Source organism: Gossypium raimondii, chromosome 7, assembly GCF_025698545.1.
Source record: "Gossypium raimondii isolate GPD5lz chromosome 7, ASM2569854v1, whole genome shotgun sequence".
NCBI classification, from domain to species: domain Eukaryota; kingdom Viridiplantae; phylum Streptophyta; class Magnoliopsida; order Malvales; family Malvaceae; genus Gossypium; species Gossypium raimondii.
In genome coordinates this window covers 52,580,743-52,724,921 of record NC_068571.1, presented here as the reverse complement: position 1 = coordinate 52,724,921, position 144,179 = coordinate 52,580,743, and the positions used below count along the sequence as shown (strand labels likewise).

General features: G+C 30.5%; 14 protein-coding genes across 18 annotated transcripts; 7 read left to right on the top strand and 7 right to left on the bottom strand.

Annotated features, from left to right (window-relative positions):
* The first annotated feature begins 1,324 nt into the window (after positions 1-1,324).
* LOC105789094 (pentatricopeptide repeat-containing protein At1g77170, mitochondrial) lies at positions 1,325-4,346 on the top strand. The gene has a single exon (XM_012616363.2). The coding sequence runs from the start codon at positions 2,870-2,872 to the stop codon at positions 4,274-4,276; it is 1,407 nt and encodes a 468-aa protein (XP_012471817.1). The 5' UTR covers positions 1,325-2,869; the 3' UTR covers positions 4,277-4,346.
* A 152-nt stretch (positions 4,347-4,498) lies between these two features.
* Positions 4,499-5,385, bottom strand: LOC105789178 (lachrymatory-factor synthase). Its single transcript, XM_012616476.2, has one exon. The coding sequence runs from the start codon at positions 5,284-5,286 to the stop codon at positions 4,780-4,782; it is 507 nt and encodes a 168-aa protein (XP_012471930.1). The 5' UTR covers positions 5,287-5,385; the 3' UTR covers positions 4,499-4,779.
* A 14,284-nt stretch (positions 5,386-19,669) lies between these two features.
* On the top strand, positions 19,670-20,837 carry LOC105789326 (uncharacterized). The gene has a single exon (XM_012616699.2). The coding sequence runs from the start codon at positions 19,775-19,777 to the stop codon at positions 20,420-20,422; it is 648 nt and encodes a 215-aa protein (XP_012472153.1). The 5' UTR covers positions 19,670-19,774; the 3' UTR covers positions 20,423-20,837.
* A 6,662-nt stretch (positions 20,838-27,499) lies between these two features.
* On the top strand, positions 27,500-39,222 carry LOC105789401 (probable RNA-dependent RNA polymerase 5). The gene is made up of 19 exons (XM_012616810.2): positions 27,500-28,114; positions 28,226-28,442; positions 28,532-28,658; positions 28,887-28,958; positions 29,590-29,764; positions 32,294-32,492; positions 32,574-32,661; positions 32,762-32,926; positions 33,323-33,370; positions 33,454-33,525; positions 33,990-34,096; positions 34,972-35,120; positions 35,387-35,609; positions 35,902-36,127; positions 36,751-36,896; positions 36,979-37,141; positions 37,460-37,595; positions 37,686-37,852; positions 38,848-39,222. Exons 1-19 carry the CDS (start codon positions 27,613-27,615, stop codon positions 39,082-39,084), a joined length of 3,219 nt encoding a protein of 1,072 aa, XP_012472264.1. The 5' UTR covers positions 27,500-27,612; the 3' UTR covers positions 39,085-39,222.
* A 3,454-nt stretch (positions 39,223-42,676) lies between these two features.
* On the top strand, positions 42,677-46,932 carry LOC105789558 (NADP-dependent malic enzyme). Its single transcript, XM_012616951.2, has 19 exons — positions 42,677-42,973; positions 43,059-43,179; positions 43,260-43,334; positions 43,811-43,962; positions 44,041-44,146; positions 44,242-44,307; positions 44,422-44,517; positions 44,593-44,664; positions 44,743-44,826; positions 44,912-45,010; positions 45,154-45,201; positions 45,296-45,349; positions 45,440-45,538; positions 45,612-45,701; positions 45,807-45,884; positions 46,013-46,087; positions 46,194-46,284; positions 46,394-46,522; positions 46,615-46,932. Exons 1-19 carry the CDS (start codon positions 42,822-42,824, stop codon positions 46,701-46,703), a joined length of 1,776 nt encoding a protein of 591 aa, XP_012472405.1. The 5' UTR covers positions 42,677-42,821; the 3' UTR covers positions 46,704-46,932.
* An 899-nt stretch (positions 46,933-47,831) lies between these two features.
* On the bottom strand, positions 47,832-50,722 carry LOC105770205 (cation/H(+) antiporter 4). Its single transcript, XM_012591304.2, has 3 exons — positions 50,465-50,722; positions 49,094-50,086; positions 47,832-49,000 (listed from the first exon to the last, which is right to left on the bottom strand). Exons 1-3 carry the CDS (start codon positions 50,720-50,722, stop codon positions 47,876-47,878), a joined length of 2,376 nt encoding a protein of 791 aa, XP_012446758.1. The 3' UTR covers positions 47,832-47,875.
* A 3,734-nt stretch (positions 50,723-54,456) lies between these two features.
* LOC105789613 (phosphoglycerate mutase-like protein 1) lies at positions 54,457-58,674 on the bottom strand. Of its 4 annotated transcripts, XM_052633755.1 has the most exons (10): positions 58,473-58,648; positions 58,267-58,374; positions 58,113-58,192; positions 57,859-58,000; positions 57,708-57,776; positions 57,424-57,512; positions 56,429-56,548; positions 56,297-56,341; positions 55,344-55,408; positions 54,457-55,183 (listed from the first exon to the last, which is right to left on the bottom strand). In XM_052633755.1, the coding sequence occupies exons 1-10, from the start codon at positions 58,575-58,577 to the stop codon at positions 55,146-55,148; spliced, it is 861 nt and encodes a 286-aa protein (XP_052489715.1). In that variant the 5' UTR covers positions 58,578-58,648; the 3' UTR covers positions 54,457-55,145. The 4 variants fall into 4 exon arrangements, with proteins under 4 accessions (XP_052489715.1, XP_052489713.1, XP_052489714.1 ...); XM_052633753.1 differs by having other exon boundaries at positions 54,457-55,408; positions 58,473-58,674; XM_052633754.1 differs by having other exon boundaries at positions 54,457-55,408; positions 58,521-58,646.
* Positions 58,675-79,558: 20,884 nt separating this feature from the next.
* On the top strand, positions 79,559-81,275 carry LOC105789919 (protein DETOXIFICATION 51). The gene has a single exon (XM_012617233.2). It carries the CDS (start codon positions 79,599-79,601, stop codon positions 81,108-81,110), a length of 1,512 nt encoding a protein of 503 aa, XP_012472687.1. The 5' UTR covers positions 79,559-79,598; the 3' UTR covers positions 81,111-81,275.
* Positions 81,276-98,056: 16,781 nt separating this feature from the next.
* LOC128042583 (uncharacterized) lies at positions 98,057-98,896 on the bottom strand. The gene is made up of 2 exons (XM_052633981.1): positions 98,462-98,896; positions 98,057-98,356 (listed from the first exon to the last, which is right to left on the bottom strand). Exons 1-2 carry the CDS (start codon positions 98,894-98,896, stop codon positions 98,057-98,059), a joined length of 735 nt encoding a protein of 244 aa, XP_052489941.1.
* Positions 98,897-104,550: 5,654 nt separating this feature from the next.
* LOC105790017 (protein IQ-domain 26) lies at positions 104,551-106,378 on the top strand. Its single transcript, XM_012617433.2, has 3 exons — positions 104,551-105,145; positions 105,285-105,443; positions 105,537-106,378. The coding sequence occupies exons 1-3, from the start codon at positions 104,738-104,740 to the stop codon at positions 106,215-106,217; spliced, it is 1,248 nt and encodes a 415-aa protein (XP_012472887.1). The 5' UTR covers positions 104,551-104,737; the 3' UTR covers positions 106,218-106,378.
* A 6,234-nt stretch (positions 106,379-112,612) lies between these two features.
* Positions 112,613-116,229, bottom strand: LOC105790097 (probable pectinesterase 53). Its single transcript, XM_012617550.2, has 5 exons — positions 115,755-116,229; positions 115,177-115,366; positions 114,906-115,112; positions 113,852-114,087; positions 112,613-112,908 (listed from the first exon to the last, which is right to left on the bottom strand). The coding sequence occupies exons 1-5, from the start codon at positions 116,108-116,110 to the stop codon at positions 112,761-112,763; spliced, it is 1,137 nt and encodes a 378-aa protein (XP_012473004.1). The 5' UTR covers positions 116,111-116,229; the 3' UTR covers positions 112,613-112,760.
* A 4,979-nt stretch (positions 116,230-121,208) lies between these two features.
* Positions 121,209-122,990, bottom strand: LOC105790173 (protein OXIDATIVE STRESS 3). The gene is made up of 2 exons (XM_012617671.2): positions 122,768-122,990; positions 121,209-122,685 (listed from the first exon to the last, which is right to left on the bottom strand). Exons 1-2 carry the CDS (start codon positions 122,950-122,952, stop codon positions 122,430-122,432), a joined length of 441 nt encoding a protein of 146 aa, XP_012473125.1. The 5' UTR covers positions 122,953-122,990; the 3' UTR covers positions 121,209-122,429.
* Positions 122,991-124,926: 1,936 nt separating this feature from the next.
* LOC105790320 (mitogen-activated protein kinase kinase 6) lies at positions 124,927-129,583 on the bottom strand. 2 transcript variants are annotated; one of them, XM_012617909.2, is made up of 7 exons: positions 127,102-129,583; positions 126,850-126,940; positions 126,318-126,452; positions 125,785-126,198; positions 125,509-125,711; positions 125,258-125,303; positions 124,927-125,159 (listed from the first exon to the last, which is right to left on the bottom strand). In XM_012617909.2, exons 1-7 carry the CDS (start codon positions 127,170-127,172, stop codon positions 125,067-125,069), a joined length of 1,053 nt encoding a protein of 350 aa, XP_012473363.1. In that variant the 5' UTR covers positions 127,173-129,583; the 3' UTR covers positions 124,927-125,066. The 2 variants fall into 2 exon arrangements, with proteins under 2 accessions (XP_012473363.1, XP_012473436.1); XM_012617982.2 differs by having other exon boundaries at positions 126,850-126,937.
* A 6,366-nt stretch (positions 129,584-135,949) lies between these two features.
* LOC105790500 (uncharacterized) lies at positions 135,950-138,382 on the top strand. Its single transcript, XM_012618170.2, has 2 exons — positions 135,950-136,669; positions 137,411-138,382. The coding sequence occupies exons 1-2, from the start codon at positions 136,071-136,073 to the stop codon at positions 138,078-138,080; spliced, it is 1,269 nt and encodes a 422-aa protein (XP_012473624.1). The 5' UTR covers positions 135,950-136,070; the 3' UTR covers positions 138,081-138,382.
* Positions 138,383-144,179: the final 5,797 nt, after the last annotated feature.

The window sequence follows — 144,179 nt, the reverse complement described above, 5'->3', positions numbered from 1 at the left end:
ATAAAAATTTTATTTTATAAAAATGAAATTAATTTTGTTGTTTTATGATATATGTAATTCCTTTCCAAGTTTGTATTTCATTAAATAAAAATTCTAATTTAATTTATTAATTTTTAATATTTATAAGTTCAATCATTTAACTATTAAAATGAAATGTAAACTGCATCAATTATCCCTAAATTTTATTTAAAATTACATTTTAGTCACCTAATTTTTAAAAATTACATAATAATAATTGTTACATTTATCACTTAATTGTTAACTTTCAAAGAGTTAGTAGCTAATTTGGTCCTTTAAGCTATAATTTTAAAATCATTTTGATACTTTAAAAGTTTTATTAACAATTAAAAATTAATCTCCCAACTCTAAATTTCATTTATTTTCTACAGTTGATGCCGATCACATAAATAACTTCATTGGACTAATTGTTGCCTTGAAACCTATTTGAGGTTTATGGTTGGGGAGCGACCTAGAGATTAGGTGAAATAGCTTGCCTTTGCAGAATACCACCTTTCACCCTTCCACAAATACCACGGTTTCCGAGATTCTTTAAGCTATTCTACCCATCTCACCCAAAAAAAATAATATTTATAAAAATAATTTTAGTTCAAAAACATTTATCTAAATAACTTTAAATAAGTAGTAAAATTAAGTTATAGGAACTAGATAGTCGGCACGACTATTTTTTCTATTAAAAAAATAATTTTTTAGGGTTTTGGACATAAATAACCGATACTCATGTATTTTTATTAAAATTTTTTTTTGAAGTGTTAGCACACTGATGGTCAACACCCTTTTATCTGATCAAAAGAAATTATTGTTTTGGTGTGTGTGAGGTGCCGACCAACAAATGTCCAAAGTTACCTAACAAAAGGGATGGGAATATTGTAACATTAACCCCTCCTTGTTTTCCATCTTTTTTTATTTCCCAAGTTTTATTACATATTTTATATTTTAAAATAATATTGGACTACTTATCATATTGTTAATTATTATTGCATCACTCACATTATTTTTAAATTTAATATGAGCAATTACATTAATTTTTTTAATAAAATTAGAATATGCTTTAATGATTTTCATCTTTTATAATAATTCAAATAAACATTTAGAAATATTTTAATAGTAACACATTATTTATAAATATATTACAACTTATTTTTAAATTAAAAGAAACAATAATTTAGCAATGTTTATTTGAATTATTATAAAAGATAAAAATTATTAAAGTAGATTTTAATTTTATAAAAAAATATAATTTAATTGTGCATATTAAATTTAAATTAATTTTAAATTTAATAATAATGTGAGTAATACAATAATAATTAAAAAACATAATAAGTAGTTCAATATTATTTTAAAATATAAAATATGTAATTAAACTTGAGAAATAAAAAAAGATGAGAAAACATGGAGGGGTTAATGTTGCAATATTTTCATCTCTTTTGTTGGGTGACTTTGGGCATTTGTTGGCCGGCACCTCACACCTCAAAAAAATATCTTTTTAATCAGATAAAGGGGTGCCGGCCATCAGTGTGCCAGCACCCCAAAAAAAATATTAGAGCCGGTCATCTAGTATCCAAAGCCTGAAAGGTTATTTTTCAATAGAAAAATAGTGGTGCCAGCCATTTAATTCTCATAACCTAATTTTACTATTCATTTCAAGTTATTTGGGTAATAATTTTTAAACAGGATTATTTTTATAAATATTAATTTTTTTGGGTCAGATGGTAAAATTGCCTATTCTTTAAGGACAACCAGCTTCGATGCACATGCCTTACCTGGTGATTCACAAGCTGCTACTGTTGATAAAAGTTTGTTGGCTAGAGAGGCAGCCATAAAATTAATGAAGTAGTACCTTCATCGTGCAGCTAACCATATGAAGCAACAAGCAGATAATAAAATGTCTGATAGGCAATTCGAAGTAGGTAACTCAGATCATCTTAAGCTTCCACCGTATAGACAAAAATCTGTTGTAAACAGAGTTAATCTCAAGCTCTTTGCTCGATTCTTTGGTCCATATGAGATGCTTGGACGAGTGAGATCAATGACTTATAATCAGACCCAAGCAGGGATTAATATAGTAGCAACAGCCAAAGATATTCTTCAACAAGAAATTTATCAACTATGGACAAAGAAAAATATTGGCATATTATACTGGAGATATCCAAGAAAATGGAGATGAAGAATCTTTAAGGCTATTAAAAAAGATAGCTGATATAGAAATTGAAGACTATCCATCTCATTCGGTATTTCTTGTATCTCAATTGAAGAAGCATGTGGGACAAGGGCCTGTACAATCTCAGCTACCTATAATCAATGATGAAGGTATACTTGCTAAGGAGCCTATGGCTATACTTAGCAGAAGAATGGTCAAACGTGGTAATCGAGCTGTTACTCAAGTGATTACCCAATGGAGCAACAGTTTTCTAAAGGACTCAACATGAGAATTTTTGTACGTCCTCGAGGATAAGGATGCAGCAAAGAAGGGAGCATTCATACTAGATAAACGAAATGAAATTTTATACACTTATTGGGTTATTTTCATTATTTTCTGATTGGGCTGTATTTTTGTGCTTAATTCTAGTTTTTGTTTATTTTGTTAAATTACTTCAGTTGTGAGAAGTGTAACTGCTAATACAAATGTTAGAAAGAACATCAAATTTTACAAAAGAAATTCTCTTTCTGGTTAATTTTCTCTGCAACCCATCATTACATCCTTCTCTACATTTTTTTCTTCTAAAATTTCATCTACATCCTCCACCACCTATCGATTCACAATATAGATAATCGATGTATCAATAAACAAGCTTCCTTTTCCCATGTTTCATATCTACTGGAACTGAAATCTCAGTCTCCTATCCCAATTATGAACTCAATTCGATTCAAGATTCTGGTTCCCAGAACTACAACCCCAACACCTAAACACTTAACCATAGCCCCTTCCCATCTCAATCTCGCTTCGACTACCATTATTGAAACCAACCCATCGTTTCCATATCCAAACGTTGAAGACCCAGCCAAGACATTGCCTAATCTATTGTCCAATTGCACCACCCTTCTCCACTTGGACCAACTTTATGCCCGCATCATTCAAACCCGACTTCTCGATTGTTACTCCTCGCCGTTTCATTGGAACAACGTTATCCGATCTTACACCAGGTTCAATGCTCCCGTTAAAGCACTTCACATCTACATTGCCATGTCGAGAACTGGACTCCTCCCTGATCGTTATACTCTCCCTCTTGTCTTGAAGGCTACCTGTCAGTGTTTCGCTATTGACATCGGCCGTCAACTACATTCCGTGGCTGTGAAGATTGGGTTAGAGTTGAATGAGTTTTGCGAGAGTGGGTTTATTAGCCTTTATGCAAAAGCGGGACAGTTTAAGAATGCGAGGAAGGTGTTTGATGAAAATCCCGATAGGAAATTGGGTTCTTGGAATGCTTTAATAGCTGGACTTGCTCAAACTGGGCGTGCTAAAGAAGCGATTCATATGTTTTTGGAGCTGAAAAAAAATGGGTTTTTGCCTGATGATGTGACTATGGTTAGTGTGACATCGTCTTGTGGTAGTTTAGGGGATTTTGAGTTAGCTCTTCAGTTACACAAATGTGTATTCCAAGCTAAACGCTTTGAAAAATCCGATATTTTGATGTTGAATTCGGTTATTGATATGTATGGGAAGTGTGGTAGGATGGATTTAGCTTATTTAGTTTTTTCAAGGATGAAGGAAAAAAATGTTTCTTCTTGGACGTCTATGATTGTTGGCTATGCAATGCATGGTCATGTTAAGGAAGCTCTTGGTTGTTTCCTTTGCATGAGAGAGTCCGGGGTGAGACCTAACTATGTTACATTTATTGGGGTTTTAAGTGCTTGTGTGCATGGTGGGAAAGTAGAGGAAGGGAAATTTTACTTTGATATGATGAATAGTTATGGGATAAAGCCAAATTTGCAGCATTATGGTTGCATGGCAGATCTGCTTGGTCGAGCCGGGTTGCTTGAGGAAGCAAGGAAGATGGTGGAAGAGATGCCTATGAAGGCAAATGTAGTGATATGGGGGAGTTTGATTGGTGCATGTGAGAAATTCGGGAATGTGGAGATTGGGGAGTGGGTGGCTAAGCATTTACAAGAATTGGAACCTTGGAATGATGGGGTTTATGTTGTATTGTCTAATATCTATGCTAGTAATGGTTTGTGGGAAGATGTTGAGAGGGTTAGAAGGATCGTGAAGCAAATGAAACTTGCCAAGACTCCTGGTTATAGCTTGGCAACTACTTAGAATTGAGTTTAGTTTGTTCCAATGGCCAATCATCATGTTAACCATTTTAGAATAAAAGTTACTTTGCTAATTATTGATTTCTTTACTGTTAATTTCATGTAAGCTAGTTTTCTTCAAGCAAAGAGACTAGGAATTATCAATTCATACAACAATATTAAGGGAGCATTGCCACTTTCAGGGATTATTCATTTAATGCATTTGGATCGGATCATCTTACATTACTTGCAAGAACATAAAAATTTCGTCATAGATTATCATGTTTGGTTCAATAACGTTCCCTTGAATCAACAATATGACGTAATATAACCATAATCTTGATACTACATACTCCCCATTTTTAGTGAGGCCTTTGTCATTCGCCCAAGATTTTACATTCTTGAGTATAAGATAATTTTATTTATATTTTAGTGATAATATATTATTTTTATTCCCATTTTTAATGATTTTGACTTATTTCTTTTCACATTTCATGTGAGCTACATTTTTTTGAAAGGGACAATACCTTATTGATCCATTGTAGCTTGAAAAACTTGGAGAGCTGCTTCCATTCTTTGAGCCATAACTTGTAAACCAGAAGCGATGAAGAAATCCAAATCCCCGAGTGTCCAACCTTTCACTGGCTCAACTTCATACCTCCATTCAATGTCACACCCATGCTCATTGGACAACACTCTCACTGTTGATACATAAGCATTGAAACCAACATTGCCATCCACAATAGAATAGCTAAAAACCATCTTAATTGGATCAATGGACAGTAGCTTTTGCTTAGTCCAATTCATACTTCCTTTATCACTACCACTGACCGGAGTTTTAAAACCAGCACAGAAACGAACGCACCCAGGTTGTCCCGAGACACCTTCGACGGGGAGACAAGTAGTCAGACTCGGGAACCACTTGTCCAAGCCGAAAAAATCTTGTAAGAGGAGCCATACTTGTTCTGCTTTGCATCCTGCTAGCTTTGCACATGACTTACCTTCCCATTTTGGTTGCTGACCAACATTTGCCATTGGATAAGTAAATATGTTTGATATATTCTTTAGCAAAATCTATAGCAAAGCAACTAAAATAAATAAAACTCACTATGATGATTCTCTTTTGGTGTAGCAGCTATTGCTTATATATAGAAAGATTTAGTTGAAAATGGGTAAACTACATAGATAGTCACTCAACTATAAGTAAATTTTTTTTTGGTCACTAGCTGTTAAATTATTAATGGTAAGATAACTTGGCAGCTTTTAAAATTGACATAATAGCAACTTCAATCCTCAACATTCGTTCATTGTGTCAATTTAGTTTTTATTCCAAAAAATTTAAACTCTCAACATTTACATATTGTGTAATTTGGTATTTTTTGTTGTTTGTTTTTCTTTGTGACATTGAAGGTTAATTTTAAAATAATGAGACAAGATGAAAAGAAGTATCTTGGATTTTTTGGTGTTTTCATTTTCGAAATCTTTTCAATCAAATTTAGCTAATAAATTTATCTTTTTAATTTTTTAAGTGAAAAGGATAAAGAAAAAAGGAAGAAATAAAACTTCAAATTACATGATATGTAAATATTGAGAGTTATATTCGCTATTATGTCAATTTTAAAAGCTATTTGACGTTGATCATACCAATGACAGGCTAAGTGGCTAAGGATTGTTTTTGCTTCGCATGTCTAATCGTCCAATTATTTTCTGTGGAACTTGTTGAGCAATAAGTAGTTTTCTACTCATATTTTCTTGTTGGGTATCGTTTGTCTCGTGATTGTCCTTTTCTCTCGTTTTTCTCGTGCCCATAGTAAATTATTTTGGTACCAAAATAGACCCAAATTTGCTTGGATTCATACGTTTAAGTCGAATGGTTGAGAGTACCCTGCAACACATCGACAGGATAGGTGCTAGTAGGCCCAAAGACTAACGTTCTAAAATTTTCTGTAGTGATTCGAGCCCTGTATTAGACGTGAGACCCTTAAATTTTTAAAAGGTTAAAATATGTTATAAATATTTTTTTAAAATAAAATTTAATCATTATATTTTTATTTTTAAAATTTATATTTTTATTTTTAAAATTTTTAAATTTAAGTTTAATTAATAACACTGTTAAAAATTTTAAAATTCATTTGCTCATAATGTAACTAAAAATTGATGTTTGTAATGAACTTAAATTTAACAAAAAATACAATTTTAACAATTAGACTCGAGTTTTGAATTTTAAAAGTAAAAAGAATAAATTCTTGAAAATAAAAATACATAAACTAAATTCTAAATTTTAAAAGATACAAAAACTTATAACATATTTTAACTTTTCTGAAACTTGGGTTAATATATGAATAAGCTATAGGCTAAATTGCAAAGGTATTAGAGATAGAAGGAAATTGTTTGAGATTTAGGTGGTGATTTAATCATTGCTAATTATCTTAATTTGACCATAATTTAGTTTTAGTGGTGAGAAGATTCATATCAATCGTTAAATTCCACTAATCCAAATCAGACTTTGCTCTCCCTTGGATTAAAGCATTTAGCTTCAATCGACACATTTTCATAATGGGTTAGTGAGGGCGAATATTTATATGTATAATGGAAACATGTGAAATAAATTTAATATATATTGAAATCATGGTATTAGATATAATATTTAAAAAGTTATTAATTATTTATTTATTTATATGGGTTTAAAGTGGACTAATTAATTTAAAGTTAATGGTACCCAACTATTTTTTTCTTTTTGATTACCCAATTATGAACAGTTACAAAATGGTTACTCAACTATTCAATCATGTCTGTTTTTGTTTTACATTACCCAATTGTTTAATTCAAAATTTTAATATTAATATAAAGACAAATTTTTAAAAGTGGTTAATATAATAATCGATTAAATCTTCAATCACTTTGTAATATAATTATTAAAAATTTGATTTTAGAAATGATCTGTTTCCGACACTTCTACTTGGAATTATCAATAAGTATATGAATTCGATTATATTAAATTTCTTTCTCATAACCTGAGTTGCTAATATTTGTAAGTTAGAATATTCAATTTAATTTTAACATTATTTAGTACCTCAATTTCTATAATGTCATTGTTACTCTATATACTTCGTTCTGATTAAAATGTTGGGGTCCACATGTCCATATACACGGCCTTTTACATATTTTTAAGATAATATAATAATGGTAAAATTTCAATTTAGATCCATATATTATGCTCAAATTTGAAATTTAATCTCAATACTTAAAATTTAACATCATTTGGTACCTCAACTTTTATACTTGTCATAATCAGTCCAAATACTTCCTTCTGATTAAAATGTTGACGTATACATGTCCAAATACACAAGCTTTTATTGCTTTTTTCAGATTACATAACAGTGGTCAAATTTCAATTTTGGTCCTTATGCTTTGCTTAATTTTGAAATTTAATCTCATACTTTAATTTGTGACATAATTTGGTACCTCAACTTTTTAATGTCATTAGTTAGTATAAATAATTAATTTTGATTAGAATGTTTACATGATTTTTAAGAACTACCAACACTATTAAAATTCTATGTTAAATTCAAGTTCATTACAATGTCATTTTTTGTTATATGACTAACAAGTGGAATTTTTTTTCTCATTTTAATATGTCACATCAACGAATTTAATAGAATAATTTTAACAAGATTAGCAAGTGAACCGAAATTTTTAAATCCAAAGTAAAAGGATTAAATTCCTAAAAATAAAAGTATTAGGATTAAATTGAAAATATATGAAGAGGTGGCATCTATTTAAAGATCCCATTATTATGAGATCCTTTTAAATCAACGATTGAAATAAAAAGGAAGAAAAAACATATTAACCTACCGTTACTCATGTCACGTAAGATTTCCATTAAAAAACATGAGTTTACCTTTTAACCAACTCAACTGGTTTCAACAGTAAATGCGAGAAATTAATTTCCAAAGAAAAGTAAAGCATTCGATAATCAACTTAACAGATTTTAGGTCACCAGCATGATCTCCTAATTTCTGACATGACTTGATGAAATGACAAGTCCCCTCATTTCTATTTTTTAATTACATTTTTCAAAGTTTTAAAAACATATATTTTGATAATCTTTCTCTCATTATTTTGACCAAATACTTGTAAGTATATATAACCATAATAAGCCAAGATAAGTGAGTCAAAAGATCATATAATTAAAAAGTAATTGTAGGTTTGTAAAATGCTTTTCTAAGGACCTTTTCTTTTGTTTTATGAGGTACTATATAACCTATGGGAGATAACCCATGTATATTACTTTGGATTTTAATTTAACCCTAAATTAATTATACAAACTTCAAAGGTATAAATCAAATAGTTTGATTTTGATTTTATCCTCTACTTTAATAATTTGATCACTCTACTTTTATAATATTATTAGGATGTCCAAATTACTAACACTATTAACTATTATCATTAAGGTGATGACATGGAGTTTTAACATAAGCAAGTTATTCGAACTATTTTTAGTGTTAAAAAAGTTATAAATAAAATATCCATGTCATCATTTGAACGACAATCATAAAAGCAAAGAGACCAAATCATTTAAATTTAAAGTAAAGATATTAAATTTTAAGTTTCAATATAATAGAGGGACTCAAAAAAAATTTAAACCAAAATTATATATATTATGGATTGCCTAATTGGATTAGGTAGTAGTTGACACACACACACACTAGCCCTATTAAAGGGATCCATATCCACCAATCTCTTTTAGAAATCAAAAGAAAACCACTAACAATCATTTTAGCATCACTTTTGGAATCCAAAATCCATAGAATCTAAAATTATATGGTTTTAAAGGCTTGAATCAAGCAGCTATAGGGAGAGATAAGAATGAAATGAGTTGGGGTCCAAGGATTTGCACATAATACATAGGTCCAACAATCTAAAGGACAACCTCACTCCTGGCCTTTGTTCCCACATATGGCACTTAAAGCTAGTAAAGTGACAAATCTACCAACAAATTGGAAAAAAAAATTATTAAAGCCTTAGCTTTAACTTTGCATGGACTATATATTGTCATAAAAAGAAATACCCAAATCCCAAATAAACAAAGACATGGTCAAATTTTGGTTTTGGTCCTTTAAACATGCTCAAATTTGAGATTAGTCCTATACTTCAACTTTGACATAAATTAGTTCTACTTTTATAGTATTAAAATTAGAGTTGTCCATGGGATGAGTTAGGCCGGGTCAAGTAAAAAAATTAGGTTATTTTCCTAGGCTCGAGTCCCTCCCGAAAAATGAGCTTAAAATTTTGTCCAAGCCCAACCCAGCCCGCCTGTATTAAACTTTTTATATTATTTTATTTATATAAAAATAAATTTAAAAAATATAATACATCAAATACACTAAAAATATTAAAATAAATATTTCCCAACAAATGAATTTTTAATATACTTAAATAACACTAATATAAGTGCAACTTAACAAGCAAATACCTCTAAAATGGTATTAAAATTAATAATAAAACAAGAGTTATACAATACCCAAACAATAACAACAAAATGGTGGCAATATAATAATGAAATGATAGCAAAACAATAAAAACAGTGGCAAAACAGCAACAAATTTTTTATTTTTTATTTTGCAAATTCGGCTCGGCTTGGGCTAAAAGAAGCTTATCCGAGGCTTAACTCGTTTAGAAAATGAGCCCATTTTTTGGGCCTATATTTTTACCCGAACTCTCCCACTTTTCTGACAGGCCTACTCGGCCTAGCCCATGGATAAGTCTAATTAAAATGTTTATGTGAATTTTTTCTTTTTGTTAGAAGGTATAGTTTATTGATATCAATTATTTAAACTAATTAATAGTATTATAAAAATAAATAAATTAAACTATGTAAAATTAAAATTAGTAAAAGGACAAAACTAGAATATGAAAGTACTTTAACTAAGTGAAGGGTACTGATCAAATGATCATAAATAATAAAGGTTTTATACCAAGAAAACAACCTTCGAAAAATAATCAATAATAACAAAGAAAATGACATGGAGACATATAGCTTTAGAAATATGTGGTCCGACCACCAATAATTCAAAGAAATATCTTTGAAAAATATAATTCATATTATAGATTTGTAAGCCAGTTAGATTGGAACACATCTCTCCATAAGTTGTGTAATTTATTTCAATTTAAATAATTTTATTTTTTTTATTTTAAAATAATAAAATAAAACAAATTAAAAGAAAAAAAATCCCGAATTATTCTCAAAACGACTTAATTTATAAGCACCTTTGATCCAGATGATAGTGAGATTAGTGGTTATCAATATAAGAGTTCAATTCGGTGTGGGATTGATTTAATAAACATGATATCGACCTGAACTTGAATTTTCTCTATGGCTACGAGCAAAAGCCATTGCTTTCAAGCTACTTAATTTCTCATATTGCATGCAGCGCCATAGTCGTTTTCAATTCCTCTGGAAAAATTGTGGAACAGGTTTATTGCTTTGTATGTATATATATGGAATATTAAGGTCCTTTCATTTTAATTCTTATGTGGGGCTACTGGCTTCCAACTGGAAACTTGGAAATAATAATCCATGAAATCCTAGCTCCTATCTATCACAAATTGTTCATCTTTGATTTTTATTTAAAATTTAATCATGAAAAAATGTTCAATATCACAAAAATATTTGTATAATTTTTTAGAATCTTCTCACCAATTTAGACCTTTTTTTTGTTTAAATTGGGTATTGGTATTAAAAAAAAAAAACTAATGGAAAAACACCTACCTTCGACCAAAGGTGAAGCCAGAAAAAAAATTAAAGGAGTCAGAATTAAGTTATATATTTTGATAAGAGTTAAAATGCAACTTCACCATTGTATTAGCATATCTTTATAATTTTTTGAAGGACTATTGACCGGAAATAGTTGCTAAGTATCTAGTTAAGTGCTGGTAGAAGTGATTAAGGAAGTTGGCACTTCTCCAAGCACTATGAAAGATGAAACAAAAATAGGGGACACAAAGATTATTAACACAGTTCGGTTTCCCTACAACTGTAAAGCTTAACTCGGTGAGAAATATCCACTATCTTCAAACAATTGTAACAAGTGAACCTAAATCTATCACACTCGAGTGACAATTTCCTCACTTTTGCACCTTTGAAGACTAGAACTCTCACCCCTAAATTCGACACTACGAACTTAGCTTGTAAAATCACAGCACAAATGTTTTACAATCACATGTGCTCTCACAAATAATGTTCTCACTTGAACAGATTAAGTACTCTAAAAAATCAGTACATAAACCTATACAAGTCTTTTAATTATATAGAATTTTTCAAGACTTGCTGACATGATGAAGATCTATCGCAATCCTTATTAAACAACAAATAAACTAGCTAAATGCAATATAATAATAACAGACAAAGTAAATGAGGATTGTATATGTTTCCCCAAGCGATATATCTTTATTGATGGACTAGATACAATCCAAAATCTTAGCACATTCCAAAGATGTGGTTCAATAAATTGTCAATCACATAACTATGGAAACAAGTTAGTCTGTCGCAGTGTTTTAGGAAATAGACACTTCCTCAAGCACATCTTATTCATTCCTTATTTTTCAACAATCTCCCCTTTGAAATTTATAAATAATAAATACAATTTTACTATTACTGATTTAAAATTTATAAATTATAAAAAAAATAAAAAATAATTTTCCATTGTAGGAGAACTACAACCTCTACCAACTTCCCCACTTTGCCACTGCTCTAAATATTCATATACTCGACGGGAGAAGGATCTTTGTTGCTTATTTACATTTCACATCATAAGTTTACAATCCTTGATAAATGGACCTAATTTCTTTTTAAGTAAATACAACACTAATCTTAATGTATTTGACTATTTTATAAAGGAAAGGAAAAAGAAACATTTACCAACCATCATCGAATTGGAAAAGAAAAAAAGCCTTAGACATGATAATTAGCATTATGTTTATGCATATACATTAAAATTAATTTATTATATATTTATATAAAATTAATGCGTTAAGCATTTTTTTAAAAAGTAATAAATTAAGTTTTGATATAAATAATTTTTTTATCTTTTATTATATTGTAGCAAGGTTTCGAATAACATAATATAAAAATCAACGTGTGCACGAAAGCAAACCCACATCAAAGTGAGAGTCCATTTGTTGGTGATTTATTAAAAGAAGTAAACATTCAAGTGGTCCCTTTGATGCAGATGGGTTTGCTTTATTTTTTTTCCCTTTCCGACTAAAACTTTAATTAGGAAAGGGATTCCACCAATATCAATAGCATTGGTATTATATTAATCAATTTTTTTATTGTTAAAATCGTTAATTTAATGATTAAATATTACGTTATATTGTATATAGCATGATTTAAGATAATTTTTTTAAAAGTTAAATATTATCATTTAACTTCTAAAAATAAAAAATAAAATATCTTTTAATGGTTAAATTCATGGTTCTATTAATGAAAAGATTTGGTTGGTATAACTTTGATAGTTTGGGATATAATTAGAACGTTTTGAAGTTTGGGAACCAATTCAGAATAAGGTTTATAATTTGGTGATGTTTGGTGCAACTAATTTTTTAAAGGCTTTTTTATACAACGTCAATAATTATCCATAACTTCTCCCTAACCCTTAAATAGAAGGATAAACACGTTTCAGTGCATTCGAGCTCATGTATTACTCCGGCAACAATCTTGATGCCGACCAAAATAAGACTCAGTCGGTAACTTTTTTAAGTCTAATTATGTTTTCCTTCTCTGTACTCATTACACGTTTGAAATTTAGTTCCTCTACTTTTAATTCTAAGCATTTATTCTCTCTACTTTTTGGTTTAATAATTAAAATCTAATTGATTACACCATCAAAAGTATTTCATTAGATTGAATTGTGTCATTTTCTAAAACAAAACAAAAAAAATTTGCAATGTATTTTACCATTGCACCAAATACTTGTTTTGGCAATTAATCCAATAATAATATCCTTTCCAAAGTATGAAATAAATGAAAATAAGGGTTAATTCCACCAAAAGTTCTTACACTATCATCCAAATTCTAAATTAATCCCTAAATTTCAAGACATTCTAATTAACCTATTAAAGTCTCATCATTACATTAACTAGGTCTTTGCTTCGGAAAATAAAAATTTTATTAACGAAACGAGACCTCAAAGAGATTTCAACACAAACATATCGTGCACAAAGATATCCAAATCAAACAATACACCAAAAACAAATATGAGCCACGAGATCAAAACACTCAACACCAGTAAAATAACATGACAAAACACCCATGAACAAAGCGGTCAAAGGGTTAATTAGGGGCTTTTCATAAATCTTAATGAGTTAAGAACAACATGCGATATCAAACAAGCCTTCATCAATGACTGAAAATGGAAAGATCATGAAAAATTGCCAAGCACCATAAATCAATTCATGCATCAGAGAAGGAATTTCCATGAAACACATGAGAAATTTAAATTTCAAATTGAAGTATTGTAGTTAGCATTTCCTAACCAGCTTTGGATTCCCCTTTGTTAAGTTCAAGTTTTCTAATATGTCTTCGAATTAGGGACCCAACTTGAAAGCTGCTTTCATTGTTTACATAATCGAACAAAAAAAAAAGCCTTTAAAAAAGCTAACTTAAGAACAATATTTTATAATATTTGATTATTTATATGTATACACTCCATACTATATTTAAAGATCGAGTAACTTGCAAAAAAAAAAAAACTGATAAAGTTTAGTGTTGCAAGTCAATCGGGAACCAATTCAGTTAGAAAATTATTTTAAAAATTATGCTTTTTTACAATGTTATATTATTACAAAGGTATTCGTCTATTTATATTCTTTTATAAAATCAATAAAAACACACCTATAAAGAATATATTTTTACATAAAAAAATTTCACCACATCATACCTAGAGGCAGTGCCAAGAGGGCTGGCAGGGCCCCGACCCTCATAAAATGTAAAATTTTACTTTTGGTTATTTAAATTTTACAAGATTTTAATTTAGTAAATGGTAATTTTACACTTTACCCCCCTAAATGATAAAAAAATTATTTATTCCTTTAAAAATGGTAAAGAAATAAGCTATTAAAATTATGAAATTACATTTTAGCTGTCATAAAAATATACAACTTAATTCTGGTCACCAAAAAAATTTTCTAGCTTCACCCCTGAACACACCAATATTGTAACCAAAGAATCTTTACTACTTGCCTTTGCAAGTCGATTAGCTATAAAGTTACCTTTCTTAGGAATTAAAGCAATTTCCCGACTCCTATCAGTACCAAGACTCGGAGCTAACAATATTGCCTCTTTAAAAATAGAATGGGCCCTGGATGGACCTTTCAACTACGACACACATTACTGAAGTCATTTTTTATAAGCAACCTGCAAGTGTCATGGGTTGCTGATCAAAACTCATGATTAATGCATAAAGAACGTCCTATGGAGGTCAATTGATTAAATGGGGTTCATTTGACCCACTTAAATTGGCCCGATTCGTAGAATATGTGGAGAAGCTCATCTATTAGAACTCTTGGTTTAATAATTGTATTCCAAAAATAGCTATGTTCAAAACAATCGTTGTTTAGAACAACTTCTATTTAGAATAATTGTATTTTTGAGAAAAGTCATTATTCAGAACAAGAACTTCCAAGAAAAATATAACCACATGACAACTCTTAGTTTGGAACAACTTCTACATTGAGAACACTCACATTTGAAACAAGTTAGAATAATTCTTTTTCAAGAACAACTCTCGTCTTTGTCTTGCATTCCAAGAGATGTTCTTTGGAAGATCTTTCACATAGTGCTACTTCACCAAAGTGGAAGTAACCCTAAAATATGGTAGAGATATTGGATTAATGTCTTCACTCTTGGGATGTTCCGGAAAGTTTAGCTTGGTGGATCAAATATGGAGGTAGCTAAAAGGTTTCCTCTTGACTTTTTCCTGTAACACCGTGCTTCTCCCTTCTTCCAGAAATAATCAACATCACCAACAAAACCCTTTTATTAATAAAAGAACCATCAATATCTTTGTAACTGAAAAAAATATCATTCATTACTCCTATTAACTCTCATTCTTGAGACACTATAAATAAGAACCTTTCACAACTGATGAGAAGACTTTTGGCATTTTGGACTCACAAAGTACTCTCTCTAAAGTTCTTATATCCACTTGTTTCTTTACTCAACCTTATCGTGAGCCACATTTCTTTTTTCTCCGCCTTACCAACCACCAATTAACATTGTGCTCAGTGTTACCAGATTTACTCGAGTCTTCCTCTATACCTTCTTCTAGTATATCTAATTTACTTGTTTGCAACGCCTCCTCTCTTTAGCAAAGAACCCACTACACCTGTGAATGCACTTTCTAACATTATCCGCAAAGATAGAAGAACTTTCCTTGTGGATAAGCTCTCGTCCCTTTTTGCTCCTCATTAGGAAAAGACTTGGAAATTCAGTATTTTTGACGAATAGAGTTAAAATTAAGTCTAACTAGTCAAAAGCTAAAGTTGAAGCAAACAATGAAATGGTAGCCTCTCCCGAAAGTGACACAAAACTACACTTCAATTTCATGGAAGCAAACACGCGTTGTTGGTGGTTTTTTCAATGAAATGAATGGAGATCATAGTTTTGGCTTGTCCAAGTTGGATAACACTGTCATTTTCAACACACAATTGGTTTGAAAGAGAATATATAGGCATTCATGTTAATTTTGCATGCCCAATATTGTAATTTTGTATGTATAATATATATTGAATATATATGCTTCCTATTTATTTCTTCGGTTCAAGAGAAAAAAAAGCAATCATAAAAATAAAATAAAATAATTCATATTGTTTACAGTCTCTTCACTAATATAATACATTACGAATTCAAAGTTAAACTCTCATTGGGTTTCACTATCAATATCCAAAACCTTCAATCTTACATACTAAATCCTAACAAAATCAACGTTCTTTTAACTCTAATTAATAATACCCTAAATATTAAACCCTAACATCTACAAATACAAAATTTAACTTTTATTAAAATCTTCTAACTTTAATTAACAAACAAAACCGAATACTTCAAACTCGAAATCCTAGACCTTAAATCTTAACCTTAACTTTAAACCTTAAATTTTAAAACTATTAATTTTGACCATAACCCTAATTTCATAAAAAGATAAAAATCTAAAACTTAAACTCTCTTTTCACTAATCCCTTTTCTCTATCACCAATTGTATGGTGGAGATGAGAGTAAGCAAAAGGTGGATATTTCCATGTACGACCTTAGATTGATATGTGCCTCAACCAATAGCCATGTGTCCCAAGTAGGTGCAACTATTCATTTCTGCCAGCCTGGCATTCTTTTTGAAAACTCATCTCTATCTCTCTCGCCATGGAAACAAAAGCTTCCAAAATACCAAAAATATTTATCAAATATCCTACATCAACGCCTCTCTACAAGCTTATGAAATGATACGATTCAAGTCCAAATCTTAGATATTCATCCATGCATGTGGAGTAATTAGAAGTTGAATCATCTTTAAGATAGATTTTGAATAGAAAAAATAGTGTGGGAAGAACTTATAGAGACCAGAAATAGTAAAACTATCATTTAATCCTTTTAAAATTTGTGAAATTACATGTTAATATTAGGGGTAAAGTCAAAAATTTGTTTTGATGCTAGAAATGAATAAAAAAAATTTAGAGCCAAAGCGGAAATTTGTGATTTCTTAAAAACTAAAAAGACTATATAAAAAAATTTTCATTTTTTGGAAGTCAAAGCGGCTCGCTGCCTTCCCCTCCTCTGCTTCTAGCTCCTCTACTTTTAATTAATATAATGATAAAATTATACTTTACCTTCTCAAAAATTTATAATTCATTTATAACCTTAAAACAACTTTAAACAAAAATTATTACAAGATCCAATTAGATAATTAATGAGTTACTAGTTGTGAATACAGGCATGCACATATATCTGGTTTTTTCCTCTAAATAATTTTAGAGCCGAAAGTAAAAAGTCATCTCATTTATATTTACTTGGTACAATAAATTTTTTTTAGTGAATTACAAGTGGAGGGCAAAGCTCTAACAGCAACACAACTAGTGTGACTCGAACCCAAACCATACCTAAGGTGGTGAACACCCTGACCATCAGGCTAACACACGAGGTTCACTTGGTACAATAATTATCCAAGCAATGGTTATCAAGAGTTGAATATTTACCTTTTCACTTCGATTTCTTTAATTTATCACTAGAAATTTTATCACATATCTATATGTGTAAAAACCACATACCGAGAGCACAAAGGTGTGTTTGAAGTAACATACAATAAATAATAAACGTACGGCTTAAAACTAATTAATAATAACACATAAAATATGTATGATATTAAAATAGAAAAAATTAGATTAAATTACGAGTAAGATGAAATTTAAACACATAAATGCATCAACTTAAGAATACTAAATTGAGTATAATTGTCTATCATGATGTTGTCATCAATCTTGAGTTGGTGTCGAGTGAACTTGTGACATCAACTCAGTCAAAAACATTATTAATATATACAACTGATGGAGATAATGAATTGTGCACATTAAAATAAAAACATATAAACGAAGTTTTGGTTTAGTGGTAAATTTAATATTTTACTAATCCAATTAACATGACTTTAAATCTCATTGTATACATATTTTATTGGTTTTGTTGAAATAAGAAGGCTTAATTACGAATGACATTTTCATAAATTTCCTAACCGAATTGGTGATGGTTGACTTGTGACACTAACTCAATAAAAGGCTTTATAAATAGTATAAATAATTATGTGCCAAATGGACTAAAATTATTTAATACATTATCATACGAATATTTGAACTCTACAAATAAGATTCAAAAATATAGAATGAGACATGTAGAAGCATTTGAAGTTGTAATATAAAAAAATTCCGCGTATTAAATATTAATCTTAAAATAAATATATATTTTAATTGTTATAAGTGTAAAATAATAATATTATTTGGAAAAGCCCCTTTCTTCATTCCATTATAGTACTATATGTACTACTATGGGTATTAATCCTAGTTGCTAGACTTTGAATTTTCGGATTAGCTATGTCAATGCTCCATGGGGTATTTACTATGATGAACGGACGGTTAGGATTTAATCCAATTCAGATGTGGTCTAGACTTTGTATGAGATTAAATTAAGTCATCAACTTATAATGTCCATTGTCCAAGGCAAAAGGAGTCCTTTTACGACGTCGTCGATACTAAATATCTTTAAATTATTATGTAATTTGACTGTACCCCAGGGTTTTGTTGTAATTTCCTCTAATGGCTAAATATATAAAAAGAAAAAAGACAATTTTCAACCACTTTTTGGAATTCCATATTGCATTGAAATCATAAGAAGCGTGTGACTTTGTATTTCGAAAGGTGAAATTTTGGTTTTGGTTCCACTACTATACTCAAATTTGTGATTCAGTCCCTAAATTTTAGTTTGACTTACTTTGGTACTCAAATTTTATAATATAGTTAATATCACACCCAAAAGCAAAACCAAAACGTCCCCTTGGTTAAATAAGAACACTACATTTTTAATTGTTCCAAAATATTAATAGTTCAAGTTCTTTAGTCCATTGGTTGAATAACAACATTTATATTGGGCCCTTTTAAGAAATTAAACATATAATTTAATTAAGCGACAAAACTAAATATTTTGTGTGAAATATCGATTTAGTAACTTTTAGAAATAGCCAAAAGTACATTTTTTCCCATTTAGTCTATAAGCTTAAAAGGGACTTAAATTAAATTATTATTTGGAATTGCAATCTTTTCTATTTATCAAAGGGAGTCATAATTAGGGGAGAGCAATTTTCGATTTTAACCGAAAAATCGATCCATTCGATTTTTTTGGTTTAGTCAAATGGGGTGATCGATTTTGATTTCGATTTAATCGATTAATTTGATTGGTTATCGGTTTTTGAATCTCAGAATCAAACCAATTGAAGAAAAACATACTTATTTTATATTTTATAATATATAATAAAATATAACCATATAAATCCAACCCAATAACTCAATGTCAGTTAATTGAAAAATCAACCGAACCAACCAAATCAAAGTTGGTTCGGTTTGATCAATATTCTCAACTTTAATTGGATGGCTCGATTTTCTTAAGTCGGTTAGAAAAAAACCTTGATCGAACCGACTAATTAAACCGATTGCTCTTCCCTAAATAAGGCCCTCTTTGGCATTATAATAAAAGTAGAGAACCCAAAATATGTCAAATTAAAGTACAAAAATTTAATCTCAAATTTAAACATAACAGAGGGACCAACATGAAAATTGGACCTTTTTGAAAGCTTTTATGCGTGTATATATATCACTGCATCTCCTTCATCCATTGCGTCCAAACAACAACAACAACAACAAAAAGATCCCTTCTTTCCCTTTTATCTCTCTGAAAAATCACCCCCCAAAAAACCTATTTCTCAGTGCCACCATGGAAAGCTTTTCAAAGATGGAAATGGAAGCAAGCCCACCAGTTGTAGAAAAGAAGCTATGGAACATTGTACGGATAGTCTTCCTCATGTTGAAGACAGGGATATCCAAGAGCAAAATTATGTTGGACCTTCATTTCATGGTGAAGAAAGGAAAATACAATGCCGGCAAAGTGATAAAAAACTTGATTTTCCACCGGAAAGTCCATGACCACTTGTCGTCGTTGAGTTGCCGATCCAACGATGCTCACTTATCCTTCGTTTCACCAAGGGAGTACGAGTTCAGTTGCAGTAACAGCCCGGCTACGGCGGCGTTTTTTTACCACAAGCGTGGCGGTAAGAACCACCACCATGGTTATCATTTTGGGAAGTCGTCTAAGTATAGATACGATGATGTTACGACGGTGGCTGCGGTGCAGAAGGTTCTTGAGATGTTAAACAATGAGGCGGTGGAGGCGGCGGTGTCGCCGTTGGTTTTGCCGGGGTTTGGGGGGAAGAGTCCGTTTGTGAGGCAATTAAGGGTGACGGACTCGCCGTTCCCGTTGAAAGATGAAGGTGGGGGTGATAGTCAAGTGGATATGGCGGCTGAAGAGTTCATTAACAGGTTTTATAAGGATCTTAAGCTGCAAAAAAGAATGTCTGCCTTTTGAAACATGGGGTCGATGATGATGATGATTGCTGCATATATATATATATATTATAAGTTCATAAGCATATTTATATATACACTTTTGATCCATTTAGCAAGGTTGCTCATGTGAATTTTTTTGTTTTAATCTGACAAAAGTTTGATTACGAAAGGGGTTTTACACTGTAATTTTGCCTTTTTGTAATTTGATTATTACGAAGTTTTTTTTTAATAATTGTAAAATAAGGAGTATGTAGGTGACTGTATTTTTCTTATAATCTTGAAAAGAGAAAAAGAATATGTGTTTAAGTTTCGTCTAACTGTGAATATCATTACTTCAATTATTGATATTCACAAAAAACTATCTGCAATTTTTAATTTCCGTAAAATATGTGAAATCATATTAGTTTAATGAAATAATTTTGGAGGTTGATGGATGTCTTGGATTTATTAGCTTTTTAGGGTTTCTTTTTTGTTTTAAAATATATTTTTCTTGTATTTGCTGTGTAGCTGTCTTAATTTTTGATAGTGATGGCTGTCCTTAATTTTTGTGGATTTATTTTACGTATAGGGGTTTGCCATGCATGAAAGTCAATATAATTTAATTTCATTTTCATGTGGTTAGTTGCTTTGGAAACAATTAATGCAGTTAAGTTGCTTTTAAACAAATATATATATATATATATCTTTATATTTTTCCATTAAAATCTATAATAAAAAAAATCCTTTCTCCTGGTAATTTTTTTTAAGTTTCGTTTTTGGCAAATAACCGTTTGAACTCTCAACAATGATAAGTATTGTTTTTGAGTCGTGCCAGATTTCGTCAAGAGACAAAACATCAACACGATCCAAGGATAATACCTTTCATATGGAGGACAGGTCAGTTACCCGACAAACAACACTTTGAAGACTTCTTTCACTAAGTCAACCTCTTCAACAGTGGTGAAGAAAAATAGGGCAGGCAAGGATCTTGGCTCCACCAAATGATAAATTTTTCATTTAACCCCTAAAATTTTATAAAATTACATATTAATTTAATTGTAAAATTACATTTAAACCCTTCAAAATTTTATGATACTCTCTGACTTCCAAAAGTAATTTTCAGGCCCGGTGTATAACTATTAATTAATGACTTAGATATTAACACATCACTTGAATGAAAATAATTTATTTTTGAAAAAATTAAATTTATTGATAATACATCAAATAGTATCAGATACTAACAGGGTTTTTTTTTTTAATATAGTAAGGTAACATGTTGTCGGTCTATAATTCTAGATATGGAAGCAAATTTGCATAATATTATTAAATAGGAAAGAACAAAGAACTTGCTGGTCCAAGAAATGGCTATAATTTTAATTAATAGTGGGTGAGAGGTTATATTTATTTCCATTAAATTCCATAAATGATTGAAGTTTTGAGTCTTTTATCACTTTTATCTCTTGCACCTAAAACATGGTTTCATTTTCTCCTCCCCGAAGCAATAAATTATAAATGAAACTTTAGTCAAAATTTGTTATTGGTCCTTATATTTTAATAAAGTTTGAAATTTGATCCTTACATAAATTAAATCATCTCACTTTTTTGACTTGAAAATTATAATTCGATTATTAGCAAATTTAGCATTTTTCGTCAATCATATGCCATTAAAGAAAAAGTTAGAAGTCTGATATTAAGAAGATCGAGATTGAATTATAAATTTTGAGAGCCAAAATATTTTTTTTTCTTTTTCATGATTAGCTTACGACTTTCACTTTTTTCGAGGATCAACAGACGATTTTCTCGAACTAAGGAGGAGCTCAAGGGACTTATATGCGGCTTATACCACTCTTATGTGCCCATCATATCAAGGTAGTTTTGATATCATCATTTTTAATATATTTTTATAAATTATAATTTTAAAAAGATTAAATTCAAATTTCATCATTTTTAATATCAAATTATAATTTTATTATGTATTTACTTATAATTTTATAAATTTTGGGGTGTAAAGAATAATTTCCAATTTTAGGGGCCTACCCCTTCTTTTGCCCTGCTAATCGACATGTTGAGTTTAATTTTTTTTATAAGAAAATATTAATTTGATTAGAAACTTTAAATAGAAAAAAATATGGTAATTTATTTTTTATTTTTTTAAGTATAAAGATTAAATTTTAATTTAATCAAAATAGAGGGACTAACAGCAATTTTGACGTTATATATATATTTGTGATTATCACCTTTTTATTTTGCTTTTATTTGGATAAAAAGAATTCACTCCAAATTGCAAACACGTACCCTGCTCGACCGTTTCTTTGACTTAGACACCAAAATGTGAGTTCTACATCAATCCTTTTCATGTTTTTTTTAGCTTTACTTAAAACTACTTTCATTTATGTATAATACAACAATCCCTGCTGTCCATATTGTTAATGGCCACGTATTTCATTTATCATAAACTAACACAACGCTCTTTTGCTTTAGCTTTAATCTCCTATTATTTGTCCCCTTATAAGACATTGAAGTTTTATTACAATTATTCTCAAAATAGAAGTTCCTTTACAAGATAAAAGTTATCATATTGTAAGATCACCATAAAATTAGGTTAAAATATTTAATTGTCTGACTCATGTAGTTGCTCTGTTCTTTGTTCGAGGAGTTTGTGATAATTAAAGTGGCTTTTGTATATTTTGATTATTTGAGTTGTTGTTCATGTGGAGGCAATTATGAAGAAATTACACGTACAAGTTTTACTTTGAAATTAAATAGGTTGAATTGTGAGATTTCTTGTATCTTTTGGAGAGTTTAATTTATTATAGTGCCATTTTTGGGAGAGTGGTTGTAATAATTTAGGGACAATTTTGAAATTGTAATTATCCATTAGTATAAGGGTAGATAGGACTTAAATTAAGAGTTATGCCTAATAATTATTGAGTAAAATCATTTTCTAAGTGTGGGTTCGTAGAGATAAGATTGTTGAATCCGAATTTCATTAATAAACTTATTACGCGGTTGTCAAAGTGTTACTAGTAGTGACCACTATGATTAGCATTGCGACAGAGTTGTAATTTACTACATTTGAAGTTGGCAATTTTTGAAATAAAATCTCTGGGATTGTGAATGATGTTGATATTGTAGAAGTATGCAAGCTCGACTATGAAGATCAATTTATTTGAAGCAACTTATCTTGAAGATTAAATCAAGCAATCAGATTCCTTGTTGTGGAGATTAGATCGGGATAGCATTGAAGACATATATCTAACAATCCTCACATTGATATTTATTAGTATGTTGTATCTTGCTATTTTAGCTACTATTTAATAAGAGCACTGGTTATAATTAATCTCTAGTATGTTAACAAATCTTGAAAATTTTTATATATTGAGAAACTTGTATAGGTTTCATGCTAAGTATTGAGAGCACTAATCTAATCATTGTGGAACTATTTTTAGCGTACAATTGAGAGAGTAAATAAGTTTTGTTTACCGTCTAAATTTTTAGGGAGAGAACTTAGAGGCGAGTGATCCAAATTATTAGGTACAAAAGTTGGGTCGTTATATTAGAGTGTGATAAGACTTAAATAATTTGTTATATTGTATTGAAATATAACAAATTTACCTACTAAACTAAACTCCATAGAGAAATCGAACTACGTATTTTCATGCTTTTTAACTTTACCTATAATTACTTTCATTTTATGTATTTACAAAACTCAATTATTGTTATTACTACAATAATAATCTCTTATGTCCATATTGTTAATGGCCACGTATTTAATTAATTAGATAATCATAAACACTTTAACGAACATAACGCTCTTTTGCTTTAGCTTTAATCTCGTATTATTGTCCCTTTGATGAAACGTTGAAGTTTTATTACAAATCAAACTTTTCATCTCGTAATATAAAATTAGATTAAAATATACTTTAAGTCTCTGTAAATATATTTTTATTTTAAAATTTTAGTTTATTTACTTTACGAATGTAAAAACTCGGATTCAATTTTTAATATTATCAAAATTAATCTGTTAAATATGTTGGTGTTTTATTTAGGGGTGTAATTAGGGACCGGTAGGGCTTCGACCTCCCTAAAATGAAAATTTTATTTAGTTCCTTTAAAAATTTTAAAATTTTAAATTAGTAAAGGTAAAATTTCACTTTGCCCTCCCAAAAATGATAAAAATTTGATTTAATCTTTTAAAAATTATAAAGATATATGCTATTAAAATGGTGAAATTAAATTTTGCTATCGTAAAATTATAATTTATTTTCAACTCGGTTTTATTTTAAAATAAAAATATACTCGATAAATATGTAAAAATAAAAAAATTAATAGGCCTTAATTTAATAAAAGAATTTTAACGGTATTAACAATTGAACTTGCATTTTTATTCAAAAGTAAAAAAAATTCTGAAAATAAAGAATAAAAACTAAATTTTAAATGTAAAAAAAATATAACTAATTGAAGTATATTTTAATCATAAAATTAAAATATGTGGATAAGAACTAAAATAAAGAAGACTAAGAGCCAAAGGGACTCTTTTGAGATGAGTTCCTCTTTTCTTTCTCAAAAGTTGCTGGTAAACTTTTTAAAATGTAATTTCTCTTTTAGCTTGAAATATGTGATAAGTTTTGTAATATTAAATATTGTTAGTAAATTATTGATATTACATTAACTTTTCTTATTATTAAAATCATTAAATGGTAAATTGAATCTTATGTAACTAAATTTAAAATAAAAATTTAAAGAAAAATAAAATGTTCTCGAACAATTTTAAAAGTAAAAACTAAAAAAAACTTGTAAAAGCTTTTAAAATCTCAAAACTAAGATTTTCATCTATTTTTACAATATTTAATTCCTCTTAAATATTTTATTTAAATTATGTCACATAAGATTTGATGTGTCATTTAACAATTGAATTAACGATTTTAGTAATAGAATGACCTAATTAACATAACCTCGATAATTTAGGGATGTAATTTGAATGATTTGAAGTTTAGAGGCAATTTAAAATGAGGGTCATAATTTGAGTTAAATGAGAAAAAAAAAACAAATAATGGAAAAGGAAATGAGGCATCCATAATAGAAGAAAACAACTATACTACTTAGGGATGACAATGGAGCGGGGTGGGGTAGGTATTGCAAAATCCACTACTGCTCCACAATAGGCGTGCTTTGTTTCACCACTTGCCCTATTCCACAATGGATGTATAATATTAAAAACCACTATCAGTTCCATGGATGTTGGATGCACCCATCCTCACTCCACTTTAATTTAATTTTTGTTACTTATCTTTAATATTTTCAATATTTTTAAAGTCAATTAAATATCTAGACATAATTCTTCAAAAAAAAATATAAAATATATAATTTTTTCTATATTACATTACTACATTTTTACCCTTTTAATAGTTTATATATACAAGGATAAAATGATAATTTTTTCTATTTTTGTTTTGTTTCCTCTTAAAGCAATACTAGTTTTAGTTTTTAGTTTCTTGTCATCTTTCTAGTGTATATATGAGATTTGTTAAGGTAAGAGTGTCGTCAAATTTATTGAAACCATTCTTGGAGGGCTTTGTCATGATAGAACACAATGATGATGTTTGAAATTCATTGTCAAGTTGGTCTGATGATGATGAAATTAGGATGCAATTTTTAACGATTTGATCAAAGTGATGCATATTTGTTTCTAAAATTATCTAGTATTGAAATTATTATCAATTTATCTTTCTCACTTTTTGAGATTATTTTACAGACATAACATTTAAGTATTAATTTATAATATTTTATTTATAATGTGTACTGTGTAAATTCATATACCAATAGTGTAGAATTAATGTTTCGGATTCTTACCAACAAATGGTTGGGTGCAATGGTAAGGTACATTGCACTCTTAAGGAAAGAACGTAAGTTTGAACCTTGGAGACAAGATTATTAAAAGGGGCAATCTCGAACCCGGAACATAAACAATATAACTGACATGCATAATAAAAAAAAAATATCGGAATTCTTCCAAATATCCAATATGATTTGGTTGGGCATTGTTTGAGGTAAAGACCCAAATAAAGGATGTTTGCATTACAAGCCTAAAAGGCAAAGAACACTAAAGAACTTTTATAAATGGGCTTAAGGGCTTTAGCCTGTCCTTTGAATACTGTGGCTGCCCATATCCGTGTCCTTTAATTTCCACCCCTTTTTCTTCACATTTAAACAATTTCTTCTTAATTTAAATGAATTATAATTGAATCTGGAATGTCATACATAAAATTTCATTACTCCACTAATTACAAAATGCATAGACTGTTATAAAATAACAAACTTGGATATCTACATCCACTTGTTATAAAATGCATAGAATTTTGATTATATACACAATGAATTTTAACGAATTCAAATTCAAATTTTTACCAATAAAATGATTGGAAAAAGTTGAAAATGTTTAGATAATTTACAAATAATAAACAAATTCAAACTTTTAGATAAAGAAAAATATTCGACTTGCTATTATTCTAAAACCGAAAATCGATTTAATAGACTGTTGGAGGATTTAGGTAAAAATGTAGGTTTGAAAAATGAGTTTGGACAAAAAAAAGAATCATTCTCTAAACGGGTCGAGCCTCGGGTAAGCTAACTCGGCCTGAATTTGAAAAAAGGTTGCTGCTATTTTGTCACTATTTTTTCATTATTTTGCTATCATTTCGCTATTATATGGCTACTATTTTGTTGTTATTGTTTAGATATTGTATAATTTTTATTTTATTATTAAATTTATTATTATTGTAGAGGTATTTGCTTGTTAAGTTGTATATGTTTTAGTGTAATTTAACTATATTATATTTTAATATGTTTGATGTATTATACTTTTTAAAATCATTTTATATAAAAATAATATAAAAAATTTTAAATACAACCCGGATGAGCTGAAGTTGAATTTTAACATTTTTATTCTAATTAAATTTAATTAAAAATAAAATTTTAAGCCATTTTTTAACTTAGAATGCAGACTTAATTTTTGTTACTTGGCGGAACAGCTCACGGACAAAACGGCCCAAAGGAAGACCTTTTGAATCTTTTTTAACTCTACTATTCTTAAACAGAGTTTGCTGATAGAAAGGGAAAATTGGAATCTTTACCTTTTTAATTTTCTTCATAGTGAAGCTTTCTCTGCTCATTTGTCTTTTCATCAAATTAGTACTATTACACGGTGTGATTTTTGTACCATTCATCTTTATGAAATTTTACTTTTTTGATTCTTTTCACAGTCAAATGTTTTTGTTGAAAAAAATTGAGAACCCAATTCGAAAGTTTGAAACTTTTGAAGCGACACGAACTGTTAAAAGCCCCCCACTGAATATTTTTTTTCCTTTCTGCATTTCATCATATGTTTACTTTGGATTAACAATGGCTAACAATTCCCATGAAGACGTTGTTTTATTACCTCAAGCGGTTGAAGCATTGATATCCAGAATTTGCAACGAGCAGGAACAGCCGCGACTTGGTTACTCAACGAGGCAGGCATTGGCTGAGGTAGGTGAAGAAGCATCCCTAAGGATTCTAGAGAAAATCCAACGGACGGAGATTCGTACTACGTTTGATCGATTCGTGATGTATATGATAAGAAACGATTCAAACGGCAATGGCTCTCCTCAAAAACGAGCTAAGTCTGCTCAACTAAATAGTAGTCCCTTTTCTTCTCCCGCCAAAACTTGCCCGCTTATGATGAACTCTCAAGGTTTTACACTTCTTTGAAACCATGGATTTGTTTTCTTTGAAACCATGGATTTGTTTTCATTTTAGTAGTTGTTTTTGACGTTTTGTGTTTTGTGTTTATTGGTTTTAAAAGGGGGAGATAATGTTAATGTTACTACAGCTTCAGTTACCCCTATTCAGAGTTCTTCAGTAAATGCTAATAGAGAAGGGTTTAGTCCACAGTCGGTAGCTACTCCTCTTCTGAGTTCTTTAACAAATGTTGGTAGAGAAGAAGTGTTTAGTCCACAGTTGGCAGCTTTAGGGGAGCTTGAATTTCGTAAAGCTTTTCTTATTTTAAGTTACATTGGACAGTAAGTTCCCAATTTATGGCTATGTCTATCTTTCACTACTTTTAACAATGTGTTTTTAAGACCCTTTTCCATATATATTTTTGCCATAGGAATAAGTTGGAACAAGTAATCACTGCTGATCACATTCGAAGTTTAAAGAATTTGGGGATGGATGAGTTTGAACAAGAGATCTGGGATTCCCTGGGTCAATGTTATGCTCGAGCTGACCGGGTTAAGGTAAACATAACGGTGTTAGCTGTGTTAGATTCTAGCCATATTTTGAATTACATGGCGTGCTAATTATGAAGGGAATGAACATAGATGTTTCTGAAAATTGTAACTTGTATTCGACCCTTTTTCATGTGGGCATATTACCTTCCCTGCTTTTGATGCTTTGTGAAATTGTTTTTTTTTTTCTCTCTTTTTTTGCTTTTCTCACTTACCGTTGCATACCTTTTCTTGCAGCTGCTTGAGGGGGAAGGAAAAACGAATGAGTATCATTGTCATGTGCAAGAAAACGGGACATATAGGTTCAAGGTAAATTGGAAGTTTCAGTTTCTAGGCTTTTGCATTGTCTTGATTCTTTGTTTTCTGCATGTATATATGTTAACTTACATTCATAGGACAAAAGGATTGGGTTAAGTTTATAGACACTTATAGAAACATGTACTGGATATGGACAGATTTATGAGGTTGCTGAAGGCAGTTTAATGAGATTTACCTTTTTATCTCATGCTTACGAAAACTTATTCTATTTCATATGGTAGCCATGCATGGTGGTACAGATCAAATTACGATTTTGTAAAGCTTTTATGGTAATAAGTGGTGATATGGAATTATTATGACGTTGGAACTAGCATACCCCAAACATCTACTGGAAGTGCGTATTTGTTTGTTGCTTGCCTTACTGGATTTGGGTCATGATTTGTAGTTCTGGCTGCAATTGATCTCATAAAATGGTTGTGGTTGTTTCTATCGAAGGGACTTAAGTCCCCTGATCCGTCTTTTTATGGGGTAGATGGATTCACAGAGTATTATAATGTGCTTTGCTTAATAATTATTATTTCTGCATTAATTTTCCTTGGCAAACCTTTTCCCCCCAAATTTATTGTATTTTAATATCTCCTTATTGTATTGAATGTGTTATTGTTTTCATATGGTTTATCAGGGCCCTTATTTTGAAAGGACTAGAAGTCATTTGCAAAGGGTTTTAGGAGATGATAACGTTCTTTCTGTTAAGTTTGAAACAGAAGGTAAAAGTCCACTTGACAGTGGTTGTGTGGGGTTCAAAAAAGTTGCAAAAGAAGGAATTCTTGTTGGTTTGCGCCGATACCGATTTTTTGGTGCGTCTTCTGCACTGCATTCTTGGAATAATAAATATACTATTTATTGTTCTTATTTTCCCTTCCATTTAATTCTGAATTGTTATTCCAGCATACATAAAGTGTTCAAGCTGGCATGTCTTGATGGCTTTTATATTTTCTTCTAGCAGTATGCATCTCGGAATGTATTCTAGGCATGCATGTCCATGATATGCCATGTTGCAGGAGTAGGGGAATAATCATCTGCCAGCTGAATTGCATCTCTTGTTCATGTCTTAATGAGGAATGCTGACATCATCCAGTTCATTTTAGTTGCTTTATTCAACATTGGTTTGGGTGTTTTGTTCAACTTGTCTAAGAGAATCAGCACCAAGGAACGATGTTAGAGCTGCTTTTAAATGAAGGAATTGGTTGTTTGCTGTGCTATAATATTACCTGATGGTTTCACCATTTTAATATTGGTAAAATGTAAGTTGCAAAAAGAAAATGTTGGTGGAATGTATGTGTTACTTTTCCTATGCCACTCCTATGTTCTGTATTGATATTAATTAGGATGATCTAGTGCGACAGCTATTAGTTTCAGTCCCCAGCTTCCGTTCCACTATGGTGTTAAGTGTTTATCTGTGCATGTAAGAAAGAATTACTGTAACGACCCGATAGTCATGGGTGTCGGAAAATATATTTCCGAAATTCCGTTACTGTAAATTAGGCTTGTAAATATTTACTAATAAATATTTACGAAGTTAGTTGTGTGATTAATCAGGTTTTAGTTAGGTAAATTTGCATGAATTAAGAGTAATTAGGTAAAAGGACTAAATTGTATATAGGATAAAAGTTGAATTATAGATTAAAGAAAAATTAAAGGGACTAAAGAAGCAATTACGCCATTGGCATTAAATGAGGCGGCATAAGTGTATATATATTATAAATATTTAAAGTTAATATATATTATGAAGTAAAAGAAAAATAAATAGAAAAAGGAGAGAAAAAAACGAAACAAAGAAGGAAAGAAAGAAAAGAAGAAAAGAAAGAAAGGAGAAAAGTTAGGGTTTCAAGGGTTCAAAGCTCAATTGGTTAGTCAATTTAGTCACTTTTCTTGTAATTTTCATGTTTTTGGAATCCCGGTATTAAATACTACCCGACACATGTCAAAATTTTAGAAATTATTAAGTTTTTTAAATGTTGTTTATGTTGAATAATTAGAGTATTAGGGATTAATTGATAGATTTTTAAGTTAGAAATGAAAAAATGAAAAAGGATTGAATTGTAAAATAAATTATATGTTTTGAGTATTAGGGACTAAATTGTAAAATTTAAAAATTTAGGGATTTGAGTGAAATGAGAGAGTTGAATTTAGTCTAAAGTGGAAATTGAATGAAAATATGAAATTAGTTTTGAAGAAATAAAGTTAGTCTCGGTTTAGGGACTGAATTGGAATTTAGACAAAAGTTGAATAAAAATTGAAATATTCAATGTGAGATTGTATTGTATTGATGAATTTTAATTGTTTTAATTTCCGGAGCTAACGCTGTATCGGAAACTTCAATTAAGAAAGGAAAAGATAAAGTCGACGAGGAGTAGCTCGGAAATTCTAGTTTGTATTTCTATAATCCGAATTCAATTATTAATTGTTGTATTTTGATTTAAATGTTTGTGGTAAGTAAATAAGGTAAGTGTTAGTATTTTTGATATTGAATTTAATGTATGTGAAATTGTGACTTATGTGATAATTGAGTATTGGATAATTGTGGCATTAGAAAAGTGAATTGAAACCCTATTAACTATATCGGGTTGAGTCGGATATAGATGACATGCCATAAGATTGGAAGAGTTCAGGGATTTCTTCGATTTCGACTCGATGAGACACTGGGTGTCAATTTACTACTTCGGATTAATTCGATGAGGCACTGGTTGCTAATTTACTTCGGTTTAACCGATGAGACACTGGGTGTCAATTTATTACTTCGAATTATCTGATGAGGTGATGTTTATCCTTTGTGTCGGCATGTACCTAGGGTGTCTAAATAATAGTTATTTTGTGGTTTGATTGTAAATGAGGTTATAAGTTTAATTTTGGTTGGATTTATACATATAAATATGTGTTTGTTTTTGAAGCCATATAATGGTATGATAAATTGAACTAAATCTAGATATGTGCATGTATATTTAATTCTATGTTTAAGTGCTCATGAACTAGTCAAATTGATTTGGATTTGGTATGTTTATAATTTGGATTAAAATGATACTTTGATGACTTGTTATGAAATGTTTGAAATTTCTGTCTGTTTGATCTGTAAACTCCGGTAATGCTCTGTAACCCGGTTCCGGTGAGGGTTACGGGTTGGGGTGTTACAATTACTTTATTTTTCCAGTTTGCAGCTTTTGGGATTCACATATATGTTTGTTACCTTTATCTGCAGCATATGAGTTATTAAGGATCTTCCATCTCTCGTTTCTTGAGTAAACATTTAATGTGGAATTTATTTTTTGGAATACCCTAGTTATTAGGATTTGGGCATGGCATTGAACACTTACCATGTAAAATTTCAGTATTCAAGAGCGGAGGTAAAGAAGCAAAAAAGAAAGACCGGAGTACCTCACCTGTCAAATGCTATTTTGTTAGATTCGAGTCTAATGCAGCCATTGATGATGGTAAAGAATATGTTTTATCTGGGAAAACAGTTCAAGAAGCCAGAAGTGTGTTTATGCATGTACATACCCTACCAAGTATGGCCAAGTACATGGCCAGGTTAGTGATGATACAGATATCCATGTTTAGATTTTGTTTTTTGTTTTGTTTTTTAAGTGGCTTCTTTTCCTTGGTCTGTAGATTTTCACTAATCTTATCTAAGACCATGAAGTTGGAAGTTGACTTCTCCAACTTAAAATTTAACGTGATAAAAGATATACCTTGCACGGTATGGTATATGGATTTAAGTTTTCATATTCTTCATTAGTTCTTTTATCTTATCTTGTTCCCGAGTTCAATTTGATATTTTAGTGCTATAAAATTTGCAGGATAAAGATAAAAAGCCCGTTTATAAAGATGGAAAACTTTGTATCCACTCTGATGGGACTGGTTATATTTCAGAGGATTTGGCTTTGAAATGCCCAAAAGATGTCTTCAAAGGAAGAATTATGAATGGTGCCAATGTTGAGATTGGACCAATTGGTGCATTGATGGTATGTTAAATTGTGAAAGCATTGCATAGTGGTTGCCCCAATAATTCATCAACGTGTTGTGCAGGACAAAAATCAGTTTGATAGACGATTTTTGCATTAAAATTCCATCAAATCTGCTTTCTGGAATTGGTTAAAATTTCACAATGTTTGGGGTGGAATGGATATGCATGCCTGTAATATCTTGGTCATTTTAAAAGACATGGATTCCAACTATTCATTTGCCATTTAGTTTCTATGGTACTAGTTTGGCAATTTGTTTTACTTTTCTTTCCATCTATATCTCTTAATTTTTATAGTTGGGATGTTAAGCTTTTTGTCCATTGATCCTTTTATTGTTACCTGTTTGTCAGTTCAATGATTTTCTATGATTGTAAATTTCTTCTCAATGAACTTTAGGGCGAGTCTCCAGACACAATGCAGGCAGATTCTTACTGTAGGGTACCGGTATGTGCATTGAACAACTAGCTGATGCTCTCTTCTCTAATTTTATAAACTGATTATCCTTTCATTCTTTATTTTCTTTCCAGCCTTTGCTGATCCAGATCCGCTTCTTTTACGAAGGTTATGCTGTTAAGGGAACTTTGCTCGTCAATAAAAAGGTATAATTTTGTCAGTTTGAGGAATTATAAAAACAAATTTCCCTTTATAACTGGAACCATACTCCAATGGAAAAGTCCATTCTTGAAATGAGGAGCAATGTTTAGTTTTTTTCAGAGTATATCCTGAAGTATACAGTACTGATTAATTTATTGCTGAACAAAATGTGTAAAATTTTTAGGAGAAGTTGGAACAGCCGGGCAAACATGCGAGATATTAGCCTGGTTCAATTAGTTATAACAATTATTACATCAGATAATCTAGATTTGTGTTTCCAATAGAATAACCTTTAAAAAAAAGTGAGACCACCTCAAATGCATATTTCCCTTAAAAAGCAAATGGTCAATATAATCCATTTGTTGTTGTCTAGGATCCTAACTACTGTAACATATTTTTGTTGGCTAACAATTTCTCTGCTTTTCAAAAGCTGCATGCTTGTACTAACTTTTATTCCAAAATTTTGAAGCTTCCATCCAGAACCATTCAAGTACGGCGTTCCATGGTTAAAGTTGAGCCAGATTCGAATCTATCAAATATCTGCACTAGGAATTCCTTGGAAGTAGTTACTACAAGGTACTTGCCATTGTTTAATTCTTCTAATATCTGTTTAATATATTCGTATATCATCCGTTTAGTTTTTCCCTCCAAATCCTTGAATAATAAGTACCCAATTGAATATGTTCCGAGTTCAAAATATGTGAGCTGAGTTGGGTTTTGCATAAACATTCTCAGTACTTGAATGAATCTTCAAGGGGAAAATAAAAGATAAATAAAGAAAAGGATTGAATCTCTCATTTATGTTAATCTTTATGCATGTCTGTTTAAATGTAGCATTGTTGTTCTGATAGGGCATCTATCCAATTCCGGTTTCTTCTTTTACTCTCTGTCACAACATGTTGAGGCCGGTACTAAGCATTTACTGGAATTGTCATTTTTATTCTTTATTCTTGAGGTGAATGCTTCATGGAAGTATGAAGTGTAGCTGGCAGAAGTTGAAGCTCGGCAGCTCTTGCTTCTTTAGTAATCGCAATTAAGAACATGTCCCAATGTGTGCAAAATCAGGAGGGTGTTCCCATTCCCAGATGTTGGATCACTCCAGTGCTTGTGTCCAACCTAATTTGTGGGCATAAAGCCACTCTTTTGAAGCCAATGACTTCACATGACCTTTTTAAGTTTCTTAACATCCCTAGAACTTACCAGAAGATCATGAGATTCTGCTTTAGAAGTTCAGAGCATGAATGCAGAAAAATTTGTTGCTCAAGTCAGTCTTTCAGCCTAATAAAAATTGCTCATTCTCTGTTATAAGACAATCTGCAACTGAAGATGCAAAATTTCTTTTATTTCTGGCTTGATTTTGATGAATTTGGCTTTGATGAGATTATGCCCTGTGAGCTGTTAATGTTCCTTGCTGCAGTTTTGGGTGATATGATTTTTGTCTTCTTCTGCAGTAACCAACCAAAGAGAGCTAGTCTTTCCAAGTATTTGATTATGCTCCTTAGCTATGGAGGTGTCCCAGACAATTTTTTTATGGACATATTGAAGAATGCTTTAGAAGAGTCACAGGGTGCTTTCTCCAACAAGCGAACAGCTCTCAGAGGTAGTTTTCTTAACTTCGTTGTCACCATAATTTGTAGCATTTACAAATTTGTCCTCTCTCCAGTTTTTGTTTTGAAGATCATACTAACTTAATGTGAATATACTATACTGTTGTAGAAAAACAAATTCTACTCGAATGTTTTAGTTGTTCTTTGCTTTTGTTGGCTTTGCACAATATCTTGTCTAATTGATGCTTCTTTGCTTATCTGCTGCTGCTTCTCACTGGTGTATTCAATTTTAATCAATATTCTTAATTATCACATGCAGTTGCTCTTAACCGTGGTGGCTTGGATGAGCTTTTGGCTGCAAAAATGATTTTATCAGGGATTCCTCTTGATGAATCATATTTACAATATCGGATGTCTATAATGTTGAATGAGGAGAGGAAGGGTCTCCTCAGTGGAAAGCTCCCTATAACCGACTCTTATCATCTAATGGGTACTGTAGATCCATCTGGAGTCTTGGAAAGTGATGAAGTCAGCATCATCTTGTAAGTAGGGTTTTTCTGTCGTTCTTCTCATTTTTGTTTGTGATGGCCACATAAAAAAATAATTAACAATCTCCAACGTGTTGCTTAAAGGTACAATCATTGAGTATATTCTCTTCAGTAGAAAACAAAAAGATTAATCCCTTGGAGCATCTCAATTTTTAAAGGCCTTTTCATTTAATGGGTACCATGATCATGTGTTAAGACACCTTCCGCTGACAACTCTGTTTATACTTGCAACAACAAGAATCTCTGTAATCAAATAGAACTTATGGGTCTTTGATGATATGTGTAGGGATAATGGGCAGATTTCCGGAAAAGTGCTTGTGTACCGCCATCCTGGTATACATTTTGGAGATGTACATATCCTCACTGCAAGATATGTTAAAGAATTGGATGAATTTGTAGGTGATGCCAAGTATGCCATATTCTTTCCTTGCAATGGCCCACGCTCTTTGGCTGATGAGATGGCTGGAGGTGATTTTGATGGTGATATGTTCTTCGTATCAAAAAATCCACAGGTTGGTTTCATTTTGAAATAGTTTCTGGTCAAAGAGTTTATTTACCTCTTTCTTACAATTTTTTTCAGTCATTGCCATCATCATTTAATAATACTCAAACAGTTTACTATGATTTTTCCGTCTTCATTTCAATTGGATGAACTTATTAATTTCAGTATCTGATAAAAGGTGACATTTAATTTTCTCTTTAGTTCTTACATATGAGAATGCCTTTACATTCCTACATGGTTGGTGGTAACTCGTCAATTGCATTTCCTTTGGTCTAGATTTCAATGACATTCTTAGATATCACGCATGAAAACGATGGGATTATTTCTTGTCCTACTTATTCAATTTTAAGCATTTACAAAACACAAATCAAAAGAAATTTAACTGTTGTGTTGGGATACTTCTGGTGCTTCAACCTCTGCATTTTCCCTGTCTGTTGGGTAACTTTTTCACCCTATTGTTTTGGCCACTGAATTCTAAAACATGAAGTTCGACTTACCCTTCAAAAAGGACTATGGTTTTACAGATACAAATAAACTGTGAACTACATAGAGTAAATTTTCGGTTTTAAATGTATTTTGCTTTACTTTAATGTTTTCTGAGACGAGGGATACCTGTTTTTATACTTTCTTCAGTTATTGGATTACTTCAAAGTCAGTGAGCCCTGGACAGAAAATTGTACTACTCCTGAAGGTCCCAGTCGGCGGCCCAGTGAATTTTCAGATGAGGAGTTGGAGAGTGAGCTCTTTGAATCATTCTTGAAAACAAGGTTCCAGCCAAGGTAATCACTTGACTTTATACCTTAATATAATTTAGTTTCAGATTAATTTCTGATATTATGGTGCTTTTTGGCTTTTTTTCAGTTATGCTATGGGTGTGGCAGCAGATAATTGGTCTGCTATAATGGACCGCTTTCTTACTGTTGAAGATAGTAACTCATCTGAGAAAACTCTTATGAAAGAAAACCTGAAAAAACTGATTGATTTATACTATGAAGCTTTGGATGCATCAAAGACGGGAAAGAAGGTTAGTAAGTTACTTTTGACAAAGAAATCGATATAACTGATATTTGTAGTACATTTAAATGTGATTCTTTAAGTGAAGCCAATCAATAGTGAGCAATTGATTTGAAGAATGATCTCTAACCCTTGACAGACTCGAACTTGAAATAACTTGAACATGAAATGTTTGAAACCATAATGATCGGACTGAAAGCCGGAGCCTCAAATCTGAATAGTTCAAACCCTAAATGGCTCTGAAATGACTCGAAATAAAAAGTGAGCCTTTCTGAGAGACTGATGCTTATCTTAGAAATCTGTATAACCTTTCCCTACTTCCGAATAGGTCAAAGTTCCCGAAGAGTTGAGAGTAGCTCTATTTCCTCATTATATGGAACGGGAAAATTCATTTAAGTCGACTTCCATACTGGGGAAGATTTATGATCATGTCAAAGCATATCAAGAAGAAGTGTCAAGGAAAGGTAAAGCATGTTCTTAGAGTTTTTATGTTATGTGCTTATTATGGAATAAGTGAAAGTGGGGTAACATTTTTAAACCTTAATCCTATTCAGAAGTTCGAAAGCTCCCTTTTTTCAACGTTGAGGTCTCTGAAGAATGCCGTTCTAAATGGACAGCACTTTACGAGCAATACAGGAAAGACATGACTTATGTCCTGAGCAGCGGTAACAAAGAAAAAAATGATGCAGCTGCTGATGCACTTTATGACAAGTACAAAAAGGTGATTAGTAGACCTCTCAATTAGTTAGAAGAGTTGGATTAATTTTGAGTTGGATTAATCTTAGTAGATCAATTTGAGTTTTTAAATTTTTGGGTCATTTTCTTTTCTAATCATTTCAAGTTTGGGTCAGTTTCTGATTTGTGTTGTTTCATGTTTGGGTCAATTCAAGTTCGGAACATTTGGTTTTGCTAGTTGGTTTCTGGGTTGGGCTTATTATCCTTTGGCTCGACAATTAGTTCTCAAGTCATTTTGGATTCGATTTCACGGTTCAGGTTGTTGACTTTTTACAGTCAAATCGAGTTGAGTGTAGCTTAGATTTGGGGTTAATCAAACTAGGTTTTCCGGTTCAAGTCGATCTTGGTAGATCAATTTGGGTTTTTTTTATAAAGTCAATTCTTTTCCAAATCATTTCAAAATCAAGTAATTTTAGGTTTGAGTTAATTTTGGTCCAGCTCATTTCAGTTCGGGTCATTCAGTTATATTGGTAGTTTTTGGATTGGTTGATTAGGTCATTTCGGGTTTTATCCAAAGTTTATGGAGTTGGACCAGTGGTCGAACTGATCATACCACCGGTTCTCAGTCTGATTGGTCTGGTCAGTTCAAAGAAAAAAATATAAAAATTATAAAAACCAGTTCAGCTACCGGTTTTTAGTTCAATTTAATTGGTCTGTGCCAGTTTACAAGTCAACTGATTTTTTACTTCTCACTGAATTGATACCTTGGCTTGGTTCTTGGTTCTTGGTTTGATTGGTCTGTCCGGTCTGGTTCAAACAAACATTGGTTTTATCATTTGATTTGCCACTTGATTCAAGGTCATTTCAGGTTTGGGGTACTGACTTTTCTTGATGTTAACCTTTTTTGATCAAATCAAGATAAATCTGAGCTTATATTTGAGTTATTCAGATTAAGTTTTCAAGTTCAGGTCATGATTAGTAGCTCTAGTCGATTCTTAGCTTCACAAATCTAATTGAATACATATATTTTTGCGGGATTAGGAATTGTATGGAGGTGCAGAGTTGGTAGTGAGACAAAGACCAATGAACCAAATCAGTGAGGAAGCTTTTGCCATTTACAACATTTGCTATGACTATGCCATCAAAATAAACGATGTTGGCAAATGTGGGTTCGCTTGGAAAGTTGCTGGCTCAGCCCTTTTGAATCTGCATGTCTTGGGGCTGGATGAAAAGACACTCTCATGTGCTCCATCAGTGTTGAAAGAACTTTTCTCGTGAACTAATAATGTTGTATGTAATAATAATAGCTTTAAGTGTTTTGCAATTATGTGCTTAATTTGAAATTTAGTTGTTTGTGTGTATTTATATATACTATGTAGTTTGAAGTCAATATATCGTGGTGTTTTTTCCCTAAAATGCGGAATGTCTTTTTCTTTTTTATTTTTTAATTGTAAGAATCAATACGGAAGAAGATAGGCAGAGAAATGTGGCAGTTCACTCTTAAAGGGCCAGGAGCCGTTGGGACAAAAGGTGGAAGAGAAGAAGACTTCGGGAGATGAGAGAAGAGGGAGTTGCTCAGTTTAGTGAGAGAGTAAAGATTGCTTCTTGCCCTACTGTTCAGGTTTGAAGACAAGTATATGGAATATTAGATACATCACGTGTAAGCATTGTGTTAGCTGCATAGTAGGATGGTAATTAAAATGCTCGAGGTATCTCTAACGGAGGTAGCTTGTGGTGAAGATGTGCCCCAAAACATGATATTCATGAGTGACAAATAGAAGTATTGCGAAGGTTGCAAGCGTAGTATAACAATTTTAAATATCATATAAAAGGACAAGCTTAATACGTTTAGTAAATATAACAAATAAAATAGTATACATGTTAAAATAGAGGTGTTCATGGGCTCGGATCAGGTTGGGTTTGCGTCGAGCTTAAGCATGATATTAACATATTTGCCTAAACTTGATTCGGTATGAAATTTGAGCTTAAAATTTTGTTTAAACCCACTCATTTTTATAAATAAATAACTCAAGTCTATTTAAATCCGCTTAAAAAATAATATTTATATTATTTAATATTTAATATTTAATCTTTTAAAATTTTAAATATAGTCAACATTTTTTAAATGTTTACGTTATTTTAGTATAATATATTATTATAGATTTAATTTTTATGTTTTATAATTTACATAATATATAAAAATAATATAATATAAATAAACTTTAAAAAGGGTGCGGATCTTTAATATCCAAGCCCGAGCCTAATCTTGACCCATATTTTAAATAGACCTATTTTTTGCCAAAACTTATTTTTAAGTCTTATATTTTTGTCCAAACTCTTAAATTTAACTTAACCTATGAATATATTTATATTAAAATAAGATAAAATTATCAATATGCATTTATTCATGTTGTGTAAAATATTAAATATTTAATAATTTATTCTATATTTATATTATAGTTTTCAAATGAAAAAAAAAACCGATGATAAAAGACAAGATATATACTGACAAAAACATTCATATTCCTAATTGAGTCACTAGAAAATAAATAAATTGGACCCGTAGAAAACAGGGGATAAATTTTAGTCATCGAAAATTTTAAAATTCGAAAAATATAGAGACTACGAATAATGTATAACTGTACATATTGTCTAAGACTAGTAATTGAATTTAACCAAACAGATTTAACTGCTTTAGGCCTGAGTTTGATCAAATTAAAGTGCATGAATTAAATCTACAATTTTCATTAAGTACATTGATTGATAGCATAATATTGTTAGATAATATAAACATTACATATATAATAAGAATAATTAATATTGATGTATGAGTTAAATATGTGTAGTTACTCTAGTAATTAATTTCTAATTGTTGATGAGTGATTAAAATTAATCTTAACATGCAAAAGTTATACATCAGTGTTATGGTTCTCAAATTACAGCCACATAACTTTTTTAACATTCCATCTTTAGAGAAGAGAGTTACATTTTTCAATTAGGAAATCAAAACCTCAATACTCAAAGATTTCAAGATATCGATGAAAGTATAGTTTCAGTATCTAATTTTTTTATTGATAATTTGACATGACAAATCCTAATTTTATATTTTAGATTGAAAATTTTTCAATTCTAACAAATTTAACCAAAAAAAATTATATCTCAGAATTTATTTAAAACTTAATATATCAATGAGATACTGAAAAATGTCGAAATTGTATTATTATTGAATAAAGGAGTATATTCTAATGAATGATGCCACTAACATTCATGGGACCTCAATGACCAAAGTGCTGTTAATGATAAAGAAACATAAGAAAGCTAAGCCTTTCTTTTATTGACAAATGACAAAACTCCGCCACCCACCACCACCACTTGGTCACCACGTTTGGCCTAAATCTGCCACCTAGCCACCTCTCCCCATTGTTTTCATATATTTTATATAATTTTTAATAATCGAAACCTTCCAAAATAGGACAACACAAAGGTTATTTGTTAAAGTATTAATAGAGTTCGCAGCTCAGACGACTTTTTTTAGAAATATACATTTAACCCCTAAACTTAGTAGTTTCTTTCACTTTGCTTTTTAAATATTTTTATTTACATTAATCTTGAAAATTGATCCTTGAACTTAAGTTCTTTAAAGTATCATGATACGACACTATGATATTATGTCATATGATCACTTGAATTTTTTTTCCTTAATACCCATTCAAGGATGGAGTTGAAAATACCAAATTTAGGGACTAAATATTATTATTATTTCTTAATACCCATTTCTTTTAAAAATATAAAGTTCAAAAAAATCTATGTTATGAATATTTTATTAAGTGGAAGTCCATCATAATCAAGATAAAGTTTTAATATACTTTAAATTCTAATAGTTATTAAAATTGATCTCTACTTCTTTTATACTTCTCATGCCTATAAATAGAGACTACGATGAAGTCTATAATCATCCCTTTGATTAATAAAGTACATTCTCTATTACTTTCATATTTTCTTTGTTATTTATTCTCTCCATCTCTTTATTTTATAACAATTTATTGTTATTCGTATAATTTTTCTTAAAGCAAATAAATCAATAAATCACTCTGGTTTGTTCTTTTAATTTTTTAAAAGCATTGTTGTATTAAATTTTAAAGCACCGATTTTTAAAACTAATAAAGATTGTAATTTCAATAAAAAATTGCATGTTCCAATATTAAAATAATATTATTATAAGAGGTAACCACAAAATTCAAAGATAAATGATAATATCAATATAAAAGATCAAAGAAAAGGGTTAAATCACATTTTGAACTTAAATTTGATAAATTTTCTCACGTTGAAGTCTGAATTTTTTATCTAATTTAAGTTCTAAAGTTTTTTCTAAATTAATCCTTAAAAATCTTAAAATTTAAATCAAAACAATTATTTTTAGTCCTAACTTGAGAAAAAACTCAAACCCTAATGATTTGATTAAACAAAATAACTTCCTTTTATTATTAGAAAGACTTTTGAGGTCTGCATGACAGTGAAAGTTTATAAAAGGCAGTCGACATAATGATAAAAGTATGAAATTGTGGCACGAGAATTTGGAATGGATCTCAATTAATTTTATTTTTACTTTTAATTATCAAAATAATAAATAAATAAAACACCTCACGTAATTTTTCATAAATTTAATTTATTATTATTATTATTATTATTCATTTACCGAAACATGTAATTTGTTAACTTTTTATGCTAATTTTGTTTAATATATATATATATCTAGTCACTCAATTATGATTTTGATTTTATTTTGGTCATCTAATTATTAATTTTTAATTTATTCATATTTATTAGTCTAATTAAGTCATCAATTTGACTTTTTGATTTCGTGCTCTAATTTAACTACACTGAAAGCAGCTGATCAAAGTGTTCTTTGTTTTTCTTTTTGATGTTCTGGGGATTGATTATTTATTTGTATAATATCCACTTGAACTAAATTAAAGAAAACCCAGTAATCATAGTATCAGCTGAAGCAGAGAGAAATGGAGAGCACGTTGAAGGAGATGAGAGGTGGTGAATCAGTACTTGACTTGTCCCCCAAAGCCACCGTCGGTGGCGGTGTTGAGGATGTTTACGGTGAGGATTTTGCCACCGAAGAACAACTTGTCACCCCTTGGACTTACTCTGTTGCAAGGTCACCTTTTTTATGTAAAAGCTTTTGTTGTGGGTTATGGGTTTTTTTAAAAAGGTTTTTTTAACTATTTCTTCCATGGTTACAGTGGATATTCATTGTTGAGGGATCCCCATCATAACAAAGGGCTTGCATTCACCGAGAAAGAAAGGGATTCTCATTACTTGCTTGGGTTACTGCCGCCTGCTGTTGTCACTCAACAGCTTCAGGTTTATATTGAAACCCCTTTTTATGATCAGATTTTGAGGAGTGGTATTAATGCATGTTTTTTGTTTGTTTTAATTCCTAGGAGAAAAAATTGATGGATAACCTCCGGAAATATGAAGTTCCACTGCAAAAATATATGGCCATGATGGAACTTCAGGTCTCACTTTAAGCTTTGGAATTGTTGGGAAAAAGGGTTTGTTGAGGGTCATGGGAGGTCGGACTCTCTCTTTGGAGTCCATCGAGAGTCGATGGACCCCTCAACATTGGAGGAATTGTGCCCGGTGTGTGTAATTTGGTTTTATCCCGGGTTTTGTCTTCATACTCCACAGATTCACGGGAAGGAGCGTCTCGCCCACCAAAGAAATGTGAGCATTTGGCCTCCATGCTCACATTTCTTTGGTCGACGAGGTGCTTTCACACTGTGAACCTGTTGAGACTCTTCGCGGAGTAGGGAGACTAAACAAGGGATAAAACCGAGCATAGACACCCCGGGCACAATACTTACACTGTTGAGGGGTCTGTCGGCTCTTAATGGATGACACTTCTAAGACTTCTCCAAAGAGAGAGTCTGACCTCCCCTCTACAGGTTTTTTTTTTTTTCATTTTTGCTCATTGGTTTTTCACCTTTAACAGGAAAGGAATGAAAGACTGTTTTACAAGCTTTTGATTGATAATGTTGAGGAGTTGCTCCCAATTGTTTATACCCCAACTGTAGGTGAAGCTTGCCAGAAGTATGGAAGCATCTTTAGGCGACCGCAGGGTCTTTATATAAGTTTGAAAGAGAAGTATGAATGTTTCTCTGCTTTTGTATAATTTGAATATCCTAGTGGATTGGCTCAATTTAATTCGACAATAACGTGCAGGGGAAAAGTTCTTGATGTTTTGAAGAATTGGCCTGAAAGGAATATTCAAGTTATTGTTGTAACTGATGGTGAGCGTATTTTGGGACTTGGGGATCTTGGCTGTCAGGTAAATTGATTAAATTAGAAACGTTTTAATGCGGTTTTTGTATTCTGTAATGTAAATGAGTAACTAGTTTGGATATGAGTGTGTTGGAAATTCAGGGGATGGGAATTCCTGTTGGGAAATTGTCTTTGTACACAGCACTCGGAGGGGTTCGTCCTTCAGCGGTAAGCATTGTTATGTTCTTAGGATGAAATTTTACATAGTTAAAGGAGAAGTGAACTTTGGATATAAACGGCACTTGTAATGATGCTATCATAATGATTGATTCCGCCTTATAGGGTTTACCAGTGACCATCGATGTGGGCACAAATAATGAGCAGTTGTTGAAAGATGAGTTCTACATTGGACTTAGACAAAGGAGGGCAACCGCACAGGTTTGCAGATTTTAATATCTTAATTATCATGAACATAACTTATGTTATTCTGAGGTTGTTTTGGTTACATTTTAGGAATACGCTGACTTGCTACACGAGTTCATGAGTGCTGTCAAGCAGAACTATGGGGAAAAAGTTCTTATACAGGTAGGACACTTCCTTTTGTCTTTTAGAATGTATTTTCTTCTTGCATTTTCCTAACCATGTTCTTGAAATGTTATGCAGTTTGAAGATTTTGCAAATCATAATGCTTTTACATTGCTTGCGAAATACGGCACAACCCACCTTGTCTTCAATGATGATATACAGGTTGGTGATTCTAGCAACATTGTAGGGAGCTCCCTCATTACGATTGTTCGGGTTTTTCTTTAATTTATGATCACTTTTGGTGCAGGGGACGGCATCCGTTGTTCTTGCTGGGGTTGTCGCTGCATTGAAGTTGATTGGTGGTACTCTAGCTGACCACAAATTCTTGTTCCTTGGTGCCGGGGAAGTAAGACACCAATCTCTGCCTCGTCATTTTTTTTTCCTGGGAAGGGAAGGGAGCAATATGCTGAAATAATTTACTTTTAATGGACCAATTGGAAATACCTCTCGATCGAGTCACTGATGGTTGCTTTTGTCGTACTGTTGCAGGCTGGGACTGGTATAGCAGAGCTTATAGCTCTCGAGATGTCAAAGCAGGTAAAAGCATACTAATAAGAATTTTACAGATCTTTTTAGTGATCGTAAATTCCATTGCAGTGCTCGGAGTGATTATTTTTTTGTTAACTTTCAGACAAAAATTCCTGTGGAAGAGACCCGTAAGAAAATCTGGCTTGTGGACTCAAAGGTATCTATAAGCTTGGCCTCGATTGTTGTAGAAATAAATATATCGTATGAACATCCATTTTCACCTAAATTGGCATGAGAAAAACTTCAGGGACTGATTGTTAACTCTCGCAAAGAATCACTTCAACACTTCAAGAAACCATGGGCTCATGACCATGAACCTGTTAAGGATCTATTAGGTGCTGTCAAGGTAAGAAAAATATTACTTACTTTCGTGTTTTTTAAACTAATTTCCGGTGCTTACTTTTCTCATACTTCTTCAGGCTATCAAGCCAACTGTTTTGATTGGGTCATCTGGAGTCGGAAGAACTTTTACGAAGGAAATTATCGAGACTGTAACCTCCTTCAATGAGGTACTTTACAAAGTTCTCGTATCTATATGCTTTGTGGTATAATATAACTTTCTGCCAACCGGAACCGGAAAATATTTACATTTTTGTATATTGATAACAATGCAGAAACCTCTTATTATGGCTCTCTCCAACCCGACCTCACAATCTGAGTGCACTGCTGAAGAAGCTTATACTTGGAGTCAGGTAACATTCTTCATTTCTTAGTTCGTACTCTGTAAACCTCAGAACTAAGGTGTAAAAGCTACCAGAAAGTTCGGGTGGCGTATTTGCTTCAAAATCTCATTCTTATTAACGTTGTCCGCATCTTACAGGGCCGTGCAATTTTTGCTAGTGGAAGTCCATTTGATCCTTTCGAATACAATGGCAAAGTTTTTGTTCCTGGACAGGTCCGGCTATTATTTGATTGTTTAGTATAGTATAGCAAATTGTCCCCATATGCAATATCTCATGAATACCGGGAACTGATCACCATGTTTTCTACTGTCATTTCAGGCCAACAATGCTTACATTTTCCCCGGATTTGGTCTGGGTTTGGTCATCTCCGGAGCAATTCGTGTGCATGACGACATGCTTTTGGCTGCCTGTAAGTAAACAATAATTAGCTTACGAACAACACAACAACATATACATACCGAAATTCACTGGGATTTAGATTAACTGTATGCTGTTCTTGCCTGTCTTCGTACTAACAGCGGAAGCCTTGGCTAAACAAGTATCTGACGAAAACTACAATAAGGGCCTTATTTATCCACCATTCTCTAACATTAGGAAAATTTCAGCTAATATAGCTGCTAACGTTGCTGCCAAAGCATATGAACTCGGTCAGTTGACACTTCTAGTCGAATTACAGACCTATATATATAGGTGTTTTCAGTTCGTTTAAGACTGAAACTGTTTGTAATTTGCTTTCTAGGTGTGGCAACTCGTCTCCCCCGTCCTGCCAATCTTGTGAAGTATGCCGAGAGTTGCATGTACTCGCCTGTCTACCGTAGTTACAGGTAGATTTTCGTGCACCATTTTCGTATATAATAGCTTCATCTTGAAGCTCATGGGATGCTGTATATGTTGTCTCTAATAGACCAAAAAGTATGACTTGGGTTGTGGAATGTTTACTGTCACGAGTGTTTGAAAATGTTGTATTATTATGTTTTTGAAGCAGACTTGAGAGTGTTTCTATGTTCATGTTTTATAATTAATTAATAATACTTCTATCTACACAAATTTACTTTTATTTTTAGGAATTTAATTATTTTATTTTTAAGATTTCAAAATTCAGGTGCAATTGTTAACACTTTTAAATTGTTTTGTATAATATTTTGAAATAAAAATCATAAAAATGACGTAATGAATTTGAATTTAATAAAATAATTTTAGTAGTGTTCACAAGTGGACTTGAATTTTAAAATATAAAAAGTAGAGGATTCAATCCTTGAAAGTATAGGGATTAAATTTTAAAATTACAAAGAATACTAAGATTTATGATATATTTTAACCAATATAATAAATTTTCATTTCAAAAATTTATGTGCAAATGCATATAAGAAAATTAAATTTATATATTTATTTTCTACTACTATTCCGCTTTAAGTTTTTTCGTTATACATATATTTAAAATTTAAATTTAAATTATATTATATTAATTTAATATAATTAATATTATTTTAATTTTTACATGTAAAATTTTATGCCATGTTATAATTTGATGATGTCACATTATATGTGATTAAATTAGGAAATGTATAATGTCAAATTTAGCTTTATAAAGTTTATATTGTTTATCAATTTGATATTTCTTTTAGTTGCATTTGACTCTCGATCTTTTAAAAGGAATTAAATTTGACAATTAATTTTTAAAAGAGTCGGATTATTGATATTAAAATTTTAACATGATAACTTATATGGTAACACAGTAAAATAAGGGCATAGTTTAATTTTCCTATATTAAAGTCTCTTTTTCCTGTTATTTTAGTTATTTTAAATAAAATATTAAATTATAAAATATATAAAAATATAAAATATTTAAGTTTATTTATGATATTAATTCTAAAATTAAAATCGTACATGACGGAGTAAAAAGATTATTTCGGGTATACACAAATCCCATCCAAATTTAATTAGCGACTGAGATTTTTTATTATTATTAAGGATGGATCCTCTACATTGGTGCTTATTGCTTAACGGTTCCTTTTTCGTTGTTGTTGCACAATCAACAAAGAAAAATTGCCAAAGAAATCTGAAGATGAAAGCAAATCTCCGATAATCCCAATCTCTCGAAATTCACACCATTCTTCTAGACCTAAGGTTATTGCATCTTCACTCCTGTATCTTCTCCCAACAATGATAAGTTGGTAGTCTTTGACGATGGATCGAAGAAAAGTCGATGTTTCGGGTCCGTCTTTTACATGTTCCTTGATGTACGTTAAGGGTACACTTTCTTTGATGTCTTTCAACATCTCTTTGTCGAGCATTCGTTCATCTTCGGCTAGGAAGAACTCTAAGCTGCCCACAGCTTTGAGGTGGATTACGGTGAGGCTAACGCTTTCGTCTTGCGAAAAGCGTTTCGCTAATGCTAGAGCCTCCCTATCGTCTTCGCCTCCTAAGAAGATTACGGCAATGGCGTAGGATGAGGAGTTGGATGGTGATAGTGTGTCTTTGGAATTGGAGCCTTTTATATTGCGACGTCCTTCGACGAGGATCCCTACTGAGCAAGGTGCTCGTTCGAGGATGTCGAAGTTGAGGCTTCTTAGGGTTTGATCTTCTGATTCGATGCTCCCATCACTGTACCACCTACGGTGAAACGGAAGTATTATAAAGGATGTGAGGCGGTCCATGGCGAGGTTGCATGTATCTTCGTACATCAAATTCGATGGAGAGACCGCAGTGAAAAAGTTTACAGATACAGCTCCCAAGTTGTCCCGCTCGAACTGTTTGAACGCGACCACGACATTGTCGGAGTACGAGTTGTTAGATGACGCTTTCTGTTGGTTGTGATGAGCGATGAAAAGCGGCGTGGCTTGTCCGCTGAGCTTCACAAGGTGAAGTACATCCAAAGCAATCGGACATTCCCTAGTCGGACAAGAGGCGTTCAATAGGTTGATAATGGAATTAACGTTACCCGGCACGTGAACGCAACCGATCATTCGCAGCTCTTGGTTGAACCTGGAATTCATTATGGTCCGTTTCTGAAAACATAAATACTTCTTAGACGGGTCGTAAAGCTTTTTCACGGCTATTGGCACAACGCTTGCCACAATAATGATTACAATAGTCAAGTGAGCGAATATATCCTCCGATATAATCTGCATTCGTTTAACCAAATCAAAACAATTAACAAAGCATTAGACATTACGAAATCCATTCCAAACCCTAAAAACATTACGAGAAACACGTACTCTAGAATCATTCATGATGCTGTAAGAACCGATCTCGACAATCCCTTTCGATATCATTATAAAAGCAAGTGCAAAAGAGTCCCTAGTGGGCATCTTGCATAACAAAGTCAACAATAAAGAGACCCCAAATTTGATAATCAATGTTACCACAGCTCCAACGGCTTGATGATATGCATATTTGGTAGAGTATTTAAAGTAAGATAAATCAAACCTCATACCACATGTTGTAGCAAATATAGGCATAAACAAGCCTGAAACAACAGGGTCTAGCTTTTCAACCAATGCTGACCCTAATGGTGGACCTTCCGGTACAGCCAATCCGAAAATAAATGGACCATATAAAAAATATACACGAAATAGTGCAGTAAACCTAGGTGATATCATGAAGGCCAAAATGATGATATAAAAGCAAGTGTCTTTGATTTGGCCAGCTTCAGGTGTACGTTTCACCATCCATTTCATCCCAGGCCGTAAAACGAATACGAGGATACAAACATAGAGCATAGCCATTCCAACATCAAATAGAACATCTTTGCTGCCTTTTTGGATCCCGGTATTGACCCATATGCTAAACATGGTAAGCACTAATGTCAACATGTCGCCTATGAGTGCCGCGGATAATCCGAGCCTGCCGAGTTCCGAATTAAGTATCTTCAGCTCGCTGAGGAGGCTATGTATGACCGGGAATGACGTCCCAGAATACGTTACCGCAAGGTGAAAGATTTTGTTGGAAAACACATTGCCTCCTGGGTGAAGTGTCTTGACTGTCATCAACCAAAATATCAATGATACCAACACGGGGAACAAACCAATAGCTATGGCCAATTTTCCAGATTTCCATGTTAACCTAAGATCCATTTTTACCCCACTTAAGAACATGAAGAACATAAACCCTAATGCTCCCACTGACCCTAAAACTGCTACACTATCCTCTGATATGGTAACCAATGAATGCTCATCACTGAATATCAGAGGACTCATTAGTATCCCTGCCTGCAAAACATACATACGTGGGTTGTTAAACAGCATAAAAGGGTAAAAGTATCAGGCTATTGTCTTAAAAATTAGATTGCATTATATCCTTTTTACTGAAAAAAAAAAGAGCAAATTAATATATGTATGTACGTTAGAGGTGTTTATGGGATGAGTTGAGTTTAGGTATGATATTAACATACTTTGTGCTTGCTCAAGCTTGGCTCGACTGAAATATGAGATTAAAATTTTGCTTAATCCCGTCTGTATTTATAAGTAGCTAACTCAAACTCATTTTAGACTCGCCCATATTATGTTTTAAAAAAAATTATATATAATTATCTTAGTTTATATTATATTGCCAATACACATACACAAAACATGTGAACATGCACTTACAAGGAGCTGGGAGATGAACAATGGCAAACCCAAGAGCTTGAGTAAACTATGGATGATTTGAGTGAGAACAAAAATGACCACCATTTGGAAATGAAGTCTTGGCCCAGAATAGTCCATGAGTTTACCAAGTTTGTCCTTTTGAACAAGCAATGCAGCCAAGCCTGGTGAGATGACTTTGGGTGGGAATTTAAGGCAAACCTCTTCTGATCTTGCTGTTCTATCCATGCCAGTAGTGTAGGAGCTTGAATTATAAGTCATGGTGGATAGTCCTGCAAATTGGTACAAAGCTACAAAGATATTTTGATAATGGGATTGGCAAAAGGATTGGAATTGAATTTATAAACATTACAGGGTGTTTTTTCGTTAACAGCTTTTTTGTTCTTGGTTTCAAAACCAGAAATAAGTTCTTGTTTTTTCCATTACATTTGAACCTCATGCATGTAACTCTTGACGATATTGATCTTTTTGTTACTAAATTTAGGTACTAAAGTTGATAAAAAAAATATAGGTAACAAAATCAACCTAACTACTAAGAATAGGAGTAAAAAATGTATATTACCCCTAAATTAAAACTTCAAGTTTCACTTTACATGTCTTGACTTGTTTGCTAATTTAATGTATAGAAACTAAATTTCTTCAGCATTTTAAGAAAAAGAAATCTTTACATTTTAAAGTGTTTTTATTTGACCTAAAAAATCTTTATATTTTTGTCATTGTTGTTAGACTTTCATTTTAGTTACCTAAGGGTTAAATCTCTAACAATAGTTGATTGTACAAATCAGATCATGTTTACAAACATCAAGTGGATAAAAAATAATTTTTTGCCTGACCAAAATAAAAGTATAAATATGATGTGGAATTTACTGTAACACCTCTAACCCGTATCCTTCGTCTGAATAGGGTTACGGAGCATTACCAGAGTTTACATATCAAATAAATAGACATTTCATATAATATAACTTTCATGTCAGAAACCAATCGAAATCAAACATTTTGTCCCTTATACGAGCCCTTAGGGCCTAAAATACGCGTTAGGAACAAGTCGGGACTAAATCGAGTACTCAAAGAATTTTTCTGAAAAAGTAAAAAAATTTCAAAGCTGTAGGGGTCACACGGCTGTGTGACTCACACGGTCAGAAGACACACCTGTGTCTCAAGCCGTGTGGGTATCCGAAATAGGTACACATGCCCGTGTCTAGCCCATGTCCATACCCGTGTAACTCTCTGACTTGGGTCACACGGCCAAGTCACACGGCTGTGTGCTAGGCCATGTGAGAATACTGACTTGCATTTCTTAAGAAGATACAGGGGACACACGGCTGAGACACACGCCCGTGTCTCTACCCTTGTGGACGAAAATAAATCATTTTCTAAGCCACATTTCTCACCCAAATCGACACCAACCTAGCCTCAACAATTTTCACATCAACAAGCCATAACAAGGCATTCAACACAAGCTAAAATCAAGTCTTAAACATATATTTTGACTACATACAACCAATATACCCTTAGGTACCTCAAATGATAACTTAAAAATCTATCCACCAAATATCCAAACTTACCTATTTAATTTACCTAACCAAGTTACCAAAGTTCACTTTAACTCAATTATATACATATATATATCACTTATACTAACATCACAATCATTCCTTAATTTCATACTGATATGTATATGTTGGTTATATAAACAAAATATTATTCTTAATATTTACATAAGCTAAACTTTGACTAAGACCGTACGAAAGCCTATACATGCCATATAAATCATATTTAATGTTTCAAAAACTACCGAGATAAACTGGATAGTGTGACTTGAGTGCTAATCCGTTCGTCCAACCTTCTGAAAATCTACAAAGACATTAAACAATACAAATAAGCTTAATGAAGCTTAGTAAGTTCGACGGGTTAAACAAAAACCTTACCGAACCTATTATAACAATTCAAATAAATAAAATCATTCATGTCAATTCCCTGTCATTCACAACTTCAATTGATAAATACATTCGTATTCAAATCGATACAAAAATAAATAACATGTTTTTCAAATTCATTAAATAAATCACTTTACCAAAATCTTTCTATTCGAAGAACGAATTACGGATAAGAGTACATCGTCAATGGAAGCTCATAAGAGCTGGGCCTCCCGAATACACCAACAAAAGCTCGTAAGAGCTGAACAGAAGCTTGTAAAAGTTACTTCACCCAATTACGCCAAACAAAAAGTAAAACACGAGAGTTCGCAACAAATGTTGAACCCCGGTTTACTTGGGTAAAATGCTGATATCTTCCTCCAATACCATCATACACCAAATCACGAATATACTCAAATCTCGTGTTTCATTCAAATTGAATATCCAAGTCAATAGTATAATTCCAACAATAATTCATTTCCAACAATAGAATAAATGCATAATACCATTCATAAAATTAATACAAATATTAAATTTTAACCGTACGAACTTACCTGGACTAAATTGTAATAATTGTAGAAATTTAGGGACTATTCCGCTATTTTTCCCTTTTCACAGTATCTACAGGATCTTGATCTAAAATATAAAATTATTCACTTATTAGCATATATATTCCATTTCCAATTCATTTTACAATTAATACCCTTTTATTTTTAAATTTACATAATTACCCCAAACTTTTACAATTTTGTAATTTAATCCCTTAATTAGTTAATCTATCAAATTAACTAATTTTCTCAATAAATAATCTATCCAAATATTCTAGGCCTTCATATAGCCCTTAATAAACCCAAAATTTACTATCAAACCCTAATATTTTAACCTTTTCACAATTTAATCCTAAAATAAATATTTAACAAAATTACTTTATAAAATCATCATACAACATAATCAAAGCTCTAAATCCATGTTATTCATAAAAAAATCTAATATTTATCAATAGAAACTTCCAAAATTTATAATAGAATAAAAAACAAAGGTATGGTTTAGTTGGACCTAATTGTAACAACCTCAAAAATATAAAAATTACAAGAAACGGATAAGAATTAAACTCACATGAAGCAAAAAATATGAAGAACCAGCTTAAACTCTCTCTCCTATGGCTGTTTAGGCCGAATTTGAAGAAGAAATGTCTAGAAAACCTTTAAATTCAATTTGTTTGTTTTTTATTTCAAATAAATTACAATTTTGCCATTGAATCATTTTATTTTATTATTTTTCCTCCGCCTCATCTTTTTAATTTTGGTATAATTTTTTCTTAAGTCCTCTCTTATTTATTAATCAAACCATTTAATCACTTAAATATTATAATTAACAAGTTTTGCACTTTTTCAATTTTGTCCTTTTTAATTAATTAACTATCGAAACGTTAAATTTTTCAACGAAACTTTAATACCACCTTAATAACACTCTGTAAATATTTATAAAAATATTTATGGCTCGGTTTATAGAAACGAGGTCCCGATACCTCACTTTCTAAAACCACTTGGCCTAATAAATCATTATAAAACATAAATTACTAATTCAATAACCTTTTAAAAACTATATTTGACTCGTAAATATTAAATAAAAAAATTCACGAGCTTACTTGCCGGATTTGGTGGCCTCGAATCACTATTTCCGACACCACTGAAATATTCAGGCTGTTACATTTACAATCAACTGTTGTTAGAGATTTAGCGTTTGGACAATTAAAATGAAAGTGTTCTTTAACAACAATGACAAAATTGCAAGGATTTTTTTGGGGTGATCAAAATAAAAACCCTAAAAGTTGGGTGACCAATTGGATAGTTTATCCTAAAAGAAAATTAACGCCAATATATTTTAGAAAAAAGGTTTTAATGGTAAAATAGTATGGAACTATATTTCGATTTTAAATTGGCCCTTAACGATTTTTTTGTCTTAAGTAGTCCCTAAAGCAGTTGGAAAATTATAAACTAGCTAGCCCCTTCAAAAATGATAAATTTATGTTAATATATAGTAAAATTACAATTTGGCCCTCCTAAAAGAGAAAAAAATTATGTTTAATCCCTTTAAAAATGATGAAATCATAAATTAATACATGATAAAAAAAACTAAATTCATTTACAATTCAATTTCGAGCCTAGAAATTTTTTGGGTTCACCCTTATTTATTTGATCAATCAGGTTTTTTTAAACTCAAAATATAATATTCTTAAAAAGAATTAACCATGCGACACTTTAGACTAAAGAATGATATCATCATCGTCATCCTCCCGACCATGATTCGATCCAATGCTTCTTGAACAACTTGTTTAGATTGAACATCAACTAGCTGCCTCCATAACTTCATTATCCGAGATGCTTTTTTTATATATATTTTTTATGAACAAAATTTCAATTGCTAATAGAAGCTTTTAGATTTCCTGAAACTCGAAAGCAAATTAAGTTAATCATGCAAGAGATATGTTATGCTCCACCTCAACATAGCACATGGAAAAATATGCGGTAATCAGCATACGACTCTTAGTTGGGAGAGATCCGCGTACAACCCTTAGCAAGAAACTGTCTGTAGCAACCTTTCGTGTAGGACAGTTTTCAAATGACCCCTCGTATGTTCTATCTAAACCAACTTGGAGAGTACCAAAGTTAAACCACCTTATATGACCCTGAGGACAAGAATGTCAGAATAGAACCAACATTACGTTCTATGGCGACAACTAACCTGTAACGGCCTGCTATGCACCCTTATAAGGACCACCAAAGTGTAACCATCTCGTACAACCCTGCGAACAAGAATGTTAGAGAAAAACCAACAATACACTCTATGACGACAATTGACTTGTAACGGCCCTGACATCTGGCCAACATGCACAACTTTGCAGGAAAGGGGTACTCTTATATAAGCTTGAGTGTACGAGGAACCAAGGATAGACTTCCTCTTACTTTGAAAAACCTTACACAACAACCTTGGCAAGCTTCTTCTCCTTCTCCTTAATTCGGCTATCCACCTGTCACATGTAAACTAGTACTCTTATCTATTGTCCTCTCATCCTTGCTGGTTACTCATATCAACAAGGTAGTAAAGCAAAAGAAGCAAAAACGGTGTTTAAGGTCTATACATAGAGATGATAATGGATAATAAAGATTCAAATATTTGTAACCATTTGATGAATCCAAAAAAAATTGGATGCTATTCATCAATGCAGGGTTTAGGGAGGGTTTTGGACAATACCTAATTGGCAAAAAAAAAATTGGATTTTTCAAGCTCTCGAAGAAATTCTAATACAATTTGTCAAGTTAGAGTACATTGTGTGCATTTATAGATTGAATTACAACCACCAAAACTCTTAACATGTAAAGATAAATTTATTGGTGTATTTCTTAATGGGTGAAACTACTTTTCTTTTATATAATATCTATAACTATTTATAATTCTTCCTTAAATTTTTAAATAGGAGGACAAATATAAATGCACTATAGTGTGCTCAAACCTACATTTTTTTATACTGACAATAATACCGAAACCAACTGAATTAAGACTCAATCTACTTCAAACTAAATATAAAAACTTATTAGTGTATTCACTAATATACATATATCATCAAACATTAATTTTATTACAATGCAGCTAGCTCATCCCTAAGATCTAAGGAACAGTGTTGGATCAGGAATAAACCAACGGCAGAGATTTAACTATTAATTGGTCACTTCATCCATTGAGACATTGTCCTTGGCAGAATTTTTATGGATTTTAAGTCTACAGTAAGGGATTAATTTTTCTTGTAATCTTGTCCCAATCTCACAACACTACAAAAAAATGACAACTTATGGTTATAAATAGATCAAGCATAAACACAATAAAATTTCGCCAATTTATATTTGTTGAAACCTCTCACCTTTCTCTAAAAAACTTCAGGGAACGAATTTCACAATTTCCGAACCTGCAGAAACATTATTTTTAGATACCTCTGTGTTTATCGTTTTATTTTTCATTTCTAAATATGTGTCGGAGATAGAAATACACTAACGGGGTAAGAAACTCCTTTTCTATCGAGGAGTCAAACTCATTTTTAAGTGCGATCAATGTTTGCTGCAAAAAAACTCCATGGCTGACCACTGCTATCTCCTTTTCTTTACGTGCCAATAACCTGAAAGATTAGATTATAGTGTTTACAAATCATCTAAGCTAAACCAAATTGTTTATAGGCTAAGTCCAGCTAATTTAAACCTGATCATGTATGACATTAATATTTTACATGGGTGTTAACAGGGAAAAGTTAGTAATTGTGTGATGCGGGTCTAGGTGAATTAACCAAATTTGGAGGCCAAAGCTAAAAATTTGGGGTGAAAAATGGAATTTTTTCATTTAACAAAGAAGATAGAAGGGATTAAATTACCTTTTGGGAGAAACTAAAGCTGCAATTGTATTATTCAACCAAAGTGGGCCAAGGTCCCTACTTTCCCATATTGCTAAAACTTAATTCGGCTAGAAAGTATGTATCAAATTTTGCTAAATTTAGCACTTATTTGTAAATAGTTACTAAGCCTTTTTTTCAACTTACCCATATTATTTTTTATATTTTAAAATACATTATTTTTATTATATAAATAAGTCATGGCTTGTAAAATTAAAATATTTCACCATTAGAGTGAAAAAGATTAATTATGTGGTATATTTAACATGCGGGTTGAGATTTTATCACATGTTTATTTATTTATCTTTTAATTTTAAATAAATTTTAAAGACACATGACAAAATCTCGATGTGCTTATAATGTTAAAAATTTTCATTACCAGATTACTAAATAATTATCCATATAAAAAATTTTAAAAAATTAATATAGTAAAAAATATTTGAGTTCAAGCCTAATCCATATTTTAAGTAAACTTAAATTTCTTCACAAATCTATTTTCGAGCATAATAGTTTTGTCCAAACCATTTCAGATATCAGGCAAAATATTCAGTTTAGACGAATAATCCAACCCTTTAAAGATACATATGTTTTGTGTTTTTAGTGCACACCATTTGATAAACTTGATTCCCTTAGCAGCAACTGATTCATTGCTTTCACGTTCATCAGCTTCCCATAAAATGTCATCTTCACGTTCAATCTGAAACAAAATTATTTTTGAACAGGTTTAAGCTTCCATGTTTACTGTTAATGAAATTCAGAAAATTGATTATATAAAACAATTACCTTATATCTTATTTTTATTCAAATCACATCAAATAATTATATATAAATTTAAAATATAAGTAACATTAAAGTATGAGTAGAGTGCAGGGGAAAAGCAAGTTGTACTTGCCAATGAAAAATCAACTTGAGGGAATCGAGACCGGCACTGGCTGATGGTTCCTCTACTGCGACCCTTGCTCTACGTTGAATTCAACCATACGATTTTGAATTGAATTATAAATGTATTGAAAAGTAACAAAGCCAAGCTTGACCCGACATACCAAACGTTCACGACAAAGTTCGGATGCTATGATCGGTGGGTGATTGAAAATGGGTGTCTTAATCCCATTCTGATAGCCATTCCCTACTGTATTTTCGTCCTTTAGTGGACTACCGAAAATTCCAACTGATGTTTGTAATGTCCTGTAATATTTCAAATCATTAGAAACTTTGTGACGCTAGACACGTAAAATTTGAATCATTTTAATAACAATCAACCAAAACCCAGAACATTGTTGTTTTGAGAGATTGATACCTTGTCAGAGGGGAAGTTACGACTAGTTCAATTCTTTCCAGCAGTCCACTTGCAGAAAGATCTTTCCGTTGCTCACGAACCTGTTAAAACCAGCTAAAATGTCAAAAAAGTTAATGGAAAATTAATATTCCGTTGGCAAAGCTTAGTTCAAGACCTGTTGCCAGCCAAGAGGAGAGAGTTCAGGATCAGCATATTGAATTCTTTTTAATGGATCACGATGCCTCTCTGATTCTAAATTGTGAAGCCCATGTGCATGCCTTATCTGGTAAAAACAACATTTGTTAATATAATTAATGTACATTGTTTTTACTACAAACATGCATGCTTGCTTGATAAATAAAACGAAGAAATTACTACAACATGCATGTTCTTGTTTGATAAATATTGAAGTAAAAAACAGGCAGGAACCAGATGAATAACAAGTTTTTGATTGCTATGATATGGAGCTGTTGCAGTTGTTTCCATTTCTGCAAAAGTGAAAACAAAAAGAGAGAGAGAGGGGGGGGGGGATAGAGAAATATTGATGATCAAACAAGGCAGGGAATGCAGAACTATTTATACTGCCATGAAATTGGCTGTTCATAGTGTTGGCGAAGGCTGAGGTATAGAGATGTTTATGTTTCGGGTTATTTCTAGATTTATGTTAATTAATTTGAACATATATTTTAGATTATTAGTTTAGTGGTTCACTCCGAATCTATCCACAACAGCAAGTGATTTTTTTAAATATAGTGCAAATGTGATGTGGGTATATATTTTATACGTGTGAATATTTAAAATTGATATCAATAAAGGCAATTCCTTTTCATTAAAAAAATTGTTTTGTTCACACGTTGCTTTACCTTAACAGGGAAAAGTGGCAGTATAATCCATCATGACCATTACGTTAGCTATAATTGATATTTTGAGTAGGTTAAATTCTACTATTAGTCACTTTATTTTATGAAAATTATGGATTTAATTCTCATATTTTAATTTGATCATTTTTAGTATTTGTACTTTTTAAATTTTAAAATTTCAGCCTTTGTGAAACGATAACTATTAAATTCATTAAGTTAAGCTATACTATTTCCAAAATCTTATGTGGCAAGCATATTAACAAATGTATATGTCACTTTAGCTTGACATTTTCACATGTTACTCACTAAAATTAATTTAATTATTGGATTAACGATTGTCATTTATATCAAGACTAAAATTTCAAATTGTGAAAAGTATATGGACTAGGAATGATCCAATTGGAGAATATGGACCAATTATACAATTGTACGCATAGTGCAAAACTAGTAATTGAATTTAACTAAATGAATTTAACAACTACTATTTAGGTCTAGACTAAAATTTCAAAATTTGAAAAGTACAGAATTAAAATTGACTAATTTTAAAAGTATAAGGACTAAAATTTATCAAATTATAATACAAAAACTAAATCCATATAACTTTCCCAAATACAAAAACTAATAGCAAAATTTAACCTCTTGAATATGTTAAAACTACATGAGCGCCATATAAATAAATGAATAATTGAATTCTTTTTATAAAGGATAATCAATAGGAGTGGTCCAAAGACCGAACCAGAGAATGAGATAAACACAAGACTTGAACACTAACCTTTATCACTTGTGATTCAGTGGACATCGATGTTGTAAAAATTGAATTAGAGGTCGAATAAGATTTCATATAACTATTTAAATTTTTTAAAAATATGAAAATTAATAAATTTAAAAAATAAAAATATTAAAAAGATATAAAAAAATTTAAGGAAAAGTTATACTAAAATAATACGCATACTTATCATGTCATCAATATGGTAAAATTTTCTTTTTATATTTTTAAAAATTTTCTTTATTATAAAAATGTTTTCAAGATTTTGTAAAAATGAATATAAAGTTTTGTTGGAACATTCACAATTGGTTAAGAAAAATAGAGTGCATAAATCATGGCTGCAATGACCATTGAATATGGCATTGTGATAAACACAACAAAAATAGGGCATGTAAAATTGTTTATATAATTCGATCTCCCCACATTTGTGAATATTAGTTTGTTGAGTAAATTTTACCATCTTTATTCTCAAAACAACAAGTGACTTAAGTCCATCACATTTCGATATGATAATAAACTTATTTTACACTTTCGATGCACTCTCAAATATAAATTCCTCAAAAACCAGATAAGTGCTATAAAAAGTACCTCCTTCTAACTTACAAAAGCCTTTAATATATAGAAATTTAAGACTTGTAAAAATAAAGATAAATTACTTTCGAATCCCTATAAAACAAAGACCAATGTATAGTGGACTATTGGAGATATGTCTTCAATGTCATACAAACCAAGAGATTCAATTGCTTGATACCTTTGAATTTTGATCTGATGAAAAATTGAGAGAATTTTTCCAATTGATTTTTCTCAATCGGTATTTTGCTACCCAATTGGACTTTTCTTACAAGATAGTCTATAGTCCAAACTACTAATTCTTTAACACTGACTAATAAAATACATGTGATAAAACTAGAAAATTCACGTATATAATTCCATGAATATTGACCTGGGTACTCGTTTCTATGTTTTATTTTTAATTTTCTAGCCTTCTCTTAAAAAGACACAGGTGTGGAATCAAAAATGGTGCATTTAATCAAACATTCAAAAAGGTTAGTCTAAATATCCAATCAGTCAATTCAACGATTCAATGGTGAGATTTTGTTTGTAAACCATAACAAGTTGTGAGTGTCCCCCGCGGGCCAAGACCTTCTAAGTCGTCGCAAAGTCTCTACCACGTTATTCGCCTAAAATACAAAAAAAAATTATTTAAATTTTATAAAATTTTAAAATTAGTAATAAAAATTTTACATTTTGGTCTTTCTCAAAAATAGTAAAAAAATTTATTTAAAAATATAAATTATTAAAATAATAAAAATATATAATTTAATTTCGATTTCGTCCTGCACCACGTAATTTTGTTGACAGTGTCAACTTTCTTAATTTCATAGTCCCACTGTCCACATTACATGTGTTTCCTTAACTTTAATGACCTACCTTTCTTTCATTCATTATGATTCACTTTTTCTAATATGATTTTATTCCTGATATTAGAAGAAATGATCATAAAACGATTTGTTTTATTTTATTGGATTAATTATTGTTTTATATTTAGTTTAAATGTTTAATTTGATATTTAAGTTTTTTTTGTTTTGAATTTATACCTGTATTTGATTTCAATGTTAAATTTGATATACTGAGTTAGTTTCAAATTGATACTTGATTTTAAGATTTCTCCTAAGTTTGATTTCAATTTACAATTTCGTACTTGAGTTTTTCCTTTGTCACGATTAAGTACATATGTTTTTTTACTAAAATACACGGGTCACATATTTATTTGACCACATGATGATTAGTTTGGGTACCAAATTAAAAAAAACTCAAATACCAAATTGACATTAAAACCAAACATAGGTACCAAATATATATTAACCCATTTTTATATATAGTTAATGTATATTATTTTGATATTTAAAATTAGATTTCAAAAGTAACTTGAATTCAATAGATTTATTCATTGGTTGTTCATTTTGATTTGTGTTCATAATTTTATACGTTTTAGTTTGCTTTTCAAAATTTTATTGATTAGTCACGTGCATCGCACATAATTTTATGCATTTAATTTTTAATTAATTATTTAAATAATATATTTTTAATTATTGTAATTAGTGCAAACTATAAAATAATATTCTTTATTCAATTATTGAATATAATTGAAATATATTAACTTATTTAATAATTTAAATATTATAATATTACATGTTCAAATCATAATTAAAGCATATGTACAATGTTAATATATATATATATATTGTAGATCAATAATTTTTTAATAATACAAACAATTCAAATCATAATTAGAGCATTTATATTATATTTAATATATAATATAGTTTTGCTCCATATAATTAATGCAAAGTAACATTATCGAAATAATATTTAACAAACATAATTTAAATCTATCAATTATTTTGATAATTCAAATATAATAGTAATAAATATTTCTAACCATCATTAAAATTTTTTACAAAATATAAAAAATGTAAATTAAACTATTGACTATTAAATTTTTACTTTTCCCTTTTTAATAATTAATAAATTGATCATAATGGTTCATCGATAATATATAATTAATACGATGTAATGTATTATATTATATTATATAAATATATTTTTATGTAAAATTTTATATATGAAATATAAAGTTGCTTAGTATATAAATAATTAAAATTTGTAATATGTTTTTTCTTTATTCTTCTTTTATTAATGTAAATATAATCATTTAAATATAATGTAAATTTTTATTATTTATAAAAATTTATTTAATAATAGTCTTTTAATAGAATAAAAATTCTTATTATGAGCATGATAAATTTTATTTATAAATATGATTTTTCTTTTATATTTGATAAGAAAAAAATTTCCGTTCAAAAAAATAATAATAATCGTTATCAAGTAAGACCATAAAAAACCATCTGGCCCAGTCTTTTGATTCTTAAAGTGGAGTATTTGACACTCCAAATTTCTGGTGACTACAGTTGTCTGAAACCAACGAATTATCTAGGATAGGTCATAATCAGGTCGGTCTCAAGCAAGAATTTTTGACTCGAGTTTGGTTTGACTCAAATTTGTTGTTTTACTGTTATTTTTTTTAAATATTGTATAACTTTTGTTTAATTTTGTTACTATTTTAGAGGTATTTACTTGTTAAACTGCAATCATTTTAGTGTAATTTAAGTATAAATGATAAGGATGAGTAAAATTTTCTTGAGTTAATCGAAGTTGATGGATTTTATTTTATCATCTTAATTTGATTTAAATATTTTTAGTCGAGTCAAATGAAATAAAATTTGAGTTAGTCGAATAAATTTGTACAAGTTAAATCAAATTGAAATTTGATTGACAATATGATTAAATTTTAAGTTAGAGCATATAAATTTGAGACCTTATACATTTGAAATAAAATTTTAATAAATTTTGTAAAAGTATTGGAATTTTTATAAATATGTTGAATTTTTAAATATTATTTTGTAATTTTTTAGAGAGACAAATGTGCTCATTTTCAAAATTATTAGGAATTCAATGGATATTTACCGATTTATTATTTAGATTGTTCGATTTCAACTCGACTCGAACTCAAAAAATCAAACTAATTCTTCAAGTTGATTTGAAAAACTGAATAACACGACTAAATCAACTCAAAATTTGAAGAAGAAAAAATTTTACAATTTAAATCAAGTTTTGCGTGCTCTTAACTACAAATGAAAAAAATCATTTATATTTTTTATCAAATTAAAAATAAATAAGTACGTTTGGAAACAAAATTTTGAAATTCAGCGAACACAACTAAGACTTTTGTATTCATTTATGTTAATGAAAAATTTTGTTTAATAAATCATTTAATATCTGATTAATAACATTATTATTGTTTGTGTTTTTATTTTATTTTATTTATTTATAATATATTTATTAATTATTACGTTTGATTTATTTATACGTAAACGTAAGAATTTTAATTATTCACTATCGATAGTAGTGATTAATTCCCTTGTCGCAAATTTTCTTCAAAAAGATAAATGATTGTCATGAAACGTGCTACATGCTTATGAGCGATGATCGAACTCCTAATCATAAAATTAAAGGACAAAATGAAAAAAATACATTTCATTTAAATACAACAATAAAATACATTATTGAATTAATCAAGTTATCAATTTTTTTATTCAATCATTGATTTCAATAGCGAGAGAATTAAAATATCATTAAAATTAGAAAAAAACATAAACATTTTTTTTATAAAAACGAATTAAGTTTATAAATTAACCAATATAAAATGCAAAGTCAATAAACCCAGGAGAAAAAGTCAATCAAACCAAATAATAATAATTTGGGCTCAAAATTGGACTGGGTTCCAATAAATTTGGTGCCAACAACAACAAAAACATGATAGTTTTATGTCATAATTGAATCTGCAAGCCGATCGATTCTTAATTCAATTAGTGAATTGATGTAATATATTTTAATAATATTTTTAATTTGTTTATGTTTAAAGTTTAATAAAACAAATATATATAATTTTTATGTTAAATGAAAATGTAACATTTTCTTATAAAAAGTTTAAAGTAATATGAACAAACTTAAACACGTTTAAATTAACTATTTATAAATATAGACAAATGTGAATAAAGTTAATATTTATATTTTTGGTCGAACTAAATTTAAATAATTATATATAATATAAATACCATACATAAATTCAACTTGGCTCGATTTAAGATTTTATTTTTGCAAAGGATCCTATAAAAACAATTGTTGAGAGAACTTAATTCTAAATTAAATTGCAATTCCATCCTTCATTAAAAACCATAGTTTACTTTGCAAGCTGACAACCCAAGGAAAGCTATAGAGAGGCCCAAAGCTATAAAGTTTGTCATACTTAGGCTTTAATTTGGCGTTTAAACTTAAAGCCCATGTCTCTTCTATTGTGTCCTTGTAATCTTATTAAGAAAACTTAGAAGTTACAATATATTTAATTTATTTTTTAGTACTTAATTTTTTTCCAACCTTTTATATTTGTTTATGATAATTATTTGATAGAATGAGGATGAATTTTTAATTTTATAAACAAGATTAAGAAATCACTACATGCCTTTAATTAATATTTTAAAATAAAAAAATAATGGAATTAAAAATTCACCACCAATTTCAGGGACGAAATCATAAATTTATTTTAGGGGCCTAGATGAAATTATATTTTAAGAAGTTAAAGTATAATTTTATCATTGTATTAACATATTATTTCATAATTTTAAAGGAGTTAAACTGAATTTTACCATTTTGAGGAGTTAAAGTGCAATTTAACCATTATATTAACTCTAAAATTCAAAATTTTTAAGAAGGGCTATTTTTTTTTACCATTTTGGGGCTACCTACTCCATTGATGTCGTCATTGACCAGTTTATCAAACAATAATTCTTATTAATTTTAAGATCTCAAGTTCGAGTCTCACCTAATTTAAATGTATAGATTCTCTCCCAAACTTATTATGGTTAGTTAATTTGGACGAGTTAGTCATTGAATCACTCAATTCAATGCTTGTAAGAATTGATCCTATAGAAGCTATTTTCTAATAGGGATAAATCTCAAAATTATATATGAATTTTGATTTTGTGTAATTTTATAAATGAAATTATGATTTGACCAAATTGTCACAAATTGTTAAAATAATTATTGATATAGCATAATTCTATGTTTATATATTACATACACATATAAAAATAAATTGATATATTTCTTTCTTTAAATGTAAATAGTTGAATCTCAATAAAAGTTTCATGTATAGAATTGCACATTAAATCTAAGTTCATGGATAATTTTGAGATTTATCCCTTTAAATTTTTGTTTTTGAAAATCTCATTATAAATTCCAATCATAGCTGCTCTTTTTGACACAATACCTAGAACTACTTATAACGCCTCCCCAAGTAATAAATAGGAGAATAATGAACTTTAGTGCACTAAAACCCATGTCTTCTTATATTAACAACAATACCTACACAAATCGAGTTAAAACTCAATCAACATTTTAAATATTTTGGTTGGTAAAAAAAAAATTACTTGTAAATATTGTGTCAAAAATTTCAAAAGATGTATCTATTTGTTAGTTGTAATGGTTGAATGTCACCCTTAAATGTTAAAAGAGAAATCTTTACTCAAGGGGATTGGTCGGTCCATGTGGCAACCCAACTGGGTTGGTTCCCTTAAATTAAGCATGTCCTTCAAGAAATAATTGCGTTTCTCTTATGGATTTAAACCATCATTAGATTCCTAATCAATTAACCTTTAGATCTTTCATTTCAACCCCACCTTAGATTTTCTCACTATTTATAATTTTAATTACCCTTAAATCAACCTACCCTTCAAAGATAATCTAAACTATCAACACTATAACTTTAAGCTTATATATACTTGATATTTAGATTTCCCTAGATTTTCTAGTATAATTCATACATCTACTTTTAATTTTAATAATCAAGTCTGATTTAAATATCAAAATTATATATAGACTTTGATTCAATGTGTACATGAATTTTGATTTTGATTCAGTTGTACACAATGAATGAAATAAATACATCAATTTATTTTTATATTGGATAAATATAAATATCTGTGTATGTAATATGTAAACATAAAATGATGTTTTATTGATAATGGTGTTAGTAGTTTATGAAAACTGAATCAAATTAAAATGTCATATTTATAATTGTAGAAAATCAAAGTTTATGCGTAACATTGCACATTGAACCAAAGTTTATGTGTAGGTTGGGGATTTATCCATTTGAAAATTAAGTCTAACGATAACACTGTTAATTGATTTCTATTAAATTTAAATTTGTTATCAATTGAATTTTAATTTTAAACCGGAAATTTAAATATCGAATACCAAATATTCAAATTTAATGAAAGATCATTAACAATGTTATCAAACGGGCTTTCATAATTTTTTTAAATATTGGTCAAAATATATCCTCACGCCTTATACTAAAATGAAGTTTGAGATTTAATTCTTATATTTAAAAGTAATTAAAAATGTTTTAAATTTCTTTTATTCTGATTTAAAAATATTAGTATTTTTCGTCAAAGTTTACACCTATACTGCAATTGTACGAACTTCAATAAACCATTATGAACTCAATAAGTATATCTTATAGTAAGTAAATTTTGACAAGAAATATCAACTATGCTAATAATTAGACCAAGCTTTTAATTCTAAAAACATATTTAAGTTTTTAATCACATGAATTAAATTTCAAGACCGAAAACTTTGACAAATTATCCACTTAAAATTCAAATGAAAACATCATTGTTTAAAAATATAGGCCTACGAGAATTTAGTTTAATGGCAAGATTTAGGCTTTGAACTTTAAAAATTCAAGTTTGAGTTCCACCCATGTAAATAATTTGGAAGTTTTATCCATATTTTAGTTTAGTTTAAATCTTACTATGTGTAGGTTTTATCTAGATTTATTCTATTCTAGATCATAATATTATTCTGGTTTCAATTCGATTATGCTTTATAATGGTTGATTATGGATATAGTTATTTGTAAGTATAATTGTGATTGCATTTGCACTTGTAACTAGGAGAGATGTAGCCCTGGCCTCCTTGGCAAATGGAAAATTACAATTTTAACCACTCTAACAAAAATAATTCAATTTTAAGCCCTTTTTATCTTTTTCATTAAATGAAAAATTCCATTTTTGGTCCTAAAAAAATTCATAATTCAACCTAAGACCTTTTTACACAAAAGCCTTAGCTTTAACCTCTTCCAAAATTTTATAACATTACCTCAACCTCTAGACCACAACATTTCTAGCTTCAACCCTACTTATTCGAAAGAAAGAAATAAAACATTGCATTAAGTTTTAATCGTATTTTGGCTAACAGAAGGAGTAGCAGGTGAGCCCTTTTGTTGACACCCTAAAGATTATAGGTTTAAACCCTGTTGTTATCATCTCTTCCCAAACCAAGGGCAAATATAATCTCCCAAATTGTAAAAAACAACTTTTTGACGGAAAGAACGGAACCAAATCACAAAGGTGAGGCACCATGACCTTGACTTGACAAATATTATATATATAGACAAATAGATAGATATATAGATTGTGTGTCGTTTGATTTTGGTGGGGAAAGTTAGTGACCAAATGGTGGGAAGGGATCTATAGGTTTAACTAAAAAAAATGATGCTTGTAACTCCCAAAGAACAAAACGTTATCTATGGCATTTTTCCAACATATTTGGTGAGACCCCCCAAATCCTATCAGATCTAATTCTCATCATTCCCATAGGTTTTTTCTTTCTTTTTGGTATATTAATGGCAAACATGCCTTCTATCATCTTTGTCAAATGGGAGGGGGATCTAATCTCTCTTTTGTTTCATTCAAAATAGTCGTAAACTAATATATTTTTGTTGACTTGTATACTTTTTCCTTTTTCCTCTATGTTTGACATGAACATAAAGGCAAGAATCTCAATTGTACGATGAAGATATGTTTATATATATATATATTCTTTCTTTAATGGAATATTTCAGCTGGTAATTAATTGTAGTGTGAGCTAGGGCCACTAATGACATGATGAGAGGGATTTGCAATTCTCTATAATCACATGGTAGTATTCATTATTTTGTTTTGACCGAAATAATCAATCGAAATTTAATATGGGTTAAATATAGGGTGTAGGCAAAAATTACTTTTAGGAGATGAAAATTGGATTATAATTTTTTAGATAAATTTATTAATTTTAAGGGACTTAGAAAATAATTATACCATTCTAAGGACCAAGGCCAATACCTTCCTCTTGGGTTCACCCGTTATTAAATATGAAAATTCGGTTTGTTCAATAACTAGGCATAAATCAATTATACACTTGAAACATAAATGTTAGGGTAGAACTATGATTTAAACTTAAATTATTTTTAAAAAATAAACACTTGATTAATAAATTACAATTTGAGATTTAAGCGTATGAATTTCAAAATTACTAAATACAATCTCAAAACATAATTACAAGTTAAAAGGAAATTCAAAGCACAGTAGAGGAGAATGTGCTCACTTTGTGGAACACCAAAAACAATGTATGACTGTAATTCCTCTCTCCAAAGAGGGTCTAAAATTCTAAATTCAATATTATAAAGCAAACCCCATTTGCCAATTTGCTCTCTTGTTTGCTTTCTCGTCTTATTGAGAGAGAGTCATTGAAGAAACAAGACGAAGTGGGTCAAACATTGTGGGTGATTGTGAAGTGAAGGTCCTAGGCTCCTAGTCCAAGGTGGTGTGATGATCAACTAGTTATTAAAATAACTTACTAAAAATCAAATCAAAGCTGTTTTTTTTTATTAATTATTATAATGTGGATGCCATCCGATGATAAAAATATTATAGAAATTTTTATATTAGAAATTAGTTTATTTTTTATCTTTTTTATTTTAAAATAGAAAAATTAGTTTATGTACGTTAGTTCAAAGAGTATATTGATCATTTCTGTTAAAAATTTTATCCACTTGTAGTGTTAAAAACTAGCATGGCTAACAGAATAATTAGATATAATACGTGGCATGCCATGTGCATATCATATTGACATACAATGACTCTTTTTTAACAGTAAAAATGGATAAAATTTTTAATAAAATGATCAATTTACTCTTTGATTTAATGTACAGGGACTAAATTACCAATTTTTTTGGTAGGTGGGGCAAAATGCAATCTGACTTCTAGTACAAAGACCTTCATGGTAATTTTGTCGGTGTGGGATGGAAATAATAGTATGTGATAAAAGTACCATAGAGGCCCTTGTACTAGGAGTCAAATTGTATTTTACCCCCTCTACTCAAAAAATGAGTTAATTAATTTTTGTCTGTTAGATTAAAGATCAGCAAACCGATCCTTTTATTAAAAATTTTATCAAATTGTTTTTTTTTTTACTAAGCCAATCAATTTTATTGATTAAAGACCCTCTAACACAAAAAGAGAATACCATACAAAAGCTACCGATAAAACACCACATAACAAATAATTGATACTTAGCATGCCATGAGTATATCATGTTGACATACAATTAAGGATCAATTTTTAACAAGATGACCAGTTAATATTTGATTTAACATACAAAGACTAATTCACTTATTTTTTAAATAAAAAAATAAAATGTAATACTACTCCATATATTGGCTTCCATAATATTTTTACCAATTATATTAGAATAAGAGAGAAAAATATAAAGGTGGGGGATTTAAGAAAGACAAGAATGTTTCACAAACCATGTGCAGAAAATGCGCCCCACGTGGGCTATGGGCATGCGTGTGGGTCTCTTACAAATTGGTCCTGTTTGGTTTTAATATTCTTTATAGGGGGACCTGTTTTTAGAAGGTTCCAGTTCAATGAAGAAAACACCAATAAGGATAGGATTTCAAGTCCCATACACAAAGGATATTCGAATACAAAATACTAGGAAAATCATATATCTAATATAAATACATATTGCCTTATAAAGCAAAGCAAAGCTTATTGTTCATATTCATAGGGGCCTTTGGTTTTTTTTTCTTTTCCATGTTGCGTTTCGTATCAATGTCTGCATGCAAATAACAATACGAATATTACAGGTTCACTGCATCATTAAAATAATTTGCAAAATGGTGGAATATATATATATATGAGCTTTGCCAGTGCGTATTAGGCAAGCACCTATATAAAACCTTTCATACATATCCACGTGCCTATTGTGTTTATATATGTATGTATATAGCTTTTGATAGTTGAACCAGCAAGGGCTGCAAATTTTAACTTTTGAGTTTTTGATATATATTATGAACCAGGAATCCTCTCCCCTCAAAAGGATAACGCCTGATATAGCTGTTTCAAAATAGTTTGGCTTTTGAGCATGATTCAATCTTCATATGTATTATAATACTTTTTTTTGTCAAATTATGATTTTAGTCCTTTTATTCTGCTCAAAAGTGAGTCTAGTCTCTATAATTGTCACAAATTGATTTAACTACTTTTTATGATGCCATTATTAGCTAGTCCTAACAGTCAAAATCGTAAAAAACAAAGACAAAAGGGGGATTGTAGAAGCACTAGAGATTTTAACAACCATTCTAGCCCTGTCGAAACTGGACCGGTAGCTAAAGCGATCAAATTACAATTTTCGGTTCGACCGATTCAACAATGATTGAATAAAAAAAATTCATAAACCGGTTCAACTAATAGAACCATTGGTTTTTTATACAAATTTCTAGTTTTTTACTTGTTCACAGTGATTTGATTTATATCCAATTGAATCTGTTGAACTATCAATTTCTGATTCGAACAATTGTTCTGATTTAGTTTTGACATCATTGCAAATAGTCAATATTGTTAATTATTTTTAGTTTTAATAAAACACCCTTCCAAGTCCAACACATCACATTGACATGAATTCTTTTTGTGTATGTTTTTAAATTTATGTTAACGTTTTGACTAATATAGTTAACATGATAACTATTTGAATTAACTAATGATATAATAAAAGTAGATGATAACAATAAAAAAAACATAAAATCTAAATCTCAAATTTAAGCATAGTAAAGAGTTCAAATCCGTAACTTAACCCATTTTTTCTTAAAAGGAAATAATTTAATTTATCATGTATTTTGGGTCAGCTTTCTCGAGTCAAGACAAGTTAGAAGAGCCAGGAAACAATTGTATTTGGTTTGGCGTCAACATCCAATATTAAACTGCACTTTTCGTTAATGCAAATTGCGCTGTTAAAGCAAGCGCATATATATGTAAAAGGAGATATATAGTTACAATTGACCTAAAATTGAAGTGATTTTTATATAATTAATATTTCAACGATTTAATTATTATATCTTATATTTCATTTATATATATATCATGCATATTAAATTTAATGTAAATTAATTTTTTAACTTTATTAAATATATCAGATCGTTATAAAAATTTATATATATGACAAGTATAATTATACTAATAAATTTAACAATTGATCGTTAAAATTTTAATCGTATAAATATATATTTAATTTTATACATGTGTAAATAGATCCCTCTCCTATATATATAAAAGTATATTTTTCCATTTAAAGTATTTTGCTTAATTTCCTTAAACTCTCTCCTTCAAGCATTCCATCTGCAGCCGCAACTTCGTCCATGGGACCTACCCCCACCATCTACGACATTTAGCTTTTCCATTTGTGATGCCAGTATCTTAATCAGATTCTTATTTGTAGACCATTACTTACACTTTTAAACACAAAGTCGGGTTGGGTTTTTTTTATCAGTCTAGATTGAATTAATTCGAGTGTGAGTTATTTTAAGTTCGGGTTATTTCGGTAAAAGTATTATGGATGTTTTTGTACTAGGAGTTAAATTATATTTTACCCTTTTTACTGAAAAATAAAACAAATTAGTTCCTGTACATTAGATCAAAGAACAAGTTGGTCATTTCTATTAAAAATTTCATCTATTTCTATTGTTAAAAACTGTTGTAGATGATGAAATAACCAGAAATGTTACATGTGATGTGTCACGCGTGACTCATATTTTCGTACATGGGCTAATTTTTAATAGAATGACTAGTTTACTCTTTGGTCTAATGTACAGAGACTAATATACTTATTTTTTGAGTAGAGATGACAAAATATAATTTAATTATAGTATAAGAGCCTCAATGATACTTTTATCGATCATTTCAGATTTCATCATTAGGATTTGACGAGTAACACTTATATTCAATTCATTATAAGATTAACTCATTTTAAATTTTGATACTTTCAAATTTAAATTAAATAAATTCAAATTGTATTGAATCAGGTTGAGATTCATAGTTAAAGTTTATATAAATTAACTTAAAGTGTTAGATTAGTTTAAATTTTAATTATCAAGGTCAGCTTTAGACAATCTTAAAAATATATATTTATGTGCAGAAGTAACCCTAGGCAACCCTAAAAGGTAATGTTAATCCAGCAAGTTACAACGTGCAATGTATGTATAGGGTGTAAGTAGTGGTACTGCAGAAGATTAACCAAAGGCTGCATTGTGTTGATCAAGTTGTTGAGTTGTTATCATTACTTAAAGAAAAGTAAAAGGAAAAATCAGATCAGAGATTAAGGTTGGGTTTATTTATGTTCAACTGATATGCTGCCGTTGCCTTTATGCTCGTGACTGCCCTTCTATCCTATATGTATATAAATTTTTGGGTAAAATACATCTAAGGTCACTAAACTATTAGTAAATTTGTGTTTTGGTCACTCAATTTTAAAAAGTTATAAAATTGTTACTGAACTACTCGAAAGTCTTTAGCTATTTGAAAATTTTTTTAATCAAGTCATTAGGTTGTTAAGGGTTTTTATTTTAAAAAAAAGTCTGCAAGCGACAATTTCACGATTAGTATAATGGATCAGTACCCTATTAATGAATTAATGGAAGAACATACCTTAGGTCCAAATTGATCTAATAATTAGTGTCAGAGATTGGAGAAGAAAGTTGTTTGGATTTCAATTTGTAGATTCGTAATGTTCAAAATTGTTTCATTGAAAAAAAAACTAAACAGTAGAAGAGAAAGGGAAGGAGAGCTATTGATTGGTACAGGCGGTGCAAATAGAGAAGACCATACATTAATGATTTTAACAACTCAATTATTTAAATGAAAATTTTCAATTAATTTAATGATCATTTTATAACTTACTAATAGTTTAATCACTTTAGATGTACTTTACCTTATATATATTTTTCTCTCATTAGCATGCATGCATGCAAGCATGTATGTATGTATGAAGAAATGGAAATCTAGAAGCAAATCTTCGTAAGTTGTAGTGATATCTATCTTTTACCATTGTAATTATAAAACAATAATCGAAGGGTGTGTAAAATTATTGGTAAATTTTATTTTAGTTAATTAATTATAAAAAGTTATAAATTGATCATTAATGTTATCGATGTTGATTCTTTAGTCACTCATAAAAACTGACTTGGATTGTTCATTTAAAGTCAAATTGTACACAAGGTCTTGTACTATGCACTTTTGGGATTTAGACTTTTTTTATATAGAGTGAAAAAATTGAAAATATGAAAATTAAAGGGATAGAAAAATAAAAATGTGAAAAGCATATTTTTTCCATCAGTGTGTTTGGAAGGAAAGATGAAAAGTTATAAGAAAAAGTAATTTCTTTTCTATCTATTGTTTAGTAAAGTATAAAAACGAAAGGAAAGAAAACAAAACATTTGAAAAATGCATAATATTGATCTAATAAACGCTTCTCTCTCATTTTCTCTCCTCTTATCATTTCAATTTATGCATTAGGATAGAAAATTGTTCTGTCTCCTCTCTTTTTTTCCTTTCGCTTTTCTTTCCTACCAAAAATACTCAAAAATTATTTTTTTTCCACTTTCTCGTTCTCTCATTCCATCGGTCCTTCCACTTTTCCACCCAACCAAGCAAACCCTTAAGGACAAATTGTACAAAAGGTCCCAATACTTGCATTTTTGGGATTTAGGCTTTGCTTGATAAAGTGGAAGAAAATTGAAAAGATGGAAAACTAAAAGGGTAGAAAAATAAAAAATTTCTTTCTATAAATGTGCTTGGTAAGAAATATGAAAATTTTGAAGAAAAAGTTTGCTTAGCACAGTCGAGAAATAAAATGAAAGAAAATAAAACATTTGGAAAAAATGGTTGATTGGAAATCAAATGCTTAGCATAGGAACCTGTTGTACAATTTGACTTAAAATAAATGACCTATGCCTACCTTCCGTTAAAAATTTAACGAATGAGTAGTAAAAAAAAATCAATTTGATCGATTTCGATAAAATTAATGATTAATTTATAGTTTTCATAATTAAAGTAGTAAAATAATAAGGTTGTAGAAATTTATTTCCAAGAAAATAATGGTGATTGGTGATGGGGGGAGAGGGAATGTTGGAGACAAAGTATATATTTTAATTTTTCTTTCATATTCAAAGTGAAGTTTGAAGTGATTATTGGCATCACATAGTGATCCTAAAGAAAGTCAATTTAAGATATTTAATTTTGAAGATGTTTTTTAAGTTATCTGCTAAATTATGTTGGAAATAATGCACAAGGGACCCATGCACATAGCAGATGGGGAAAGGGAAACAATTTGGTGGTCTTCAATTATTATTTTATTTTTTTAACGTTTTAATTCCATTACATAAAAAATTATATGGGTATATATTATAGAAAAGCCTTTTTTTTTTATATACAATACGGATGGTAAAAGGTAACATAGTTCGAACTCGTATCGAATGGATGTCTAATAAGAATTTTAATCATCACTCCATGCAAGTCAAGACAAATAGAAAAATATTTTAGTATACTTTAAACTTTTCTTTTTAACGTCGATATTATTATTCAATTCCTTATTTTGGTGCTACGAGTTAATCAAGTACTAATTCAATTGAAAAATTATCAAAATTTAATATTTTTATTAATTTATATTATTATGAGTGTGTTTTATGTTTTATATAAATAAAATAAAATCTAGAACCTAAAACACTATAAATTAAAATATAATTTGAATTAAAGCTTAATTTAAATTTTCAATCTTATAATAAATATTGTTTTTACATATTTTTACCCACATGATATGACATAATTTAGGATATATAAAATGTTTTTTCCCCCTTTAGATAACAATTATATCATCATTTTCGGTCAAAATTTTTTGGACTGAACTGAACTGATCGATTGGACCAGAAATTGGCCGGAATACTAATTTGGAGAGGGATTTTAAATTGGTTGACTCAAGAACTGATATGGATCAATGTGGTTGAACCGAATTAATACTATTTTTTTTTATTTTTACAAATTTATAATGATTTATTTAATTGAATCGGACAAACCAATTGAATCGATGAGACCAATTCAACTACAAATCTAGTTTTGAAAACCTTATAATTTCATATTTAAACCTTAAGCAAATTTGTTCCTTCACTTTTATATATATATATATATATATATATATATATAACATATCTAAATTAACTATAAAATTGGAGCATTATTTGGAAACTGTTTTCAAGCACAAGGTTTGGAAAATGTAGTAGTTTTAGTAAGTTGGATCAGTTAGAAAGCTATTACTATCAAATGGGGCATCCCCCCACTTAAATTTCAATGTTCCAACCATTCAAGAAGCAATTGAAAACAGTGTTTTACACTTTTAGGACAGCAAAAAGAAGAGAAATAAACTCATGATTTTCTCTAAGTTTGGTAATGAGAGAAACCCTCATAACCATACATGCTCAATGACACAAAATTTTGGACTAAAAACAATCATATATAGTGGGACCAAATTCATACCACTACAAGAAGAATTCATGCTTGATAGGCATTAAAACCTATTTTCTGAACTCCAATTTTCTTGCACATTGCTCAAAATTGGAGATGTGTTGAAGGAGTTGGATTGATTCGGAGTCAAATTCATTTATATTATGTCAATTTCGATTTTAAAATTTTAAAATTATTTTAGGTTTGAATTATTTTTAAATTTAGATTGTTTCGAGATTGAGATAACTTGGATTTACGTCGTTTTGGGTTCGGCCAAGTTTGTCAATCGGGTTTCTAAGGCTGGATCATTTTTTTGGTATAACCACAATTGTCATCACATGTCGTACGATTTGAGTCTAGTCATGCTCGGACCGGGGATAATATTCAAGCAATGTCCTCCTAGCAATATCGAGCTTGAGCTGATTCAAATACCTTGGAAAAAAGTCTACTTCCACTTCTTCCAATCACTTGTTGGTAGGGTACGATCATTTTTAGCTTAGGTCATTTCAAGTTTTATTATTCAAGTTTGACAGTTGGTTGATATCATTTCATGCTACTTGTTCAAATTATTTTATGATCCAGTCATTTCAAAATTGGGTTCAAGTCATTTTCAAATTTAGGTTGAATGAATTTAGGTTGTTTGACTTTGTAAAACTCATGAAATGATCATCGATCACTTGTCATCGTGCATCAAATGACCATATCAATAGTATAACAACATTATGATTATTTTTAATCTAAATCTCATCATGTACGAGCCTTATTTAAATTTATTCTATTATGATTTGTATATATTTTAATTTTTACTCTGTTATTATTTATCTTGAATTAAATTAAATTTTAATTGATTGGACATATATTAAATTTGTACTATAATTGTAAACTCCAAAAGGAAAATAATATGAGAATATTGGCCTTCTATAACCCATCTTCCAAGTTTATCATTAGTCTCTCCTTCAAACATCAATGATTTGCTGCATATATATTGCACCATATACATATAGATAGGAGAGATTCGCTTACACAAATGTAATTTTTTGTAATTTTTATACGATTAATATTTGAATAATTGAACCGTTATATTTTATATTCCATTCATGTAGATAATGCATGTCAAAGTTGACATAAATTAAAATTTTTAACTATTTGTTTTATGTAAAAGTTTTCAACCATTAAATATATATTAATATAAACAATATTTTAAATTGATATGATAAGGATATTGGATAGGTTCTGAATATTACATGCATGACAAGTACAATATATATATATATATGGACCCATTTATATCAGTATGAAACTAAAGTAGTTTCACACCCTTCCATATACTTTTAACAATTTAACCGTTGACTTTATCAAAATATTTGTATTTGTCATGCATATAACTTTTTGAATCGATCCGGTATCTCTATCATATATATATATATAAGAATTTGTGCATATTATGGGGGTGAAGTAAAAATTTGTAAAAGTAAAAGGGGGATGAATGTCAACTTATTTTTTAATCTTTACGCTGCCTCTTTGTCCTCCGTTGATCACGTAGTTATTACACATATTCAGCTCTCTCTTTGAGTGCATGTAAAAATCTAGTGGTCTAATTATGCTTTCAATACCATACTCTTCATACTTTTGAAATTTAGTCCCTCTACTTCTAGTTCTCAGGGATTTAATAATTTGAAGTCCAACTAAGAATACCGTCAAAGGATTTCAATTGAATTCAATTATGTGGTATTTTTTAAATAAAATAATTTGCTCAAGTGGTCAATAATTCAAGTGTGAAAGGTCAAATAAGCAAATAAAAATATTGAATCGAGTTGTAAGGTTCTCTATTTTGAATATAAAGTTGCAAGGTTCTTCAATGCCATTTCAGAGAAGCGAAGTGAAAGTTGGTACTTTTTTATTTTAAAAATGACACGTAATGTAAGCTTTTGATGATATTGTCAACTGAAATTCAATTATCAAATTAAATAGTTGGGAGATTATATTAGTGAAATTGAAAATAGATAGATTAAATTTCAAATGTATATAAAAGTATAGGGACTGAACAGAGAATTATCCCAAAGCTTGTCGTTAACCATCATTCATGGCGATTCCTAATTTAAAACGTAGGTTAAAGTTCAAACCTTAATTTAATGGACATTTAGTTCAAAAAGAATTAAATGAATCAATTGATAACCTAAATACCAACATTTCATTTCAACAGTTAATATAAAGTACGTAATTTTGGGATACCTTTCTCCTTAATTTGTGGGTAATTAATACTAGACAGCGTTAATAACCCCCAAAAATGAAAGTTAAAACTTTTGGACCCAATTGAATACTATTTTTAAGGAGATTAAAGTATTATTTTATCATATATTTATTTATTATTTTATTGTGTTTTAAGGGTTAAACAATTTTTTCATTTTGAGAGTCAAAATGTTATTAATTTATAATTACATCATTTACAAGGGGACTAAACAATAATTTTTCCACTTGAGTAAAATATGTTATAGTTGTTATATTCTTTATAAATTTAGAATTTAGTTCCTCTACTTTTTATATTTTAAAATTTAAGTCTAACTATTAACACTGTTGAAATTATGTGACTTTTTAAGTTAATTTACTACCATCATATTTTATTGAACAACCATCAATTGACACATCCTGACACTAAAGCTCGATCCTCCTCTAAAATACCATTGATCGACCGGTGGCGTTTCAAAAGGAACTAACCGATCCAGAGTAAACCCCTGGACCCTTACCATGTGGTCAACTGCTTTATTAACATCTTCTCGAACCAATCTCAACCGAGTCGCACCTTTAATATGAACTGATTCAACAAGCAAACAATTATCAATCTCAATCTCTACCTCTCAAAATCCCTATCCCAAGCAATCTTGAACTCCTCATACAAAGCTCATGCTTCAATACGAAACATTGAGGCTAACCCTAAATGCATCGAGAAACCAACTAACCAAATTTAACAATTGAATTTTTATTTTGAAACTTGAAAAATAAAATGACTAAATTCTTAAAAATAAAAATACAAAAATAAAATTCTAAATTTGTGAAAGGTATAGAAACCTATAGCATATTTTAACCAAATTAAAATATCATCCAAATTTATAAAAACATATATATAAATATCCAAAACTATCTTAATTCACATTATCCATTTCCATCCCTACTCTGTTTTCAGTTCTTCATCCTCTCTCGTAACCCTAGTCCACGCCCCTCTTAAGCTTTTAACATGTCATTTTCACTACAATAGAGCTCCAGTTAATCAAAATTACCATCCAGTAGTTAAAAAAGAGAGTAAAATACTGGTTGTTGTAGTAATAATGTTACGTAGTAAAAACAAAGAAGTAAACATAAAATCACCCCCCCCCCCAAAAAAAAAAAACAGAGCAATATCTCGTAAAATTACAGCATTTCACTTATCGGAAATTGAACCAATCCGACAAAACCACTAATAAAAAAGTAAACAATTTTATATTTTTACACAAAATCGGTCCTTTACCTATTTGATTACCCCCCATTAAAATTCAACTCCATACGTTTATATATATATATGTATAATCTCAGCTCAAAAACAAACCCTCAAAAAAAACCCTTTGATCATCACCATGTGTAACCAAACTCAACAAACCCATCTTTATTTCCATCTTCTAGACCCAGAAAAACACTATCTTTCAGTATCAGAGATCATTAATGAAACTAAATCACTGTTGCGGTTAGCTTTTCCTATAATCTTAACAGGTCTCATTCTCTATTCACGTTCAATCATTTCCATGCTTTTCCTCGGTCATCTGGGCGACATAGAACTCGCCGCCGGTTCATTAGCCATAGCATTTGCCAACATTACTGGTTATTCAGTTCTATCAGGTCTCGCGTTAGGGATGGAACCACTTTGTTCACAAGCTTTCGGTGCTCAAAAACCCAAACTTTTATCATTAACCCTTCATCGTTACATTGTTTTTTTATTATTTATATCGATTTTAATATCATTTCTTTGGGTGAACATGTTTAATATCTTTGTTTATCTTCATCAAGATCCTAATATTACTCGAATTGGTCAAAAATATTTGTTTTTTGCCTTACCGGATTTATTTACACAATCATTGTTTCATCCCATCCGCATTTACCTTCGTGCACAAGGTATTACCCATCCGGTAACTTTATCAACACTCATCTCCACCGTCCTTCATTTGCCCATCAATTTATTACTCGTTTCCCAGTTCGGGTTCGGTGTCGCCGGCGTAGCGGCTTCCGCTTCTATATCAAACTTCTTCGTCCTTGTTTCACTTGTTGTTTACGTTTGGACTGCCGGTTTACATGAACCCACGTGGGAAAAACCGAGTTTCGAATGTTTGACCGGCTGGAGGCCGCTGCTTAAGCTAGCTGCGCCGAGCTGTGTTTCGGTTTGTTTAGAATGGTGGTGGTATGAGATTATGATTGTTCTGTGTGGGCTTTTGGTAAATCCAAAAGCGACGGTTGCTTCAATGGGGATTTTGATTCAAACCACGTCGCTTATTTACGTTTTCCCTTCTTCACTCAGTTTCGCGGTCTCAACGCGCGTTGGTAACGAGTTAGGGGCTAACCGTCCTTACAAAGCGCGGTTATCCGCTGTGGTGGCGGTGTTTGTATCTACCATGACGGGCCTATCAGCATCCACCTTCGCATCATCCATGAAAGATAAGTGGGCCATGATGTTCACATCAGATTCTGAGATCATACGTTTGACATCCATCGCCCTTCCCATCCTAGGGCTCTGCGAGCTCGGGAACTGCCCGCAGACCGTTGGATGTGGGGTCCTTAGAGGAAGCGCACGTCCTTCCACCGCAGCAAACGTGAACCTTGGTGCATTTTATCTAGTGGGCATGCCCGTTGCGGTTGGACTCGGATTTTATCTCGGATTCGGGTTCTCGGGGCTTTGGTTGGGCTTACTTTCGGCCCAAGTTTGTTGTGCCGGGCTTATGTTGTATGTTGTGGGGTCTACTGATTGGGACCTACAAGCGAAGAGGGCCCAGATGCTGACGTGTGTAGATACAAAGCTGCTAGATGATTGTGATGAGAGTAAGGGTGATGAACAAGAGCCGTTGGATTCGTATCATTGTGATTTTAGGCTGCTTAATTAACCAAGTTTAGTAGTAAAACAAATTATTAGAGGATTATATAAAACTCCCTTTATTTATTTATTTTAGTATTTTCTACTCTTTTTTTCTATTTTTGTGAATTATTTTGTTATTTTTTGTGATGTCTTAATTGTCAAAAATAAAATAGATTTTTTGTTCCCTTCTAAATTTCTTCCCTTTGTGATTACAATAATAATCGAGTCGAATCATCTTTTGACATTGAGTATCTAAGCGATATCCATAGTTGTATAATTTTTTATTCTCTCTAATTGAGGTAGTGGCCTTCGGACCCATTCTTATAAAAAAACTAATAATAATCGAGTCAAATCCAACTCTAATAGTAAAAAGTTCATGATCCAAATTAAGCATGTTTCAAAATTTGCTATTTGAACTTCGGGTTGAACTCAATATGTTATTATTATCTAAGGTTGAGTTTGATTCAAAACAAAATCGAACTATTCAAGTTGAGCTCGATTATAAGTTTGTTTACATGATTTATATATCCAAACTCGAACTTGAGCTCACTTCATATATATATATATATATATATATATATATATATATATCGATAAATTAATAAATTAATATCAAAATACTAAAAATATATTTATTCATTCAATAGCTCAAATTATTCAAATTATACTCGCTTCAAAAATAATTAAATCAAACTCAAGTAACTTAAACGTTATAAGTTATTTTAAAGAAAAATAATAAGTTCGTTGTTACATATTGAGGTTATTTTGTTTTAATCATCCTCAAGAGAAAACATTACTATTGAAATTTTAATTATTTAAAAGAAAATACAACACTTCCTATATGAATAGAGGTTAGCATTTACTTTTTTCCGATTCGTTTAATCAATTCTTTTATTATTTAGTGTGGTTAGTTCGGTCAATTAAATCGATTAATTCACTTACTTTTTATATATTATAAAAATTTATTTCAATTATATATAACATACATATATACTTAATCAATTAAGTTGATTGATTCAGTTATAAATTTCAATAACTAATTGACTTAATTGAGATAATAATGGATAAAATTAATAATACTCATATAATAAAGTAAATTAAAAAGAGGTTAAGAAAAAAAATGAAGGTAAATGTTTCAAAGATTGAGACATGACGAGTAATTTTGATACTTGTAGAGCAAACTACAGACAAAGGCACTTTAGAGTCATTCAATAGACAACACAAGGCAAGGTTTAGCCAAAAAAGTTGTATGTTTTTTCATTTAAAATTAAAGACGAGGTGAATAGCTTATTACCCAAAAAGGCAATCAAAAGGGTTAGGGTTGAAAATTTGAAAACCATAGATGCTAAAACATCATTTGTGTTGACTTCTATCAGGCACAATAGGTAAGCCAATGGTATATCAATTTCATGTTACAGTTAAATTTGGAGGGTTTCTAAGAAATTTGGTCCCATCCCTACCTAAAAAATATTGCTACACTATTATTGTCCTTGTGGGTCTAGCAAGAAAGCAAAAGTTTTTATAGGCCTAACCCAATTTCATGGTGGTGGTCGTAGACGGTGGTGGAAATTCAATGTATTGGCAAAAACAAAACGTGACAATCTCTCGTACTTAATTAAGTCAGTAGAAAGTGTTGTTGAAGTAAAGAAAATAGTTTAGGCACATAAGACAATGAGAGAAAGGGTCATAGATGAGTGTTTATATTAAGTGTTCGGACTGCTTGAAGCATATTTATTGATTGCTAAATTAACCCTTTTTTATATCGTTGACATATTTTATGATAAAAAATACTCTGTGATGAAATGGTGACTAGCACTATTTTATTGTCTTATTTATCTATTTTCAGAGATAACAAATTTTAGAATAAAAGTATTGGACTAATTATTTTGGACATATTTAGACGAATAAAACCCAACACACGATGATCAATTGAGTGGAAATTGAAGACTTGAAGATTGGTTTCTTGCAGATTAAATCAGGTTGTTTGCAGAATAAGTAAAGTCACTTTTTATAGTTAAAAACTTTGGATTGCACTGAGACTCTTGTGGAAGTATTATCTTATGCTGAGTTTTAGCTTTACTTTATAAAAAAGTTATTAGATTACAACTCTTATGTAAACAAAACTTAAGTAGTATATAAACTTAAGTTTTGTCTAAGTTAAAAGAGTAACCAAGAGTGAAAAAAGACTTTGAGAGAGCACAAATTTGTTCAAGTTAGGAACAGGTATGTGTGCATTATTTTTGTAAGCAATCAAGGGGTCTCTTGAGTTTCCGAACTAAGCTTTTGAGGGGGAGCTTAGAAGGAGAGTGATCTAGTCTATGTACAACGATGAGGTTGCTAAATTGGTGAGTGTTAGACCAGTCTTAAGACTTAAATCATTGGTTGTATTGTGAGAAAAATAGTGAATCATTGTTCTAGGCAATGCTCGCAAATGTAGACCGAGGATGAACTGCATAAACAATTTCGATTTTTATTTTTACATTTTTACTTTTTCAACACTTTTTATTTCATGATTGAAATTGCGGCCACAATTTCAAACACCATTTTAACTACAATTTCAATTTGCTAAGCAAGTAATCCCCCATTTCAACAGACAATCGTTGGTATAGTTATTATATTTATATTGGTCCATAAATATTGCAAATATGAGAATGGCGGTGGGATGGGAAAGGAAAGAGACCAATTATTTAGAAAGTTACCAATCAAGACTTGATTAGGAAACGTCAAGACAAGGTGTTTGACATTTGAAAGATACAATCTTTGACGTATATTCATGTTTTCAACTATTTAAAGATATTTAGGTTATTCACCGACAATACAATTAGGGTTAATTTCATGCCTAAACTATCAACGTTATAACAGGGATCTGATTTGTTTCAATATTCAAACAGAAGCCTACTTGGCGTATGCAGCCATAGAAACCAAATTCAAAATGGCTAAAAGTAGCTTCTCCTTTCACGTCACCAACAATTTCTTTTATGATAATTATAATGTGAAACTTTCTGTTTGTAATTGTTAATAAAGGTAGAGAATGCAAGTTTTTTACTATTCAAATTCAAAATTTATCGCGAGCTTTGTCCGATCACATTTTCATTTTTCGTTTATTTGTTCTTTGTTTACTTTGATTTTAAATTATAATTATTCAAATATGTATTTGTGATTGTTCATTGTATGTATACTTGTAAAACTCTCAAAATCTTTTTATTTGATCCGTCTGATTTTAAATCCAATCCAACCTAATTTGACCATAAAATAAATAACTCAAATCTAAAAAGTAAACCCAATACAATTCAGATTAGCTATCAAAATCTGAAATTATCCTAACTTATAATAAATAAACTTGAAAAATTAAAACTTTAAACTCGAATTTAAAATTTATTCAAACTGATATGATTGTTTACTTATCCCTCTAAATTAATTCGAATTACCCAATTGATAGGTGTAGATATTGATGAGGCCAATATCATGAATAGCTTGCAAACGTCAACTTGGAACCCCACTTTATTGAATTTAGTTAGGGGATTCTGTATATGAAATGGATAAAAGTAGGAACAATGAATATGGGCATAACAGGCTCTAAGGAAAACCCAAACGTGAGTGTTGTCTTTTCTTGTTGATGATCAGCATTTGACATATCAGTTATGAAATTTCATAATCAACTGGCTAAAATAGTTTTGCTCTGTTAGAGGTTTTGAAATAACAACTTCAAATTTCGAGATATCTAAACATCATCGAAGCTAAAATAAAAAAATAGAAAAAAAGTTTATCTCCAGTTTCGAGACTTGAAAAGTATTGTGTCGAGACATGAACTTTAATGTCTCGAGACATGATATTATTGAAACAAAAATACAAACAATAAAATGAGGCCTGTCTCAAGACATGAAAAACCCTGTTTCGAGACACAATGCTGAAGTTTGACAAAAAAGAGTGGATGTAAATCCTAATCTCATAATGACCTAGTACAACTCTAATTAATTTATGAGTATTATAAGAATGTATGAATATTATGAACTGATTTGATATGAGTTGCTTCAATAACGTAATGCAATGTCACACATTTGGATTCAACAATCGAGTCGGGTGTGGAGTGTAACATACTAGATATCTTTTTTATGTTTGTACATGTCTAGTCTTTTGAGATTCACAACATTTGCATATATTTATGAGTTAATTGCACCATACATCCCTAAATAATTACACTCATTTTAATTTGGTCTCCAAACTTTAAAACATTCTAATTTCATCCTCAAACTATCGAGGTTATATCAATAAGACTTTTACATTACTAAAATCGTTAATTTAACTGTTAAATGGGACGTCAAATCTTATGTGCTATAATTTAAAATGAAAATTTTAAAATTTGAATATAATAAAAATAGATGTAAAAGTTTTGGTTTTGAGGTTTTTGAAGCATTTACAGCTTTATCGAATACTGAATCTTTCTTTTTTCTATTTTACCTTATTTTTATAATTGACTTTTAAAGTTATGCAACATTTTAATTTTCTTTAAAATTTTCAGTTTAAAGAATTACATATAAGATTTGATATGTCATTTAATAATTAAATAATAATTTTAATGAAAGAATATGATTGATATAACATAGATAGCTTATGATATAATTAAAATATTTTGAAGTTCAGAGATCAATTTAAAATGAGGGTCATAGTTTGTAGTTTGTAGATGTGGTGCAATTAACTATATTTATTTAGAAAAATAATTTCAGACAAAGACTTAGGTCACATTTTGGACTGGATTGAACTATGAGCCCTAGGCCTGATAATAAACCTTTGTCGAATAGGGATATTCAGCAGCCCAATTTTTGAGACTCATCCTCCCAATCGAAGACTTGCTGCCGCACTCGACTCAAGTCATTCCCTTTAACCGAACCATTAAGATACAGAAGAACAAGAAGATATACTCATTCGCTGGCTATGTGGACTTTGAATGGCAAAGCAAGATGGCCTTAGACTTTCGAGCGTTGATGACTGTGTAGAGAAGCGGGAGCAACTCAAAGTGATGAGTTTGTTGGAAAACAAATGCCTCGAGTTAATCATTTACCTTTATACTTCTAGCATGGTCATAGCTTAGTTGTTCGATATCTTTGAGAAATTTCGATGCTTGGTTGCTCCATGTCTCATAATTTGCTCATAGTGCTGTCATGTAATAATTAGTTATTTATGTAATATGTGAGAAAATACTTGGTTCCTACACCTTTTCATTTCATCATCTTTTTTTTTTTATAGATTTTGTGGGTACTTTATGTTTGTATAATTCATGCCTACATAGCTATATTTAAACGTAGTGAAGCATGTATGTATTTAACCATGATTTCATTGTTTTTTTTCATTAGAAAAATTAATGAGATGTTTACTTTTCTAAATATTAAAATACTCTTTTCAATCACAAATAATAATAAAAATTGTTTTATAATAAAAGGTCACGCGTCACAAATTATCAAGTTCTAAAATCAAATCCACTCAATTATATAATTTTATGTCCATATCAAAATTTTACAAGATCATGTTTAAATATTGAACTTTTTTCCAATCTGAAAACAACACGTATTAGTCAAGGTACCAATTTTTTGGTGTTGTGAGGGTGTTAATACATTCCTTACATGTAATCGACTCCTAAACTCAAATTCATTTTACTCTAGTTTTTTAACATAGATCCAAAAATTATTTTTTTAAAGAATTTCATTTTTTTTCTTTTTTAAAATGTAATTATTAGGTGACCGATCATATCTCATCAAAAAGATTAGTGGCAACTCTTATTCCCTTAATAGCATCCATCATTGTAATGAATTTTTACATGTCTTTTCAAATGTCGTCAAAGCTACTTTTCAGTTAAAAATGATTCAACAATTTATATATTTTTAAAATATAATTCCTAAACTCAAATCCATTATAATATTCTCCAAACCCAAATAAATACACTCATTACTCAAATCTCAAATCCAATTAGCTAACAAGACATTGACATTGTTGACAAAGGCTAAAACCTTAAGTCTTGGAGTACTTAGGCCTAATTCCCAAATTTCCATATGTGGGATTTTAATCTTCTCATGTGCGATTTTCCATGTAGGTAAAATTTGTCTAACTACATCTCAATTCATCTATTAATATTTTGTTAATTTGATTCTACTTTATACTTACTCGGACATATATTTGTTACCCTCTTATAACTCCAACCAAAATCTCTATTCCAAATTATAACATCCCAAACACAAATTCAATTACTTATCACCAATATTTTAACCAAAATTTCAAGTTTTCGTTTTCAGTTAAGTCAATCGATTAATGGAATTGATGAACTTAAGCCGGTTTGGTTATTTTAATTTTTAAAAAATGGATTCAATTATCAACTTTTATTTTTGCAAGACCATTTAAATTAATTTTCGAAATTTTTTAACCCAACCAATGTAATCCATATTCCGATTTAACTTTCTTAGAAGGATAAATAGTGTCTGGCTTGGTTGGTAGGGGGGATGACCCCATCATTTTATTGAGATGGAATTTCATAAGATAAGCTTTGAACAAAATGGTCCAATATCACTATCATTAAACAAATATGGATGGTTACTTGAAGTTTGTGATAACTTTCAGATTCTTTCATACCTTACCCTAAAATAAATGAAATGTTGTACACAAATGGTTTTGGCAGTTCTAAATGTTTTTCTTACAAGACAATGGCTTCTGAACAGCACAGGTTGCCAGATGAAGACAAGAGACAAATTTTGTAACAATGTCCAACTATACTTCATCTACAAAAACTACCATTATTCCTAGGTTCCTAAGAACCATAATTTCGCACTCTACATTCATAAATCACTACAAATTGGGTTATCTCTGCATAATTCAAGATAAAAGTAGAGTTTCTATTTAAAAAATGAGTAAATTAGTCCATGTATATTAAATCAAAGAGTAAATTGATTATTTATGTTAAAATTTCACTATTTTATTGTTAAAAACTGATATGACTGACAGAATAACTAAACGGTGACACATGACATGTCACGTGTACCTCATGCTGACGTACAAGACCATTTTTTAATAGTAACAATGGGTGAAATTTTTAACAAAATGACCAATTTGCTTTTTGATCTAACATATAAGGGCTAATTTGCCCCCCCTTTTTCTAGTAAAAAGGGCAAAATGCAATCTAACTCTTACTTAATACAAAGACCTCCTTGATATTTTTACTTAATTTATAGGTCTCAAAGATTTTAAAAAAAAATTTAAAGCATTATTTTTGGCAGATAAGGAGAAAGATGATTTTTTTCTGGCAGAAAGGTGAAAAGAATATTGTGTTAAAAACAAACATTCTAAGTAATGGTCTGAAAATTGTGGATGAAGTAGCTGTGTAGGTTCTGCTTTAAAACTAGTTTGAGAAGTTGTAATTGACTAGCCATCTCCTTCCCCTCTACTTTTGTATGAAAACCTCCTTAAGGTTGTAAGACTTTATGGTGTCATGAAATGTGTCATTTACAGCAATTATTAACTCCTCCACCTTGGGAGTATTATTGTTGTAGTTCACCTTTCATATCAATTTGGGTACTTTTTCCTCTCCAAGGAGATGAATTATTGTATGATTATTGAAAAGAACTTGAAGGTATTTTTGGGCATCGAAATTTGTGCTTTAAGGATATTCTCTTTAATAAGAATATTATTGGAGGTAAAACTATAGAGAGTTTTAAATTAAGAGTTTGATTATATTTTGATTTTTTTATTTAAAAATTGAATAAATTAGTTCATATATGTTAGATCAATAAGTAAATTAGTCATTTCTGTTAAAATTTTCATCCATTTCTAATGTTAAAAGTGGGTATAGCAGATGAAATAATCAAGCAATTACACGTGGTGTGCCACATGAACCTCACATCGATGTATAGAAAGCAATTTTTAACAGTAGAGATGGATGAAAGTTTAATAAAAGGACAAATTTACCTTTTAATCTAACATATAAGAACTAATATTTTATCTCTCTTTTTTTTTTGTGGAGGGGATAAAATACAATCTAAATACTTTTACCTACTATAAAATAATGAAATGGATAGCTTTAAGTATGTACAAGGATGACAATTTTTGAATCATTTGATGGACTTCGAATTCATTCCCATTGAATGGAGTGAGTATTTAAGAAAAAAAATGAATGCTAAAGGATAGGGCAGTGAGTATGGATTGATTATGGCCATCGTTTGCAACCACGGTCTTGCAATCATGGTAGTTCCTTCTCAAATATTCTTTTGACAAAATCGTTGATCCTCGATTTTGAAGTGGGGGTAAATTTGAAGCACAATTAATTTCTCCGCTGTTATCTTAGACAGCCCAATATGAAGTCTTTATTTTCTTCTTTTTTTCGTAAATCCGTTTGTGAAAAAAAGATTACAAACAAATATGCCAGACCTCATTTTGGATATTGTCTCTGAACTGTCTGAGATCCGCCATTGCCATCAAACTAAGGCCAGCTCAGAAACTAGATCTCGTATCATCCACCAAGTTACAATCCTACCCTTTCTCTTAGCTCCGGATTCTTTTAGGGGTGTAATCAAATCGAGTCAAATTTAAATAAAGGACAAAGTTAAATTCGATTTAAAATTTAGAGTTCAATAGTTAACTCAAGCTCCATTAAACATCAATTTTTAAGTTCCAACTCGACTTAAGACATAATCCAATTGCTTGAACTCGATTAAATTTCGTACTCAATCTCAATTAAATTTATCCGTAATTAAATTCTTTCTATATAAACAAGATAGAAATGTGATTTCACAATATATAAATATATTAAAATGATTAAGCTCGTAAATCATTTGAATTGAGAATTACAATACTCAAATTCAACTCTATTGGTAACTCAAATTTAACTTCACAATTACCAAATTGATTTTGAGTTTGTTCCTACAAATACTAATTTCTCATTTACGCTCTTAAGTTTTCCATCCATGGCATCCCAATCTTTTGCACCAGTTTAGTATAGAAAGAAATTAGATACATCAATTGAACATGTACAAGTTGCGTTACAGATTAATTTGTATTAGAAAATTTAAGATTATTTTAAGTTATATCATTTGAAGTTGAAAGTATTCAAGTATTTTACTCAAGCTTTTAAATTAAATCATTTATAATAAAATTAAAATTTTAAAAATCAAATCAATTAGTTTCATCGATTCAATTGATTTAAAAGAAATTTAAAAATTGATTTTAACCTAATTCAATTAATTACGAGTACTTTGTTCAAAACCTAATTTAACCCTTTAAATTGAAAGGAATTTAAATTTAAATTAATGGAGTTGAATTTCGAAGAGATATAAATGATATCTAAGGGACATCATTTGTTTTCACTTTGTCTGGTTACAATCAGTAAAGTGGTAGCAGTAAAAGAGTCAGGAAAATTCATAAAGATTCAGCATTAGCTATCAAATTCTTTTTATATTGAATTTCTCAAATTTGTATTTGGATTCTTTCATGATTGTGAAAAGACTGAGAACATAGGGTTTGATTTTTTTTTTTAAAAGGTACATGAACAGTATAATGATCTTTGTAGTATATACCCTTTAAGCATGGGTCACAATTTGGGTGTCCAAAAAAATATAAACATTCGAAAGAAATTTAAATTTAGAGCACAAATAAATGAAAGGGATAAAGTGGTGTGTCGCCCACAAATGAAATTCAAAATTGTTTTCCGTGACCCGTTCCACTATATAAGAAATTATCATTTTATCTTATTACTAAAATGATAAAATTATAATAACATGATATTGAAAAAATTCTATACATTTTAGTTTAAATATTTACTTGATTTTAAAAATATTAAAAATATTAAAGATAAGTAGTAAAAATTAAATTGAAGTAGAGCAGGGTGGGGTGGGGCAGGGCGGGTAAAGATGCATTCAACATCCATGGAAGTGATAGTGAAGTTCAAGATTATACATCCATAGTGGAGCAATGTGGATGGTGGAGGAGAGTATGCCAACTTTAGAGCAATGGTGGATTTAGTAATATTCCCCCGCCTTGCTCCTTTGCTATCTCTAAGCACAATCTTAGAGTTCCAAGTCATTACATCTGAATAGAATTCAAGTTCAATGATCAAATTGGGAAACATCGTCAAATTTCGGAACTAATGTGGATCAACGAAAATTAAGAGAACAAATTGAAAAAAATAACTAATTTAGGGACTAAATATTGTTTTATCCATAAATGAAATAAAACAGTGAAAAAGAATTTTTTTTCCCTGCAAAATTCACAGTTATAGATGCTGGGAATTGCAGCAATTGAGAGAAATGTTTCCCAAAAACCCCCCAAAAGCAAGAAAGGGCTGAATTTTGCAGCCAAGGGGCAGTACAGCTATACATTGGGGGTTTATATATAAATATATAATAGGGTCAACGTTACATAAGGGAATTAAGAAGAACAAAACATATTCACCAGAATGCTACCCAATTTCATTGGCTGTGTTTGTTTTTTACTGTTTTCATGCTGTTAAGTTTTACACTGAAATATCGTTTGGCTTTTTTTTGTTTTCACTTCCATCAAACAATTTACCTTCCAGTTAAAATCTTTATTGATTTGAGTAGATTTATCAATTTTGATTCAAATCATAAAAGTTCAATTTCACAAACCCAACATACTCGAATTTGAAAACTCAATTTGGTAAATTTGAATCTGAGGTTGATATATCTTTACAAAAAATCATCATCTTGAAAAGGATATTAATTAAAAATTACCTGAATAAGTAATTGGAAATAATCTAAACTTGAAGTGAGCAAAATTCGAGATAGCTTGAACACAAAAGTGACAAATCTTGAACTAACCCAAACTTGTAGTTAACTCAAATTGAAATGAACCGAAATTTCAAAATTATAATTGTTCAAATCTAATTTCACTTGAGTGAAAATTCAACTCGTATGTAATTAAAAAATTTAGGATTTAAAATTAAAGTTAGTTATAAAGTGTTTTCATGTAATTCTTGTTGAAACCTTTTTGAAATCGACCTTTTATTTTAAAAAACGAAAATAGGAGTAGCCACCAATCACTTTTGAGAGGCATGATCAGGTTACCTCGTAATTTGATCATTTTCATAAGAGGTTTGATTTATTAAAACGAGGTTTTTCGGTCTACAAAAATCCAGAAAATGGGTTTGGAAGTCGGTTACGCACTAGGAAAGTTTAGCACCCTCGTAACGCCCAAAATTGGTACCTAGTTGATTAATTAAGTGTCGAAAGTTGAAAACTCGAAAAGAGTTTAAATATAAGATCCCTCTTTGTATCAATGTATTTTTTTAGTAAAATCTCTTGAATAAATCAAAACGTGTAAAAGGACATCTTATCTCGAAGTAACGAAAAGGTCGTATCCTGTAAGTTAGGATACGACATCTCGAATCCTCGAAAATAAGCTTACCCTTTATTTAATTACTATTTAAATCACATGTGTTTTAACTTTGAAAGGTATGTCCAGTTATTTAGGTTCAATGAGAAAGTCAAACCCCGTAAGTTAGGGCACGACTTCTCGAATCACCAAATACGGAACCTTGTCTTGTTTCCTTTTTTAAACTTCCTTTTTTGAATAATAACAATGTAATATTTAAAACGATGGGTATAAATCTTATTTGAGATATAGTGTAAAGACAACTAATTATATCTAAATATAAGGCATGATGTAGTGATGGTGAATCAATACAAAATGACTATATGGATAGAATATTGGAATGATAAAATATAAATAAATAAGGGTATACTTTAATAATAATATAATCTAAATAAAGTGACTTAAAATAAAATAAATGAAAAAATACATGATAGACAAGACACGACTTAAAAGTACCAAAAAAATAATAAAAAGAAGAATGAAATAAAATAAAAATGAGATAATAGTCAAAATATAATGATATGTACAAATATGAACAATATGGATTTAAAAATGGGAAAAAAACAAGATAATAATAAATAGGTAAATAAAAAATAATAATAAAATCCATGAAAAAGGCTTTGAATAAATAAAGGATTTAATTGAAATCTAAATGAAACTCGGGGTATAAGTTGCAAATAGTAAAAATAGGAGATTGAAAAGCGAAATATCCCTTGTCCTTATGCGCGCCTTTTTTCGAATGGACCAAAATAAAAAAGAAATGAAATTATATGGTAAAATTTGGAAATATATAAAAATAGATAGGACTAGATTGAAAAATAAATAAAAGGCTGAAGGATCGAATCTGCAAATAACCCATTAGACGCGAAAACACGCAAATCTTGGTTGCTCTCGGGTCGGATCCCGGGTCAGGTGAAACGATGTCGTTTCAGGCGTTCAACTTTTAAAACGGTCCAAAGACCAAAATGAAACAAAAGTAAAAATAGGTGACAAAATCCAAAAATATAAAAAAGGATAGGCCCAGATTGAAGCAAGCCGCAAAAGCGGAAGGACTAAAGGTGCAAATAGCCCCTTTGTCCAAAAACACGCGGATCCTAAGGCTCTTGGGTCGGATCTCGGGTCAAAGGCCAAAATGGCGCCATTTTGGGGCTATTGAATCCAGCTCTAAAACGACGTCGTTTAGCAAGTCTATTTAAACCAATTTTTTTTAAAAAAATCATGAGCCTATTTCTAAAAAAACATTTCTAAAACTTTCTCTCATCTCTCTGAAACACGTCCCTATTCCGGCCTAAGGGTCTGGCGAGCCCACGATGGCCACCAGTAGCCGGCGACTGGCTCCGTCGTTCCCGGAGGCCAAAAAATACCGAAAATACCCCTTTTGGCCCGCTTTAAGCCTAGTTTTAAGATCTAGAAGGCAAATGCCTGAAAAATAGAAAAAAGAATGGAAAAGATTCGACCTTTGCCCTTTTCTGCCGATTTCGACGCCAAAGAAAGTTTCCGATGACGAGTATGTGAAGCAACTCAGGTGAGTTTCTTTATTTTCTTTTTATTTTTATTTTTACATGTAAAATATAAGAGATTTTAAGAGTAAAAAATAAAAATAAAAAACAAAATAAATGAATCACCTTTTAATATTCTTTTGTATTCGATCTTTTTTTTTTGTATTTTTTTCTCCTCTCCATTACATTGATGGTTGGTGTGGCTTTTATAGCCAGTTTTACAATATTTTTGTTTTCTTTTTCTGCCATACACTGTTTGTTTCCTGTTTCTTGTGTTGTTTCTGTCCCTTTTTTGCTTTGTTTGCAGGTGTTGGGGAGGTCAACGAAGGCGGGAAAGGCGGTCCTCTTGCTCCATTACATTGATGGTTGTTGTGGCTTTTATAACCAGTTGTACAATATTTTCTTTTTCTTTTTCTTTTTCTTTTTCTGCCATGCACTGTTTGTTTCCTGTTTCTTGTGTTGTTTCTATCCCTTTTTTTGCTTTGTTTGCAGGTTTTGAAGAGGTCAACGAAGGTGGGAAAGGCGGTCCTCTTGCTTCTTTGGTGAAACAGCGGCAGTAAGGGTGTCAGGCCTCGGGACAAGGTGCGGGCGACCCGATCGAGGAGGAACGGCGTATGGCTCTAGGATTTTTTTACTTCTGCTGAAATTGTTTAGGCTATGGACCTGCTAATTAGGCTTAGGGTTTTTTTTTACTTAGGGTTTGTAACTTGTAGCTTCAATCTATTCGACTACAACTTTAGGAAAATAAGACTCGCCACAATGACTTCAATCTGTTCCACTGCAATTTCAGGGGTATAGGATTTGCGACTTGTAGCTTTAATCTAATCCACTGCAACTTCAGGAAAATAAGATTTGTAACTTCAATCTGCTTCACTACAACTTCAGGGAGATAAGACTCGTTACAATGACTTCAATCTGTTCCACTGCAATTTCAGGGGTATAGGATTTGCGACTTGTAGCTTTAATCTAATCCACTACAACTTCAGGAAAATAAGATTTGTAACTTCAATTTGCTCCACTACAACTTCAGGGAGATAAGACTCGCCACAATGACTTCAATCCATTCCATTGTAATTTCAGGGGTATATGATTTGCGACTTGTAGCTTTAATCTATTCCACTGCAACTTTAGGGAAATAAGATTCGCATTTTCAACTTGCTCCACTGCAACTTCAGGGAGATTAGATTTGTAACTTGTATTTTTAATATGTTCCACTATAACTTCAGGGAAATAAGATTCGCATATTCAATCTGCTCCACTACTTCAGGGAGATAAGATTTGTATCTTCAATCTTTTCTACTGTAACTTTAAGGAGATAAGATTTATAGCTTTAATCTGCTCTACTGCAACTTCTTAGAGACAAGATTTGCTATCTTCAATATGCTCTACTGCAACTTCAGGGAGATAAGATTTATGGCTTTAATCTGCTCCTCTACAATTTCAGGAGATAAGATTTGCTATCTTTAATCTGCTCCACTGCAACTTCAAGGAGATAATATTTGTGGCTTTAATCTGCTCCACTGTAACTTCAGGAGATAAGATTTGCTATTTTCAATTTGCTTCATTACAACTTTAGGGAGATAAGATTTGTGGCTTTAATCTGCTCGACTGCAACTTTAGGAGATAAGATTTGCTATCTTCAATCCGCTCCACTACAACTTTAGGGAGATAAGATTTGTGGCTTTAATCTGCTCCACTGCAACTTTAGGAGATAAGATTTGCTATCTTCAATCCGCTCCACTGCAACTTTAGGGGGATAAGATTTGTGCCTTTCAATTTGCTCCACTACAACTTTAGGGGGATAATATTTATGGCTTTAATCTGCTCCACTACAACTTCAAGAGATAAGATTTGCTATCTTCAATCTACTCCACTGCAACTTTAGGGAGATAAGATTTGTTATCTTCAATCTGCTCCACTGCAACTTAGAGAGATAAGATTTGTGGCTTTAATATGCTCCTCTGCAACTTCAGGAGATAAGATTTGCTATCTTTAATCTGCTCTACTGCAGCTTCAGGGAGATAAAATTTGCTATCTTCAATCTACTCTACTGCAACTTCAGAGAGATAAGATTTGTGGCTTTAATTTGCTCCTCTGCAACTTCAGGGAGATAGGATTTGTCATGATAACTTCAATCCATCCCACTGCAACTTCAGGGGTATAGGATTTGTAGTTTCACTGATTTGTTACACCATTCTCTGAAGAACATGACCTGTAGAGTCCATTTCATGGATCTATTTATGTCAAGTGATTAGGATGTCATGATCAGAATGAATCAAACACTCCTAACTAGATGTGTATGAATGATGTTTCCATGAATGTGAAATGTCATTTTTTTCGAGAATGATCATCTTTTAATGCTTAGGTTAACATTGCTCGTTATTCGTTGAAGTTCTATCACTGACGTATTACCTTGTCTTCTTCTTCAGTTGGTATTTTTGACAGAAATCTCGAGGAAATAATCACAATTTAGACTATTATTTGCCAAATGTTTCCACCTCTTAGACTTGGTTAGTTCTGACTAGTGGTCTGGTTTCAGGTACTCGTACCATTTAGAAAACCTTTCAGAAAAATATGCAGAACTTCTTTTACTTGAATATTATTAGTCCATTAATCGCTATTTCAATGAAAAATGCTTGAAAAAGATCATAACAATGGACAAGATTAGAATTTATTGGGACCAAAGCTCGAAATGAATAAATTAATCAAAATAGCAAATTTTGCTAAGATACAAAATGAATAAGATGAAAATAGGTGCCCTAGATATCATGGCATGAGCTTTTTCATACTAACTTCTCGAAGACCCTTTGAACTTGATATGTGTTTAGAAGACCTAGAGTACTTTGTTAATGCCCCAAGATGTAGCATCCCTTCTCCTTGTTAATTCGGAAAGGACAAGACTACCACATGCCCCATCTTCGATCAAAATTTGAATTTCCCTTTCTTGGGTTTTCAACTCAAAACCCCTTTGGTCTCAAAGCGCCCTTTTACGAGTTTTCACCTTGGCCTCTCTTTTTTTAAGTGAAGTATTTCTTTATTGAATTTAAATTCACAGGATTAGACAGGTTTTTGCCATCCATCTTGGTCAAAATTAATGCTCCTCTAGAAAAGGCTTTTTTTACCACATAAGGTCCTTCCCAGTTTAGTATCCATTTTCCTCTGAAACCCTTTTGTGTGGGAATGATCTTTTTCAATACCAGGTCCCCTTCATGAAATTCTCTGAGGCGAATCATTTTGTCATAAGCTCGCATCATTCATTTTTGGTACATCTGACCATGACAAATAGCTTTTAACCTCTTCTCTTCAATCAAGTTCAATTGATCATATCGGGATTGGATCCATTCTACTTCATCCAACTTCAACTCTACCAATACTCGGAGATATGGAATCTCGACTTCAATGGGCAAAATCACCTCCATTCCATAAACCAATGAGAAAGGCATTGCCCTGGTAGAGGTTCAGACAAACGTTCGATACGCATAAAGAGCAAATGGTAACTTCGCATACCAATCTTTGTAAGTCTCTGTCATTTTCCCCACTATATTCTTAATGTTCTTATTGGCTGCCTCCACCGCACCATTCATTTTTGGGCGATATGATGATGAGTTGTGGTGTTTGATCTTGAATTAACTACAAACCTCCACTATCGAATTGTTGTTCAAGTTCAATGCATTGTCAGATATGATTCTTTCTGGCATTCTATACCAACATATGGTCTCTTTCTTCAAGAATTTACTAACTACCGACTTCTTGACATTGGCGTAGGAAGTGACCTTTACCCACTTGGTAAAGTAATCGATGACCGCAAAGATGAATCGATGCCCATTGGAAGCTTTTGACGAGATTGACCTAATGACATCTATGCCCGACAAAAAGAAAGGCCACTGAGAAGTCATAACATAAAGAGGTGAAGGAGGCACATGAATTTTATTTCCATAAATTTGGCACTTATGGCATTTCTTGGCATAACTGATGCAATCCCCTTCTATGGTAGACCAATAATACCCGAATCTCATGATTTGTCTGGCCACTGTAAAACCAAGATTTTTTTAGCCTCAACAATGTCTACACGTCTTAGTAGTACCTGATCATTTCTTCTATTATATAAGATCTACCCATTTAAGACATAGTCACTGGCCAGTCTTCTCAACGTCCTTTTATCATTCTCAATTGCTTGGTCAGGGTATTCACGATTCTTCACATACCGCAGTATATCATGGTACCAATCGTTACCATCCTTTTCTTCTTCTTCAATGTTGTAACAATGAGCCGGAGCCTCATAAATAATCATCTGGATAGGTTTTACATCTTCCTGTTTGTTCATCTTGACCATGGAAGCTAAAGAAGCCAGGGTGTCAGCCATATGATTTTCATCTCGCGGGAGATAACAGAAGGTGATGCCGTCAAACTCCTTAATTAGTTCAAGGACCAGCCTTCTATACTCAATCAACTTGGGATCTTTTGTCTCCCATTATCCTTTAAGTTGATAGATTACTAGTACAGAATCCCCATATACCTCTAGTACTTTGATCTTATGTTCTATGGCCACACGGATACCCATGATGCAAGCTTTGTATTCTGTCATATTATTTATGCAATCAAAATCCAATTTGCTAATAAATGGATAATGATATCTGTTTGGGGATACCAGGACTGCTCTAATTCCGTTACCCATAGCGTTGGAGGCCCCATCAAATTTTAGTTTCCAAGGATGTCCTTCTTGAGCCTCTTCTTCAGTGGTTGCAACATACATCAGATTTTCATTTGGAAAATCATAGTTTAATGGCTCGTAATCTTCTAGAGCCCTACTGGCTAGAAAATCTGCTATTGCACTCCCTTTTACTGCCTTCTGGTTTACATAGACTATGTCAAATTCGGAAAGTAGAATTTGCCATCGGGCCATTCTTCTATTCTGAGCAATCGACTCCATCATGTACTTTAGATGGTCCATTTTTTAGATTAGCCAAGTTGTATGGTACAATATGTACAGTCTCAGTCTCCAGGTTGTCCAAATTAAAGCACAATACAACTTTTTAATCGGCGAGTATCTTGTCTCACGACAGCAGTAAGGGTGTCAGGCCTTGGGACGAGGTGCGGGCGGTGCGATCGAGGAGGAGCGGCGTAGGGCTCTAGGGTTTTTTTGCTTTTGCTGGAACTGTTTAGGTTGTGGGACTATTTAGGTTATAGGCCTGTTAATTGGGCTTAGGATTTTTTTTTGCTTTGGGCTTGTAATAATTTTTATTTTGGGTTTGTAATAATTATTTTTATTTTATTTCTTAGTTTATTTTTTGATGGGCCCGGGCAAAAATGGCCCATTACAATTCTAAAAACCTAGCGTTGAGGGCTATAAAAGATAAGAATGGATGGAAGATCACTATTAGTGTTTGAATTGAGGCTATTTATTACCAAAATGAATGAGCTTATTCTCATTAATGGTAATGAAATTCTTTTAACTAAATATTAATTTATTTGCTAGGGTTAAAAAATTAAAAAGAGTTATTATATTTTTGTATTTTACGAATAGAGGCAATGTTGTTATGGCCCAATTAAGGACAACTGTTACATTGAGTTCAACCTCATTTAATGATCCCACCTCATTAGACTTACCAATTCATTTGATTCATAACCAAATCCAGTTCACACCGTAAATCAGACCTAAAATCAAACTTTATAAAGAGACCGTCATGAAAGAAGGACCCACTTTCAACCCTTCTTCATCTATAAAAACTTTGCCAAGGAGGCGGTGTAACACCCCTTACCCGTATCCAACACCGGAATAGGGTACGAGGCATTACCAAAACACATACACTTGTAAACGTATTTAACCGAGTTATAAAATTTCATTAATATATAAAACTTTCAAAATAATTAACATGTTTCTATAACTTTTCACAATATATCCTCAAAATATTATAATCATAATAATTAGGGCCTGCGAGACCCGATACATACTCATGCAATTTAATGCTTCATTTCCATTTCATTCAATTCGCAATTTCTCATGCTCATAATTTAAATCATATCACTAGCAATTTCCATTTAATTCACGTACAATTCAATGACATCAAATTCAAAACTAATACGTATTTACCATTTAACTCAATGTTTATTGATTATACCATTCAATAACACATTTATGAAATTCTCAATTTAGCAATGAAAATATCACTTTAGTTTGAATAACAACATCGTCCTGATATAAATACACTACCACTTATCCATTTACTTTAATTCTTTTGGGCCCATTTGTCACTTACCATCCTTAATCAAATTAGGGAGCAGTCACGGAAAATTGAGTACTTCACTTTCACTTTGCCATAGTATAACTATGGTCTTACGTATGATCACTTATCACTTGTCCCTGATCAGATAAGTGTAGCCACCTATCACTTTGTTTCTTGATCAGATAAGTGTAGCCACTTATCACTTTGTTTCTTGATCAGATAAGTGTAGCCACTTATCACTTTGTCTCTTGATCAGATAAGTGTAGCTAAAGCTATCACTTATCACTTTGTCTCTTGATCAGATAAGTATAGCCGAAGCTATCACTTATCACTTTTCACTTGTCACTTGATCAGATAAGTGTAGCCGAAGCTATCACTTATCACTTTCCACTTGTCACTTGATCAGATAAGTGTAGCTGAAGCTATCACTTATCACTTTGTCACTTGATCAGATAAGTATAGCCGAAGCTATCACTTATCACTTTGTCACCTGATCAGAAGTACTCAAATCCGGCGTTCCGCTCAATTTGATCATTTATTCATATATCAGGCTTACCAACATGTGTTAATTCATAAACCATTCATGGTATTATTTCATGCCAAATCATATCTGAATATACCATACACACATACTATGAAACTTTATTTTCACACATGAGCTTAAACCATGACCAATAATGCACAAAATAAGCATCATTCATATTTAATCGTTTATGAGTTATAATCAAACATATGACCATTTATACGAATCATTCATATATTTCCCAATTTTCCTCCTCCTCCTCTCCATTCCACATCCTTAATGTGTATAACACACTTAAACAACATTAACCATAATTTCAATATTCACTAACATGTATATTCAAAGTTGTTTATCCGAGTCAGAGTCACTAAATTATTTTTATCTGGAGCTACAGACCTCCAAATTAAGATCCGTTAATTTTCCCTGAAACTAGACTCACATATCTTCATACCATAAAATTTTCAGAATTTTTGGTTCAGCAAAATAGTACAGTTTATTCTTTAAATTTTCCCCTGTTTTGCTGTCTGACAGTTCCAACCACTCTTCACTAAAAATTAATTATCTCATTGTACAGAATTCGGATGATGTTTTAGCTTGTTTCTTCTAAAAATAGACTCATTAAGGATTCTAACCATATAAACTATAACTCATAATCATTTTTGTACAATTTTTAATGATTTTCCAAAGTCAGAACAGGGGAACCCGAATTCATTCTGACCTTGTCTCACAAAATCTATTATATCTCATGATTTAAAATTCCATTGCTCACATCATTTCTTTTATAAGAAACTAGACTCAATAAGCTTTAGTTTCATATTTTATTCATCCTCTAATTCAATCTCTATAATTTTTGGTGATTTTTCAAAGTTACACTACTGCTGCTGTCCAAAACTGCTTTAGTGCAAAATGTTGATTTCCATTTTGCCCCAAATTTTACAGTTTATACAATTCGGTCCTTTCTCAATTAACCCCTCAATTAATCTAATTTTCTCAATTAGTACTTTACTGGACATTATAAGTTGTTACACAACTATTGAAATTCAGAATTTCCACATATAACTCTATCTTCAAACTCTTTTACTATTAGGTCCCAAACATTCACTTTCTATTCAATTCTTTCAATAAAATCAGCATATGAACAATTTAAAGCTCTAATTTCATGCTAAATCATCATATACTTCCAGCACATATTCATATCAACTTTCAACTTCTTTCATAAAATCAAAAACTAATGAATTTAACAAGTGGGCCTAGTTGTAAAAGTCATAAAAATACAAAAATTTCAAGAAATAGTCAAGAATTGAACTTACTTGTAATAAAAATATGAAGAACCAGCTTGAAGAAGCCCTTCCATGGTGTTTTAGCTGATGAGAATTCAGAAAAATGAAGAGAAATCTAGATAATTCCACTTGGGTCCTAACTTTATTAAGCAAATTTTCCAATTTTGCCCTTAATTCTCCTTACTTTCTTGCTGATTTCATGCCTCTGCCGTCCAGCCCAAATAGACCTTGGGTCTATTTGCCTTTTAAGCCCTCTTCCTTTTATCATTTAAGCTATTTAATCATTTCCCAAAATTTTGCATTTGTTACAATTTAGTACTTTTTGTTCAATTAATTATCGGAACTTTAAAATTTCTTAACGAAACTTTAATACTAACTTTTTAACACTCCATAAATATTTATAAAAATATTTATGGCTCAGTTTAAAATCCCCGAGGTCTTGATACTTCATTTCGATTCTAATTATTTTAATATTTATTTCTAGTGCACTATTCACTATTTCAAAAATTTTCCTAACTTCATATTTAACTTATACTTACTAAATTAATAATATTTTCTACCCATTTGTCGAATTTAGTGATCTCGAATCACCGTTCCGACACCTCTGAAAATTCAAGCCATTACATTTTTTTTTGTCGGATTTGTGGTCCCGAAACCACTGTTCCGACTAAGCCTAAAATCAGGCTATTACAGGCGGGGCTAGATAAGGGGATAGCTTTAACTCCCTCAAAAATGGTAAAATTGTCTAATAACCATTTTAAAGCTTAAAAAATTACAAGTTAATATGATGATAAAATTGCATTTTAACTTTTTATCTCCCTAAAACAATTTTTTAGCTTCAACCCTATGAAGAGATAAAGGTAAATAGATAATGTAAAAACTCCACTTTATAGATACACAACATACTTTTATCACTATAAATAGTGGTTTTCTACACCCCTAACCATATAAATTACTCTCGTTATCCATGCTCTAACGATGTAAACTTCCATAAGAAGCTGACTTTACATTTTATGTTGTTACAAAAATAAAAACAAATGCAAAGATTTGTTTACCTTACTCTTTAATCATGCGATCAAGACTCGATCCTATAAAGTATATTTAATAGTCAGCTGTATTTTTATGAGAAATTCCTACAATCAACAAAAAAAAATTGCAAATAGGTAAAGAAGAAGCGTAAGCACATTAAAAAAATCAAAGGTTTCACGAGATTGTCAGAAGCTGAGGTCCCTAAGGGCATCTTTGTGTTTATATGTCTGTTTTTCACACTGCTAAGACACTGTTTTATTTTGTTTTTATTTTCTTGCCAAACCCAAACTTCCCTCAAACATTGGTTTCCCATTGGAGCTTTTAATTCTTTCTTTTTTTTTTTACTATCAATATATTAAAAATGAACTCTTTTTGGAGTATTAATCACATTATAATTACATTATAATTATTAATAATTTATGTTTTCCTTTTAAGACCCTCTGAATCTTTCAGCGGCATGTTTTTGTCATGTAATGCAGTTTCTCCCAATGCCATGGCAGTATTTTATAATTTTTATTCCCTTTTCTCTGGTTTTGAATTTCAAATACTACTAATATGAACACAATGACTTTTGTATCATCAAAAATTAAAAAAAGAAAGGTCTAATTATGACTGTTAACCCTCTAGTTTAATTTGTCTTGATTAGGTCTTGTAATATAATAAAAATCAAGAAGTTAGGCAAATTGGGTAGCATTAAACATTGTCATTAAATTGTTGAATTGAATATCAACAATGTATATGCAACAGATTAGTACAATTAGAAGTTCAATTTCTTATATTTTATTAATAACTACACTACTTTCTCAGTTTTCATAAATTGTGACATATTAAAGTAGAGAAGTTAACTTCTTAATTTTTGTATAGTAGAGTGATGAAATTCAGAATTAAACCAAAATATTTCTTTGTTCCTTTTAAAAAATTAGGAAATTAGTTTTTTTTGGTAAAAGTATCATTGAGGCCCCTGTACTAGAAGTCAGATTGTATTTTACTCCCTCTACTCCAAAAATAAGCAAATTAGTCTCTATAAGTTAGATCAAAGAGCAAATTGATATTTTTTGTTAAAATTTTATCAGTTTGTACTGTTAAAAATCGACGTGGCTAACGGAATAATCAAGAAGTGATACTTAGTGTGCCACGTGTACCTCATGTTGATGTACAAAGATCAGTTAACAGTAGAATTGGAAGTAATTTTTAACAAAATGACTAGTTTGCCCTTTGATCAAACGTAATTTATCTAATTTTTAAATTAAGTGAGAAAACAGGGTAGAAGAGGATGATAAGATGATAACTTAGTTCCCTTTATTTTAGTTTCTAAAAAACCAAACATCTTAATTTGCGGAAAATTGAGAAGTTAATTTATTTGTTAATTTGGATGTCGATAGTTATTATTAACATAAAAATTAATTTGAACAATTTATATAAAAAAATATTTAATTAACTTCTCGGTTTTCGAGGAATGGTTTAAAATTATTTTATTTTTCTTGTTTCCCAAATTTTCTTCTTCACAAATAATTGACCTTTCTTCTAAAATCATTACTTATAAAGTATAGTAATGTTATTCTTCAACAACTTGCCATCACCCTTTTTAACAACATGGAAAAGCAGCTAAAATTGTGAGCTGAGGCTGTATTCAGTTCACCATTTCTACTTCCCAAAGCTATCGTATAAAAATGGGCCACTTTTAGATTTCACTTTTAAAAGAACCCCCTTTCTTTCACTTGTTTTGCATTTAAGTAATGGGAAAAGCTACAAGGTGGCTAAAGAGCTTATTTGGGATAAAGAACACCAAAGAATGCCCAAGTTCCGGTGACCGGAAAGATAAGAAACGGTGTAGCATTGGCCATTCAGGGCGGGAATCAAGCGGCGGATTATGTCACAACCCTACAACGATACCACCAAATATATCACCGGCAGAGGTGGTTTGGCTGAGATCATTCTACAATGAAACGGAGAAAGAGCAGAATAAGCACGCAATTGCGGTGGCAGCTGCCACGGCTGCTGCTGCAGATGCCGCTGTCGCCGCCGCTCAGGCAGCTGTGGCGGTGGTGAGGCTTACGAGTCATGGAAGAGGTACCATGTTCGGCGGTGGTGGACATGGAAAGTGGGCTGCCATTAAGATTCAATCCGTTTTCAGAGGCTATCTGGTAATTTAAATCGATTTTGGGTAGTTACATATGGCGGAGCAAACGTTGTTTTCTTGACTACTCGACCTAAAAAGGGTGGGTGTCGATTTTTTGTTTTGTTTTTGAAACATGGAGTTTTTATTTTCGAATTTCAAAACAGGCTAAAAAAGCATTACGAGCTTTGAAAGGATTAGTGAAAATTCAAGCACTTGTTAGAGGATATTTAGTGAGAAAACAAGCTTCAGCTACACTTCATGGCATGCAAGCATTGATAAGAGCACAAGCTACAATCAGGTCCCAAAAAGCACGAAAATCTATGGTAAAAAATTGCAATAATTCAACTTTATTTTCTGCTTTTTTTGATTTAGACCTTTTTTTTTTTCTTGTTTTTTAATTAAAATCTATATTGTAGGAGAAATTTGATGATACAAGGAGTGAACGCACTGTTTCTTTTCATAGTAGAAGATTATCGGCTTCTCTTGATACACTTAACATTGAAGAAAGTCCCAAAATTGTGGAGATTGATACAGGTAGACCTAAATCGAGATCCCGAAGAACCAACACATCAGTATCAGATTTCGGTGACGACCCATCATTTCAAATCCTGTCTTCTTCGGTTCCAGCTCGACTTCCGGCTCGTTTATCTGTTCCGGATAGTCACACTGATTGGGGACTAACCGGAGATGAATGTAGGTTCTCAACAGCACAAAGTACACCTCGGTTCATCAATTGTTGTGTGTCTAATGCACCGGTCACACCAGCCAAGAGTGTATGTGCTGATAACTTTTTTAGGCACTATGGGATTGGGAACTTGAATTTCCCTAATTACATGGCTAACACACAATCATTCAAGGCTAAATTGAGGTCACATAGTGCCCCGAAACAAAGGCCGGAACCGGGACCAAAAAAGCGGCTTCCGTTGGTCGAAACGACGGAGTCTAGAAGTAGTTTGAGTGGTGTTAGGATGCAAAGATCATGTTCACAAGCTCAAGAAGCTATTAGTTTCAAGAATGTAGTGATGGGAAAACTTGATAGATATTCCTTAGAATTTGGTAGAGATAGTGAAAGGACCTGTTTGCAAAGAAAACGGTGATGTTGTGTAAGAAAAAAGGACTGCCTCTGCCATGGTAGTGAACAAAGATAGGTGATGAAACAAGGTAAATTGAAAATTTTCCCATATGAATTCAAATCTCAGTGTTATCTCAAGGAATTTGCCTTATTGTCAATGAAATTAAATTCCATTTGTAGTGGCAATCTCTTTCAAATTATTGGGTTCCATTTGGTTGCAAAAAAATCCTTTTCTTTGTAATTGTTTTCACTGAAAATATGGAAAATGTATTATGGAGTACTTGTATTAAGAGTTAGATTACTTTTTATCCTAGACAAATTAGTCATTATACATTAGATTAAAGAGTAAATTAGTCTTTTATTAAAAATTTCATCCATTTCTACGATTAAAATGAATGAAATTTTTAACAGAATAACCAGTTTACTCTTTGATTTAATATCTGAGACTAATTAACTTATTTTTAAGTAGAAAAGACAAAATGTAATCTGACTCTTCATACAAGGGATCTATAATAATTTTGCCCTAAAAATATTTTATAAAACAAAATAAGAATAAGTTGGGGAAGAATTTTGAATTATTCCCACATTGTTATGGTTATTTTATTGGTTAAATTATGGTTTTAGTCCTTACACTGCATTGAAGATTTAAATTTTATATTTTAATCTGTCATAATTTCATCGTCTTATAGTTATTAATATTATGTCTTAGTCCAAATTACTAATAACCTTAAAATTTTCCGATGGTAGACTGATGTAAATTTTTTAGAAAAAATTCCAAATCATGAGGCGAAGCATAACCTTTTTAAAATGAAAAAATCATTGAAAAATATTTTCTGATAACCATAATTTCACCTTTTAAATAAGGAATTTCGGATTTTTATACATGTCGGAGTAATGAATTTTTTTAATGGTGTTGATTTGGACTAAAGCAGATTAAATATAATGCATAAGTTCACAAAATTGAATATAATATAAGGACTAAAACCATAATTTGACCTACTTTTGTTCTCCACCATCATTGGAGATAAGTGGAATTAAAGATTCATAAGGATGTTGAAAAATCATGCCATTTTGATGGTGGATTTTTTTTTCCTTTTCTTTCTCATACATGAAATAGTATATTCCTCTTTTTATGAAAATAGAGATAACAAATCATTTAATGAAATGTATTGTATTTTGTTGAAATCGGATCCTTCCAGGGACGAAGTCAAAACTTTATTTTTAAGGGAATAAAATTAAATTTTAAAAGAGTAAAAGTAAAATTTGATCTTGTTATTTTAAGATTTTAAAGAAATAAAATTAAAAAAAAACATTTTTAGTATTTTTACCATTAAATTTATATTTTTAAAAAAGTTAAGGGGCTAAAATAGAAATTTACCATTTTGGAGGAGGCGGCCCTACCCGCCCTTTGGTGTCATCCCTATCGGGTACCGACTTCACTAAGGTGCCGTAAAATATCATCTATTGGGGGTGATAAATAAAAATCTAAAATGATAGCAATTCCAGTACAATATTCCCTCCTTTATTATTTGAATTTGGAATTGTGTGTAAAAGTCTGCAACTCATTGATCTTAGTTCTTTGTTTATATATGATGAATGATAGCTTTCATGGCGCCAATGCCCCCTTTTTAGTACCTTCAATTATGACCCACCATCTCTTACATCTTTTGTTTCTTTCTTTCCTCTTTATTTTCAACCTCTTTTTTTCAATTATTGCTTCTTCCCATCCCATTCCAACTATCAACTCATGTAATTTAGTATGTAACTAAAGCTAAATGAGGAAACAACATGCACCCATTTCTCATTATCTTACTCTCCTTTATAAACACTTTAGTCTTCTGACCGGATAAATTACACATCCAAAGAGTTTTGTCTATCCTTTAAGGGTTTTATCTAATTCGACTTTAAATTTAGTTAGCACCTAAGGTAATTATGAGATGCCGGTGGGTCTTACATTGGGGCGAATTCAAAATATTCTTTTAGAGAGGGTCCGAATTTTTGAGGGAACTTAACAAAATTTGTTTCATTTTTAGAGAGGTTAAAGTGCAATGTAGAGGTGCTCATGGGCCGGGCCGGACCTGAAATTTTGCCCAGGCCCGCCCCGAGAAAAAAGCATAAGCCCGGGCTCGGCCCGGCCCGACCCATTTTTTAATAAAATACCAAAATTTTATTTTAAAAATTAAAAATATTTTAAAATTTAAAAATAAATATATTTATTATATCGGGCCGGGCCCGGCCAAAAAAGTTGTGCCCGAGGCCCGGCCCGTTTCTAAACGGGCCTCTTTTTTTACCCAAGCCCATATTTCGGGCCTATATTTTTACCCAAACCCTCCCATATTTTGGGCGGGCCGGGGCCCGGCCCATGAGCACCTCTAGTGCAATGTTAATATATATTATTTTATAATTTCTTTATTTATAAGAGGATTGAATTCAAAATTTTTCATTTTTGACGGGCCAAAATTTAATTTTATTATATATTAATTTACAATTTCTTTATTTATAAGAGAATTGAATTGAATTTTTTTCTTCTTTTTTGGAGGGCCAACGCCCCCTTGTTTATTTACTTTTTTTTTTCTTTTTAAGTTACAACTTACAATTAGATCAATGAACAATTATCATCATAATTAATAATTACATGCGCCAATTTCTTGTTATTTTAGTGTCTTTGATTACTTAATGTTTCCATTGATGTTTATTGAATCGAATGATAAGGAGCTTGATGTCTTCAAGGGTGGAGCCTAGAGTTTTGTAATGGGAGGCTGAAATAAAATTTTAAGAGATTGGAGTTAAAGGATAAAAATTTGTTTTGAAAAAGGGTTAAATTGAATACTTTGTAATTGAGAGGAATTAAAATTGCTAGTACTCTATTTAATCAAGAGAGTCATGGCACTTGCGAGCCTCTACATCCCTAGATGTCTTTAAGTAAGATATTGAGTTCAAATCTTACAAGTGAACAAAATAGACTCTAAAAGAACTTTATCCTCGCATAAAATTTCTACTCGACTCAATTCTAAATTTAATTAGGACCTAAGGTAGTTATGAGAATCGATAGGTCTTGCACCAAAAAGAAAAAAATTTCCCTTTTCCCTCCATCTTTTTTTTTTTTTTTTTTGTCTTTATAGTTTCGTAGCTATATTGTTGAAGTAATTTTTCTTTTTAATTTAAAACTTAAATCTAGATCAATTAACAATTATCTTTAGAATTAATCGACTCAAACTTAGACGCTCAAGATCTTAGAACCTCAACTTTCGCATTTCAGCCAAGGTCTAGTTGGCATTATTTATTTACATGTTAGGTCATTAAACATAGTAACAACCCGCTAATGTGACTTTTGGTTGTTAGTGAAGTTGAAGTCTTAGACCTTTAAGTGTCAAGGTTCGAATCTTTATTATAATGTAAATCATGTTTAGTTAATTTTTTTTAACTTAAATCTTATCACATGTAAATCTTGTCCAAAGTTATTCTAATCCGAATCAATATAATTGTATTTAATACTTAAAAGAAAATTTTAGTATCAACTTTCATTTAATTCACAATATTTTGATTTCATCAAATTATATTAAAAACTATATCTCTTATGTCAAATCCTTAAATAATTTTAATGTAAAAGTTTTCATAATTTGAATGTTTGACTTATTTTCTAAATAAAATCAATTTTGAAATTTATCGGGTTGTAACGTTTTGATCACGCATCTAATAACTTTTATTATCCCTTATGAAAATGATGATGTGACACATTAATTGAAGAGTTAATAATTAATTTGGTCCTTGAACTATAGCTAAAATATCAATAAAAGTATTTGTGAAGTTTCTCTATTATAGGGACTAGATCAAACTAATCCCTCAACTATTAAATGGATAAATTTAATCTTTGTACTATTAAAAAGAATTAAATAAGACCAATTGTTAACATGAACGAGAGAGCACCGATTAGTATGAAATGAGTTAGGATCAAATCCGATCAAAATTTATGAACTTTTTATTTGTTAAAATTTATTTGCTTAATAATAATTTTAAAATTACCTTTTATAATTTTAGAAATTACATTAAAATTTTCATTTTTATATATTTTTATTTTTTAAGTTATAGTTGAAAATTTTTAAAAAAATCAAATCAATATTTTAACCATAGTTCATTCATCAAATTAATTATTAACATTCGACATCATTCCGTCAAAAGATAACGAAAGTAAATAAACAAATGATCAAAATATTATAACTCAATAATATGAATGACTGTATTATAATGTAGAATAGAGATTAAATATAATTTAATGACTATATATATATTCCAAACGTGCTTCACGACGGCCCCAGTAAGTAGAATTCAAAAGAAACAGATGTTTTCAATTTTTCAAATTTTGTATCAAATCAAGTAGCAGAACATTTTGTTTTGGTTGGTTCCTTTATAATGAATCATTCGGCAAATTTCTTTTAATTCTTAGTCAACTATCTTTTTCATTTTTCACATTTTTGATTTCAAACATGTATCATGTTTTCTTCAACTTTGGACATATTTTGTTTTTGAATTTAAAAGTTTAATTCAACTAATTTGATTTCGAAACTCGATATAATTTAATTTCATCTTAAAAATTAACTAATTTGAACTCGTATAATTTAATCCAAAAATTATCTAAATTTAAAATGAATTGAACTCGAAAATGGCTTGCACTCGGTAACTTTCTCGCATTGGGGTCTGAACTTGTATTGATTCAAGTTAATTCCCTAAACTTGACATTGTTCTCATACTGGGCTTGAATTGTTTTTTATTCAAGTTACGCACTAAATTTGTCAAATTCAAAGGCTAACTTAGACAAAAGAAAAGAAAAGAAATTCAAACCCTAAAATAAAAAGACTTGCCGAATTTAAACCTTGATAATGATTTAACCCAATCTAAAATAACTCGGCTTAAAAAATTATTATTGAGCTGGACCTAACATTGGTAGCCGGCCTAAGCCTAATGACCTGTCTTTTAAAATCAACAGGCTTTAATATAGTTGTTTTGAATATTTGAGTAGGTAACTCATCACTTATAAATGTAGAGATTTAGTGTATATGTTGAATCATTTTTAATGATGAATAATAGTCTTTATTAGTGTCGAAATGTTGCTAACAACTTTCTAGAATTTATCTCAGGAATCTTGAATATTGTAGTTATGGATAGAGAATAGATGTGTGTCGACTTGAAGCAAAAATGATCTGGTTCATCTCCTTCCCTTTCCTATAAGTTATGGGGTTTTATTTAGGAGGAAAGAACAAATAATAATTCAAATATAAACTATCTCATAATCATTCCAATGCGTACAAAGTTCTACAAATTATGATAATAAATTATGTTATTATCGTGTTTATCTAAGTGTATATTCTTGTATTAAATAATTAGAACTATATTTATGATAATAAAATTTATATTTATTCAATTATTATATAAAATATTTATACAAATTTCGCATGCACAATATAGATAGTTTTCCTTCTAAAAATTAAAATAAAACTCAATCGATTAACATTAAAGAGTCTGCCTGCCTTCTGCTCTCTTTATGCATTCATCCCATCAGCCCATCATGCAACTGGGCCATGCCTTCCCATATCATTCACTTTTATGTCATTGCATTGTAAATAGAGTCATTAATCTAAGCTCAACCTTTGTGATTTTTATAAGATTTTTCAGCTCCAATCAATGGTGAAATTACCCATTCAACCTTGAAGTCGGATTCGATATTTGAGAAAGTTTGAACAAAATTATTAAATTCAAAAATAAATTTAAATTAAAAAATTAAGTTGGCCAAAAATATAAATTGTGCTTAGATTTTAACATTCAAAACCCAAGTAGACCTATATTTAATGTTGTAAACTATTATATTATTTTGTCTTTATACAACATGTAATTCATATCTCAAAAGTTAACTTTCTAACCGTATATAATGTTATAATGTAAATATTAAAAAAGATATCAACAAGTGTTAGACTGTTAGTGTCCGGTGGTAAGACACATTACACTCTTAAGAAAACAACTTAAGTTCAAATCTCATAAATGGCATTGTTGGAAAGGGTAGCTATAAACCTCAAAAAAATTAATCTCCGTAGACTGTAAAACAAACATGGAAGATATCTTGATTCATTCTTACTCAAGCCTAATTTAGCCAGAAATATGATAAACCTAATATATAAAAATAACATAATATAATATATTAGAAACTTAGAAGTGGGTCGGGCCAAGCTCAACCTTTGAATATTTAAAATTTAGCTTGACCCATTTTAAATTAGACTCTCTTTTCTTTTCTTTTCTTTTTTTTTTGTCTAAACCTATTTTTTAGTTTAATATTTCTATCAAATTTCTTTCAAATTTCGGGTGAACCTTTAAAATAAAAACGAATAACCTGACCTATCAACATCTCTAAACATAACAAAAGAGACAAAATTATTAGAAAGTGAATTGCTTCTAATCAAATTTATCATGATTATCATCATCGTCTTCAAAAAAACCTAGCTATCATCTTTTACAAATACTACTTTCTCGTTTTGTTGATATACATTAAAAAAATAAAAATTGACGGATCATCATATAATTATAATTTGATCCATTCAGAGCCATCAATGAAACTAAGAGAAATAAAAGGTTTAGCTTCCTCGTCTGTAAGTTCCCTTGACCATGAAACCCTGCCTGCAAAGCTTGCTCCTGGCCCTGTGCATTTGTATTGTCCATAGAACACCGTCCTGCCGATGCACCATACCACAAACATCAATGCAATTTGCAAAGCCAGGCCACTCAGTCTCTTGAAAATGCATGTGCATGCTATATTAACCAAATATTGCTAAATGTATAATAAATTTTAGCAGGGTTCAACTTCAGCTAAGGCTTTTCTTTTATAATCCATCAAATTAGGGGTGATGCTAAAAAATTACTTTACAAAGGTAAGGATAAATCATAGAATTTTGATGAATCAAAGTGTAATTTTATTATAATAGTGTATAATTTCATAAAATTTTAAAGGGTTAAATAACAAATTTACCATTTTTGGAGGCCAAAGCTCACCATTTTTTTGGATTGCCTTGTGTACTACATGTAGTTTCAGGGTGAAACCAAAAGATTGTTTTAGGAAGTTAAAAGATAATCATAATTTTTAGAAAGTCAAAACATAATTTCATCATTATATTAATTTGTAATTTCATAAATTTTAAAAAGACTAAATGGTAAATGACAGATTGATCAAAGCCTCTTTCTTTCCTTGTGTATTCAGGTTGGAGTGAAATTAAAAAAGAAGAAGATGTTTTAGGGATTAAAGATGAATTATAAATTTTTAGACGTCTCGGTGTAATTTTAACATTATAATAACTTGTAATTTCATAAATTTTAAAAAGATTGAATGATAAATTTATCATATTTGAGGGAGTCAACGTTAGTACATGCCCCTTTTCTAAAGGGTTAAATTCAATTTTACTATATTATTAACAAGCAATACCCGGTGATACCTGAGTCCTTGATAACTTAAGGGTGAGCAAAAGTCTGTTCAAATAGTTTAAGTCAGTTAGTGCACACTTCGTATGTTCAATCTAAAAGTCTTTTAAATCTCTTAATGTTTATGTGTATATAATGTATGCATTATGCAAAGCATGCAAGAAAAAAGAGCAAAAGAGAAAAGGGAGAAAAGATTATTACATCTCACGGTTAGGGTCACCCCAATTATACCAGCCCTTAGGAAGTATGATGTTGTCCATGTAAGTGTAAGCAAAGACCACCCTCGAGAAAGGACCCCATGCCCTCCCTAAATATAAAGCCCCTGACCCTGTCACCTTACACTTCACAAAAGAGAACCCTGTGTCATCTAGGATACTCCCTCTGTTTTGTGCTGTTACTGCGCCTGTTAACCTTGCTATTGCATGCACATGACATCCCTAAAACAACAAACATAATTACATGACCCGATTGAATTAAATTCGGGTTTTAAAATGTATGTTCAATCATTGTAGAGCTACGGTTTCAAAGGCAATAATTGTGGGGCGGTTGGCGTGACAAAAGCAGATATGGTAACTTATTCCCTCTCCTTCAAAGTTTAGTAAATTTTCTATTGCATAAAAAAGAAAGGGGTTTTATGTTGGGACAGTTTTGGAAAATCATGATTTTCGGGCAAAAGTGCTATGGAGGTCCCTATATTAAAAGTCAGATTGTATTTTACCCCTTTATTCAAAAAATGAATAAATTAGTCCTTGTACGTCATCTTAAAGAGCAAATCGGTCCTTCTTGTTAAAATTTTCATCCATTTGTGCTGTTAAAAATTGGCGTGGCTGACAGAATAACATAACAGTGCCACGTGCACCTCATGCTTAAGATGAAGCCAAAAATTTTGTTCGGGGGCTAAAGCTAAAAATATTGTATTAAAAATGCTTAAATTAAATTTATTAATTTTTCATTTAATCAAAGGCTAAAAAGGATTGAATTGAATTTTTTAAATTTTGAGGGGCTATAAAGCAAATTTTCTATTTAGCCAAGAGGGCTAAGGCACTACCTACCCCTTTAGTGACGCCTCATGTTGACTTATATGAACTAGTGTTTAACGGTAGGAATAGATAAATTTTGAATAAAAGGATCATTTTGTTCTTTAATCTAATATATAATGATTAATCTGCTTATTTTTACCCATAATTTTCATTTCAATTATAGAGGAATCTTTAGATGTTTTTTTTTTCTTGTTTTTAATGATGATGAAACTAACCTCAAAGAGGGAGAGAGCATTGCCAAAGATGAAATCTACTGAGCCTTCAATGTAACAATCTTTATAATAATGTCTGCCAAAGTGATCATAAAGTGTATCTTGAGCTCCAAGGAATCGACAACCGACGAAAGTAGCCGTATCCGCCGATATTCTAAATGCTACAGCTTGTTTTCCGATTGCTCCTGGTGCTGGAATTGGTGCAGTGTTCTGAAAGGGCAACAGCATTAAAAAAAATTGCAGGCAATGAAGACTAATTTAAGGTTTTCTTTACCTTGAATGTAATGTGTTTGGCAATAAAATAAGGTGAATTCACAGCAAAAGTTGCAGAACCATAGGTTCCTAAAGGTTGTCCTCTAGCTCCAGGTGTTTGAGCTGTGTCTCCCCATTGAACAATTGTTTTATCTGCCCCTGCTCCTTCAATTGTTATGAAGGCCTTCAATGGTGGAATGTTAACCTTTTCCCTAAAAAAAATTACATTTTCACAAGCATGAAAAATCAAATGCAGGAGAAAAGAAATGGTCTATATGTTGCAAAGGTAAGTCTTGTATGTCTTAATTGGTGGTTCGAACCCCATATTACGCACAAAACTGTGACACTTTTTCTCGTGAACCCTTTAGATAAAACCTCAACATAAAGATAATATTTTCCGCTCGGAGACCGAACTCCCCTCAACAGGGTTAAAGACATAAAACAAACAAAAATGGGGAATCACACTGAACAAGGATTAACATACAATTGAACGTGGACAAACTCTAGAATCCCGAGTTTAACCAAATAAACAAAAAATGCAGAAAAACGTAAGGACAAAGAGGGGGGGAAAAACAGATTATGTAGTGTGAATGTACTCACGTGTAGACCCCAGCATGGACCTTGATTACAACTCTCACAAGGTTAATGAAAGGAAGAGAATCAATGGCATCTTGAATTTTGGTGAAGTCACCGGATTTGGGATTCTTGTCGACGGTAATGGTACGAGAAGGGAAAAGCTTGTTTTTTGCTGTCCTGAAAACTGAGTGATTAAGGCTGCCAACAAATTTAACCCATTGCATGAATGGTTGTTCTGAAACATGGGTTCCTGTCACATTTGATTGCTTGTGATGGTGCTTCCTTTTAAGTTTGATACCTTTGGTATGGCACAATGTCTGAGCTGAATTCAAGAGAAGAACAAGGATGACAATGTAAAGAAAACATTGAAACTTAGACATTATACAGGTGTGTTTGTGGCAACTAGCAACTGATCAGGTCGAAATTATGGTTTATATATACACACAAAGGTAGCTACTAGCCAGCAAAAAAAAGTGATGTTTTATTGTTGAAATAGAGAATCAAATGACAGAAAGGGAGAGTTCACGGGTGGTTTAGATGACAAAACAAAGACTTTCAAAGATGAGAGAATGAGAGAGAGAAAAAGGCAAAACAAAACAATCTAGGCCACAAACACAGACAGGTTGCACTTTCTGGAATTTAAAAAGAACAAAAATTCTTGCTTCATGTTAAATGTTGTTTGTTTTGTAATGCCCGTGAGTGGTCTCTCCTACCTGTTTCTGTATTAAGAGGTGAATATATTCTGTAAGAGAGATAATGGGGTTTTGGAATGTCTATATCTACTAAAATTTCATTAGTTTTATCAATATTATTCTGGGCTTAACTACAAAATTAGCCCCTAAACTATATTATTTAAAGTGCTATCTAAACCATAAATTTTAAAGAAATTATTTTATATACCTTTTCTATCTCATCATTCATTATTCATTTTTAAGTATTTAATGACATTTTAACAATTTTTTTCATGTCATTAGCCCATAAATTTGATAATTTTTTTACCTTAAACCATAAATCCTGGTCGAAATTCTAAATTCCAAACCTAGAACCTGAATACTAAACTCAAACCCAAACCCAAACCTCAATTCAGAAATTAAAGTTGAGGTGATTTTATCTAGCTTTCTATGATTAGATTATTGGCCTAAACTAAGCAATTTGGGTGGCTTACATGAGGTGGGGGAAGGAAAAATTGTTTGTGAGTAGTTAAAATGGGTGAGGAAAAGGGGTTTTTTTTGCCCATAGCAGGGCCACTTGCTGTACTACACAAATTAAATATATACACATCAACCCTGGCTTACCTACGGCTACCATTACAATTTTGTTCTTGTTGTAAACCTAGTTTGTTACCATACTTGTTGAGGGTAACCCATTAAAGTTTGAAGGTTAGTTCAAAATATGAAAAAAAAAATTAATGAAAAATATAAGATTTAAAAAGTGAGATGTTTAAAATATAAATCGGACTCAATTTTAATTTTTAAGATTTGAGCCTAATCAACTCGGTTCATTTTATAAATTTGTTATGTATATTTTTATTTTATGTAATTTATATCACATAAAATTAAAAATAGAATAATAAAATATTATGTAAACGTTAAATGATATGGTGAGTTGTTTAAATTTAAAATTCTAACAAAATAAAAACTATCCAAAATATTAAATATTAAATTAAAACTAATATGGACGAGCTTAAAACAGATTTGAACTAATCATTTATAAAAATAGACAGGTTTTGATAAATTTTAGACCCATATTATGAATCAATCCGACTTAATTTGGACAAATATAATATATAAATCCAACCTCAAACTTGGTTTGCCTCGACCATAAACAAGTACATTTTCTCATATACAAACTTATATTCTCACTGTTATAGAAAAAACCACTACCACTCAAGCAATGACTTACCCACAACTACAATTACATTAAAAAAAGAGGGTGTTGTTTGTGTTTGGATTTTAGAATTTTGGTGATGTTGATGGTAGGGATAGAAAAAGAGGGTGTTGTTTTGGGTTTCACAATTCCTTAATATATTTATAGACAGTCAGACTATGATATCTATATTTAATCTCATTTTGTGCTGCAACATCTGGAGGTGGGAACCACTTTTCTGCATTTTCTTTTAAGGCTAAACTCATTCATATATAATGATTGATTCATTCCGTGATAAATTCATTCAGTAATGAGAGAAAGCAAGAAAACAGTATGGACCATCAAATCTAATCCGCGTGGTATAAATGAAAACAAAAATATTTTTCAATAAACTATTCTTAATTCGATTCGCATCTGTATTGTTGCCAATACAAGGACTATAAGTTTGAGCATGTTGAAGCTCATTATCTTCTTGTTCATGGGCGAATCTAGGGGGCTGACAGGGACCCCGACCTGGATAGTTTTAAACATTATGTTAAAAAGAATAAATATGATTAGAACTTATAATTTGTAATTTGAAAGGAAAACATCCTTAAGCTAGTTAAAAATTTAGAAAAGCTGATAATTTTTTTTGGGTAATTTGTTACAAGGTCATTAAAATATTAATAAGTTTACATTTTGATTACTCAATTTTAAAAAATTACAAAATGGTCATTGAACTGTTCGAAAGTTTTCATTTAATCTTTCTCTTCTACGGTTCATTTTTTTTTATGAAACAACTTTAAATATAAAAAAATTACAAATTAAAATCCAAACAACTTTCTTCCTCGATATCCAACACTAATCATCAAATCGATTTGGATCTAGCTCATCAATAAATATTGACCTACCATACCGATCATCAAATTCTCACTTGCAGCTTACTAGCCAGACTTTAAAAAAAATCATAACTCTATAATTTAAATAAAAATTTTCAAAGAATTCAATAATAAACGAAAATTTTTAATTAAATTTATTAATAGTCCAATAACCTTTTTAACAACAAAAATTCATTAACTATGTCCTGCTCTATTTTAAGCCATGGAGTTATTAGGAATTAGGAAAAAAAAAAGAAATAATTTACCATATGTTTCTTTAAGAACTCCCGTGACATATGTCTTTCTTTTATTATCAGCTGACTAATAATTCTTGGCCTTGCTCACAAATAATTCTTTTCTACAGGTACGTCTTTTCACAGATTCCAACAAAAATATCAAAGCTAATATTATACCTGTTCAAAGGTTCGGATTATCCGTCTAAGCTCGGATGCTCGTCCGAAATTTGAGAGGATTTAAGTAAAATTATTAGATCTAAAAATGAACTTGAACAAAAAAATTAGACTCATTTAAAATATGACTTGAACTCGAACTTAAACATTCAAGGCTCGTACCATACATTATTTCATACTACTTTTAGCATACATTTTTTTAAATATTGATGCTTAATAATTATATATATATATATATATCGATTTCATCAAATTGAAAAAAAAGAATTACATAAATTATAAGGTTTCATCAAATTAATTTTGATTTGGCTCGTTGTCTTGACCAATATTTCATATAAATTGACAAAAGCTGACTACATATAAAAATTGAAAATAATTTCAACCATTTTATTTTTTTCACTGAGTAATATATTCTATTCATAATAGATGGTTCAAGTATAAGCAATACGAAATCTTGGTACTATGTTCAAAATAGTCCTAATATTAGTAAATATTTTAAAAAGAAGCAATATGAAAAAAAATAGAAAGTAATTCTTATATTAGTAGAATTTTCAAATTTATTTATTTTTAAATCAAATAAAGAAAGAAAAAACTTTAAACCTCAAAAACTCATTCCAAATTATAAAGGTAAGTATACAAATAAAACAAAAGTCATGAACAAGTTACAATTGCTAGAAAAATACTACTGTAAAATAAATTTGGTAGCACTGACTGAAAAAATAAATTGAGTGTAAATAAATAATAAAGTATTCACTGTGCTGTGGAAGAACAATTGTCTTAGAAGAAAATTTAAACCCTCTTACAAACCTTTTCTCAATGAGACAGAATAAGTAGCAAAAAAACTATATATATATATATATATATATATAAGTTAGCATATAATAATTTGAAAAGAAAATCAACCATCTAACTCATGTTTGCAAGTTTTGGGTTTGAAAAGATAAAAGGTTCTTTTATTATTCAAAACACTTAATATTTAGTTGTTAAGGATATATTAAATTAATATAAAGATAAAAAAAGTGACATTTAAAACATATTTTGTTATAGGTGAAAGTTATTCTTTATTTTACATAAAAAAAAAAAGTAAAAAAGTCACGTAATCTTATTATTTATCAAGGCTAGCATATGTCTTATTTGAAACTCATGTAATGGTCTTGTAATGAAGGAGTTTTGTGGAAGGAGAATACCATGTTAGAAGAGCTCGGTTTTCCCATTTAGAGATTCGACACGGTCCATTTAGTTAAAATCTAATATAATTATTGAATCTTAAAATGTCCTAAACAAAAAAAAATACTAAAAAATGAAAATGATTTCAATGCAGTGAAATATGGACCAATGATGTTAAAATCGGATTGAACCAAAGTTGAATTGGCAACTCAACAAGTTAAAAATTCGATTGTTGAATCGGAAATCAAAATCGATTGAATTAGTTAAAAAAATTGTCAAAATTGGGATTTTTATACCCATTGGGTTATTGATAAAATACTGGCCCAAATACCATATTTTTAACCCTATTTGTAAACCCAATGGACAATGATCCAATCTAATAAATAAAATGCAAAAAAAAACCTAACACTCGTGTCCTAAATCAATTAAAATATTATTTTAATATCTTTTCACTTTTAAAATACATAAATTATATTATTTAAAAATATTCTAATTTTTTATTTTAAAAAATCAATAAAATTTATCACCACTCAACTAAAATTATATTTTGATAATTTTATATATTTTAAGTTTATTTGAGCTTTTAAGTGATAAATTTTTTAATCAATAGAATATTTTTTAAAATTTTTTGAACTGACTATAATAATGTAGACTTCATTTGACAAAATACTTAATTTTCTGAATTTTAAATATTATTTGATAAATTTTAAAATTTTATTAATATTTTCAAAATATTTTTAAATAAATAAAATAATTTTTATATAACATTTCAAAATTATTTTCAATATTTTAAGTTCAGAATATCTATATTTACGTCATATAAAAATTATAATTAATTACAAATTAAAATAAGAAAATCATAAATTTAATTTACATTTTTTAAAGTTTATTTGATTCACTGGAAAATGCAGAGATCAAGTACACTAAACCTCATCTCCTCTCTCTATACAACTCTCTGGATTTGTTTGTTTCCCGGGAAAATTCAGACCTTCAAAACTCAAGGCTAACCAACATTCAACATTTTCAAAAACAAATTCCTGAAAATTTAGACAGTACACTATTTCCAGAAACCATCCAAATCAAAACCACATCAATTTTAAACATCTTACAAAAATTTTCTTTCGCGATTTAGCTAAGATAATATCATTAAAAAAAGAAGAAGAAGCAAACATCAACAATTAAAACCGCAATTTCTACAAATTTATTCATAAACACTTTTCATGGTCTCATCATAAAAACTAGATTAGAAAAAAAAAAAACCAAAGGCAACGATCGATGATGATAATAATAACGATCTCACACTACCATCATAGACAACACAATTAATTATCATTCACGATTTCATCAGGATCTTCAAAGTTAGGATCCTTAACATCAAAAACCTGTTTCTCAACTCCAATCTCAGCCGGCGAAAAGCCATCTCCGGCCCAAGTGAACTTCCCGCCATGACCTCCTTTCTTTGGCGATCCAATCATTCCAGTACCAGATCTCCTATCTTTCCTCACGTCCGACGATTTTCCGGTACCTTTGCTACTCTTTCCGGTATTCTTCATCTTTTCTGCAACTCCGGCTACCAGTTTTTCAATTTTCAAATTATATTCGAACCGATTTCTTTTGGATTACTTATGGCGTGAACCGGTGGTTTTTTGGAGGTAATGGGGGTTTATATAGAGCTTGTAATTGGAGGATTTGAGAATGGATAAGATCACACTGTAAATTAATAATGGTTTTTCTTTTGTCGGAGATGAGACCACGTGGAAGAATTAGGTTCCTGATTGATCTGACCCGTACACGTGGTTAACTTTGGGGTCCACATTAAAATAGTATAAAAGCAATATAAATGGATTTCTTTTCCAAAGTGTTTTCTATAACATTTATAAATTTAGATTATCATCGTATTATAAATTTAGATTATTATCGTATGATTTAGGGTAGGTTTAGATGAACGGTGTATTTATCTGTGATTAGTATAAAAATAATGGTGATGGTAAGATTAGATATTATAATAATACTGTAGTATGAAATAAAAATAAACGCACCGTACCTAGACGCCCATCCAAACCCACCCTAAATAGAAAATAGATAAATTTTAATAAAAAAATATTACTATGATAAATAATTGATTAAAATTAATCTTTAGCCCTCTTAAAATGAAAAAAAAATTAATCTTTTTAAACTTTCATCCTTTTAAAAATTTATAATTTAATTTTAAGCCCTAAAAGATAAACTTTGGCTTCGTCCCGTCAACAACAACAATTTAATTGCTTCAAATATAGCTTCCCATATTCATATTTCCATGAAACCATAGTCCAAAGAAAAAGAACCCCTCAAAATGGTATGCTACTCAAAAAGGGGTAGCTAGGTTTATAAAATTCACATATTAATCACTATATAGGTTACTAGGTAGCTAGAGAAGAAGACATAAAACAAACCCTTGTTGAACTTGAACCCTTCTTTGATATGGTAGCCTTAGGGCTATAATACACCTTGTTATGGTGATGATGACCATCTAATCCCCATCCATAGCTCTTGCATGATTTCATCATCTTAGCTCTTACACGAACCACTTTCTTTGGTAGGTCTTCAATGCTCTTCACGTTTGCTAGCGATGTGAATGACTGTGATTTCCCATGGTAATGCTTTGATAGCCCTCTCCTACAAATACATATATAAACAATTAATCAACCTAACCATGGGGGCAAAATAGATGCATGCGTGCATGTATGATGATGCTTACTTGATAGGTAGTTGAGCCATCATCTCGGATAACTCATAAAGTGGCCCATTCGATGATGATGCAGAAGATGTAGCATCATCAACCAAGTCTGATGAAGAAGCTATTGAAGCATTAATGGAGTTTTCAAAGGAGGACTCATCACTTTCCATTTTCTTCATTTTCATATCTCCAAATATTTCACTCATTAATTTACTTTTGAAAAACCCTATATATGATATTTTAGGAGGGAGAGAATATATATATATATAGATATATAGATATGTATTATCCTATTGTACTTTTTTTTATTCAAAGATTTGTCATTATCGTCTCCTTATGGTCGAAATTTATTATAGTTTTTCTTCTTTTTTTTAAATTTTTTCCCATATAGCACTAGAAGATTGGATAAGGTCTAAAATTGAAGGCCATATCCATATCTGAATCACCATTTTGGCTGGAAATTAGGTCGTTGTCTTGAGAAACTTTGCCTCAAAAAGCTATGACATATATTACATGTTTTAAGATCTCAAGGCATTCCACATTGTACAAGGGAATCTTTGTCTATCTTACATATATATCGGTAATCATAAGAACCCTAATTCCAATTGATTTTAGGGAGATTTTTCTTTTTGAAGGTTTTGGGTTGTCTTTAATTTTACCACTACTCCTTGTTTTCCTCCTCTTTTTGCTTTTAATGGTTAAACAATTCAATCCTCCAAACCCTCACTTTGCTCTCAAAATAGGTTTAATTATTATTTTTAGTCCCTCCAATATCTCTACTTTTGTAATATTGGTAGTAAGTCTAAACTGATATAAAATACTATTAACTTGGATTTTTTGTTGATTACTTTCTTACCAAAAAAAAGAAGATAAACAATAATAGTGTTATTAGTTGATGACAAGTAGTTAATATTATTATCAATTCCAACCTACTAATAGTGGCGAAGGCACAAACCCTCCTTGCTTAAAATGGGAAATTTTTTCTTTAATCCCTCTCAAAATGTAAATCATTTAAATTAAATTTTTAACTTTTGAATAAATAGAAAAGTTCCATTTGTGGCCGTCTAAAAATATAAACAATGTAGTTTAAACATATTAACATTTTAATAGAAAATTTAACTTTTAACCCTTTCAAAATTTTATAATTTTATCTCAACTTCCTTAAATAGAATTCTTAGCCTCACCCCTACCTACTAATAAAACTATAAAAATAAAGAGATTGTTTAAAGAATGTAGCTAATTTTATTATGGTCAAAAGTAAAGGCTGCTCAGCAGCTACTATATTCTTTAAGAAACCTTGTTATATTTAGTGTGTATTTTAAGTAATTTTATAATTTTATCTTGAAAATGAGTTTTTTAAAATGTTTATTGTATTGATTTAATTGACATGAATTTTATTATCAATACAAAGGACATAAATTTGAATGCGATGAAATTTATTATCCTTTTATTTATGAATTGAGGAATGCCTATTAATAAATTTTAGATATTATATCAAAATAAGAAAATATAATCAAAATATTAAAAAATATATATTCATTATCATTGTTGCTTTTAGAAATGGAGTGGGCCAAAAGTTGAAAAGTTAGGAATAAAAGATAAGGTAATGTTTGGAATGTATCATGATGAGGAAATAAGGTATCTTTTATCTTATTTTTATAATTACTTATTCAATCCAAAAGGAAATATTTGATGTTGCTTAAATAAATTTTAAATTTTATAAATTAAAATTTTGGGTAGTGAGATTTTATTATAATGGACTTTTATAAAAAAATTAATATGATTAAAAGATAAAAATAAAAAATTTATAGCGGTTCAATTAAATCATGACAGAAATTAAAAAATTATTTGATAACTTAAAAATCGATTGTTTCCCTTAATCGATTGAATTGGGTAAAATTTGTAAATTGATTTGACAATTAATTTAAAAAAAATTTACGAAATCTCGTTACAGTAGAATCTAAATATATATAATTGATGGGGCAACAGAGAGGCCACCACATAGCCTTATCCCTGGTTTTAGTGCCCACAGCTTTGGAATTTGGACCCCTTAATCAACCCTTTTTAGCTATTGCTTTAGTACCCATAGATCTGATTGGTTTATCTCATCCATCCACCTCTGCTCCCAATAAACACTCCTAGTTATTCGAGATGATATTTAAATAAAATTTATACTAGAATAAAAAAATCAACTCCCTTAAAGTATTGCTATCATATGTGGAAGAATTTCAAATTTTAGGGTTTTGAACAAGGTGAAGAATGATTAAGGACCAAATCAATTTTAGGATCAAAACATGTTTTTGTGACAAAAGACCAAAAATTATCTTCGTCTTGGGTAATTCAATGGAGATTCCAGCCAACCTACAAAATACACAAGGTTGAGGTGTTGGGACTTTCTGATGAAGGGGTGACTCTGCAAATAAAAAGAGAGAGAATCATGGTTTTGGAGGGTAAAAATGGAATTTCCTACAAAGAATTTAGTGGTAAACGAAAACCATTGGGGAAACTTACCAAGAGGTCCAAAGATGATGCTCTCTTTTCAGGGCTCGTCTGTAGGCTAAAACATTGAAAAGGCAAAAATAGAATCAATGTTTATGATCACAATAAACCAAATTTTAATTCTTCATATAAACCCTATTAATTGAGTATAAAAAAAAAAAGTGAAGTCTCAATGTGAGAATAATTGTCAATTTCTGAGCTTAATTTAGACAAAAAATGTTCAAATCTTAACACGGAAACAATTGTTAAGTGCAAGTATTTACCAGGCTGAGACAAATGAACAGAACTCTGAAGAGAACTCATTTGGTGGAGCATTTGTCTTCAAAAGCTCATCAATGCTAGGCCAAGTTTGCGGATCTTCCGATTGCTTATACGGGTAACGTCCGATGGCGCACTCGAGCGCTACCATGCCTAAACTCCAAATATCGCTGCTATAATCATAAGTGCTCCCACTAATTCTCTCTGGCTACAAATGGGGAACAAGATGATTACGATAAAAATACGAAGATGCCGAATCGAATCACAAACAACACACTTACCGACATGTAGTTGTTATCAGTCCCAACAGATGTATCTTTCTGGTCCATTGAGCTAGCTACCAATGTACTAAGACCAAAATCAGCAATCTTCACTTCTCCATTTCGGTTTACCAGTAGATTAGACGGCTTTATGTGACCATGTATTACATGATTTTCATGGTGCAAATAGACAAGACCTTGTAGGACCTGGTCACACACAACAGCAAGAAACGGTTCGGGTATAGTTTTAACTTGTCTGAGCACTTCGATCAAAGATCCACGGTCCATGTATTCTAATACAAGAAATACGTCTCCTCTGTGATAGAATGAATGGTTGCAAGACACGACATTCGAACATTTTGATGCCTTGTTTATTTTAAGATACTGCATGAATTGTTTAAGAATCTCTTCCTCTTGTAAGTTCATTTTTATAACCTGCAATGCAGACTGAGTATATTAGCTCGACTGGTACCAATGATGTGGTAGGCTTCATAAGGGTGTGAGTTCGAGTGAAGCTTGAGGCACAAGCAATTGAAATGATTCTAAAAGCTTACCTTCAAGGCATATAATTTTCCATCCCATCTATGGCGAGCAAGTTGTACCGGACCTCCACGGCCATTGCCGATAACTTTGACGGTCTCGAGGTCTTCCAATAAGAATTCAAGATCAAGGTTTTTGATATCAAAAGGCTGCTCAAAGTAAATCCAACAAGAAACATTATCTTCCATCCATAGGATTGTTATATCACAACTAGTTAACTACTACAAGTTCATAACAAAAGTTAAATAACACAAATGAAACAAAACCGCCCCTACCAGAGACTTAGCCCCCAAAACGGTAAATTTTCCATTTAGTACTTCTACAAAAACTGATACAATGGTAAATATGCAATTTGTCAACACAACTAGTTAACTACTACAAGTTAATAACAAAAGTAACCCTCCAAGAAAGCAAGGGACTTGGCCCCAAAATGGTAAAATTTCCATTTAGTCATTCTAGAAACTATAATGTTATAAACAAGGTAAAATTACAATTTGACACCCCCAAGATTTTATAACGTTGCTATATTGAGTTCAAGAAACTTACGGGGGAGTCTTTTTCAGTGGAAATGAAAGGCGCAGGATCCCGAATTAGAAGCTCGTCATCAAGTTCATGAAGTGTCCAACGTACCGTCCTGCTAAAATAAAACGAATTAACATTCAGCATGCAATGGAAACCATAAACCAATAATAAAAAATTCAACTTTGATTTCAAGAACCTATTTTTAATGAATAAAAAATGAATCTTTTGATCTCAAAATATGGTTACATAAAAAAGAAGAAAAAGAAAAGAACTTACAAGAAATTAGGTTCTGGCATTGGATTTGGAGGAAAGAGGCTCAGTGGCTTCGGCGGTTTCTTGTTCTTCATTTTATTTTTCCTTTACTTAATCTTTATTTTTCCTCTCGGTGATTATATATAAACTGTGCGTTCAGTTATGGTGTTTATAATTTACTTTGATAATTTATCACATAAAAGTCTTTATAAATCAATATCCCAACTGCTTTAAAACTCTCTCAAGAGATAAAAAGACTTTCAAGCTTATCCATCCACCTCTAAGTATTCGATTGAGAACCTCAGCATCCTAGTCGACCTATGCTTTAGTTTTGTCAAATATGCCACATTCAAGTGGGCCGAACTCAGCACAAATAAAACTTATTCAAGGCCCAAGTAGAGAAACAATTTCGTTATTGCGGAAACGAAACAAGCAACAATATCTTTCCCGACAACATTGTTATTCTGTCAGCCACTCCAATTTTCAACAATAAAAATTAATGAAATATTGATTGTAACGACCCGTTTGTTATTTAATCTAATATGTATAGACTAATTTACTTTTTTTCAAATAAAAAAATAAAATACAATTTAACTCCTAGTGTCATGGGCCTTGGATCAAAACTCATAACGAATGCACACAAAACGTCTTGTAACACCTCGAAAGTTGCTACAGTAAAAAAGTGAGATATTATCCTTCATACAATAAAATAAAGAAATAAAGTGACCAAAAAAAATACTCAAAAGTGACTAAATCAAGAAAGGACTAAATCACAAAAGTGAAAAAAATTTTATGGCCTAAGAGTAAATACTCAAAATTTGAGGGTTAAAGTGTAAATATAAAAAAGTTGAAGGACCAATAGTGAAAATATTTTAAGGATAAAATGATCTAGAAACTAAGAAAAATGGATGAATAAGGACCAAATTGAATAAGTGGAAAAAGTATGAGGGGTTAAATCGTAATTTTACTAAAATAAGTGATGATTCAATGGAGGAATTTTGAAGGATCATGAGGGGCAAAATGGTCATTTAGCAAGGAAGATAAGTTTGAAGAGTAATGATGATGTTGATGATATTTTAGATTACTTAAATAAATATTAGTGTATTAATATTTTGATTTGACATTTAATTATATTTTATTATTTTATTTAGTATATAAGGAAAGAAAGATGCAGAATTCTCTTCATCTTTCCATGGTTCCAACGTGAGAAGAAGAAAGAAAGAAAAAAATTCTTTTCTTTACAATTTGGTCTTTTTACCAAAAAATCACTATTTTCACTTAAAAATCAAAAGAATTTCCACAGCCATCAAGAGAGAAAAATATTAAGGAGACTATGGGAGCTAGAATATTAAGTTAGATTCAAGAAAATAGAAGTTGGAGGAGAGAGAAAGTCAAGTTAAAATTTGGTTTCAAGAGAATAAGGTATGGATGTTAAGGTTTTATGTTATTTTTAAGTTTAGTAGTGATAGAAAAGCATAAAAATGGTGTTAAAGTAAAAATTTCTCATGATGAAGAGAGAAGTTGAGTAAGTGAATCAAGTGGTAGGAGAAGAGAAAAACAATAGATTTTGATAGAAAAGAGGTAAGTACCCATGAACTTCCTTGTTATTTAAGGATTAAAATGTGATCTTTGTAAATTAAGTGGTAATTAAGCAAATAAAAATAAAACAGTGTGAAATAATTTACTATGTGAAGTAGGAAATTATAATAAAAGTATAATAGTTGGGTTATGTGTTAGTGAAAAATATACAAAGTATTAGATAAGTGAAATCATGGGAAAATGTGAAATTTTATGGAAACAAGGACTAAATTGAAAGACTTGAGAAATACATGTGGTGGAAATAATACAAGTGAAATACATAGAAACTTGATGTGGAAAATGAGATTGTAGAATTAATTATGTGTAACACCCCAAACCCGGTCTAAACGTTATGACCGAATCTGGCAATGTCACATTGTAACACTCTTACCCGTATTCGATGCCGGAATAGGGTACGAGGCATTACTAGAAGACATACATTTGCATACGTAATAAACCGAGTTACAAAATTTCATTCGAATTGAAACTTTTAAATTATTAACGTTCTTTTATAATTCTTTACAACATATCCTCGAAATATTATATTCATAACAAATAGGGCCTACGAGACCCGATATTTACACATGTAATTCAAAGCTTCATTTCCATCTCATTCAATTCACAATTTCTCATGTTCACAATTCAAATCAATTTCTCAATCCAATATATATATTTCAATCATCTAAGAATATAATTCAAGTTACATGAACTTACCAGGCTAAATTGTAGAAATACCAAAATTTAGGGTCGTTTTCGTAATTTTCTATTTTCCTCGAATTTCCTCTCAATCTTGATATAAATTAATATTTCATTCAATTTATTAATTTAAATAATAAAACAATTCATTTCATGCAATTTGGTCACTTTTTGACATTTTACAAATTTACCCTTAAAATATTACTTTTATTCAATTTAGTCTCTAAACTAAAACATGCAAATTAGCCATTTTAATGAAAACTCATGCTAGTTAAATAATCATATATTTTCCTCCTCCTCCTCCTCCTCCTCCTCTCCACATCCTTAATGTATGTAATATGCTTATATGTAACATTATCTATAATTTCACTATTTATTTGTTCATTCAAAGTTGTCTACTTGAGTCATTATCACAAAATTATTTATATCTTGGGCTACAGAACTCCGAATTAAGATCCGAAAATTTTATCTGAAACTAGACTCACATATATTCTTACCATAAAATTTTTAGAATTTTTGGTTTAGCCAATAAGTACATTTTATTCTTTAAATTCATCCCTATTCTGCTGTCTCACAGTTTTGACCCTTCTTCAATAAAATTTAATTATCTCCTCGTACAAGATTCGGATAATGTTCCCGTCTATTTATATTGAAAAAAGACTCATTCAATATTTTAAACATATAAATTTAAGCCCCTTATCATTTTTATCCAATTTTTTATGATTTTTAAAAGTCAGAACAGGGGAACCCAAAATCATTCTGACCTTAACTCACAAAATTTATTATAACTCATGATTTACAATTCTATTACTTACACCATTTCTTCTATGAGAAACTAGACTCAATAAGCTTTAATTCCATATTTTTTAATCCTCTAATTCAATTTTTACGATTTATGGTGATTTTTCAAAGTTAAACTATTGTTGTTGTCTAAAACTATTTTAGTGCAAAATGTTGATTACTAGGTGTATAACTCCTTATTCCCTTTCTCTATAATATTTCCCATCACTTTCACTTATTTTTCTTCACTAATATATCAAGAAAATAAGACCTTATATGAGAAAACTCTACTATAACATTATTTCCATGTTTTTTCAATAATATCAAACTTAAAAATATATTGAAATCTTGATGTTCTTACCTTGTACTATTGATTTCAATCTTTAACTTGATTTTCTCTCTCCTCCAGCTTCTATTTCTTGAATCTAACTTGATATTCTAGCTCCCCGTTGTCTCCTTGTTATTTTTCTCTCTTGGAAGCTATGGAAATTCTTTTGATTTGTAAGTGAAAATGGTAATTTTTTGGTGGAATGACCAAATTGTAAAGAAAGCAAAACTTTCTTTCTTTTCCTCTCTTCTCACGTTGGTTGCATGGAAGAAGATGAAGATTCTTCATCTTTCCATCCATATATATACTAAATAGAATAATAATAAAATAATAAAATATCATTTAAAAATTAAATTAAAATATTAATAAACTAATATTTATTTAATTAATTAATCTAAAATATCACCAACATCATCATTGCCTTCTAGATTTCTCTCTCTTCTAATTGACCATTTTGCCCTTCATAATCTTTAAAAATTCCATCCTTGAGTCATCACTTAATTTGGTAAAACTGTGATTTAGTCCCTCAAAATTCTTCACATTTTCAATTTGGTCCTAATTCGTCCATTTTCCTTAGTTTATAGATTATTCCACCCTTAAAATATTTACACTATTGGTCCTTCAAATTTTTCGTATTTACACTTTAACCCCTCAAATTTCAAGTATTTACTCTTGGGCAACAAAACTTTTCTCACTTTTGCGATTTAATCCTTTCTTGAATTAATATGTCATAATATAATTCCCGGTGTTGCCATAACTCAAAATTTCCCTTTTTGTCACGTTATTTCCTTATTTTATTATCAAGGATACCTATTTTCTTACTGTAGTAATTTTCGGGGTATTACAATAGTAATTTTCGAGATATTACATTATGTGAATTGAGTGAGTTGTGAAAGAAAATTGTTTAATAATCAATAAAGGCTTTTTTTTTTTAAAAGTTACTAAATTGGAAAGTTATAAAAAGTTTACAAGGAAATATTGATACTAAAGCATATAATGCAAAATAAAAGAATATATGAATTTTGTAATCCAAACTACAATTATTTCCTAAGTTGTGGAAATTAAGGGTTAAATCGTAAATTTAGGAAAATTTATATTAGAAATAGAAATATGAAGTGCATAACACTTAGAATGAGAAAAATTGATGTTGTAGTGAATTTTGGAATATTAATAAGTATTGAATTATGTTATATGTGTTACTAAAAGTAAAATATATTGTCACACGAAATATTGTGCTAATGACTAAATTGCAAAATATATAAAAGTGCTATGTGAAATACATGATAAGGATTATTAGTGAATTATGGATGAATATGAATTTAGAAATATATTACATGTATTAAAGATAGTGAAGATATAAGTATACAGATTTTTGGTACAATGATTAAATTGTAAAGTATGAAAAAGCATTATGCGAAAGTGTAAAAGTGATATGTGTGCATGATATAATTTGCCCAAGTAGACGAGATAAGAACTATTGGGATATTAGTAGCATGCCATTAAGAAACCTTAGCGTGCTCTCTGATTATTAGCACGTTAGTGCTCTCTGATTATTAGCACATTAGTGCTCTCCGTTTAGCTTATTTATGCTCTCTGTATAGTACTTTAGTGCTCTCTGTTTAATAGTACAGAATAATGCACTTCTGTATCAGTTCCGTATATCCTAAGTGTTCTGTTTAGTCTACTGGCCTCTGCTAAGAAGGTAAACAATTTTCGTTACAAGGTAAATGTCTATTTCTGATTCATGTTTGAAATATTGAATTAAAAATAAATTATGAAAGAAATAGTGAGAGAATCATGAAAATTTACATTAAAGGGTGAAATATGATACATGTATAAAAAAAGTAGTAATTTTTATAAGTTGATTTGAGGACTTAAGGACTAAATTGTGAAATAAGTAAAAAGTTACAAATGAATATGATAAATAAACAAGGAAATGAGATATTAGAAATTAAGAAATTTAATAGAATTTAAATATCATGGGTACTTACTAAGCCTTCACTGACTTAAGCGTTTATTTTCAACGTGTAGGTATTGTGATTTTGAAGAGTTGTAATTGAGGTTGTGAGCATCCATCTCATCGCATCTCCAAGTGCCAAGAGGATATGTTTTAAAATTTTAAATAGAATGGCATGTACTTAGGAAGATCAAGTATGTTCCAAGTAGTAGGGATTAAAATATAAGTTATGAAAACTTTATTTTTTTATTGTTCAAATATATTCGTGATTAGCCAAAATCACTTTGGCACCAAATGTAATATTCCTATATCAGGTTCCTTGGGTCTAACCAGGTATAGCAGTGTTACACGTCTCATGGAGGTCAGTTGATTAAATGGGGTTCATTTGACTCAATTGAATTGGCCCGATTTGTAGAACATGTGAAAAAGCACATCGACTTGAAGCTTTGGTGGCCCAATAAAACACTCCAGTAAAACTAGAGTTACCATGGTGAATATTGTAAATCCAAAGGAATAAAATTGTATAGAGTTTAAATCACTTAGAGCTCTCAACTTGTAGATAGGTTTTGATCTCGACCGTCAATAGAATTTAAATTGTACAGGTGGATTTGGGGAACTCAACTATAAATAAATATCAAACTCTAACAATTGGTGTGTGTTGCCTTTCTGTTCACTTATAGCTTCTTTTCTATTCAAGTTTGCTTCCACTTTATCTCGATGCCTTAAAACATTTTTTATGAACTCTCATTTTTCGACAGTAAGATTAACTTGTACAAATTTAAAGCTAAATATCTATTTAAAACCACGCAATTTATGAGACTAACCCCTTAGTCATGATCCAAGCAGTATTCCACCAAACAACCAATGCTATCATTTTGCCACGAGGGCATTATACAGACAGTGGTGTGATAAGTTGAATGCAACTTGAATTACCATTATTAAATTAATAAAAAATAAAAATTTTAATTCTTTTTAAAATATGACTTTTGGAACATGAATTGAATGTAGCCCTTTGAAACAATATGAATATATATTTATAGTATGTTGGGTAGACCCTCCTCTCCAAATTAATTTCTCTAGGGAAGATGTTATAATCTATAGACCTTGACCAATTCACTTTTTTGCATGGATAAGATCGAGTTAGATATTTTTAATTTTATAATATTTAAAATTAAAATTATTTATTATTTATATTAAATTTGAGTATTATTATTATTATTATTATTATTAAATTTTAAATTAAAACAATTATTCGTTGATAAAAAATAAAATAAAAGATTTGGTCTTGACTCATCGAAACAAAGACAAAGTAGTGATAAAGAGTTAGGGTATTAAAAACAATGGGGTATACATGCTATGCCTCCTAGGGTCAGGTCACCCCATAAATACAAAGGCCCCATATCCCATACCCCCCCCCCCAATCACTTTGTTCCATTCATCTCAACTTGGATAATTCAAGATAAAATAATTTAATAAAAAATGAAAATTTTTTGAAATCGGATTAGCGGATGATTTGATAAAACATTGATTTGATTGGTTTAGGTGATAAAAACAAATGAACTTCCGGAACCAACCTGAGTTCGAGCTTCTGAAGAGCAAATGGTAAGCATTTAATTAGACAACTTCTTTTGGACGTAATGTATATGTATATAGTCTGGGTATGTTCTTACCGTGTATGTAAATACTAATCCTCTAATTGTTATGTACCGAAAAATTCGTGTATATAAGGAATATATAAATCTAATCCTTTTTTGTTTAATATGATATTTTTTTGATAAAAATAGTAATTTTATTTGGTGATTTATAAATCAAAATAATTTGTACATATCATAGGTATATTTGAATCTGATTTATTTTGGATTCATCATTTACTTTACTTCTTAAAATTTTATTTTAAAATAATTTTATATTTAATAAATGCATAATTTAGCAAACTCAAATCTTTGACGAATTATTTAATTAATATAATTAATTAAAAATTTAAATATCCAATCCAAGTCATATATGGTAAAGAGATTAAATATCAAATTCCAACATAGCAAAGGGACTAAAACTGGAATTAAACCGAAAATAATAGTTGTTTTAGCGCCGCCAAATGGAGCCGACCAAAAACGGCGACTTTGAAGATGAAGAAGCGCCAGAGAATGCCACGTCAACAATGTGTAAGCCGCTAATATGTAATGGAAAAGGTTGAAGACAAAATCCTGCCACCCCCATTCCGAGTCCAGCTCAGCTTAGCCTCCCATTTTTATGACAACGTGGTGACAGCCTTTTTCCAGCTGTCATGGTCCCCGCAATTTACCTCGAGATAATTCTATTTATTTTTAATATAATTTCATTCAATTACATTAATTCAATACTAAATGTTAAAAGGTTAAAAAAGGAATAACATGTTGAATATATCATCAGGTATTTACAATTTAACAAAAGTTGTATATTTTGATATTTAAAGGTAATAATTTTAATTTTTTAATATTTAATTAAAATTTTAGAGTTGATTTGATGAAAGTTAATTGCTAATATTATTAAGTTTAGATTTTCATAATTTTATTAATATAATAAATTTAGTATTAACTATGATTTTTTAAATTTTAATTTAATTAGTCAAATATAATTTCATGGATGTGATTTATTTTAGTTTTAAGGTTGCTTTAATGAATATTATTTATTAATTATAAATTTTCATGAAATCAATGTTAAAATTTAAATTAATTATTAAACGCAAAATTAAATACTATTATTTTAGATATTAAAAGTTGTAATTATAAAGCTTAATCGACGACAAATGAAAGAAGAAATAATTTTATTTAATATTATTAAAATTAGAAGACTTTTTGTAAGAGATGAATTTTCTAATTAGATTTATAGATAATTAGCGAACCAAAAGCCAATTACTAAAATAGTTGCATTATTACATCATAAATTACACTAGTTAGATTAAAACTCATACATATCAACAGTAAATTATAAGAATTCGACTCGTGACCCACGACACATATATTTACGCATCGTGGATCTCGAATTTAAGTACTCAATACACAAACTTTGCCCTTTACTTAAAAACGACGAGCAGAAGAAGATAAACTTATTAATGTTAAAAAAATAAAAATATAAGAGATTTTCGACCATGCGCAAAATTTAAGGGTTAAATGATCCATAATCCTATACGGATAAGGTCTTCGACCCTTGGACTCTTCGCCCCACATATCTCCAATTTTACCTCTCAATTTTATTTTTTTAACAAGTGAGTTGCACATTAAACTTTTCAGATAAAATCAAACAAAATTCAGATTACATATTTCTAATAAAAATTTACCCCTCATTTTAAACTCCGATATGTCTCGAACTAATTTAATCGAAATCTAATATGAATCGGTTACAAATATGAAATCACATTTTCTTGTTTGTATTGCCAAATTAGTCATAAATTTTTTTTTCTCTATTACCATATTTGGAATTTTTTAAAAGTTACCATATTTATTAGCAAATTTCAAAGCCAGGAAACACATTATATAAACACCCGTAGACTTGAAAAAGAATCATTTGGGTCAAATCAACCATGAAAATCCACTATTCCCTCCATTAACAGCTCGTCACTCTCAACGTAGATGTTCTTTTAAGAGAAAACCCATCAAAAAAGGCAAATTTTACACTATGGATCCATGTCCATTCGTTCGTTTGATCATCGAATCATTAGCTTTAAAACTGCCGCAACCCACAAAACCAGTCGCCGTCGCCAGTGGTGGCGTTTGCCCAACGACGACACCGTGTTTCTGCAAGCTCAGGCTCAAAAACTTCCAGTCTCAAACGGCTTTGTTGCCACTCAGCAACGGTTCCGGTGATTCTCCCCCTGAATCTTCCACCTCCGCCGCTGGTTTCCACCTCGACGCTCTAACGCTTCGTCGTGTCTCCAGCAAGCCTGTGACGTTATGCGTCGAGGTATTCACCGGGCGTATGGGTCGCTCCTGCGGTGTCAACAGTGGGAAGTTGGTCGGTTCGGTTCAGGTTACGGTCGACTTGGGTGTGTCGCAAACTAGACCGGCAGTGTTTCAAGATGGGTGGATGAAATTCGGCAACGATCATGAAAAACCCTCCGCCAAGCTTCACTTAACGGTCAGAACCGAACCGGATCCTCGGTTCGTTTTCCAGTTCGGCGGAGAACCGGAATGTAGCCCCGTCGTGTTTCAAATTCAGGGCAACATTAGTCAACCGGTTTTCAGTTGCAAGTTTAGCGCGGACCGGTCAAGATCGCGGTAAGTTACTCTGTTTCCATTTCCACTATAGCACGGTACATTTTAGTCCCTTCTCTAGGACAGTATGCTAAAATGCGCGTCAAACTTTTTTCTATAGTGTGTCAAATTAATTTAGAATTCAGTCCTCCATATTTTAATTTAACGTAATTTGATCTAATATTTTTATAATATTATTAGTTAATTAAAATAGTAAAAAATTAACTCTTTATATTTTAATATAAAATTTTAAGTTGATACAAAATAATTTTGCATTTTGGTATTCTAAACTTTTTTATTTAATTTTAGTCCTTCTATAAAATTTTGTCTTATAAAGTTTGTAAGTTAAAAATAATTATAAATTTCTTATCTTTGCCCTCTCCCCAAAAAATTATAATTTATTTGCCATCTCCCAAAAATTATAAATTAATTTTAGGCTTTTAAGAAGAAAATAATTAATTTATAAATATAAAACTAAAATTTAAATTATGATAATAAAGTAAAAGTTATTGATTTATTGGATGATTAAGTGCTGAATATATTAGCCATTGACCAACTATGAACTTCAATTTTAATTAAAATAAATAAATCTCATTGTAGAATAAAATCCCCCATTAGATACTTAATCTCATGGGAGAATAAAGTCTCATGCTTAATTTGGGTCAAACCTATTGTTATCTGTCACAATGCAACCACCATTGATTCTCTTCCATGTGCTCAAACATTTAATGTTGTTTACATATAATTATGTATTTAATTAATCAGGTCTCTCCCACCCAATTTTTCCAACAAGAATAGAGGATGGATGAGAACATTAGCAAGAGAAAAGGAAAGGCAAGGGAGGGAAAGGAAAGGATGGATGGTAATGATATATGATCTATCCGGTTCCCCTGTCGCAGCCGCCTCGATGATCACTCCCTTTGTGCCTTCCCCTGGAACCGATCGCGTCTCGAGGTCCAACCCCGGGGCGTGGTTAATTCTCCGCCCACACGGCTTTTCCGTCAGCAGCTGGAAACCATGGGGTCGTCTTGAGGCGTGGAGGGAACGTGGTCCTGTTGATGGCTTGGGATATAAATTCGAGCTCGTTACCGACAATGGCCCTAGTAACGGCGTCCCCATTGCCGAAGCTACAATGAGCGTGAAAAAGGGTGGCTTATTTTCAATTGATGGGAGAGTATCGAAATCCGATTCGGCCGCATCGACGAGTTCGAGGTCACCCATTAAGGGCTTTGTTATGGGTTCAACCGTTGAAGGTGAAGGCAAAGTTAGCAAACCAATGGTACAAGTTGGGATCAAACATGTTACATGCATGGCTGATGCTGCACTGTTTATTGCACTGTCGGCCGCCATTGATCTTAGTATGGATGCTTGTCGACTTTTCTCGAGGAAATTAAGGAAGGAACTTTGCCATGATGAACAAGATCCATGTTCTTAATTTTTATTTTATAAACCCCCCCCCCTAAAAGTTTCACTTTTGTTGCAGTGATAACCAGTTGGTTTGAGTACAAAGCTGAAAATTGAATATTTCTTTTTTACCCCCAACATGTTTTTCAAAATTTCTTCCATTAGGGGACATATTTATAATAATTCACACAGTTTTTTTTATTCTGTTGAAACATTATAGAGGAACATTATACTACATGAAATTTGTATAGGCAAAATTCAATTGCTTAATACTGTTTGTTCATTGTTACCTTTTCCATTCTTTGAAAGATCAACAGCTTCATACTCTTTAAATTATTTTGTTGGTTTAACTGTTAAACATTTGTCTTTACATAAATTGGTCAAATTTTGGTTTTAGTCTCTTCACTATGTTGAAATTTAGGATTTAATCCTTCTATTTTAATTTGATATAATTTGAATCTCTTTACTAATGTTATATTGTTAGTCGTTGTCATTGAATTGAGAAACTGAAATTGTTAAAATATGTTGCCAGTCCTTATACTTTGATAAAATTTGGAATTTAGTCTTTGCACTTAAAAAATTAAAAATCAAGTCCAGTTGCTTTTTTTTTATTTAAAAATTTCAGACCAATCATTAATGTTGTTAGCATTTTTCAACAAAATTTGTCAAATTGACATATTGATTAGACCGTCCTCGTATAACGTGACATATTGTTAACCTTGCTAGCATGCTGATCTGTCTAATAATTAGTCTTAATTGTTTGTTTAACCTTGTTGGCATGCTGACCTGTGTAATAATTAGTTTTAATTGTTTGGTTAACCTTACTGGCATGCTGACCTGTCTAAAAATTAGTTTGAATTGTTCAGTTAACCTTGCTGGCGTGCAAATCGATCTAATAACTAAATTTTAATTGTTTGGCTAGCATGCCAATCTGTCTAATAACTAATTTGCATTGTTTGGTTAATCCTGCTGACATACTGATCCGTCTAATAATTAATTTGTTGGTTCATGCTTATTGCTAGCATGCTAATCTGTCTTAACAGCTGATTTATTGATTTATGCTTATTAACTGCTCGGATAACCCTGTTAGCAAGCTAGCTAGCCTGTAGATAGTTCATTGATTTATGTTTATTAATTGTTTGGTTAATTTTATGCATTAACTTGATTGGCGTGCTATGTGTCTAGTAACAAGTAATTGATTTTTATTAGTAGATGGTACTGTTAGGCGCTTGGAGCCTTATGAGTTTAAGCTTTCTCTAAACTATAATATGCCTTACTATTAGGCTGTGACCTACTTATATATTGGTATAACATATTTTCTCTCTTTTTTTCAGGCTTTTAGATATCTTTATCTTGGCCCAATTAACCCACTTTTATTTTCTCTTTTTGTGGATTATATAGTTGAGCCTTTCAAAGCATGGACTCTAGTCCTTAAGAGCGAAAGGCTACATCCAAAAGGGCCTAATTTATTGGCAATAATATTCATGCATACCCTCATACTCATCACCCAAAAATTAAAAGAGAAAAATTACCCAATGCTTTTAACCATGATTAACAAAAAGAAAAAAAAGAATGGAATCAATTCTCTACTTAGCATATATATATATATAAAGGTTACATTTGATTTGAGAGACAATTGGTTCAAGAAAAGGCAACCATTCCCTTGAGACTTTGTAGCTTTAAAATAAAGAATTGTGTAGTAGGTTCTACCCACTTCGTTGCCTCAAATCTTTAGAAAGAAGGCAACTCCAGAAAGATTCACACACAATTGCAAGTAAGGAATTATGTGTATGTATACTTGATAACTTCACATGCATTTGTTTAGTGCTGAAGCAATATATGGAGTCACCCATTATATATTTTGCATATTTTCCCCATACACTGTTTCTCACACTAAGAAGAAGGTTAATTCATAAATTGGTTGCTAACTGCTGAGCATACCTTTCCTCCCACTTTAGTATTCAAATATTACTTTTTTAGGTTTAATTCAGAAAATGACTTTTAAAGCATATCTTTTTTAGTCGAATTAGGTACCTATGTTAAAATCATCGGGCCAATGACAAGATGCTATATACGTGTGGCTTTTATAATTATAAAAAATTATATAATAAAAATATAAAAGTTGGCATCATGTCATTGGCCCAATAAATTTTTTTTAACATCCGTTCACTTTTGAACTAAAAACTAGGATCAAAAAATAATTTAAGTATTAAAGAGAGAAACAATATAGTATACTTCAATAACCAATTAATGAATTAAGCCTAAAATAACATATTTGTTAATTTTGTTTATAATCGCAACTTCTGGGTTGCATTTGGGTCCCAAATTGAAGTATTTGGGGGGAAAAAAAACCATTTGATCCCGGTTTAAGTGTAAGGTTTGAAGTAAGGGATGATAATGGATAGTGCAAATATTCTATTTGTTTTACTGTTTAGATATTTGAAATTTGGATATATTAATTATAATAATTAAAGGGAATTCAAAGCAGATGTAAATATTAATTTATAAATATCCATTATCAAAATTCATTTTACTCTCGTGGATGATAAATGAGGATTCAAATAATGGATATTTGAATCCACCTATATGAATAACGGATTATGATATTTAAATTTATTATTTTCTATACTTACCAAATGCAAATATTTAACAGATTCAACTATTTAAAAAATAATTTAATTAATTCATACTTAAATTTGAATGATAAAATTCAGATTTAATGCATAAAATAAATTTGAATTTAAAAAATTAAATATTCAAATTCATATATTATGAAAATTGGATATTTTTAAACCCTATACTTGGGTGGCCAATAATGGGTCTTAGGGCTAATAAATCATAGGGTTTTAGAGTGCTCAGTGAAGTAGAGAGAAGCTTAGTCAATGAATGCAGCCAAACCTTTAAGTAGGGTTAGCAGTATAACAAACCATAATATTGCTAGGCTGCTACCATTAAATTTCAATTTACTCTCCTTCTTGCTAGATAAATAAGTAGGGATGGTAAATTTTGTTTTATTTTTTTATAGAACCGGTTTTTAATCTTTAAAAATTGGGTTGAAAATAGATGGGTGAGTTTTGATCAACCCTGACTGCTCTAAATAAATAATAGTGTTTTTGTCTTAAGCTTTTAAATAAAATCGAGTTCCAGCCAAAATTGAGATCAAAGCGAGAAAAAATTATCTCGCTTCACTTTACCTCTTTACGATCGTTAATTGATAAGATAGTAGAAAATCTGAAAAGTCAAAATTTTATTATGTTAATTTATACAATCATATTATAAGTAATATATTTAGCATTCCAATTATGTAAATTTTGTTTTTCTTTTTTCTTTTCTGAAAATGAAGGATCAAAATTCAGAAAAGTCATTTTCTTCTATTATGGTAAAACAAAATCACGCAAACCCAAACCTAGGAGACATCCAAAATAATATTGTCTAACAAGAAACAATATATATGCTGTGGGTTGACTATGACATGCAATGGTGGCAGCTTGTCCTAAAATTAAATTGAAAATTTTATACTTTATTATTTATTATAAACATTAAAATATATCATAGTTCTCCGCAATTTTCATAAATTTAAAATTTAATTAATATATTTTTATTTTTAAGAATTTAGTTTGTTAACATTGTTAAATCTTTTTGTTAATTAATTTATTAATTTGACATTTTGAAATAAATAATAATAATTATAATAATTATAATAAATTTCAATTTTAAAATCTAAAAGTACAATGACCTATGGTATATTATAATCTAATATAAATATAATTTTAATATTTTATTATATATAAATTTACCATTTTAATCTAATATCCTTAATAATTTTTTCATATTTACATTTAAATCCGAATATATATTTCTCACCAAAATCAATATACATCCCAGTATTGAAGCAGTTGGGTTTATGATGTGAGGCATCCATCATATTTTGGAGCATATAGTTGAGAACAGGTAATTTGGGATCAATATTCAATCATTTCTTTTTTGAGCTCAACCTATTCTTAGTTATCCTTCTATCAACTGATTTCGCACTTTACATGATCCTCCATTTTATTATCTTAATACGATATCTAAAATTATTTATAATCATTCATCGACTTTTAAGTAAGAGGATAATACATTTCAGCATATTTAAACTCATGTTCTCTTATACTAATAATAATATTGATACCAATCAAACTAAAACGTAATCGACTAATATAAATTATTTTATATAAATATAAAACATTGAAAATTTTATACTGTAAATAAGAAGTAGTTGCAACTTGAAAATTGGTCAATTTTGTATCCTTTTAATACATTTTCTTAGGTTAATGGATAAGTGTCGCAACTTGTAACTTTAATATGAAATATCATTTATTTTCATTGATCTTCTAAAATAAATTATTCTTTATTGGAACTTTAAAAGTTGTTATTCTGGTTTAATAAATAAATAAATTCCACGAAAAGATAATATATTCCTAGATCTCTTGTCTCTAAAAATCATTTCCATGATTATTTTTCACCATTGTTAATTAAAATTTAAATATCTTTTAAAATTATTTTATTTTCCAATTTACCTTTTGTCATGTAATTCCTTTTTAGGTTCAATATTAAAGTAGGATGTTCATGTTAAGTTTGTGAAGTGATGTCGAATCAACATAGCTCCACTACAAGGCCAAGACTAGACAAAAAATCATCTCCATGAATCATGTGTTCCAACTAAGGATAAGCTTTTTTTTATTTTTATTTTTTTTCGATATGTGTTTTTGTTTAGAGTTAATAAAGTTTTCATCCTATTCGATATTTTTCGATAAAGATTTTGTCTCTCGATTTTATTAAAAGTCAAAGCATAATTCATAAAATAAAAATATTTTATTGAATGTTTGATAAAATAAATAGTATGCGTAAAATTTAAATTCATATACCCTTATACAATATTACAACAATAATTTAGATCGATAAGATTAATTATAAACAGATCGATTCGAAAATTCATCAAAATTAAATAATCAATTAAAACCTATGAAAAATCAGAAATCTATTTTCTTTAAACTCTTTTGACGTGGAAAGCAAAGTTTGTATGCTTCTATGTATAAATTAATTCATGTGGTTTTTTTTTCCTCCATTGATGAATTGGTTGAGTAAAATTAATAATTGGTTTTTGTGCTTCTTTTGGCCAAGAAAATCGTATAGAGAAATGGGAATCCTCTAAACACATAAACCAGCCCCATATTTGGAAAACTTTCTACAAAATCTCCCTTTTTTAAAAAATAAAAGGAAGAATCTTGTTGTTATATTAAATTTAAGATAAATTACATTCACAGTCATTAAATTATTAATAAATTTACGTTTTGGTCATTGAATTATTCAAAAGTTTTACTTAAGTCATTTGACTGATAAACTTTTTATATTTAAAAATATTTACTAGGTCAACCTAATGGTCAGTGTTGGAAATCGGAGAAAAAAACTGTTTGAATTTTGACTTGTAGATTGGTGACGTTCAAAATTGTTTCATGAAAAAAAAATGAATTGTAGTAGAGAATGGGGGAATTTTGATTGGTGCAGGTGATGTGAACATATAAAGCCATACAACAATGATTTTAACAACCCAATAACTTAAATGAAAACTCCTGAATAGTTCAATGGCTCTTTTGTAACTCTTTGGAATCGAGTGATCAAAATATAAATATTCTAATAGTCTAGTGAACTTAACTGTAGTTTATCCTTAAATTTAATCAATATTTTATAATCATATTAAGTTTTGACAAAATTTAAAGTCGAATCTATCGAATCCATAAAGACAAAACTCTTTTAATACTACTTTCTTTTTAACAAAGAATGTTGAATTATTTACCACTCGATTCGATTTAACATGCATTTATAACTACATTAATATATTTTTATTGTTAAAGATAATATCTTTTCTCTTCTTTAAGGAGACAAAGTGTCTTTTCGTAGGTTTAAAACTATAAATTAGTGTCAATGTCTAAATGATGTATAATGTTTGCTTTAAGTAATTTTTATTACCAAACTGATTAGTTTTTGATAAATAAAAAAGCAAATGTGATAACTTAAAATAACATCCAAGTGATATCGTTGCCAAACAGTTAAAATATTTGGTAATTACGTTGCTTTAAGGGCATCCATG

What these genes read in the sequence shown, in the direction of transcription:
- LOC105790500 (XM_012618170.2), top strand. Translation starts at nt 136,071, where the DNA reads ATGGATCCATGTCCATTCGTTCGTTTGATCATCGAATCATTAGCTTTA. An exon ending in GCGGACCGGTCAAGATCGCG is followed by an intron (nt 136,670 to 137,410) that starts GTAAGTTACTCT and finishes TTAATTAATCAG; the next exon opens with GTCTCTCCCACCCAATTTTT.
- LOC105789094 (XM_012616363.2), top strand. Translation starts at nt 2,870, where the DNA reads ATGAACTCAATTCGATTCAAGATTCTGGTTCCCAGAACTACAACCCCA.
- LOC128042583 (XM_052633981.1), bottom strand. Translation starts at nt 98,896, where the DNA reads ATGGACCATCTAAAGTACATGATGGAGTCGATTGCTCAGAATAGAAGA. An exon ending in ATAAGATCAAAGTACTAGAG is followed by an intron (nt 98,357 to 98,461) that starts GTATATGGGGAT and finishes GAACTAATTAAG; the next exon opens with GAGTTTGACGGCATCACCTT.
- LOC105789558 (XM_012616951.2), top strand. Translation starts at nt 42,822, where the DNA reads ATGGAGAGCACGTTGAAGGAGATGAGAGGTGGTGAATCAGTACTTGAC. An exon ending in AAAGGAGGGCAACCGCACAG is followed by an intron (nt 44,518 to 44,592) that starts GTTTGCAGATTT and finishes GTTACATTTTAG; the next exon opens with GAATACGCTGACTTGCTACA. An exon ending in AAGTTTTTGTTCCTGGACAG is followed by an intron (nt 46,088 to 46,193) that starts GTCCGGCTATTA and finishes CTGTCATTTCAG; the next exon opens with GCCAACAATGCTTACATTTT.
- LOC105789401 (XM_012616810.2), top strand. Translation starts at nt 27,613, where the DNA reads ATGAAATTTTACTTTTTTGATTCTTTTCACAGTCAAATGTTTTTGTTG. An exon ending in ACGGGACATATAGGTTCAAG is followed by an intron (nt 28,959 to 29,589) that starts GTAAATTGGAAG and finishes ATGGTTTATCAG; the next exon opens with GGCCCTTATTTTGAAAGGAC. An exon ending in TTTATGACAAGTACAAAAAG is followed by an intron (nt 37,853 to 38,847) that starts GTGATTAGTAGA and finishes TTGCGGGATTAG; the next exon opens with GAATTGTATGGAGGTGCAGA.
- LOC105789326 (XM_012616699.2), top strand. Translation starts at nt 19,775, where the DNA reads ATGGAAAGCTTTTCAAAGATGGAAATGGAAGCAAGCCCACCAGTTGTA.
- LOC105789919 (XM_012617233.2), top strand. Translation starts at nt 79,599, where the DNA reads ATGTGTAACCAAACTCAACAAACCCATCTTTATTTCCATCTTCTAGAC.
- LOC105790097 (XM_012617550.2), bottom strand. Translation starts at nt 116,110, where the DNA reads ATGTCTAAGTTTCAATGTTTTCTTTACATTGTCATCCTTGTTCTTCTC. An exon ending in GTCCATGCTGGGGTCTACAC is followed by an intron (nt 115,367 to 115,754) that starts GTGAGTACATTC and finishes AATTTTTTTTAG; the next exon opens with GGAAAAGGTTAACATTCCAC. An exon ending in GGTGACCCTAACCGTGAGAT is followed by an intron (nt 112,909 to 113,851) that starts GTAATAATCTTT and finishes GTGCATCGGCAG; the next exon opens with GACGGTGTTCTATGGACAAT.
- LOC105789613 (XM_052633753.1), bottom strand. Translation starts at nt 58,577, where the DNA reads ATGGAAACAACTGCAACAGCTCCATATCATAGCAATCAAAAACTTGTT. An exon ending in GTAACTTCCCCTCTGACAAG is followed by an intron (nt 58,001 to 58,112) that starts GTATCAATCTCT and finishes GAAATATTACAG; the next exon opens with GACATTACAAACATCAGTTG. An exon ending in CTCAAGTTGATTTTTCATTG is followed by an intron (nt 57,513 to 57,707) that starts GCAAGTACAACT and finishes ATTTTGTTTCAG; the next exon opens with ATTGAACGTGAAGATGACAT.
- LOC105790173 (XM_012617671.2), bottom strand. Translation starts at nt 122,952, where the DNA reads ATGAGTGAAATATTTGGAGATATGAAAATGAAGAAAATGGAAAGTGAT. An exon ending in ATGGCTCAACTACCTATCAA is followed by an intron (nt 122,686 to 122,767) that starts GTAAGCATCATC and finishes ATGTATTTGTAG; the next exon opens with GAGAGGGCTATCAAAGCATT.
- LOC105770205 (XM_012591304.2), bottom strand. Translation starts at nt 50,722, where the DNA reads ATGACTTATAATTCAAGCTCCTACACTACTGGCATGGATAGAACAGCA. An exon ending in TGTTCATCTCCCAGCTCCTT is followed by an intron (nt 50,087 to 50,464) that starts GTAAGTGCATGT and finishes TATGTTTTGCAG; the next exon opens with GCAGGGATACTAATGAGTCC. An exon ending in GCATCATGAATGATTCTAGA is followed by an intron (nt 49,001 to 49,093) that starts GTACGTGTTTCT and finishes AAACGAATGCAG; the next exon opens with ATTATATCGGAGGATATATT.
- LOC105789178 (XM_012616476.2), bottom strand. Translation starts at nt 5,286, where the DNA reads ATGGCAAATGTTGGTCAGCAACCAAAATGGGAAGGTAAGTCATGTGCA.
- LOC105790320 (XM_012617909.2), bottom strand. Translation starts at nt 127,172, where the DNA reads ATGAAGAACAAGAAACCGCCGAAGCCACTGAGCCTCTTTCCTCCAAAT. An exon ending in CTGATAACAACTACATGTCG is followed by an intron (nt 125,712 to 125,784) that starts GTAAGTGTGTTG and finishes CCCCATTTGTAG; the next exon opens with CCAGAGAGAATTAGTGGGAG. An exon ending in TGTTCATTTGTCTCAGCCTG is followed by an intron (nt 125,304 to 125,508) that starts GTAAATACTTGC and finishes TCAATGTTTTAG; the next exon opens with CCTACAGACGAGCCCTGAAA.
- LOC105790017 (XM_012617433.2), top strand. Translation starts at nt 104,738, where the DNA reads ATGGGAAAAGCTACAAGGTGGCTAAAGAGCTTATTTGGGATAAAGAAC. An exon ending in CCGTTTTCAGAGGCTATCTG is followed by an intron (nt 105,146 to 105,284) that starts GTAATTTAAATC and finishes ATTTCAAAACAG; the next exon opens with GCTAAAAAAGCATTACGAGC. An exon ending in AAAAAGCACGAAAATCTATG is followed by an intron (nt 105,444 to 105,536) that starts GTAAAAAATTGC and finishes TCTATATTGTAG; the next exon opens with GAGAAATTTGATGATACAAG.